At 43.9% G+C, this 144,179-nt stretch overlaps 3 protein-coding genes across 10 annotated transcripts in view; all 3 read left to right on the top strand.

The window, feature by feature from the left end:
- The window catches only part of hars (histidyl-tRNA synthetase), an 86,319-nt gene extending 71,983 nt beyond the window's left edge, over positions 1-14,336 (top strand). For all 4 annotated transcript variants that reach the window (XM_063053015.1, XM_063053012.1, XM_063053013.1 and 1 more), the window contains 3 exons: positions 8,122-8,238; positions 11,273-11,419; positions 13,958-14,336. In XM_063053015.1, the coding sequence (XP_062909085.1) occupies positions 8,122-8,238; positions 11,273-11,419; positions 13,958-14,011 (318 nt within the window). In that variant the 3' untranslated portion in view covers positions 14,012-14,336. The remainder of the gene's footprint in view (positions 1-8,121; positions 8,239-11,272; positions 11,420-13,957) is intronic.
- An 18,075-nt stretch (positions 14,337-32,411) lies between these two features.
- Positions 32,412-59,616, top strand: LOC134348842 (dead end protein homolog 1-like). Of its 3 annotated transcripts, none has more exons than XM_063052620.1 (5): positions 32,412-32,495; positions 38,661-38,783; positions 50,191-50,658; positions 52,576-53,043; positions 57,543-59,616. In XM_063052620.1, exons 2-5 carry the CDS (start codon positions 38,666-38,668, stop codon positions 57,548-57,550), a joined length of 1,062 nt encoding a protein of 353 aa, XP_062908690.1. In that variant the 5' UTR covers positions 32,412-32,495; positions 38,661-38,665; the 3' UTR covers positions 57,551-59,616. The 3 variants fall into 3 exon arrangements, with proteins under 3 accessions (XP_062908690.1, XP_062908689.1, XP_062908691.1); XM_063052619.1 differs by lacking the exon at positions 32,412-32,495 and adding an exon at positions 32,588-32,920; XM_063052621.1 differs by lacking the exon at positions 32,412-32,495 and adding an exon at positions 33,974-34,011.
- A 7,384-nt stretch (positions 59,617-67,000) lies between these two features.
- Positions 67,001-129,182, top strand: zmat2 (zinc finger, matrin-type 2). 3 transcript variants are annotated; one of them, XM_063052617.1, is made up of 6 exons: positions 67,001-67,060; positions 84,121-84,214; positions 89,767-89,890; positions 95,951-96,024; positions 115,525-115,670; positions 125,825-129,182. In XM_063052617.1, the coding sequence occupies exons 1-6, from the start codon at positions 67,043-67,045 to the stop codon at positions 125,966-125,968; spliced, it is 600 nt and encodes a 199-aa protein (XP_062908687.1). In that variant the 5' UTR covers positions 67,001-67,042; the 3' UTR covers positions 125,969-129,182. The 3 variants fall into 3 exon arrangements, with proteins under 3 accessions (XP_062908687.1, XP_062908686.1, XP_062908688.1); XM_063052616.1 differs by having other exon boundaries at positions 67,034-67,081; XM_063052618.1 differs by lacking the exon at positions 67,001-67,060 and adding an exon at positions 82,372-82,392.
- Positions 129,183-144,179: the final 14,997 nt, after the last annotated feature.

Raw genomic sequence — 144,179 nt, 5'->3', positions numbered from 1 at the left:
AGACAGAAGACACCGATTCTCCCTCATTATCTCCGTCCTGGCTTGCCGTGGGGGAGCTAGGCCCGTCGCCTTGCTGCGTCTCTTTGTGTTTATCAGCCTTTGGAGCGGACTTTTTAATCTTGTTCTTAGACATCATCCTTGCCCCTTTTATTAATATAGCTATGCAATATTAAGTATTTGTCTAAATTCGATTTTGGGGCAGTTTACCTTCTTTTTTGTCGAGAGACCTTTTCCTTACGCCGCCATTCCCTTGATGACCCGGAAGTCCCGGCAACTCAAAGTATAAAAGAATGCAGGCACAGTCAGGAGATCCACTTATTGTTCAAACTAAACATCAGAGTTGGGAAGATATGTGATCTAAGTGACTTTGACCGTGGAGCGATTGTTGGTGCCTGGTGGTGTGGTTTGAGTATCTCTGAAACTGCTGATCTCCTGGGGAATTTCACGCACAGCAGTCTAGAGTTTACAGCAAAACACCCAGTGAGCAGTATTTCTCTGGGTCAATTTCCTTGTTAATGAGGGAGATCAGAGGAGAATGGCCAGACTGCTTCAAGCTGACATGAAGCGACAGTAACTCAAATAGCCATGTGTTACAACAGTGGTGTGCAGAAGAGCATCTCTGAATGCACAACACATGTTGAATCTTGAAGTGGGTGGGCTACAGTAGCAGAAGACCACAAACACAGTCCGTGGCCACTTTATTGGGTATGGGAGTAAAGTGCCCGCTGAATGTAGTTTGCCATTTTGGGAAGAAAACAGATTATTGCCCATACCCAGCCTGCTTTATAGAACAGTGCTCTCTCATCAACTTGCAAAATATTATTTTAAAAACTGCAGATATTTAACATTTTATAGTGAAAACAAAACTAACAGTTTAGGAATATCTTTCAGTCATTGACCTGAATTAAATTGCAGTGTTGAAGAGTGGCCCTCTGTATTGTACTCATCTGTGATCTGATGATTGTACTGGGGACAGCTGGGGAGAGGTGTAAGGGAGCAAGAGGTGATAGGCAGGCAAGATTGAAGAAGAATAGAAAGTGTGGCCTTGAGAGTTAATTAAAAACTTATTGAATCTAGAAGATCGTAAATTTCCTTAGAACCATTCAGAAATGCTGTTTTTATGCCTCATTTTGAACTCCATTAGGAGGTTGAAGATCAGATCTCATTGGGTGTGGCAAGTGGCTGCAATCTTGGGATCATTTAGGGCGGGCTTCCCTCTGAAGTGACCCATCAAGTCATTTGATTATCAAACTTTGGGCAACAAGGCCTGACCACATCAATGTGCACACTGAGGTTGATGTTAACTGCCTTAATCTTGATGATGTTTTAAATTTCACACTTGTCAACAATGGGGTGTTTCTGCTCAGACTTTCTGGAGACTGCCTCTGTTAACGGCAACAAGGTTTCTTCAGTTTAACAGGAGATTTTGCAGATGCTGGAAATGCAGAGCAACACACACACACAATGCCAGGTGAACTCAGCATGTCACCCACCTTCCCCCTCCTCTGGTCTCCACTATCACCTGCCAGCTTGTACTCCTTCCCCTCTCACCACCACCTTATTCTGTCTACTGACCTTCTCAGTCCTGCCAGCACTTCTTGTATGTTGCTCTGACAAAAATTCAAACATTACCTCTTCGATTGTGAGGGGGTTTTCTCAACCCCTCATTTAATGGTAAAGGTCCATGGCATAAAAAGAGTTGGGAACCCCTGCAGACCTATCTGTAGTAAGAAACTAGAATTAATTTGTATTTAAATGTTACAGATCATTGGTAGAGAGCACAGATATTTCTCAATTGATGCAGTTTATATTTGGAGATTGATTAAACAGCTACGAAGTGAAGTGTCTGTGGAATGAGTGAAATAACCCATCGCAGCTGCAGAACACACTGAAGCAGATGCAGGATAATGACTTGTAAAAGCTCTCATCTGCTGACGTCCGCGAAGGGAAGACTGATATTTGAGCAATGCAGTTGAAAATGGCAGCCTCTTTGCTATGCTGGCTAATAAAAACAAGATAAATGGTTTTGGAAATGTGCATGCATGAAAGAGAGTTCAAAGTTAAAAGTGAATTTATTATCCAAGTACGTATATAGAGTCATAGAATTACAGAACACTACAGCAGAGAAACAGGGCCTGAAATGTCGACTGTACGCTTTTCCTAGATGCTCTCTGGCATGCTGAGTTACGTAAGAACATAAGAAATAGGAGCAGGAGTCGGACATCCAGCCCATCGAGCCTGCCCCGCCGTTCAATAAGATCATGGCTTATGTGTCCGTAAACTCAGCTCCATCTCCCTGCCTTTTCCCCGTAACCCTTAATTCCCTTACTATGTAAAAACCTATCTAACTGTTTCTTAAATATATTTAGTGCGGAAGCCTCAACTGCTTCCCCTGGCCGGGGAATTCCATAGATTCACCACTCTCTGGGGAAAAACAGTTTTTCCTCATCTCCGTCCGAAATCTTCTCACCTGAATCTTGAGGCAATGTCCCCTAGTTCTAGTCTCACTTACCAATGGAAACAACTTTCCTACTTCTATCTTATCTATCCCTTTCAAAATTTTGTATGTTTCTGTAAGATCCTTTCCTCATTCTTCTGAATTCCAGAGAGTACAGTCCCAGGGGACTCAATCTCTCCTCATAAGTTAACCCCTTCATTCCTGGAATCAACCTGGTAAACCACCTCTCCACTGCCTCCAAAGTCAGTATATCCTTCCTCAAATATGGAGACCAGAACTGCACACAGTACTCCAGGTGTGGCCTCACCAGTACCCTGTATAGTTGCAGCATGACCTCCCTGCTCTTGAATTCAATCCTTCTAGCAATGAATGCCAATATTCCATTTGCCTTCTTAATAACCTGCTGTACCTACAAGCCAACTTTTTGCATTTCATGAACAAGCACTCCCAAGTCCCTCTGCACAACAGCATGCTGCAATCTTTCTCCATTTAAATAATAATCTGCTTTTCTATTATTCCTTCCAAAGTGGATGATCTTGCATTTACCAACATTGTATTCCATTTGCCAGACCTTGGCCCACTCACTTAACCTATCTGTATCCCTCTGCAGACTCTCCACATCCTCCGTACAATTTGCTTTTCCACTCAGTTTAGTGTCATCAGCAAATTTTGCTACGCTACACTCAGTCCCTTCTTCCAAATCATCAGTGTAAATGGTAAACAGCTGTGGGCCCAGCACCGACCCCTGCGGCACCCCACTCACCACTGACTGCCAACCGGAGAAACACCCATTTATACCAACTCTCTGCCTTCTATCGGTTAACCAGTCCACTATCCATGCCAATACACTTCCTCCGACTCCATGCATCTGTATCTTATTTATGCTGTAAGTCTCTTGTGTAGCGCCTTATCGAACGCCTTCTGGAAATCCAAGTATATGACATCCACCTGTTCCCCTCTATCCACTGCACTCATTATGTCCTCAAAGAACTCCAGTAAGTTTGTTAAACAGGACCTGCCCTTTCTGAATCCATGCTGCGTCTGTCTAATGGAACCACTCCTTTCTGAATGTTACGCTATTTCTTCCTTAATGACAGCTTCAAGCGTTTTCCCGACTACAGATGCTAAGCTAACTGGCCTATAGTTGCCCATCTTTTGCCTACATCGTTTTTTAATAAGCGGCGTGACATTTGCTGTCTTCCAGTCCGCTGGGACCTGCCCGGAGTCTAGAGAGTTTTGATAAATGATTACCAACACGTCTACTATAACCTCGGCCAATTCTCTCAGCACCTTGGGATGTATCCCATCAGGACCAGGGGACTTATCTACCTCCAGGCCCTCTAGTTTGCTCATCATTATCTCTTTAGTGACAGTGATTTTATTGAGGTCCTCACCTCCCATTTCGTCCATAACATCCTTCTTTGGCATATTAGTTCCTCTAGTATTTTGTGTGTGTTGCTCAGATTTCCAGAATCTGCAGATTTTCTCTTGTTTGTGATTGGAGGCCTATTATTCAGCCTAGTCCCATCAATCTGCACCTGGGCCACAGCCCTCCACACCCCTCCCATCCAGGTTCTTATCCAAACTTCTCTTAAATGTTGAAATCGAACCTGTATCCACCACTTCCTTCAGCAACTTGATCTACTCTCTCACCACCCTCTGAGTGAAGAAGTTCCCCCTCATGTTCCCATTAAATACTTTACCTTTCACCCTTAACCCATGACCTGTAGTTCTACTCTCACCCAACTTCAGTAGAAAAAGCCTGCTTGCATTTACTCTATCTACACCCCCATAATTTTTGTATACCATATACGTGTATGTTACCATATCCTATCTTGAGGTTGTTTCTTGAAGGCAAGAAAGTACTGAAATACAGTAGAATCAATGAAAAACCACAAAGAAACAACTGACAAACAGCCAATGTGCAAAAAAGACATATTGTGCAAATAAAAAATAAATAATGCTGAGAACATGAGTTGTAGAGTCCTTGAAAGTGAGACTGTAGATTGTGGAATTGGTTCAAGAGTTAAGTGAAGTTATCCACACTGGTTCAGGAGCTGGATGGTTGAAGGATATTAACTTTTCCTGAACCTAAAGGCTCCTGTGCCTCCTCCCTGATGGCAGCAGGGAGAGGAGAGCATAGCCTATTGATTATGGATGCTGCTTTCTTTTGGCTGCATTCCTTGTAGACGTGCTCAGTTGGTTTGCTGGCTTTTCCTGTGATGGCCTGGACTGTATCCACCACTTCTTGTAGGCTTTCCCATTCTTGGGCATTGGTGTTTCCAGTCTGTGATGCAGCCAGTCAGGATACTCTCCACTGTACATCTATAGAATTTTATCAGAAGTTTTAGATGACATGCCAGAAAGTGAAGTAATTTAGAAAGTGAAGATAATGCTGTCAGATAATAAAATTTCAAGCCTCTCATCTGCCAGCATTCGTATTGTGAAGGTAGATGTTCGTGTAAGGACGTTTTGAAGGGAGCCTCTTGCTTATGCTCTCTAATAGAAATCAGATAAATATTTTTGGAAATGTGCATGTATAAACCTGAATTCTGGTAATGTGCTGGTAGTCAGGTGTACGCAGGCAGGGCAGACAGAAAATTAGAATCAGGTTTAATATCACTGACATGTATTGTGAAATTTGTTGTTTTATGGCAGCAGTACATTGCAATACATAAATAAGTAGTCCAAAAAGAGAAAAAAGTAGATTGAGGATGTGTTTATGGGTTCATTGTCCATTCACATATCTGTTGATGGAAGGGAAGAAGCTGTTCCTAAAATGTTGAGAGTGTGGCTTCAGGCTTCTGTACTACCTCCCTGATGGTAGTAATAAGAGAGCACGTTCTTGGTGATGGGGGACCTTCGTGATGGATACCACCCTTCTGAGGCATCGCCTTTTGAAGGTGTCCTGGGTGCTGGGGAGGCTGGTGCCCATGGTGGAGCTGGCTGAGTTTCCAACTCTGCAGATTTTTCCGATCCTGTGCGGTAGTGTAATCAGAATACTGTCATGGTACATCTGTAGAAATTTGACTGGTGTCTTCGGAGCCGCACTGGAATATGACCTGTGCAAACAAGGATTTGTAGTAAACATTCTTGGGCTCTACTCACTTGCAAGGACTGTAGAGTTCATGTTCTTAGTATTTTTTAAAATTTGCACATTTTGATCATCTTTTGCACGTTCAGTTTTTTCTTTTTCCAATATTTTTATTAAATTTTATTAAATTTCATATACACACAGAATTCATAAGGATACTTATTGTAAATCAAAATAAGGTAGCACAAAATGCACTATATATAAATCACACTGATACAATCACGGTATCCCATATTCATGATCAATCAAATAAAATAAATTGAATTATGAAATACAATAATATGGTTAATTATATTATTAAAAAAAATCTAAACTCACTACCAAGGTAAAGCTGGTTGGTAAAAAAAACAAAAGGGAAAAAAAGTACTTTACCATATAGTGTTTTATAATAATAGCCCAGATCTATATTTTAATAACAATTCAAAGATTTTCAAAATAGTTCAGAAAGGGTCCCCATAGCGTTTGAAAATCTTGATCAGAATCAAAAATTGAACAACAAATCTTCTCTAAATTTAAACATGACATAACATTGCATAACCACTGAGCGTGTGTGTGGGGGGGGGGTGGGGGGCAACCTCCTTTCATTTGAGCAAGATCACCTTCTTAGTCATAAGAGAAATAAAAGCCAGTACCCACAAATGAGAAGGCTCCAGAACTATAGCTCTTTCCTCAACAATACCAAATAAGGTAGTCAAAGGGTTGGGCTTATAATTAACTTTAAAAAGTACAGAAAAAGTTTGGAATACATCTTTCCCATATTTTTCAAGGCTTGAACATGATCAAAACATATGATTTAATGAAGCCTCTCCATTATTACCTCTGTCACAATAAAGAGATGTATCTACAAAAAAAAGAGAGAGCTTGTCTTTAGACTTATGAGCTGTATGTACCACTTTAAATTGTAGGAGGGAAGGACGAGCACATAATGATGAAGAATTAACCATTTTGAAAATAGCCCTCCAGGTCTCATTAGATAATGAAGTCTGTAAATCCTTTTCCCAATCTTTTTTAATTTTGTCTAAAGGTGCCATTCTCAGTCCCAACAACAGACCATAAATATAAGATATTGAGCCATTATCAAAAGGTTTCAAAATAAAAATTACATCTATTATGTTCTTATCCAGGCTGGTAGGAAATATATGTAGTTTAGATCTTTAAAAAATCTCTAATCTGTAGATATCGAAAAAAGTGGGTATTTGATAGGTTATATTTCACTGAGAGCGGCTCAAAAGAAGAACGATCCCCTCCAACAAACAGACCCTGAAATCGTTTAAACATTTAGTTTTTGTTTAGATTCAGATTTATTTATCGTGTGTATATCACGACATACAGTGAAATATATTGTTTGTCTTAACAACCACCACAACCCAAGGATGTGCTGGGACGGCCCACAAGTGTGACCACACGTTCCATGACTAACATAGTATGCCCACCATGCTTGGGAGAACAACACAGAAAAGGACCAGCTTCATGAAGTGTTTGTTTTGGATACATTTTATGGTATTTCTTTATTTGTAAATGCCTGTGAGAAAATAACCTCAAGGTAGCATGCGGTAACGTATAGCTACTTTGATACATTTTATTTTGACTTGAGCTTTGAGACTTTGGGCACCATGGTAGCGTAGTGCTTAGTATGTCACTAATACAGTTCGGGTTCAATCCCGACATCACCTGTAAGCAGTCTGTACATCCTCCCTGTGGAATGCATGGGTTTTCTTCAGATGTTCGGGTTTTCTCCCAAAGTCCAAAGAGGTGCTGATTAGTAGGTTAATTGGTTATTGTAAGTCGCCTGTAATTAGGCGTGGGTTAAATCGGGGGTTGCTGGGCGGTGCGGCTTAAAGGGCTGGAAGGGCCTGTTCTGCGCTGTATCTCAATAAATATGTAAATAAAATGTTTTTACTAATTTGACATTTTAGCCCTTAGCGTTGAACTAATTGGACAACATATTCATTGTTTCCTGTAAGCTACACAGCTGCACAGTAACTGAAATGCTCCCATAAACATAGCCTTTGTTGCTGTGCAGTTGGAATTTTATATATAATGTTAAATAATTTTGAAATGATGCTAATCTAATTGTGAAATTCCCTGTAATTGTGTTAATGAATATAATTCATATATTTTCTAAATAATAAAAGTACCACAACCTTTACTTTGAAATATTTTTGAGCTTCAACATACAGTGTCAGTGTTTCAAGTTACAAATTGTAATAATAAACGCAATGGAAATCAGTAGCTGATTGTTAATAAGCCGCCAACCCACTTTTGAACACTGCCTTCATCTACAAAATAAAAACATTTAAAGTACCACACAGTTTTCAGGCCATTTAAGAATTTTCTGTTCAGAGCAATGGTTGGTCTGCACATTTGTAAATTTAAAAAAAATAGAGAGTGTGTTGAAGGTTTTCAAGGAGCTGTGCGTTAAGAATAGGTTACGCTAAATTAAATCCCACCCTGGTGCCCGTGTGTACTTCATTGACCATGTTGATTGAGATTTTCTGTGGTACACCCAAGATTCTTCCATCACCTCAGCAATCCAAATTATTGAGGACAGTTCTGTGTGTCTTGACAGGCCTCTGATCAGAAAATTCGTACTACAGAGACTCAGGTATTTGTCGCTGCTGCTCAGAAGCATCTTCTGGAGGAAAGGATGAAGCTGCTGGCAGAACTGTGGAAAGCCGGGGTCAAGGTTGGTGCTTCATTGTGTATGATGTACATGGTTTATGGGGTGTCCAGGGAAGGGTAACACCTCTGGTGAAGGGGCTTATTGTGTCCGTTCTGGGGCAGCTCACTCACATTCGGGCCCCACCGGACACTCACCTCTCACCTCTGGCTCATTTGCATGTGACAGCGGCCACACCCCCGGTACATCGCTTCAACAGGGGTGAGGCTGGCGGGTGCTGGTGGCCTCATACCCTGGCAAACAGGGGTGAGGGTGGCGGGTGGCTGGTGGCCTCATACCCTGGGACAGTAGGAATATGCCTGACAGAGCACGCAAAGTCAGCTCTGGCAGACTGAGTGGATGTGATCTACTGTGAGATCCAACGTCCAGGAAGGTGGCTGTCCAACGCTGTGTGGAGAGCGAAGGGCACGACAAGGTACTGAAGGAGTCACGGTCATCCACTGCAACCGAGGAAGCCCCCAGTTGTGACGACTACTCGTACCACTGGACCCAGACTCCGAGGTTCAGAGAGTGGAACTGGCCCAGAACAGCTTTTCCACTTTAAGAACTACCACACAGGTTTCCTGTCATCGCCAGATGTGCCAAACAACCATCAGCACACGAGATAGTATATCAGAGAGAGTTAGAGATTGGAAAAGTACCTTATAACTGAGATGGTTAAGGCAAGATCTGTAAGTGACAAGAGTAGAACAGATAAGCCAGAGGCATGGTTGCAGATATTTCGTCCTTTAGCATAGACATACTGAAGTCATCTCTTAGAATCATAGAGCATTACTGCACAGAAGCAGGCCCTTTGGCCCTTCTAGCCATACCATACTGTTATTTGGTATAGTTCCATCAACCTGCACCTGGACTATAGCCTCAATACCCCTCTCATCCTTCTATCCAAACTTCTCTTAAACATTACAATTAAACCTGCATCCACCACTTCCACTGGCAGCTCATTTCACATTCTCACCACCTTCTGAGTGAAGAAGTTCTCCTTAAATATTTCACCTTTAACCCTTAACATATAACCACTAGTTCTAGTATCACCCACCTTCAGTGGAAAAAGCCTGTTTGCATTTACCCTATCGATATCCCTCATAATTTTGTATACCTCTATCAAATCTCCTCTAATTTTCATATGCTTCAGGGAACAAGGTCCCAACCTATTCAAATCTTTCCCTGTAAATTGGGTCTTCAACTCCCGGCAACATCCTTGTAAATTTTCTCTGTACTCTTTCAAGCTTATTGATATCTTTCCTGTAGGTAGGTGACCAGGACAACAACCAATACTGTACTCAAAATTTGGCCTCAACAGCATCTTGTACAACTTCAACATAACATTGCAACTGGAGCACTGAATATAATGGTTTATGAAGGCCAATGTGCCAAACAATCTCTTTATGACCATCTACTCATGACGTCACTTTCAAGTAATTATTGATGTGTATTCCTAGATCCTTCTGTTCTACTGCTGTTAGAAATCTGGACCACCTTAAAATCTCTTACTATCTTTTGCTCTGTAATTATGCACTGCTATTCGAGATCTCAGCCTGAAATGTCAATCCACTTTTTGCCTCTACAAATGCTACTTGAGTTCAGCAGTTTAATTTCCACTATCAGTAGTGTGTAGGATCGCCATTCAGGATGAGATGGCTGTTGGTTGTGTGATTACCTAGCCCTGTCAATTGGAAGTTCTCTGTTCACTCCTTAGCATGCGTGCAGCTTTCTATTCCAGTTGCACCAAGCTTGCACCTTTGTAGGTGTGCCTGGCTTTCACTTCTGCTCCTCATGGAACCAGCATAGAGTGGACATCGAGAGGATGTTTCCAATAGTCGGGGAGACTAGGATCAGAGGACACCACCTCAGAATAGAAGGACAAATGAGGTGGAACTTCTTTCGCTAGAAGGATGGTGAATTCCATGGATGGTTGTGGAGGCCAAGTGAATGGGTGTATTTAAAGTGGAGGTTGATGGGTTCTTCATTAGTCAGGGTGTTCAAGAATTGTGGGGAGAAGGCAGAGAATGGGGTTAAGAAGGAAAATCAGCCATGATGCAGTGGTAGAGCAGACTCAATGGGCCAAACTGCCTAATTCTGCTCCTGTCGTATGCTCTTATGGTGGGATAGTAGGATGAGGTGATCTGTTGATCATGGGACAATTGGATATAGGAGCAGAATTAGGCCATTTGACCCACCGATCTGCTCCACCACACCATCGTCCCTCTGAACCTCATTCTGCTGCCTTCTCTCTGTGACCTTTAACACCCTGACTAATCAAGAATCTACCAACCTCTGCTTTAAATATACTCAATGACTTGGCCTTCACTGCTGTCTGTGGCAATTAATTCCACAGATTCACTATCCTCTGGCAAAAGAAATTCCTCCTTATCTCTATTCTAAATGAACATCGCTGTATTCCAGGGTTTCCCAAACCTGAGGTCTATGGACCGACCCCTCAGTTAAAGAAAGTGGCTCATAGTGTAAAAAAAGGGTGGGGAACCCCTGTATTCTATTCTGAGGTTATGACTCTGGTCCTGGGGTCCCCCACTATAGGAAACATTCTCTCTACATCCACTCTATCTAGGCCTTTCGATGTTCGATAGGTTTCAAAGATATTTCTCTCTTCCCCACCCCGCATTATTCTTCTAAACTCCAGTAAGTACAGTGAAATGCTCCTCATACATTTACACTTTCATTCCCAGAATCATTGTCGTCAACCTCCTCTGGACCCTTTCCAACGCCAGTACATCTTCTCTTAGATAGGTGGCCCTAAGCTTCTCACAGTACATCTACCCTCACTCTCGTCATCTTTCTGTTCTCCTATATGTAAAATGCCCTGAGGTTTTCCTTAATCTTAATTGCTGAGTGTTTCTTTGGGTAAAATTAACAATAATGAGATCTTCTGTTTAATTGAATTGTGAAGTTTAATCATTCTGTTGTATCAATGTTCAGTGACGCATGTTTGTCACACCTTGTTGATGTTCACTTGTAGTGTTTATTTGTGAAGGTGAAACTGTCCCATGGTACTTAAATTGTTTATTGTGATATTATCCAGGCTGAAATTATGTACAAGAAGAACCCAAAACTCCTGAACCAGCTTCAGTACTGTGAGGAAACAGGAATTCCCCTGGTGGCCATCATCGGAGAACAAGAAATAAAGGAAGGAGTTGTGAAGCTCCGAGTCGTTTCTACAAGAGAAGAGGTTATTCTATTTTCATATTCGATCTTTAATGAAATTTAAGTGTTTCTTTACGTGCAGCGACTATTCCGAATAATAGGTAAGCATGAAGCATGTGAGATATTGAAAGGGAATGAGAGGGGGAGCTTTATCACAGAGGGTGGTGTGAGCTGCCAGCCGAAGTAGCGGCTGCAGCTTAAATTGCAATAATTATAAGAGTTTGGATAAGTACATGGATGGGAGGGGGTATGGAGGACTACAAGTTAATGGGACTGGAAAGAGTAACAGTTTGGCATAGACCAGATGGGCTGAGGGGCCTTTCTCTGTGCTGTGGTGCTCTGTGACTCAATGACTGGGGATCATGAGTTATAAGAGATTGGATAGGCTGGGGTTCACCTCCCTCCGGTATATAGAAAATGGAGGGATGAGTTTTTAGAGGTTTGTAAAACGCAAGGTGAATGATTACAGTTTTCCTCCCTCAGGTAGGCGAGTCTAAAACTAGAGGGCACAGATTTTAAGATGAAAGAGCAATCATGTAATTGGGACCAAATGGGAAATATTTCCACAGAGGAAATTTGCTGGAATTTAGATGGGGGGGATCTAATTGAATATTGAAAGGCCAAGCTAGAGTCGATTTGGAGAGGATATTTCCTATATTGGTGGGGGAGGTCTAGGACCAGAGGGCAGTGAATCTGGAATTCATTGCCACAGTTATCATGGAGGCGAAGTCATTGAGTGTATTCAAAACAGAGGTTACTAGATTTCTTGATTAATAGGGTGTCAAGGGTTACAGGGAAAAGACAGGAGAATGGGGTTGAGACTGATAATAAATTAGCCATGATGGAGCAGATGCGATGGGCTGAATAGCCTAATTCTGCTCCTGTGTTTATGACCTTTCAGAAGATGCATGGAATGAGCTGCCAGAGGAACTGTAGAGGTAGTACATTAACAATGTTTAGACAGGTTCATGGATAGGAAAGGCTCGGAGGGATATGAGCCAAACACAGGCAAGTAGGACTGGCTGAAGTGGGTAACTTGGCAGGCATGGATGAGTTGGGCTGAAGGGCCTATCTCAGGTCTGTATTACTTTAGCTCCAATGGATAAAAAGATACCCCGTTGTTAAAAGGCATGGCCAAGAACCATTCAGAGTAGCATCAAAATGGATTAATACTGCTACAACCCAAGAGCTGGAACGAAATCTCTGCTGTAATGGTTGTTGAAATAAGAACTTTGCATTCTGCTAGGTGAGAGTTTTATTTTACCTAACACCTAGACATTTTAAAACCAAGCAACAGAGCAATGATGTAACACTTCTTGCTGATATAAGACACTAAATGGCCAATATGTGCGGACATAATTTTAAGGTGATTGGAGGAAAGTGTAGGGGGGGAGTATCAGAATGTCAAATGAAAGCAGCAGAAATGCTACACCTGCCCATTCATCACTTCCTTATCCCCCTCACCTCCTTTCAGGGCCCCAAACCGCCCTTCCAGGTGAGGCAACATTCCACCTGTGAATCTCCTGGGGTCATCTATTGTGTCTTGTGCTCCTTATGCACTTCCTCATTGATGAGACTTCCTGATGGCCAACCGTTTTACTTCTGGTTCTCATTCCTGTTGCGACATGTTGGTCTATGGCTTCTTCTTGTACCCAGATGAGGCAACTCTCAGGTTGGAGGAGCAATACCTTATTTTCCATAAGGGTAGCCTCCAACCTAATGGCATTAGCATTGATTTTTCCTTCCCCTTTCCCTCATTTTCTGTTCCCCTCATCTGGCCTCTTAACTCTTCTTCTCACCTGCCTGTCACCTCCCCGATACCCCTCCTTTTCCCCTTTCTCCCATAGTCCACTCTCCTCTACTATCAGATTCCTCCTTCTCCAGCCCTTTACCTTTCCTGCCCATCTGGCTTCACCTATCACCTCCTAGCTATCCTCCTTCCCCTTCCTCAACATTTTTATTCTGGTGTCTTCCCCCTTCCTTTCCAGTCCTGATGAAGGGTCTCAGCCCGAAACATTGATTGTTGACTCTTTTCTATAGATGCTGCCTGACCTGTTAAGTTCCTCCAGCATTGTGTGTGTGTTGCTTGGATTTCCAGTATCTGCCGATTTTCTCTTGTTTGTGATAACATTAACTCACTACTTTTTTAAATTTTTGCACTAATTTAATTTAAATACTTAATAAAATTCATGTTTTTCTACCCAAAATGTATTGCACAAAGACAACTAATTTCACGACATTTGCCGATGATATTCTGATTCAGATCTTAGAATAGGTTAAAGGTTGGCCAAAAGGCCTGTGCTGTACTGTAATGGTCTGTTTTATGTGAATGTTTCCTGTGGTTGAGATAGGTACATTAGCAACACTTGAAGGACACTTGGATAGGTATATGGATAGGAAAAGGTTTAATGTTTAATGATCAGTATTTGCCATATATACTTTGAAAATGTGATCAGCTGGACAAAGATTCTGTTTGTAAAAAGAAAATGGCTATCAGGTCTGCCATGATTACTTCAATGGTCCATATTGGTTTTAACTCACGTCACTGTGTTATCTTTGGCAGATTGATGTTGTGAGAGCTAATCTCCTGGAAGAAATCAGGAAGAGAACATGCTAGTTGTAATCCCTTCACAAAGGTGCATCTCTACTGCTAAGCCACTGATATACACTGGTCACTACCACTATATATGCTGTGCTGTAGCATGAATATCTATCTCTGCTTGTTAACAAATTGCAGGATTAAGAAGCTTACTAATACCTTCACAACGTGGGGCTAAAAATAATTTTCTCGGGTGATATTAAATCTGAATTTGAATATATATCCTTTCCCAATTATGTTGTTTCCAAATATCCTTTTATTACGAAGCCTGGAATTTTGCTTATCTGGTCAAATCAATAAAAAGCATGCTGGCGACTTGGTGTCTGTTTATTGACTAAAAGTGCTTAGTTCAAGTTTAATTGTCATTCATCCATACATCAATACCCATGAATACAGCCAAACAAAATAGTATTCCTCCAAAACGCAGTTCCAACTGTCATACACAGCACAAAGCACATATAGCACATATAGCAGTAAACATACAGTCAAACAAAAAAAAGTCCTAATTAAAGTTCTCAGCTTGAAACATCGACTCTTTTTCCCCTTAGATGCTGCCCGACCCACTGAGTTCCTCCAGTATTTTGTGTGTGTTGATACAGATACTCGTTTTCTTTGCTCTATTCCAATTTCACTCCCCAGCTTTTGAATATTATGGCCACAAGTCGGTAATATGCACAGAGTTCTGACGCAGAGTTTCGACTTGAAACATTGGCAATTCTCCCACAGATGCTGATTAATTCACTGAAGTTCCTCCAGCGGGTTGTTTGTTGCTCCAGATTCCAGCGTCTGCTGACTCTTGTGTCCCACAGAGTTTCCTACTCTTCCCTTCACTTGTAGCTTTATGCATTTCTCTGGACCAGAGGAAGCTAAGAGGAGATCTGATAGAGCTTCATAAGATGAGAGGCGTAGAGTTTGTTTGTTCGTTATGTGCCATGTTGTGTGACATGGACGATCATGGTCTTTCATCCTATAAGGTGAAATCTAACATAAATGTCTGGGATCTCAGAGTCTTTTATGCTCGCTTTGAAAGGGAGAATAAAACTACAGCTATGAAGATTCCTGCAGCACCCAATAACACTGATCTCCATTTCAGAGTCCGACGTCAAGCTATCTTTCAAGAGGGTGAACTTTGAAAGGCGTAAGGCCCTGATGGTGTACCTATTGGGCACTGAAAACCTGTGCCAACTAACTGGCAGGAGTGTTCAAGGACATCTTCAATCTCTTACTGCTATAACCAGAGGTTCCCACCTGCTCCGACAATCATACTATTTCCCAAAAAGAGCAGGGCAGACCTGATTCTGATTCTGTTATCAGCCTGCTTTTTATAACGGCAAACTTGTGTTGTAAAGTTTAATGACTAGTGTTCCTGATTAGTGGGGTTGAGGGGCATAATAAATCGGCCATGATGGAATGGTGGGGTAGTCTCGATGGACTGAAAGGCCTAATTCTGCTCCTATGTCTTATGGCGAGTGGAGATTCATCTCTACCAAAGGAAGCTAAGGTGCTCCTTCCTGCCGCTAGCCTGCAAGTCACCCTTGGACAAGGTGTAGCACCTGCTTAGCCCTGAAACAGGGTCATGTGAAGCCGTGGGAGGTGGTGGATGGTCGTATGAGCAGCTGGTGCAGATCACAAATCCTGGTTATGCGACTGCTCATGCCAGTCTCTGAAAAATATTGATAATGGCTGGGGTCACCCATCTTATAAAGACACTGCTCAGAAGAAGGCAATGGCAAGATGATTCTGTAGAAAAGATTTGCCAAGAACAATCATGGTCATGGAGACCATGATCACCTACATCATACCACACGGCTCATAATGAATTAATGAACCTTATATTCTTAATTCATCAGTTCCTTCTAGACTCTCTAGATAATCAGTGACTATTTTATTCCCAGTAAGGTTGGCACAACATTCACACCACCACTACATCATTTCCTGTCAGTCACCTTATCTACAGACACCTCTGTGTCTAGTATCACGTCATGGGCATACAATCAATCTATGTATATAAGCTATCTTATGTATTTATTATTATTGTATTCTTTATCTTACTGTTATTTTTGTGTTGTATCTGGTCCAGACTAAACATTAATTTCATTTCCTTTACACTTGTCATAGAGTATTAGAAAACTACAGCACAAAAACAGGCCCTTTGGCCCATCTAGTCCATGCCTGAACCATTCAAGCTGCGTACTCCCATCAACCTGCATTCAGAACATAGCCCTCCATAGCCTTCCCATCCGTGTACCTATACAAACTTCTCTTAAATGTTGAAATGGAAATCACTCCCACAACTTGTGCTGGCACCTTGTCCCACCCTCTGAATGAAGAAATTTCTCCTCATGTTCCCCTTAAACATTTCACCCTTGACCCATGACCTCTAGTTGTAGTCTCACCCAGCCTCAGTGAAAAAACCGAGCTTAGATTTACCCTATCTATTGTGCACTGGAAATGACATTAAACAATCTTGAATCTGGAGCTCCATTCACCGATGGGTTTTCCTGTTCTGAAACTTTGCAATGGTTGCAAGGAGAATTGGAAGCTCTCATCCAAGCTCAGTAGTATTCTGTCTGCAGCTTCCTATGACCAGGCTGACGCCACAGACACCAGACTGACTGCAGGGTCAGGAGATATGGGAGCAATAAGCATTTTGAGACAATAGCAACACACACAAAATGCTGGTGGATGCAGCAGGCCAGGCAGCATCTCTAGGAAGAAGTACAGTCAACGTTTCGGGCCGGGACCCTTCGTCAGGACTAACTGAAAGAAGAGATTTGAAAGGGGGAGGAGGAGATCCAAAATGATAGGAGAAGACGGGAGGGGGAGGGATGAAGCAAAGAGCTGGGAAGTTGATTGGCAAAAGGGATACAAGGCTGGAGAAGGGAGAGTATCATGGGATGGAAGGCCTTGGAAGAAAGAATGGGGGAGGGGAGCACCAGAGGAAGATGGAGAATAGAAGTTATTGTGAGTGGGAAAGACTAAATAAATAAATAGGGATGGGGTAAGAAAGGGAGGAGGGGCATTAATGGAAGTTAGAGAAATCAATGTTCATACCATCAGGTTGAAAGCTACCCAGACGGAATATAAGGTGTTGTTCCTCCAACATGAGTGTGTCTTCATCTCAACAGTAGAGGAGGCCATGGATTGACATCGGAATGGGAATGGGACATGGAATTGAAATGTGTGGCCACTGGGAGATCCTGCTTTCTCTGGCAGACAGAGCGTAGGTGTTCAGCGAAGCGGTCTCCCAGTCTGCATCGGGTCTCGCCAATATATAGAAGGCTGCATCGGGAGCACCGGATGCAGTATATCACACCAGCCGACTCACAGGTGAAGTGCTACCTCACCTGGGAGGACTGTCTGGGGCCCTGAATGGTGGTGAGGGGGGAATTGTAAGGGCATGTGTAGCACAGTCAGCCTGTTCAGTTCACCAGCCGCCAATGGCCATAAGGGCAAGAAACAGACTCCTTGAAAAATCATCTTTCTCTTTCAGGCATTTTTATATTTGTCCTGGGAAGAGGTTGAAGGATGACTTTGGGTAGACATTTGGCTTTGAATAATATTGTTGACAGCTGCAGAGAGTTGTGGACACAGTTCAGCATATCACAGTAGTCAGCCTCCCCTCCATGGACTCTGCCTGTCCTTCTTGCTGCCTCGTTGAAACAGAACATCGAACAGAACAGTTTGGCCCTTTAGCCCATTATGTTGTGCAGACCTTTTAACCTACTCCAAGGTCAATCTAACACCTCCCACCCACGTAGCCCTCCATGTTGCGATCATCCATGAAATGGGGATAGTTTCTTAAATATCCCCAACATGTCTGCCTCTACCGCCACCCTGGCAGGGTGTTTCCCACACCCACCACTCGCTGTGTAAAGGACTTGCCTCTGACATCCTCTCTACACATTCCTCCAATCACCTTAAAACCATGAGCCTGGATATGAGCTACTTCCACCCTGGGGAAACGTCTATGACTATCCACTCAATCTACAGTAAGCCTTTTATCATCTTATTCACTGGTTATATAACAGCCAGCGTAACCAAAAACCCCACCCACCCCAGACATTCTCTCTTCCCCCCTCTCCCATCGGGCAGAAGATACAAAAGCCTGAAAGCTCGTCCCACCAGGCTCAAGGACAGCTTCTACCCCACCGTTAAAAGATTATTGAATAGTTCCCCTATCACGTCAAGAAGGACCCTTGACCTCACAATCTTCCTCGGTATTATCTTGCACCTTATTGTCACTGCACTTTCTTGGAAGCTGTTACATTTTATTCTGCATTACTGTTTTAACTTGTTCTACCTGAATGTGGCAGGGTGGAGATAAATCTCTACCAAAGGAGGTGTATTGTGCTCCTTCCCTCTGCTAGCCTGCAGGTCACCCTTGAGTAAGATGCAGCACCTTCTTAGCCCCCCAGTCAGGGTCATGTGAAGCCATGCGAGCAGGCGGTGCATATCACAAGTCCTGGTTATGCTACCACTGACGCCAGGCAACCAGACTCAGAAGGGTATTGATAATGGTTGGGGGTCACCCATCTTGTAAAGACTCCGCCCAGAAGAAGACAAACCACTTCTGTCAAAAAATCTGCCAAGAACAATCATGGTCATACAAAGACCATGAACCCCCATCTCATATGACACAGCACACAATGATGATATCAATGCATGATGTGGGACGGTAAGGTAGTGTACTCAATTACGTCACCAGTGATCAGCGATCGGGACTCAATTCTGCTGCCGTCTCTCGGGAGTTTGTACGTTCTCCCGTGACCACTTGGGTTTTGTACAGGGGCTCTGGTTTCCTCCCCATTCCAAAGACGTCCATTAGGGTTAGTGAGCAGTTAGGGTTTTGTTGGCACCAAAGCATGATGACATTTGCAGGTTGCCCCCAGCACATCCACAGACTGTGTTGGTTGTTAACACAAAAACTGTATGTTTCCATGTACATGTCACAGATCTTAATCTGCACTGTGTGGTGATTTGATCTGTATGAACAGTATGCAATGTATCTCAAAACCTGTGACATTAATAAACCAAAACATGAGTGTCTGCAGATGCTGGAAATCCAGAGCACCACACACAAAATGCTGGAGGAACTCAGCAGGCCAGGCAGCATCTACAGAAAAGAGTAAACAATCGACGTTTCAGGCCAAGACCCTTCTTCAGAACTGGAAAGGAAGGGGGACCTCACCCCTTCCATCTCTCCTGGTTTCAACTATCACCCTGCCATCTTGTACTTAGAAACATAGAAAACCTACAGCACAATACAGGCCCTTTGGCCCACAACGCTGTGCCGAACATATACTTACTTAGAAATTACCTAAGGTTACCCATAGCCCTCTATTTTTCCAAGCTCCATGTACCTATCCAGGAGTCTCTTAAAAAACCCTATCATATCCACCTCCACCACTGTCGCCAGCAGCCCATTCCACACACTCACCACTCTCTGCGTTAAAAACTTACGCCTGACGTCTCCTCTGTACCTACTTCCATGCACCTTAAAACTGTGTCCTCTCTTCTTCCTTCCCTCCCCCCACCTTAGTAATAAACTATTACCAATTCAATTGAACCTGTGTGTGGTGAAGGGACATGAAGAGTTGAACACAATGTAGTATCAGTTAGTGATTGTGTTCCGAAGTTCTTTCCCAGAACAAGAGATTGAAAATAACTTGTGACAATCGGTAAAATCAAAGCCTCTGTGGTGGCCAATAAAATTGATCCAAGGACCTGTATCATGGTTCATCCCAAGCAGTTGTGTGACAGAGGACTCTCTGATCGATGGGCAGTTTCCAGGGACACACATGGAGACAGACGTCAAGTGCTGCAGGACAATCAGCTCATGAAGGATGCCGTGCTTGAAGGAAATTTCCAGCACAGCGAGATGTCTGTGAGGGAGTGCTGCCAGCTGGCACATTCCAGGCTGCAGGAGCATGTGCCAAGGGAGGTACTTAAGCTTGGTGTAGCCACCTCAAAGGCTCACTGAGTAGGTATTGTCCACTACTGCACACGCAGGAGGTGAATCACCTCAGAAAACCAAAGCGTGTATCACGCCAGCGGTCATGGTTTAAAAGTGTAAATTAACATTGCGGAATGTATTGACTGCACTGCCGCACAGTAACCGAAATGCTCCCACATACATAGCCTTCTTTACCGCGTAGTTGGAATTTTCTTTTCTATATTGTTAATATAATTTTGAAATTAAGCTGATATAATTTTGAAATCTATGTTAATATAAGGAGCTGGTGGTAGACCTGAGGACAGCTAAGGTCCCGGTGACCCCTGTTTCCATCCAGGGGGTCAGTGTGGACATGGTGGAGGATTACAAATACCTGGGGATACGAATTGACAATAAACTGGACTGGTCAAAGAACACTGAGGCTGTCTACAAGAAGGGTCAGAGCCGTCTCTAGTTCCTGAGGAGACTGAGGTCCTTTAACATCTGCCGGACGATGCTGAGGATGTTCTACGAGTCTGTGGTGGCCAGTGCAATCATGTTTGCTGTTGTGTGCTGGGGCAGCAGGCTGAGGGGAGCAGACACCAACAGAATCAACAAACTCATTCGTAAGGCCAGTGATGTTGTGGGGATGGAACTGGACTCTCTGACGGTGGTGTCTGAAAAGAGGATGCTGTCTAAGTTGCATGCCATCTTGGTCAATGTCTCCCATCCACTACATAATGTACTGGTTGGGCACAGGAGTACATTCAGCCAGAGACTCATTCCACCGAGATGCAGCACAGAGCGTCATAGGAAGTCATTCCTGCCTGTGGCCATCAAACTTTACAACTCCTCCCTTGGAGGGTCAGACACCCTGAGCCAATAGGCTGGACCTGGCCTTATTTCCTGGCATAATTTACATATTACTATTTAACTATTTATGGTTTTATTACTATTTATTATTTATGGTGCAACTGTAATGAAAACCAATTTCCCCCGGGATCAATAAAGTATGACTATGACTATGACTAATTGTGAAATACTCTGTAATTAATTATGTGTTAATGAATATAATCCATAAATTTTCTAAATAATAAATGTGCCACAACCTTTACATTGAAACATTTTGGAACTTTAACGCATTTGCATTGCCAGTGTTTCATGTTACAACCTGGAATGTTTAAGGGGAACTTGAGGGAGAACTTCCTTCTCTCAGAGGGTAGAGAGGGGGTAAAACAGGCTACCGGTGTTTGTGGTGGACGTGGGTGTGGTTGCAACATTTAAGAGAAGTTTGGATAAGTACGTGGATGGGAGGGGGATGGAGGCCTATGGTCCAGATGAAGTTTGGTGCAGACTAGATGGGCCTCAGAGCCTGTAACATTCTATGGTGGCACGGGAGTGTAGTGGTTAGCTTTACAGCAGCAGCCACCTGGGTTGAATTATCGTGTCTGTCCTGTGACTGGGCTAGCGTTAAACTGGGGGTTGCTGGCGATATGAGCTCAAAGGGCCGAAATAGTCTGCTTCACACTTTCTCTCAATTTTTAAAAATGACTCTAAAGGAGACAAATTTTATGTAGTAACTACAAAGGTATTTCTTGTAGTTGACCACCACAAATATAATTATCACAAAGGGTCTCCTCAGCCATCTCAACAACAGCAGTACATTAAAAATAACTGTCAATTCCCATAAGAAATATACTTAAAATTAATTCAAATATGTAGTGCAAAAAGACAACAAAAATAGGAAGATAGTGTTCATGGATTCATTGTCCATTCAAAACTCTGATGAGAGAAGAAGCTGTTCCTAAAATGTTGAGTGTGCGTCTTCAGGCTCCCGTAGCTCCAGAGAAGAGAGCATGTTCTGGCTGCTGAATATGCTTCATGATGGATGCTGCCTTCTGGAGCCACTGCGTTTTGAAGATGTCCTTGGAGGGTTGTGCCCATGACGGAGATGGCCAGTCAACAACCTCTGTAGCTCTTCCCGATCCTGTGCCGTGGCCCCTCCGTCCCAGATGGTGATGCAACCAGTTGGAATGTTCTTCACGGTAAATCTCTCGAAATTTGCTTGAGCTTGCTACCGTATTGTGAGGGCCTCCTTCAGTTAGAGTTGAGCGTGGATATCGCAATCTAGCTGTCTAGGTACCTACGCCTGGGCAGTACCACATGGATACCGCAATCTAGCTGTCCAGGTACATACACCTGGGCGGTACCACATGGATACCGCAATCTAGCTGTCTAGGTACATATGCCTGGGCGGTACCACATGGATACCGCAATCTAGCTGTCTAGGTACATATGCCTGGGCGGTACCACATGGATACCGCAATCTAGCTGCCCAGGTACGTGCGCCTGGCCGGTACCACATGGATACCGCAATCTGGCTGCCCAGGTACGTACGCCTGGCCGGTACCACATGGATACCGCAATCTAGCTGTCTAGGTACGTACGCCTGGCCGGTACCACATGGATACCGCAATCTGGCTGCCCAGGTACGTACGCCTGGCCGGTACCACATGGATACCGCAATCTAGCTGTCCAGGTACATACGCCTGGCCGGTACCACATGGATACCGCAATCTAGCTGTCTCGGTACGTACGCCTCGGCAGTACCACATGGAAAGCAAGTGTTGCCCATGTAGCAAGCTCCCCCTCTCCATGCATCCGGTGAACCCGAAGGAACAACAGAGACCAATATATCTTGGTACCAGCAGTGTCACAGTAGTTGCCAGTCAGCACTGAACTCAATGTATGACTGCCTTAGGGGCTCCAGCTCCGGATCTTTCCTTTAGGATTTACTCCCAACATGCAAGGCAGTGAAGCTTTGAGATCAGAGTTTTCCTTCTCCTAGATGAGCTGTCGACCATGACTGACGAGCCCCATCTGCCTGAAGCGACTGGTTTTAAGGCGCCAGTAACCCTCCTTTGCCCCTTCTCCTGTCAATAGAAACAGTTGGACCGGGTTTAGTAGCTAAGCTACACATGAAGGCCGGGAGGCACGCTTGTCAGAGGCTATTTGAGGCGCATGCTATTGGTAGTATTTAAAAGGTAGTGGGAGCTTGTCCCCATTACCACCCCCTGGCTATAACAACCTGAAGGAAGTACTATTCTGTTGCCACAGCCCTAACTAATAACAATGCGTTTTCTCTCCACAAAAAGGTAAAGTGGACAAACTCACAACACGCTAGAGGAACTCAGCAGGTCGGGCAGCATCCGTGGAAAAGATCGATTGACGTTTCGGGCCGGATCCCTTCGTCCTGACATGTTGCTTTAACCCCAGCATCTGCAGAGTATTTTGTGTTTAAAAGTGGTCAAACTGTTTGCTCAGCACCAGTGAAACTAAAGATCTGATTGTTGACTTCGGGAAATGAAAGGAGGGAAAACATTCGCCAGTCTTCATTGGAGGTTTGGTAGTGAAGAGAGACTTCAGTTGTGTTCAGTTCTGATCCCCCAACCCTAACCCTGGATGTGGAAGCTTTAGAGAGGGTGCAGAGGAGATTTGGACCATAAGACTTAAGATAAAATTAGGCCATTCAGCCCATTGTTTCTACCCTGCCATTAAATCATATTTGATTTATTATCCCACTCAAACCCATTCTCCTGCCTTCTCCCCAGAACCTTTGATGCCCTCAATGATCAAGAACCTATCAACCACTGCTATAAATATACTCAATGACTTGGCCTCCATAGCCATCTGTGGAATTCGTTGACTCAATCTGGGGCAATGAATTCCACAGATTCATCACTGTCTACCTAGTGAAAAATTTACTCAGGGTGCTGCCTGGCTTAGAGAGCGTGTCTTATGAAGTCAGACTAATAGACCTAAAGCTTTCCTCTTTAGAGTGAAGGAGGATGAGAGGTGAGTTGATAGAGTCAGAAAGCTGATGAGACATACTGTAGACCAAATGGACAGCCCGCGACCTTTTCCCCAGGGTAGAAATGACTACGGCAAGGGGCAATAATTTTAAGGTGATTGTAGGAAGGTAAAGATAAATGTCAAAGGTAGTTTTTTCTACACAGAGCTGTAGGTGTGTGGAAGACGCAGAAATATTGGCGACACGTAAGAAACTCTTAGGCACAAGTTTAAATGAAAAATGGAGGGATATGTGGGAGGGAAGGCTCAGATTGATCTTAGAGTAAAGTAAAAGGTCAGCACATATCCCTGGTGAAAGGGCATCTCACAGAGTTTCATGTCCTATATTCTATGTTCCAGATGTCCCTTTTAACTCAGTGGGATGTCAATGGCTCCTTGGAATCTTAAGCTGAACTTGTATACTAGGGAGGCATTGAAGCAATTGTCCAAGACGTTGCAAGCTGGCCGTCAAAGACTCGGTAAACAACGGGGAGTTTGCACGCTCTCCCCGTGACTCATACGGTCAGTACGAGTTTCCTGTCACATTCCAAAGACGTACGGTTAGGGTCAGTGAGTTGTGGACACGCTATGCGGGTACCAGAAGTGTGGCAACACTTATGGGCTGTCACAGCTCGTTCTCGGACTCTGATGGCCGTTGACGCAAATGACACATTTCACTGCAAGTTTCGAGGTTCACGCTACTAATAATGCTAATCTTTATCTTTCTTTCCAATTAATTGTCACCTTTATGCCAGGTTGTTGGTGCTGATCACATGAAAAATTGTTCCACCAATGAATCCCAGCTAACCAGGCAGGCATGATGAAACATGGAGCTTGTCGACCAGCCTTTGATTATGGAGACCCTCCTTCCACTTCAGTGTCCACCTGTGATTCTAGCTCTTCACAGGTTCAGTGTGGAGGGTCCCCTTCACCTGTGAACCATTGATATTGACTGAAAAATCACATGGGCACAATTAACATCACAGACTAATTCTTGAAGGTGTAGAAATCTGACCGAGTGCTGTTTGCACAGGGACTGCTAAGATTGGTAAGTGCAAAGAAATGGATGGACATTTAATAGAAGTATTCAAAATTGTTGAAAGTTTTAATAGGGTCAGTGCCAGTGCAGAAGAGAAGTACATTAAAAACACAAGAGATTCTGCAGATGCTGGAAATCCAGAGTAACACACACAAAATGCTGGAGGAACTCAGTAGATCAGGCAGCATCTATGGAAGTGAATAAACAATCAACGTTTTGGACTGGGACCCTTCATCAGGTCTCGAGCATCTGCAAAAGGACAAACCGTTTAAAAGATTGCAGATGGTGGAGAAAATGGCTTCTCTGTCACTATGCACAGCCAAGAAGAATCTTGGATTAAGGCAATTAGTTTAAATGAAGATAACCCTGAATTCCACCATCACCCAGGACGTGCTAGCATCGTGCCTGTATCTCCTCCACTTACTGCTAGCATCAGGGAGGAGATACAGGAACCTGAAGACACACACTCAATGTTTTAGGAACAGTTTCTTCCCCTCTGCCATCAGGTTTCTGAATGGACAATGAACTCATGTATACAGCCTCACTATTTTTTTTGCTCTCTTTAGTCAGAGGGTGGCAAATCTGTGGATTCCTTGCCACAGGTGGCTGTGAAGGCCAGGTCGTTGGGCATTTTTAAGGTGGAAGTTGATAGGTTCTTGATTAGTCGGGCCATGAAAGGGTACAGGGAGAATGAGGCTGAGATGGAAATGAACCAACCATGATGAAATATTGGAGCAGACTCGATGGGCTGAATGGCCTAATTCAGCTCTTGTGTCTTATGGTCTTTATGCACAACTTGTTTAAGTTCAAAGGTCAGAGTAAATTTATTATTGAAGCACAAATAGAGTACTGTGCCAAAGTCTGGGACAGAAATATATGCTATAAATATATATACCTAATATCAAGATATTTGCACTGTACTGTACTTGTCAATGTGGAGCAGAGAGCGAGTCTGTAAATCAGGCAGGAGCAAAGGGTGTTGGGAGTGGTGAGGGTGGAATCTGCCGGAGGGGTGTGGGGGAGGGGATTGGGTGTGTGGCTGCAGACACACCCAGTTCTGAGACACCAGGCAACGGCATTTAATTCCAAAGAATTAGTTTATTGATCATTATAGAATATCTCTCTGGCGCTTCCCGTACCCGCCCCTCTCCCTTCTGCTTTTCCCAACCATAATTCCCCTGTCCCTGTTCCCTTCCCACTCTCTGTCCACAAAAGAGACCCACATCAGAATAAGATTTATCAACACTCATATATGTCGTGAAATTTGTGGGGTTTTTTGCACCAGCAGCACAGTGCAATATATAAAATTACTACAGTAATGTGAAAAAGTCTTAGTCACCCTAGCTGCACAGTACAGTGCAGGGCAGTGCACGGTGTTGAACACACTCTATGTAATTTATAGATTTTAATCTATTGCTGCTGCAGCAAAGCAATAAATTTCAAGACATATGCCAGTGATGTTAAACTTGATTCTGATTTCTAAATCCAATGTTTAAATTAAAGCAATTAATTAAATATGCAGGCAGATGGGGCTGCTCAGCTGTGGTTGGCAGCTCACCTAGGAGAAGGAAACCTTTATCTCAAACCTCCACTGCCTTGCAGCTGTAGCCACTCGCAGGGAAGGCTTTGGGGGTAAACCCTGAGGAAAAGTCCAGAGCTGGGGTCCCTAGGACAGTCCTACGTTGAGTTCAACGCCGACTGGCAACTCCTGGCACGCTGCTGGTGCCGAACTATCAGCCTCTGGCATTCCTTTGGATTCATCAGCCGTGTGGAGAGGGGCAGCCTGCTGCCTGGGCAACCACTCGCTCTCCGTATCAAACTGCCCCGGCCTGTGTATCACGTAGGCAGCTGGGACGCAACATCCATGGTTGACCCCGATCAACACAGGGTCTCATTTAAATATATTTAAATTAATGCAATTCTATTGAAATGAAATTACGATTCTTGTATTTTAATAATATACTAGTGGACAGCGTGAGAATGGAGTTGACGGTTCAGGCTGTGAGGTAGACGGTCTGTAAGTTATATCTATTTATTGAGATACAGCACAGTATAGGGCCTTCCAGCCCAGCAATCCCCCAATTTAACCCCAGCCTAATCACCCGGGACAATTTACAATGACCAATTAACCTACTATTGAAGAAGCTTATGAGAGGAAAAAGACCAAGTACTCTGAACTGGCAACTGAAGCTGCCCAGCATGGCTGGAAGACCAAGATTTTCCCTGTAGAAGTGGGATGCAGGGGATTCGTTGCTACATCTACGACCAGTCTACTGAAAAAGATGGGGGTGAGGGGTCACTCCCTCCAACGAGCAATCAAGTCCTTGTCAAATGCAGCAGAAGAAAGCAGCAACTGGATTTGGATTAAAAGGAAAGACAACAACTGGGCTGCAAGACGAAGACAGGAGTGTTTGGAACTGAGGGGGGTGTATCTGGGATGCCAGGTAGCACCGTTGAGCCCTCTGAAGGCGTCGTGGGCTTATCAATGAAACGTCAAAGAAGGAGGGTGCCCACCTGATGACCCCGATGAAGTACCTATCCTCCATCCTTGTCACCACTCCAAACCCACTGCCAACATCTAGAGTGCCAATTTACCATAGGGATTGAAACATCAAGTCCTAGTAGCTCTACTCTACTAACTGAAATCTCTCTGGTCTGTTGGAGGAACAGCATGAAATCACAGGTAGAACATACAACCTCCTTACAGACAGAGCAGGGAATTGATTTGCCTGTACTGTAAAGCATTGTGCTAACCACTACACTACTGTGTTACATTCACATTTAACTTGTTTAACCAGAAACAGATTTTAAATTGACGACGGAGATTCTTCTCTTGTAAATAAAGGCTTTCAAAGCAAATATTTTGTGGAATATTTCACGGTATTTTAACTGTGGCCCTTTAACTTCCTTTCCCCACACTGGGTTAAAAAAAAACTGATTAGCTTTGCTGCATCACAACAGTTTTAAAGAAAAGTTCAATGTAAATTTATTTTCAAAGTATATAGACGTCACCATATACAAACCTGAGGTGCATTTTCTTGTGGGCACTCACAGTAAATACAAGAAACACAATAGAATTAATGAAAGATGGCTCCCAGCTTGTCCTCATTCCCTACTCCCACCTTATTATTCTGGCAGCTTTTCCCCTTCCTTCCTAGACGCTGCCTGACCCCAGCATTTTGTGTGCGTTGCTCTGAATTTCCTGAAGCTGCAGAATCTCTTGTGTTTAAGAATGTTTCTTTTTTACCTCTGCCTCATTTTAAGTTTTACAGAATAGACCAAGGTAAAACATCTTTAGAGAGAGTGCGGAGGAGATTTACCAGGATGCTTCCTAGACTATGTCTTATATAACTTGTGGTATTCTTTGCCACAGATGGCCATACAGGCCAAATTATTGCCAATATTTAAGAAGGAGTTTGATAGATTTCATGAGTTCATGGTGCTAGCCAGGTGTCAGAGAACATTTCGGGAGTGCAGTACTATGTGCTTCACTGGAACGGGGCTGCACGAGGACATTCCCAATCAAAACTTCTCCATGGACAGCTTCCAGACCGTTCGGGCTGACCGGAAGTGCACTGAGAGCGGTAAGCGTGAAGGAGTTGGGTGCTTACTGTTCTGGTTAACAACAGATGGTGCAATCCGGGTCATATTACGATCGAGGAACGTGTTTGTAGACTGGATATTGAACTTTTTGCTGTTGGACTTCGGCCATATTCCACTGAGATACAACACTTGGCGGCACGGGAGGTCGTTCCTGCCTGTGGCCATCGAACTTTGCAGCTCCTCCTGTGGAGGGTCAGACACCCTGAGCTAATAGACTGGTCCTGGACTTATTTTCCATCCGGCATAGTTTGCATTTTGTTTGATTGTTTGTGGTTTTTGTATTGCTATATTTACGCTCTATTCTTGGTTGGTGCAGCTGTAACAAAACCCAATTTCCCTCAGGATTAATAAAGTATATCTATCTATCTATCTAATCAGGATGTCAAAGATTATGGGGAGAAGGCAGGAGGACGGGGTTAAAGGGGATGGTAAATCGGCAGGGTGGAATGGCGGAGCAGACTTGATGGGCTGATTGGCCTAATTCTGCTCCTGTGTCTTATGGCTCACAAGATGGACAAACAACCATTATGCAAATGACAATAAACTGGACAAATACAAAAACAAAAAAAAGCAATAAATATTGAGAACATGAGATAAAAACTCCTTGGAAGTGAATCTATAGGTTGTGGGAACAGTTTAGTGATGGGACAAGTGAAGTCATCAGTGCTGGTTCAGGAGCCTGATGGTTGAGGGGTAATAACTGTTCCTGAACCTGGTGGTATGAGTCCTGAGGCTCCTGTATCTACCAGGCAGTGGTGACCTGGGTGGTGGGCATCTCTGATGATGGATGCTGCTTTCTTGAAACAGCGCTCCATGTAGATGTGCTCAATGGTTGGGAGGGTGATGGACTGGGCTGTCTCCACTACTTTTGTAGGGTTTTCCCTTCGAGGGCATCAGTGTTTCCATAACAGGCTGTGATGCCCCAGTCAACATACTCTTGATCACACATCTACAGAAGTTTTCAAAGTTTGAGATGATGTGCCGAATCTTCGCAAACTTCCACGAAAGTAGGGAAGGAGAGTAGTGTAAGAGTTTATTGGGATCTTGTTGTGCATACACGTAATGGGTTCTACCCCGTTACAAATGTTCTCCCACTGTTGCTGGGGGACAGAGATTCTGGCCTTGACGTGTGAGCTGCTTCCAAGTCTCCCGGGAGGTAGAGCTCTGAGTTTAAAGGGACGAAATTTCCTGGTTTGTGTGCTGTCTGCCTCACAGTATCTGATCCAATTTGGAGTGCTTGATTTTTTTTTTGCAAACAAATAGTCACTGAATTTGTTTGACAGCCCATCAAGAGAGAGTGAAGATTCACTCACACCCGGAGGGGTCTCTCCGAGAAGTACCCTCTTGCCTCAATTCCCCACCCACCCTTGGCACAAAAGCAGATCCCCTCTGCCCCCTCCCAACCTTCCACCTCTTCCCTCAATCCCTCCCTCATCCCCACCCACCTCCCTTCCTTCATCCCTCTCCCCCCAAACCTTTCTTCTCCCTCCTCTCCCACTCACACACCCTCTCCTCCCCTCCCCTCCCTTCCCTTCCCCTCACCACCACACATATCTCTGTCTCCCCTGAGGTGGGACCAGTATGGACCAATAGAACGTGGACATAAGGTGAGACATGTGGCTTTAAAGGGATGAGGGTCACCAGACTGGCGTTTTTGGCGTCAAATTCCAGAAATCTGGCTTTTTTCCAATTTGGTCAGCATTAGAAAATTCATTTGGCTTTTTGACTTTTTTCCTGGCTTTTTTACATGCTAAAATTACCTGCACGAAAATTACATACCATCCTTTTTCTAAAACATTTTCCTTTAAGCAGAATATTTTTTGGTCGGTTACACTTGGCAATATTTCCGCCACCAAGAGTCTGGGCAAGAAGGCGCCAACCCGGCAAGTCGGCTACACAGGACGGTCATGTTTGGGTCAAGTTTGTCTCAGACCTCCGAAGTGTTTGGATGTGATTTATAATCATACAAATCGACCATGAAGTGTACTTTCTGTACGTAATAATGTTTTGTGGTGAAACTGTGACGCCTTTGGCTGTTTTTATAAATCATTTATTATCACACCCATGGCCATGTCGTCAAAGAAATGGAAAGCTTCCGTAAGTACAATAGCAAATGGGAAGAAACATTTGTATGGGTTCAAAAGGCTGCTGATGGATCGGAGGCAGCTTATTGTAACTGTAAGCATGACCTGCGATTGTGCAATACATACAGTTGACCACCTGAGTGAAATCATGATTGGGCATGGGAGTACACTGGAGCACATAAAGTTATGTAAAGCTAAATGTGCAAGCTTAATCAAAACATCATTTTGCCTGCACTGAAAACTGATCTCATTGATGACTTTCAGAACAAGATGTCATCATTATAGATGAATCCACTGACATTTCAACATAAAAACAGTTGTGTACTTTAGTTCGATTTTTAAGTGATAGGACAAGGGAAATTGTAACTGGATTTCTAGGCTTAATTCCAGCGCAAGAGGCTACAGGAGAAAACATATTCAATCTGATTGACGAGGAAATCAAACGATGTGGCCAGAGTCTTGCAAATTGCATTGGTTTTGCATCGGATGGTGCATCAAACATGGTTGGGTGCCACTCTGTGTGGTCTAGACTAAAAGATGTGTCTCCTTTCTGTGTGCGACTTAAATGTATCTGTCATTTGCTGGCACTGTGTATTCAATATGCAGTATCCAAGCTACTGTCAAATATTGTTTTTTTTGCTGTCAGAAATACCCAATTGGTTTTGCCATAGTGAATTAAGACGAGAAGCATACGAAGAATTATTTAGAGTGACACAGCTACGGATTTGAGCTAACCCGAACTGCCCCCCTCCCCTTTGAAAACCCTTCATCTACTCAGTGGCTTGTGCGTGGAAAGGTTATATTTAATATTTTGATGAACTAGGAAGAGCTAACTGCTGAACTAGCCCAATCAAAGTTTGATACAAAATTCAAAGCAAGGCTACTAAAGGAAATGTTGTCAGACTACAAAAACTAGTTCTTTGAGTTTGCAACACCTGTTGTGCAGGAATTGGAAAGATTGAACAGCCTTTTTCAGCAAACCAAAGCTGATCCTCATGAATTGTACCAACAAATATTCTGACACCAGAAGAGTCTTCAGAACAGACTGTATGATGCCAAAAGACAGAAAAAAATATTCGTGAAGTTGATTTTGGTACCAAATTCTTAACAGCATGTAATAAGTTTCTACAGCAGAACAACAGAGCTGAGGCCCATCTAGAAATAAAAAAAATGTCAAAGAAAGATGTATGTCTATGCTAGAAGAAGCTTCCAAGTAGACTTATGTCTGCGAGAGTTACATTTGAAAGTTTATCAAAATTGAGCCCTGTGATAATTTTAAATCAAGTTTCAAGGCCCATGTTTTCCGAGATGCCCTTTATACACCTTGCAGGAAACAACGTCAGCACTGTTGAAGAACGATACAGAGAAATGCCTTTTGTCGATTGGAAAGAAGCAGCTCCATTTAAGAAAGATGGACTCCCTACAGACACTGCACAGTTTCGGATTGGTGTTCTGTCCTTCACCAGCAGGCATTTAAAGAGGTCGCCACCTTTTCCCCTCCTTGCCTAATAACCCCTGTCAGCAATGCTGTAGTTGAGAGGATATTTTCGCTTGTATCCTCCGTTAAAACGAAGGCAAGAAACTGAATCTTCTTGGTGCTATTGTGAGAATCAGGGCAGAACTGTTGCTTTCAAACAAATGTTGCAAAGACTTGACTGCATCTCCAGAAACGGTAAAATAAAAACTTCACATCGGACGAGATTTATGCCGTATGTCCCACTTATTGTAGTGAAGAGGTTGGTAATGACCTGACTGTGGAGCTTTCCATGTGATGTGAGAATGAAAAATAAATGGGAATTAGTGTGTTTTGTTTCTGGCTTTTTTCCCCCTAGTATTGTTCGGCTTTAAACTGCAATTTCAATCCGGCAGCCCTGCAGGGGTGTGGCTGGAGACCCCACCCATCGCTGGGCAGCCTCGGCTGGGGAGTGAAGAAAGTCGCAACGGGCAGAAGGTGGCGGCTCCTTTCAAAACGTCCGAACCCCGTATGGTCCGGTAGGCGGATTGACTTTCACTCGTGGCTACGCCCGAGTTTCTAACGCTGTGAAATGTTGGGTGCGCGCTCCTGCCTGTGTCCATCGTGGCTCTCGGTGGGACGCAGTTCGGTGTCCTGGGCTGGAGCGGCGCCAGGGGAAGGGCTTTTAACCACCTACTGAAGTCATTCGGGCATTCCCTCAGAAACAGTACCCGGGGCCAGCAGATGAGAGCGAATAGAGATAGAAGGAGTTGGCGTGGATAAATAGTAGTTGGAAACAGGCAGAGAAGGGAGACACGAGGAAATCTGCAGATGCTGGGAATTCAAGCAACACTCACACAAAATGCTGGTAGAAGGCGGCAGGCCAGGCAGCGTCTAATGGAAGAGGTGCAGGAGTCGACGGTTCGGGCCGAGACCCTCCGTCAGGAGGGAGATACTGAGCGAGGTAAGAAAGTGGGAGGGAGGGAGAGACAGACAGATAGACCTCGGTGGAAGGAAGATAGCAAGATAAAGATTTGAAGATTGCTTAATATCATTTCCTGTACACAAGTTTTTTTTTAAGGAGAACGAAGTAATTCTTACTCTGGATCCAATGCAGCACTAAATAAAAACACAAAAAAATACAACAAATATAAATACATAACATAGTGAGGTGATAAGGCGACTCTGACAAGAAATGATGAAGGTTGGAGGTGTTGATCAGCCTTACTGATTGGGCCCCTGGGGTGGATGCTATGTAACCCCCTTCCTAATGGGAGTGGGGCAAACAGTCCAGGAGCAGGGTGGGCGGTAGTCTTTATGATGTTACTGGCCCTTTTCTGGTACCTTTCTGTACAGTAGTTCTGCAGATAGATTGGGTGTATGTCCATAAAGTGATGCTAGGCACAGGAGTGTCTGTGCATAAAGTGACTGACAGGAAATGATTAAAGTAGCGGTGGTTAGAGGGGTGCAGAGGTGGGTTAGTAGGCGGAGGTGTTGATCAGGCTTGCTGTCTGGGGAAAGTATCTGTTTTTTAGTCTTGTGGTGAACAGGGAATTGGAATTGGTTTATCATTGTCATGTACTGTTCATGCAGATCAATTCATTACACCGTAGAACAAGGGGAAACAATAACAGAATGCAGAATAAAGTGTTTCAGTTACAGATAAAGTGCAGTGCAGGCAGACAGTAGATGTAAGGTCATATTGAGGATTGCGAGGATACAAAATGCTGGAGGAACTCAACAGGTCAGGCAGCATCTATGGAGGGGGAATAAACAGCTGACGTTTTATTCCTCTCCAAAGATACTGCCTGATTTGCTGAGCTCCTGCAGCATTTTGTGTGGGTTGTCCTAGATTTCCAGCATCTGCAGAATCTTCCTTGGCTCCTAAGACTGTGAGGTCAAAAATCGTGCGAGGGAACCATTCCACCGTCTTGTAACGGAGGGGTGGAAGCCATCCCTGAGGAAGGACCAGAATCCAGGGCCGTTCTGCTACTGGACGTGGAGGGTCTGAGTCAGGTGGAGAAGCCCCCTCAAAAATCGAAAGGGTGAACCGCTGTAAGTGCTAATGATGCTGAAGTTTTTTTTAAAAAAAAGTAAACAAGTTTGAATTTAGAGATCCAGCTTGTGGTTCCTTCCGGCCCAATGAGCCCATGCTACCCAATTAACCTTCCTACCTGTACATCTTTGGAATGTGGGGGCAGTCCAGAGCACCTGGGGGAAACCCTCGCCCTTACGGGGAGAATATACAAACAGCAGTGGCAATTGAACCCAGGTTGCTAGAGCTGTAAAGCACTGCGCCCACCATGCTGGCTCAGTACAAACCCAACGGTTCCCCTCCGCCGTCAGATTTCCGAATGGACAGTGAACCCATGAACACTACCTCAATCTATCTTTCTTTTTTTGTTCTCTTTTTGCACTGCTAATTTAATATATATATCCTCCACCATCAACGCTGCCCTCGACCGCATCGCTTCCATTTCGTGCGCGTCTGCGCCCACCCCCATCCTCCGGCAGCGATCGGGCTCCTTTTGTCTTCATCAGCCTCCGCTACAGCACATAATTATCCATAACTTCTGCCATATCCAAGGATCCCACCACTAACATATCTCTCCCCCCCCCGCTGACTTTCTGCTTTCCGCAGTGATTTGCTCTCTACATGAACCCCTTGTCCATTTGTACCTCCCCGCCGATCTCCCTCCTAGCACTCATCCTTACAAGCAGAACAAGTGATACACCTGCCCCTGCTCCTCCTCCCTCACTACCCTCAGGGCCCCAAACAGTCCTTCCAGGTGAGGTGGCACTTCACCTGTGAGTCTGTCGGGGTCAGCTACAGTATGCAGTGCTCCCGGTGTGGCCTCCTGTATATCGTTAACATAGATAGGCAGCCTGCTTCACTTTGTCTGCCAGAAAAAGTGGGATCTCCCAGTGGCCACCAATTTTAATTCTGCTTCCCATTCTCATTCCGACATGTCAATCCATGGCCTCCTCTAATGTTGTGATGAGGCCACACTCCGGTTGGAGGAGCAACGCCTTATATTCAGTCTGGGTAGCCTCCAACCTGATGGTGTGAACATCGATTTCTTGAAATTCTGGTCAGGAATATGCCCCCCCCCTTCACCATTCCCCATTCCCTTCTCCCCCTCTCACCTTACCTCCTTACCTGCCATCACCTCCCCCTTTTCTTTCTGCCATAGCTTCCTGTCTTCTCCTATCAGATTCCCCCTTCTCCAGCCTTTCATCTCTTTCACCAACCAACTTCCCAGCTCTTTACTTCACCCCTCTCCCCCTCCCAATTTTACCTATCACCTTGGGTTTCTCCCTCCCCTCTCATCACCCTCTAACTCTGACTCCTCATTATTTTCCCCTCCAGTGCTGATGAAAGGTCTTGGCCCAAAACGAAGACTGTACCCTTTTCCTGGCCTGCTGAGTTCCTCCATCATTTTGTGTGTGTGGCTTGGATTTCCAGCACCAGCAGATTTTCTCTTGTTTGTAATTTATAGTTTTTTACTTATTGCAACATACTACTGCTGGCAGAGTAACAGGGTTCACGACGTGTGCCCCTGATATAAAACTGGTCTCTGATCCTGCACACCGTTCATTCAGATCAATTTGTTACACAGTGCATTGAGGTAAAACAGTAACAGAATTCAGAGTAAAGTGTTGCAGTTACAGAGAAAGCACACAGCAGGTAGACAATAACATACAAGTCATAATCAAGATAGACAAGGTCAAGAGGCCATTGTCTGAATAAAATTGAAGTCTGAGGTCTGTCCTTTGCTCTGACTAGAAACAATATTGGCATTTGCATCCAGTGACAGAAAAGCTGTGACCCGAACCTCCCCAACATGTTAATGGAGCTTTTGGCTTCAGAAACAATTGATTCTTTCACCTGTCGAGGTGTAAATGGAGCAGAGATAGCTGTTTAACTCTCTCAACAAAGCAGAGAGCATCAGGCTACTTCAAAAGGAGCCCTAACAATCAGAGATAAAGATTAAAGATTAGCTTTATTTGTCACATTTACAGCATCAATCATCAGGAACCCCACCACACAGGACCCGCTCTCTTCTCACTGCTGCCATCAGGAAGAAGATGCAGGAGCCTCAGGACTCACACCACCAGGTTCAGGAACACTCACTACCCCTATGTCAGGATGCTGTTCATCAGCTATAGCACAGTATTTAACACCATCACTCCCAAATTCCTGATTGATAAGTTACAGAACCTGGGCCTCTGTACCTCCCTCTGCAGTTGGATCATCGACTTCCTAACCAGAAGACCACAGTCTGTGCGGATTGGTGATAATGTCTCCTCGCTGACAATCAACACTGGTGTACATCAGGGGTGTGTGCTTAGCCCACTACTCTACTCTCTATATACCCACGACTATGTGGCTAGGCATAGCTCCAATACCGTCTGTAAATTTTCTGATGATACAACCATTGTTGGTAGAATCTCAGATGGAGATGGGAGGGCTTACAGGAGTGAGATATACCAACTAGTGGAGTGGTGTCGCAGCAACAACCTGGCACTCAGCGTCAGTAAGACCAAGGAGCTGATTGTGGACTTCAGGAAAGGTAAGACGAAGGAACACATACCAATCCTCATAGAGGGATCAGAAGTGGAGAGAGTGAGCTGCTTCAAGTTCCTGGGTATCAAGATCTCTGAGGACCTAACCTGGTCCCAACATATCGATGCAGTTATATTTCATTAGGAGTTTGGTATATTAACAAAAACACTGAAAAACCTCTATAGGTGTACTGTGGAGAGCATTCTGACAGGCTGCATTACTGTCTGGTACGGTGGGGGGGCTACTGCACAGGACTGAAAGAAGCTGCAGAGGGTTATAAATTTAGTCCGCTCCATCTTGGGTCCTTGCCTACAAAGTACCGAGGACATCTTCAAGAAGCAGTGTCTCAGAAAGGCAGCGTCCATTATTAAGGACCCCCACTACCCAGGACATGTCCTTTTCTCACTGTTACCATCAGGTAGGAGGTACAGAAGCTTGAAGGCACACACTCAGCGATTCAGGAACAGCTTCTTCCCCTCTGCCATGTGATTCCTAAATGGACATTGAACCCATGAACATCACCTCACTGTTTTAATATAAATTATTTCTGTTTTTGCACGGTTTTTAATCTACTCAATATCCATATACCATAATTTATTTATTTTTCTTCTATATCATGTATTGCATTGAACTGCTGCTGCTAAGTTAACAAATTTCATGACATATGCCGTTGATAATAAACTTGATTCTGACTCTGATTCTGATTTGACCATCAGGCTCTTGAACCAAAGGAAATAACTTTACTCAGCCTAACACTGAAGTGTTCCCACAACCTATGTACTCGCTTTCAAGGACTCTTCAAAGGTTCATTGGTTCACTTATTATCAAAGTTTACAACTTTGAAATTCTTCAGTTCTCTGGGTAGCCATGAAACCAAGAAAGAAAGACAGTCCAATCATCAACCCCCACATCTCACCTCCCCACAAAAGAAACAAAGACAGATCAGGCACATCACCACCAAATTCCTCCTCCAGCACAAAAAATAAGCCAAATGGATCAGGCATATTGACCTCCAAATCCCAAATCCCCACAAAAAAAAACAAAAACAGAGCAGATATATCGACCCCCAAATCGCTCTTCCCCGCAAAAAAACCGAAGAAAATGGGCATCTTGACCATCATGACTGTGCTCTCATGTTCTCTATTTATTGTGTAATAATTATTACTATTTTGCTTTTTTTTTTGTTTATTTCTCTCTGTTTGCTGTGAATGCCCATAAGAAAATGAATCTTGGGATTTATATGGTGACATACATGTACTTTGACAATAAATTTACTTTGAGCTTTGTACATCAAAGCATACAGTGAAATCTCCTGTTTGCATCAAATCGAGGATTATGCAGGGGGGTAGCCTTTAAGTGTCACCATGCTTCTGACACCTACATAATGTGCCCACAATTTACCAGCCCTAATCTGTATGTCTTTGGCAAGTGGGAGGAAAGCAGAGAACCCAGATGAAACCCACGTGGTAACGGGGAGAATGTACAAACTCCCCCCATACAGCAGTGGGGATCAAACCCTGATCTCCAGCAGGCACTGTCATAACTAACCACTACGCTACTGTGTCGCCTGCTGTGTCAGCAAAAGTTGTTACTGAACCACAAGGAGATATCAGGATATAAAGAACCAGACAAATAGAAGCAGAGGTGTCAAACCTTAAAACGCTTGGAAGTTCAGGGTTTAGGCTTTGACACTTAAAGGCACAGCTTCCAATTACAGAGATTATGAGGAAAATCAAAGGGCCAGTTAGAAGAGTGTAGAGTTCTTTAATAGTTGCGGGTTGCAGGTTCCGGAGAACTGCGGAGCAATTCAAAAACAAGGATGAGGGTTTTTGAACATGAGATTCTACAAATGCTGGAAATCTTGAGGAACGCACACAACATGCTGGAGGACGTAAAACTTTGATAAACTTCAATAGATGTGTAGTGGATAATCGATTGACGGGCTGCATCACAGCCTGGTGTGGAAACACCAATGCCTTTGAACAGAGAATCCCACGACAAGTAATGGACTTTGAACTTTGAGCTCAGCGGGTCAGGAAGCATCTATGGAGAGGAATAAAGAGTTGATACTTCAGACCTTCAGTGTTGAAATTTTACATGTTAACTGTGCTAAATATGCTGCATTATTATTTTGCAGACGTGATGGCAAGCATCTTGTTGAACTCTACTAATAAGCTGGCATTTGAGGCCTGGATGGCAGAAACGGGCATTGACCTTGTTCAGGTCAATGGCCAACGTAAGTTTGGTGGACCCCCTCCAGGTTAGTTGTGAGAACAATGTCCAGTTTGTGTGCTAAAGAGATTAACTTTACTTGTCACATACACAGTGGAACATAGTAAAATGTGTTACTTGCATCAACAGCCAACACAGTCCGAGGAGCAGCCCAGAAGTATCACTACGCTTCTGCAACCAGTATAGCAGACCCATAACTCACTAAGTGTGACCATACCTCTTTGGAATGTGGGAGGAAACATGCGCGGTTGTGGGAGACATACAGACTCTTTAGAGATGGTAGCGGGAATTGAACCCTCATCACGATTGCTGGCATTATGCTTGCAGCTACTCTGCCCTACCACTCTTGCTGTCTGGTGTCCAAGCGATGTTTCACTCTCCAGTGTACTTCCTTCATCTCCGAATCTTCGTGATGAAGATGCACGCAGATGTCTTCAAAGTTCAAAGTGAATTTATTACAGAGTACATGTATGTCGTAACATAGAAACATAGAAAATAGGTGCAGGGGCAGGCCATTCGGTCCTTCGAGCCTGCACCGCCATTCAGTACGATAATGGCTGATCATCCAACTCAGAACCCTGTACCTGCCTTCCCTCCATACCCCTGATCCCTGTAGCCACAAGGGCCATATCTAACTCCCTCTTAAATATAGCCAATGAACTGGCCTCAACTGTTTCCTGTGGCAGAGAATTCCACAGATTCACCACTCTCTGTGTGAAGAAGTTTTTCCTCATCTCGGTCCAAAAAGGCTTCCCTTTTATCCTCAAACTGTGACCCCTCGTTCTGGACTTCCCCAATATCGGGAACAATCTTCCTGCATCTAGCCTGTCCAATCCCTTTAGAATTTTATACGTTTCAATAAGATCCCCCCTCAATCTTCTAAATTCCAGAGAGTATAAGCCTAGTCGATCCAGTCTTTCATCATATGAAAGTCCTGCCATCCCAGGAATCAATCTGGTGAACCTTCTTTGTACTCCCTCTATGGCAAGAATGTCTTTCCTCAGATTAGGGGACCAAAACTACGTCTCCATCAAAGAAGGTGCAAGGTGCTCTTTCCTTCCACTAGCCTGCAGGTCACCCTTGGGCAGGGTGTAACACCGGCCTAGCCCCCGATCAGGGTCATGGGGAGCCATGGGAGCAGGTGGTGGATGGCCATACGAGCAGCCGGTGCAGATCACAAGGTCCTGGTTATAAGACCACTGATGCCAAGCAGACAATCTCAGAAGAGTATTGAGAATGCTGGATGGCCATACGAGCAGCCGGTGCAGATCACAAGGTCCTGGTTATAAGACCACTGATGCCAAGCAGACAATCTCAGAAGAGTATTGAGAATGCTGGGGGCATTATCGTTATCTGTAGAATTATCATTTATTTGTAGATTCCCTTGGGACTTTCCATCACCACGTCATGCCTTTTAACCCACCTGATTCCTTTATCAAGTGTTGTCTTGCGCTTCTTGTACTCCATAAGCACCTCATTTGTTCCTACCTGTCAAAACCTGCAAAGCATCTCCAAGGTGTTTCTTATCCAAGGGCTGTGTCTCTTGAAAACCAAGGTTCCCTACACCTGTTCTGTTTTCCTTTTATTCTGATGGTAGAGACAAGCTTTGTGCTCTTAAAATTTCACTTTTCAAGGCCTCCCACTTGCCATGTACTCCTTTGCCAGAAAACAGCCTGTCCCAATCCATGCTTACCAGATCCTTCCTGAGGCCATTAAAATGGCCCTTTCTCCAATTTAGAATCTCAACCTGCAGACCAGACCTATATTTACTTTGAAACTAATGGCACTGTGATCACTAGATGTGAACTGTTCCCCTACACAAACTTCTATCACCTGCCCTGTCTCATTCCCCAATGGCAGATCCAGTGTTGTACGCTCCCGTGCTGGGACCCTGATGCACTAGTGAAGGTAGCTTCCTGAATGAACTCTATCCCATCCAGTCCTTTTACAGTGTGGCATTCCCAATCAATATGTGGAAAGTTGAAATCACCTACTATAACAACCTTGTGTTTCTTACAGCCATCTGCAATCTCTCTACTAATTTGTTCCTCTGAATCCCTCTGACTGTTGGATGGTCTGTGATAGAGCCCCATTAACGCAGTTATACCTTTCTTATTCCTCGCCATTCCACCCATTTTGCCTCACTAGATGAGTTCTCCGCTCTGTCCTGATGGAGCCCTGCTGTGACATTTTCCCCGACTCGTAATACCAGCCCTCTTCTTTTAATCCTCCCGCTCTGTCACATCTAAACAATGGAATCCTGGAATGGAGCTGCCCATCAAGACCCTCTGCAGCCAAGTCTCACTCATGGCTACAGTATCATCATTCCAAGTGTTGATCCAAGCCATGAGCTCCTCTGTCTTTCCTGCGATACTTTTTTCATTGAAATATAAGCAGCTCAGGACATTAGCCATACATGCTCAACCTTCTGATTCCTGACTTTTTAAGTCTTAACAACATCTGTCTCTACGGCCTCTCCACTATCTGTTCTGGCGCTCTGGTTCCCATCTCCCCGAAACCCTCGTTGAAACCTCACCATCCAGCATGAGCAAACCTTCCTGCCTGGATGTTAGTCCTCTTCCAATTCAGCTGGAAACCGTCCCTTCCGTATAGCTCCCACCTTCCCTGAAAGAGAGCCCAATGATTCAAAAATCTGATGTCCTCCCTCCTATACCAATTCCTTGGCCACATGTTAAACTGTATAATCTTCCTAGTTCTGGCCTCACTAGCACTTGGCACGAGGAGCAGTCCTGAGATCACAACGACCTCGGGCGGTTCATCCTCACAGTTAAGAATGCTGGGGACTCGATCCGAGATATCCAGGCACCGGGAGGCAACATACCATCCTGGAATCTCGTTGTCGCCCACGGAAACTCCTTTCTGTTCCCTTAAATAACAAATCCCCTATCACCACAGCTCGCATCTTCTCCCCCCTCCCCTTCTGAGTCAAAGAGCCAGAGTCTGTGTGAGAGACGTGATCGCTGTGACTCTCCTCTGTTAGATCATCCCCATGTTAGGCCACAGGGTACTCTGCACTGGCTCCTTAACCCCTTTCCCCTTCCTGTCACCCACTTTCCTGTGCCCTGCACCTTGGGTGTAACTCCCTGTCTGTACGTACTGACTTCAGTGCAAGACTGAAGGAATTCCGCAGTACAGGTAGAGGTGACTTTTGGCTGCTATATTAAGGTGTGTCTTACCTGCCCTGTTAGCAGGGAATAAACATTCACAGAGAAATCTGCAGACTATCTGAGTGAAGGCTTACAGTATAGATTCAGATTCTGATTTCTTTGTCACAGTTGTAGCAGTTAGTGCAACGCTATTACAGCTGGGGCTGTTGGAGTTCACAGTTCAGTTCTGATGTCATTTGTAAGGACTCTGTGGAATGTGTGGATTTTTCTCCGGGTGCTCTGGTTTCCTCCCACAATCCAAAGACCTACTGCATAGTAGGTTAATTGTCCTTTGCAGATTGTCCCGTGTTTAGGCAAGGGTTAAATCGGGGGTTGCTGGGTGGTGTGCCTCGAAGCTCCGGAAGGGCCTGTTCTATGCTGTATCTCGATAAATAAAAGTAAAAAAAAATCATACAGTGAAATGCATCGTTTGCATTAACAGCCAATATGAACTAAAGACATGCCAGGGCAGCTGCAAAAGTCCACGAGACATCAGAGCATTCGGCCCATCAAGTCTGCTCCTCCGTCATTCCAACGTGGCTGATTTATTATCCCTCTCAACCCCATTTTCCTGCCTTGTGCCTTGAACCTGAATCCTTGACTAATTAAGAACCTATCAACCTCTGCCTTAAACATAGGCAGTGACTTGGTCTGCACCGCTGCATGTGGCAATGTATTCCACAGATTCACCAGATGCACACTAAGGAACTTTCTCCTCTGTATTCTCTCCACGGCAGAGCCCTTGATGTGCAAGGAGAGTGGTTCATGTGTGTGTGTGTTATTCGGGCATGTTTAGAATCTGTAGGATGTGTCTGTCCTAATTAACTAATTAAGATCTGGATTAACCTGTGGCTGATTATTTTACTAGTGTAACATGCGCAGTCTTGGCTGACTTAAAGAAACTTTGAGCTGTGGCTGCTTCTGAGAATCAGAATCGGTGAGATGGTGCATGTGGGCCCTCGTGTCACCTGGGGAGTGTCTGTGGAGAACTTCTCCAGTACAGAGTAAGGTGATTGGGAGGATTATTCTGTGGTAGTTATTCTCTGTGATCTTACAACACTCGTTTCCAAGGGTTTTCGCCTAGAGAGTGTCCACCTGTACTTTATAGGCTGTGCAGCCCTTTGAAACATCAGGAAGTCACGAGGTATTGTAGAGGCGATCCATACATTATTTACTAACGGTTGAGAAACACGCAAAATGCTGGAGGAACACGGCAGGTCAGGCAGCATTTATGGAGGAGAAGTTTTGGGCTGTAACCCTTCATCAGGACTGGAAAGAAAGGGGGCAGAAGCCGGAATAAAGTAGTGGGGGGGGGATGGGAAGGAGCACAGATGGCAGGTGATAGGTGAGACCAGGTGAGGGGGAAGGTGGGTGGATGGGGGAGGGGGATGAAGTGAGATACTGGGAGGTGATAGGTGAGACCAGGTGAGGGGGAAGGTGGGTGGGTGGGGGGAGGGGATGAAGTGAGACACTGGGAGGTGATAGGTGAGACCAGGTGAGGGAGTAGGTGGGTGGGGGAGGGGGATGAAGTGAGACTCTGGGAGGTGACAGGTGAGACCAAGTGAGGGGGAAGGTGGGTGGGTGGGGAGGGATGAAGTGAGACACTGGGAGGTGATAGGTGAGACCAAGTGAGGGGGAAGGTGGGTGGGTGGGGAGGGGGATGAAGTGAGACACTGGGAGGTGATAGGTGAGACCAGGTGAGGGGGAAGGTGGGTGTGTGGGGGGGGGGATGAAGTGAGACACTGGGAGGTGATAGGTGAGACCAGGTGAGGGGGAAGGTAGGTGGGTGGGGGAGGGGGATGAAGTGAGACTCTGGGAGGTGATAGGTGAGACCAGGTGAGGGGGAAGGTGGGTGGGTGGGGGAGGGGGATGAAGTGAGACTCTGGGAGGTGATAGGTGAGACCAGGTGAGGGGGAATGGTGGGTGGGGGAGGGAGATGAAGTGAGAAGCTGGGAGGTGTTCGGTGGAAGAGGTAAAGGGCTGAAGAAGAACGAATCTGACAGGTGAGGAGAGTGAACGATGGGAGAAAGGAAAGGAAGAGCAGCACTGGAAGGAGGTGATGGACAATTGAGAAGAGAAGAGGTCAGAGACAACAGAATGGGGATTGGAAAAAAGGGAAGGAGTGAGGGGGGAGAAATACCAGAAGTTGGAGAAATCGATGATCATGTCATTGAGTTGGAGGCCACCCGACAGAATATTTATTTATTTATTGAGATACAGCACAGAATAGGCCCTTCTGGCCCTTTGAGCTGCACTGCATGGCAGTCCCCTAATTTAACCCTGGCCTACTCACATGGGACAATTTACAATGACCAATTAAACTACTAACTCAGGGGTCCCCAACCTTTTTTACACCACGGACCGGTTTAATATTGACAATATTCTTGCGGACTGGCCGACCGGGGGGAGCGGGGGGGTGTTCAAGTAGGGTTGCCAACTTTCTCACTCCCAAATAAGGGACAAAAGTAGCAGTCAAATCCAGGATTTGTGTATACCCTGAGAAGGACTACTATGACCATGAAGCCTTGCGCAGGCACCCGTGTGTGTGCACGAGTGACGTGTGCATACGTGACGTGCACATGCGTGTACATGCCAATTTTTTTTTCTACAAATCAGTTTTGGCTTAATCTTCCTGATTCTGTTAAGTGAAACTACACTGTACATAGATTATTTCTACTTTATGTAGGCTGCATATTTATCATATCATTCCTGCTTTTACTATATGTTAGTGTTATTTGGTATGATTTGGTAGGCTATTTTAAGTTCAACAGTGAGGGACAGGGAATGAGGGAAGATGCAGCTGACTCATATCGTTTCATATCACCAAATCATATCGCTTCCTCGTGGCCCAGTAGCACATGCTTTGCAGCCCGGTGGTTGGGGACCGCTGCACTAACTGGTACCTCTTTCATCTGTGGGAGGAAAGTGGAGGAAACCCATGCAATCACGGGTAGAATGTACACACTCCTTACAGACAGCGTCGGGAATTAAACCTGGTTTGCCTGTACTGCAAAGTGTTGTGCTAACCACTACACAACCGTATGGCATCCAAATTTAACTGGTTTAACCAGAAACAGATTTAAATTTGATGAATGGAGATTCTTTTCTTGTAACTAAAGGGTTTCAAAGCAGATATTTTGTGGAATATTTCAAGGTACTTCAACTGTGGCCCTTTAATTTCCTTTCCCCACACTGGGTTTAAAGAAAAACTGATTAGCTTTGCTGCATCACAACAGTGTTAAAGAGAAGTTAGACCATAAGATATAGAAGCAGAAGTAGGCCATTTGGCCCATTGAGTCTGCTCCACCATCCAATCATAGACTGATCCAATTCTTCCAGTCATCCTCACTCCCCTGCCTTTTCCTCATACCCTTTGATGCCCTGGCTAATCAAGGCCTTATCTATCTCTGCCTTAAATACACCCAATGACTTGGCCTCCACAGCCACTCGTGGCAACAAATTCCACAGATTTACCACCCTCTGACTAAAGTAATTTCTCCATGTCTCTGTTCTAAGTGGACGTCCTTCAATCCTGAAGTCGTGCCCTCTTGTCCTAGAATCCCCTACCATGGGAAATAACTTTGCCATATCTACTCTGTTCAGGCCTTTTAACATTTAGAATGTTTCTATGAGATCCCCTCTCATTCTCCTGAACTCCAGGGAATACAGCCCAAGAGCTGCCAGATGTTCCTCATACTGAAACTCTTACATTCCTGGAATCATTCTCGTGAATCTTCTCTGAACCCTCTCCAATGTCAGTATATCCTTTCCAAAATAAGGAGCCCAAAACTGCACACAATACTCTAAGTGTGGTCTCACGAGTGCCTTATAGAGCCTCAACATCACATCCCTACCCTTATACTCTATACCTTTAGAAATGAATGCCAACATTGCATTCACCTTCTTCACAACCGACTCAAGCTGGAGGTTAACCTTTAGGGTATCTTGCACAAGGACTCCCAAGTCCCTTTGCATCTCTGTGTTTTGAATTCTCTCTCCATCTAAATAATAGTCTGCCCATTTATTTCTTCCACCAAATTGCATTTCCAACATTGCATTTCATTTGCCACTTGTTGCCTATTCCCCTAAACTATCTAAGTCTCTCTGCAGGCTCTCTGTTTCCTCAACGTTACCTGCTCCTCCACCTATCTTTGTATCATTGGCAAATTTAGCCACAAATCCATTAATCCCATCGTCCAAATCATTGACATACATCGTAAAAAGCAGCGGCCCCAACACCGACCCCTGTGGAACTCCACTGGTAACTGGCAGCCAGCCGGAATAGGATCAAATACCAGAATAGGATTCAGTGTAAATTTATTGTCGAAGTACATATACGTCACCATGGGGTATAGGGGACTCTGGATAGAGGTAGTACCTTTGAGGTCTGGCATGCTGCTCCCTACCAGACAGGGTGGACGGGCATCACTGGTCCTTATCCATCTCCTAAATCTCTCACGTGTTGGCTCAAAGCGCCAAACCCCGGTAAACCGCTTCAGCTGGCGGGCTAAACCACGTGAGGGGGTGGTGTTGACACGGCACCGCTGGGTGAATGACTTCCATGATGAAGTCACCGGCTGGGGTGGAAAGGTTCCCAGATGACCTGTAACGGCCACGTGTTCACGACCAAGGCGAGCCACCTGGTTGGAGGAAATTGGCCGTGGTCAAACCTGGAGAGGGATGGGCTCCGCCAGGTTTCAGATGCCCAAGACATGCCACATGATAAGCACACCAAAAAGCTTGTCATGATGGCGCCCCGACGACTTCACCAGGAGTTAAGGGCCCAAGAAGAAGAAGAATATACATATATAATATAAAGGCATCCGTTAGTCTTGTGAGACCATGGATCTGCGCCTGGAAAGTCTTCACTCTCCAGGGCGCAGGCCTGGGCAAGGTTGTATGGAAGACCGGCAGTTGCCCATGCTGCAAGTCTCCCCTCTCCACGACACCGATGTTGTCCAAGGGAAGGGCATTAGGACCCATACCAGTGTCGTCGCAGAGCAATGTGTGATTAAGTGCCTTGCTCAAAGACACAACACGCTGCCTTGGCTGGGGCTCGAACTCATGACTTTCAGATCGCTAGTCGAATGCCTTAACCACTTGGCCACGTGCCCACATTAGGATATACATCACCATATACAGACCTGAGATTCATTTCTTGCGGGCACTCACAGTAAATACAAGAAACACAACAGAATTAATGAAAGACTGCTCCCATCTTGTCCTCTTTCCCTACCCCCACCTTATTATTCTGGCATCTTTTCCCCTTCCTTTCTAGATGCTGCCTGACCCCAGCATTTTGTGTGTGTTGCTCTGGATTTCCAGCAGCTGCAGAATCTCTTGTGTTCAAGAACGCTTCTTTTCTCCTCTGCTTCATTTTAAGTTTCACAGAACAGACCAAGGTAAAACATCTATAGGGAGACTGCAGAGGAGATCTACCAGGATGCTGCCTAGACCATATCTTATGAGGATATAATCTGCGGTATTCTTTGTCACAGATGGCTGTAGAGGCCAAATTATTGGGTATATTTGAGATGGAGGTTGATAGGTTTGTGATTAATCAGGATGTCAAGGGTTATGGGGAGAAAGAGAATGGGGTTGAAAGGGATAATAAGTTAGCATGATGGAATGGTGGAGCAGACATGATGGGCTGAATGGCCTAATCGGCTCCTAGGTTTATGGTCCGCAGGATGGACAAGCACCATTGTGCAGATTTCAACAAGCTCTGCAAATACAAAAAGAAAAAACACAATAAATATCAAGAACATGAGATAAATACTCCTTGAAAGTAAGTCTATATGTTGGAGGAAGAGTTTAGTAATGGAATGAGTAAAGTTGAGTGAAGATATCCCCTCTAGTTCGAGAGCTTGACCATTCCTGCACCTGGTGATGTGGGTCCTGTGGCTCCTGCACCTTCCCCCAGTGGCAGCAGTGAGAAGAGAGTATGAATGACCTGGGTTAGGGGGTCCCTGATGATGGAAGCTGCTTTCCTGCAACACTGCTCCATGTAGATGTGCTCAGTGGTGGGAAGGATGATGGACTGGGCTGTCTCCACAACTTTTTGTAGGATTTTCCCTTCGAGATGAGATGTTGCTCCTCTGGACATGCATTTGGCCTCAGGCTGATGATCCCCTGAACATTGATTTCTCTAACTTCCAGTAGTTTCTCCCCCCTCCGCTTTTCTTTTTCTGTTCGCCGTTCTGGTTTCCCTCTCGCCCCTTCTCACCTGCCTATCTCCATCCTCTGGTTCCCCGCCTCTGCTTTCTTACATGGTCCACTGTCCTCTTCTATCAGATTCCTTCTTCAGCCCCTTACTTCTTCCATAGAACCATAGAACATTACAGCACAGAAACAGGCCTTTTGGCCCTTCTTGGCTGTGCTGAACCATTTTTCTGTAGTCCCACTGACCTGCACCTGGACCATATCCTTCCGTACACCTCTCATCCATGTACCTGTCCAAGTTTTTCTTAAATGTTAAAAGTGAGCCCACGTTTACCACTTCGTCTGGCAGCTCTTTCCACACTCCTACCACTCTCTGTGTGAAGAAGCTCCCCCTAATGTTCCCTTTAAACTTTTCCCCCCTCATCCTTAACCCATGTCCTCTGTTTTTTTTTCTCCCCTTGCCTCAGTGGAAAAAGTCTGCTTGCATTCACTCTATATCCATCGTAATTTTATATACCTCTTATCAAATCTCCCCTCATTCTTCTACGCTCTGGGGAATAAAGTCCTAACCTATTCAACCTTTCTCTGTAACTGAGTTTCTCAAGTCCCGGCCACATCCTTGTAAACCTTCTCTGCACTCTTTCAACCTTATTAATATCCTTCCCGTAATTTGGTGACCAAAACTGAACACAATACTCCAAATTCAGCTTCACCAATTCCTTATACAACCTCACCATAACATTACAACTCTTATACTCAATACTTTGATTTATAAAGGTACCAAAAGCTCTCTTTACGACCCTATCTACCTGTGACGCAACTTAAGGGAATTTTGTATCTGCATTCCCAAATCCCCCTGTTCTACTGCACTACTCAGTGCCCTACCATTTACCTTGTATGTTCTACCTTGGTTTGTCCTTCCAAAGTGCAATACCTCACACTTGTCTGTATTAAACTCCATCTGCCATTTGTCAGCCCATTTTTCCAGCTGGACCAAATCCTTCTGCAAGCTTTGAAAACCTTCCTCACTGTCCACCACACCTCCAATCTTTGTATCATCAGCAAATTTGCTGATCCACCTATCCCCTCCCAGCGTCTCACCTCCTCCCCTCCCCCCACCATCCACCCACTTCGCCCCTTAGGTGGTCTCACCTATCACCTGCCAGATTTTACTCCTTCCCCTCTGTTCCCCCACCTTCTTATTGTGGCATCTCCCCCACTTCCTTTCCAGTCCTGATGTAGGGTCTCCAGCCTGAGACATCAACTGTTTATTCCTCTTCATAGATCAGGGGTTCCAACCTTTTTTTATGCCATGGACCAATACCATTAAGCAAGGGGTCTGTGGATGCCAGGTTGGGAACCCCTGGTCTCGATGCTACCTGAGTTCCTCCAACATTTTGTGTGTGTACTTCTCCTCTCCTCCCTTCCTTTTTCTGGCTTCTTCTCCCTTTCTTCCCAGTCCTGATGAAAAGTTTTGTCCCAAAATGCCGACAGTTTATTCCCCTCCTAGCCTGATAAGTTCCTCCAACATTTTCTGAATGTTCAAAGTGAAATTTATTATCAGAGTATATACACGTCACCGCATACAACCCTGAGTTATTTTTCCTGCGTGCAAACTCTCAAATCTATGGAATAGTAACTGTAAACAGGATCAATGAAAGATCGAGTACAGCGTGGAAGACAACAAACTGTGCAAATGCAAATGTAAATAAATAGCAAGAGCATGAAATAACAAGATAAAGAGTCGTTAAAGTGAGATCATTGGTTGTGGGAACATCTTAATAGATGAGTGTAGTTATCCTCTTGTGATCACTGAGGCATAGTAACTGTTCTGAACCTGTGCTGTGAGTCCTGAGGCTCTTGTACCTTCTACGTCATGGCAGAAGCAAGAAAAGGGCATGGCCTGGGTGGTGAGGATCTTTGATGCTGTTCTTTTACAGGAGCATTTCATGTCTATGTGCACAATGGTTAGGGGGTTTGACCAGTGACCATACTGGGCCAAATCCATTTTCTCTATGTTGCTGAAGATTTCCGGCTTCTGCAGAATCTCTTGTGTTTCTTGCTTTTCGGAGTGATTTTGGCTGGAGCTGTCCTTTCGTCCTGCAGGTTGGACAGGACCTCCACCCCTGAGTGGCTCTGAAGTGTTCATTGGAAAGTTACCCCAGGATCTGTACGAGGACACACTGATTCCGCTGTTTCAGTCCGCTGGCAAACTCTACGAGTTCCGCCTCATGATGACGTTCAGCGGGGAGAACCGTGGCTTTGCCTACGCCAAATACGCCAACCGCTGCTACGCCCAGTGCGCCATCGCCATGTTCAACGGTTACCGGGTTAGGGACGGCCGTCCCATCCTGGTGTGCTGGAGCACCGAGAAGGACCGGCTGTGCATCGGAGGCATTCCGTTGGGGAGGAGCAGGGAGGAGGTGCTGGTCGTGCTGAGGGAGCTGACCGCCGGAGTGTCGGATTTAGCACTGCACCTGAGCACAGATCGGAAGAAGGAGATGACCAAGTTTGCCATAGTCAAGTATGAGGGTCATCGGGCTGCAGCGTTGGCGAAGAAGAAACTGGTAGAAGGTACTGTTGGATTCTGATGTTTTAATCCAAGGTTCTTTGAGAAGTCAGGAAAGAGGGACAAAACTTGTCGCTTCACAATTATTTTACTGAGGGTTGATAGGACAAAGATAATAGAAACAGAATGGTGATATAGGTCCGCGTGCGTGTGTGTGAAGAAGGGAGAGAGAGAGACGCTGCATGCCACATGCACACACACACAGACAGAAGAGACACACAGTGCCTAACATAGAACAGCTACTTTTATACTACAGACAAGAAAAATTCCAATCAAATTTGTAGATGAGAGACAACCAGTTAGAAAGTACATATTTGAATACTGCAGTATCAAGTTGACCAAAGAGAAAACATTTATTCAAGTAATGTAGAACAAAGAAACTTGCCCCCCAACCATCAGGCCTTGAACCGCTGTGGATAACTTCACTCACCTCAGCACTGAGCTGATTCCACAACCTACAGATTCACTTTCAAGGATTCTACAACTAACATCCTTGACATTATTGATCACTTCAAGATCAAGTTTAATTATCATTGCACCATACATGAATACAGCCAAACAAAACAAACTTACTCCAGGGCCAAGGTGCAAAACAGAGTACCAGCAGTCATACACAGCACAGGCACATACAGCACACATAAACTAGTGGTAAACATATAAGCAAACAAAAAAAACCCAAAACGTATCATAATATAGGCTAAGTCCCTGCGTGTCATTGCTTGTAGATTGTTTGCTCATGTGATGTTGTTGACACACCCAGCCCTGAGACAGCAGACCACCAGGCAAGGTTGTTATTCCAAACAATTGGTTTATTGATCATTACAAAGTGTCTCTCTGGTGCTTCCTGCTCCCTCCTCTTTCTCTCTCTTCCCAGTTTCCCAACCATGATTCCCCTCTCCTATCCCCTTCCCACTCTCAGTCCACAACAGAGACCCATATCAGAATCAGGTTTGTCATCACTGGCATATGTCATGGAATTTGTTTTTGTTTTGTGTGGCAGCAGAACAGTGCAATACATAAAATTACTACAGTACTGTGCAAAAGTCTTCAGGCACTTTGGGTATATATACGTGCCTGAGACTTTTGTACACGTAATGCTCGGGATGATCAGCTCGTGTTTATCTAGGGGAAACCCCGTCCGCCCGCCAAACCGCGTCTCATGGCTTGTGTCGGTGCTGTGTAATGCCACCTGGTACAAACTCACACATCAAATATCAGACAGCACACAATGTACGATTAACAGATTACACTTTATAAATCTTACTGTAACTATGTAATTAATAGAGATACAATAAAAAAGGGAAAGTAAAAGGTGCCAAACTTATCAGAGTTCAGCCACTTCGTGCACAACAGGTGGAGCTCAATGACCGGGGTCCTGTTTCCGCCATTCGATCCCCTCTGACCCCCTCAACTCGCCGCTCGGGACCAACCACGGTGGTCGGCCAGAGCGCGTCCAGCACGTCCTTCCTTTTCGGGTCTCCTCCCGAAAGCCCCCAAACCACACGGTTCCCAGCCATATGTGACAGAATATCACCCACAGAAAGAATAACATGGACACTCGTTGGTTCATTCTCTGTCTTATCAATAATATAAACCAAACAAACAGAGAGAGAGGGAACTCCTCACATCACAGTTATCATCACAGAAAAGCCATTTTTATTATAACATAACAAAGAAGCAATTTTATTAGCCTGAGCAGTAACATAAAAGAAGAAACCCCTTACACACAGTACTGTATTTCTCATCTTTTGCATCTTGGTTGTTTGTCTTTGTGTGTAGCTTTTCATTGATTCTATTGTGTTTTTCATATCCACTCTGAATGCCTGCAAGAAAATGAATCTCAGGGTAGTACAGGGTGATGTTTAATAAATTTACTTTCAGGTTTGAACTTACACAGTGTGTGTGTTTTGCTTTCCTTCCAGGCTCTATTGAACTCTGGGGCCAACCCATTGAAGTTGATTGGGTGAAACCAGATAGAATGCAGAAGCGTCTGTCTGACCCATCGCCCAGCCTCTCGCTGCCCGTGTCGCCAGGGATGGCTGGTGAGCTTTGCTTGCTGCCAGTGTGTTGTGCACCCAGCCCTTCCTCTTCCACGGTTAAGAGGGGTAGGTTGCCCCGGCAACCAGAGTCAGAGGAAAGCTCGGCTCCACTGAATGAGGGCCGTGGTCTTGTCCGCCTCCTAAACGCCTACTGTGCGAAGAAGCAGCTGGGGGTCCCGATGTATCGCGTGCAACCTCTGGGATTGGATGAGCATTGCTTCTTGTTTAAGGTCTTCTTGCCAGGTCTTGACGCCCATTTCAGTGGGACGGTGATGCTCACCCCAGGAGATCTGGCCTTGGCCCAGGATGTCCTAAGGGAAGAGGTTGCCCGCCAGGTCCTGATGTTCTTGGGTGAGTGATGTTGCAACTTTATAAATCTCTGGTTAGGCCACATCTGGAGTATTGCGTACGGTTCTGGTCACTCCATTATAGGAAGGATGTCGAGGCTTCGGAGAGGGTGCAGAAGAGATTCACCGGGATGCTGTCTGCTTTAGAGGGCATGTGCTGTAAGGAGAGGTTGGACAAACTTGGGTTGTTTTCTCTGGAGCAGTGGAGGCTGAGGGGAGATCTGATAGAGGTTTATAAGATTATGAGAGGCAGAGATAGAGTAGACAGACGGTGTCTTTCCCAGGGTAGAAATGTCTAATACCAGAGGGCATGCATTGAAGGTGAGGCCAGGTAGGTTTAAGGAGGATGTGAGGGGTAAGGTTTTACTCAGAGAGTGGTGGATGCCTGGAATGTGCTGCCTGGTATGGTGGTAGAGGCAAATACACTAGAGGCTTTTACGAGACGTTTAGATAGGTACACGTGTATAAGGAAGACGGAGGGATATGGGCATGGTGTAGGTATGAGGGATTAGTGTTTGGGCGTTTGATTTGCTTTTTAGCCAGTTTGACAAAAACATTATGGGCTGAAAGGCCTTCTCTAGTGCTGTACTTTTCCAAGTTCTATCTGCAGTCTTCTTCGTCTGAGTGAATGACAGGGCACTGGGGAGTGCCAGACGACAGAGTGATCTGGGAATTCTGGACCATAATTATGTGACAGTGGCGTCACAGGTAGGTGGTGTCGTGAAGAGAGCTTTTGGCACGTTGGCCTTCATAAGACCATAGGATTGGAATTGGGCCATTTGGCCCATTGAGTCTGATCTGCCATTGAGTACAGGGTTTGGGGAGTTTTGTTGAAGTTGTATAAGATCTTGGTGAGGCTATATTTGGAGTATTGTGTGCAGTTCTGGTCGCCTCCTGCAGGTTTGAAGTAAGTAAAATTGAAATAGCGCATTGAAAATTTACAAGGATGTTGTCGGGACTGGAGCCAAAGGTTGAACAGGTTCGGACTTTATTCCCTAGAGTTTAGAAGATCGAGGGGAGATTTGATAGGGGTGTACAAAATTATGAGGGTAAATGCAACAGGCTTTTTCCACTGTGGTTGGGTGAGACTAGAAACTAGAGGTCATAGGTAAAGGGTGAAAGGGGAAATGTTTAAGGGGAACCTGAGGAGAATCTACTTCAGAGGGTGGTGAGTGTGTGGAGGTGTTGGCTTTGAGTTTGATTGGAAAATTTAAGAGTAGTTTGGATGGGAGATGTATGGAGGGCTGTGGTCTGGGTACACTCGATGGGACAGTTTGGCAGGGTTTGGATGGACAGAAGGGCTGTTTCTCAGCTGTAGTACTCTATGATGAGCTCAATACACTATGTAATAATGATGTGGGCTCTATCACTCTATCTGTCTCACCAAATGCAGGTTTTATACCATCCAAAGTCTATAACCTTTAGGGGGAGCAACAGCCAGGTTTCTGATGCTCTCTGTATGGAAGACCAGTGTGTCGGATTTCAATCCAGAATTTCCTGACCCCAATTTTAAACTCTGCCCCTTCTTGACTTTCCCCACTGGAGAGATTTATTGTCCATGGCTAGTTGTACGTCAAATATTGAAAGGCCTAGGTAGAGTGGATGAGGAAAGAATGTTTCCTATAGAAGTGGTGTCTAGGCCCAGAGGGCACAGCCTCAGAATAGGACGCCCATTTAGAACAGAGATGAGAAGGAATTTCTTCAGCTAGAGGGTGGTGAATCTGTGGCCGCTGGTGGCTGTGGAGGCCAAGTCATTGATGATAAAGGGCATTGATCAAGTGGACAGCCAGAAACTTTTTCTCAGTGGTAGAAATGGCTAATCCAAAGGGTGTAATTTTAAAGTGATTGGAGGAAAGTATAGGGGAGAAGTCAGAGGTTTTTTTAATATACAGAATGGTGAGTGTGTGGAACGTGCTGCCAGGGGCGGTAGTAGAGGTGGATACATTAGGGGTAATAAATCTCGAAGTGGTATATGATACCTATACGTACTTTAATAATAAATGGACTTTGACACCTGCACATTAGCGAAGTCATGTGGCTGCACAAATGCTCATGTTAATGCTGAGTCTCTAACACATCCCCATTCTTAGCAAAACCCCTCAAATCCTTCCTGTGGTTCTGTCCATGAAGTATAACCCTCTTCCTTATTGCCCCTCAACCTTCAGGTTCCTGAACCGGTGTGGACAACTTCACTCACCACAACCCTAAACTGATTCCACAACCTATAGACCCTTTACTAGGACTCTACACCTTCCATGGAACGTGCTGCCAGGGGTGGTGGTCGAGGCAGCTTCATTAGGGACATTTAAGAGGCTCTTAGATAGGCACATGGATGATAGAAAAATGGACAATTATGTGGGAGGGAGGGAAGGGTTGGTTTGACCTTAGAGTAGTTTAAAAGGTCGACCCAACATTGTGTACGGTAGGGTTCTATATCAGGCATAGTAACTTCCTGTAATATTTTCTTATTTAACTAGTTCTTTTATATAATCTAGAGTCTTTTTGTTTTATTGTTATTTATTTTGGAGCTACTGTAACAGGCCCTTTCCGGCCCAATGAGCTCACGCCGCTCAATTGCACCCATGTGACCAATTAACCCACTAAGCCGTGTGTCTTTTTGGATGTGGGGAGAGACCCACGCAGTCGCGAGGAGAACGTACAGACGCGAGTCGCTGGCGCAGTAATAACGTTACGCTAACTGCTAATCTACCGTGCTACCCCAATCGTGAAAAACAGCACAAATAGGTCCTTCGGCACCTTACTAACTAACCCTACATTAACTCCACTTCCCTTTAATTCTCTCCGTAATCTACCATTCACCTCAACACTCTGGGGAATTTACAGTGGCATGTTAACCATTCACTGGTAGTTATATTACTTACAAATTATTGGATCGAATAAGCAGCGCAGTGCTCTTCATAGGTTTTCTGGTATGGCAACTTTTCTGTTAAAATAGATCAGCTGCCGTTATTACTGTATGTACCATTTCAAGATTGTTTAAGGTTCAAGACTGTTTAATGTCATTTCCAGTACACAAGTGTAAAGGTGAATGAAGTAGTTGTTACCCCGGACCCTCTGATGCTGCACAAAAAAAATCAAATCAGAATCAGGTTTAATATCACCTATATATGCTATGAAATTTGTTGTTATGCAGCTACAGTACATTGCAATACATAATAAAGATTATGAATTACTATATATAGAACATAGAATAGTACAGCACAGTACAGGCCCTTCAGCCCACAATGTTGTGCCGACCCTCAAACCCTGCCTCCCATAGAAGCCCCCACCTTAAATTCCTCCATATACCTGTCTAGTAGTCTCTTAAACTTCACTAGTGTATCTGCCTCCACCACTGACTCAGGCAGTGCATTCCACACACCAACCACTCTCTGAGTAAAAAACCTTCCTCTAATATCCCCCTTGAACTTCCCAACCCTTACCTTAAAGCCATGTCCTCTTGTATTGAGCGGTGGTGTCCTGGGGAAGAGGCGCTGGCTATCAACTCTATCTATTCCTCTTATTATCTTGTTCACCTCTATCATGTCTCCTCTCATCCTCCTTCTCTCCAAAGAGTAAAGCCCTAGCTCCCTTAATCTCTGATCATAATGCATACTCTCAAAACCAGGCAGCATCCTGGTAAATCTCCTCTGTACCCTTTCCAATGCTTCCACATCCTTCCTATAGTGAGGTGACCAGAACTGGACACAGTATGACACATATATATGTATGTTAGATAACTAGTTAAGAAAAGAACACAGTAATAATAAAAACACACTATAAATATAAATACATAAGATAGCTTATGTCCGCAGATTGATTGTACATAAGGTGACTCTGACGGGAAATGAAAGTCGTGGTGGTTGGGGGTGTGGGGGGGTAGGGGTTAGTGGGTGGAGGTGTTGATCGGCCTTATTGCTTGGGGAAAGTAACTGTTTTTGAATCTGGTTGTCCTGGGGTGGATGCTGCGTAGCCTCCTCGCTGATGGGAGTGGGACAAACCGCAGTGTGGGTGGGATCCTTGAGGATGTTACTGGCCCTTTTCCAGCAGCTTTCTGTATGTATGTCCTTGATGGCGGGTAGGCTTTCACATCTTTCTCTGCCTCTGCATCAGCTGTTAATGGGGTCACGTTCCCCCTCTCCACCATCCCTTTCAATCTTTTCTTGAAGCTTTTATACTCTAGGCTTTTGCTATCCATGCTCATCATATTCCCTTCTGATTTTTTCCTCTTTATGTTGCTTTTGTTCCCCAGTTAGCTTGACTTTAGCTGTTCCTTGCATTTGTCTAAAAGCTTTTAGACCTAGTTGCATTTAAATCCTTGGGGCTGCTTATAATGGGGCTGTTTTATCCAGGGAACAGTTACATTTTCCTCTTAAGTTTCGGCATAACCTATTTGTATGGATTTGGGTCAACAATAGTTGTATCTTTTAAGCCTCATGCACTTGGGACAGAATACACTGAGTATGCTTCATACTGTTAACATGTTTTCCATTTTTGTTACAGGGTTTTGATGGCTTTAATCCCCCCCCCAATACTCAAGAGAGCCGAACCTCAATGACTGGTTTCTCTGAGCTACATATTTCCTGAATGCAAACTTTTGTTTTAAAGTTTTTTTGCTCAAGTTTATTTATCACTGGTTAAAAATAAGTAATTTAAAGATTTTAAGCTTAGTTACTGTTAGTTTTCTCAAAGTTGCTTTTTGTTTTAAACACTTAAACAGAAGTCAGTGAACTTTTACAATTTACATTTCTTTTTGAGGCTCTTAATACCTCTGCGTCTGTCTATAGATTTACATTGTGAAGTCATAGATAAGAATACGTTCAGCCAGAGTTAAGAGTTCGATAGTTTAGGCAATGATATTAAGAAAATGTTTGATTAGGATCTTTTTTGAAGAATTTTTCATTGAAGTTTTCAGATCTCAGTTAAACTGTTTGTACGTAATTGTACAACTGTGATAAGGGTAATGACTTTCAAGAACTTACAATGACTTGGAATGTCTCTCCCAACATGCAAAATGCGTAATTACAGTTCATATGAACATTGTTGATTTAATAATTCCTGAAGAGCCAAGATACTGGAGTTCTGGAGAAACACACAAAATGCTGGAGGAACACAGCAGGCTGGGTAGCATCTATGGAGGTAAATGGAGAGTTGATGTTTCAGACCAAGACCCATCATCAGGACAAGAAAGGGAGATAGCCAGTATAAAAAGGTCAAGGTCAAGGGAACAAATACTGATGGAAAAATCACCAGTCCATTTCCCTCCATCGCTGCTGCCTGATCTGCTAAGTTCCAGCTTTGAGTGTGTTGTCTTTGTTTTTAGTATTGTTACTTTATTGAAAGTTAGAAGTTTTTTATGAAACCAGGCAACTTGCTAAATGTTCCAACTGCAAGTTCTCTCGGATATCCAAACATTGACACAGATATGGAATTGGGAATGAAGGCATACACAGGAACAGAATTGGGTCATTCGGTTTTGATGGAAACTGTGGTATCATGCAGAAAAATATTGGTCTTGTTAGAGTCATAATTAATCTATCAGCTCCCATTTTGCAGTAGTTTGATATGATAGACTTTCAAGTCAGGAGAGAGAATGTCTGGTTAGTATTTTGTTGAACCACTATATACTCCAGCCTGAGTTAATTACATTGGGGTAAAAGAGTTGGCTGTGAAGTTTTGATATCGTGAGTGCCACAGTAGTGTAGAGGTTAGCTCAGTGTGTCAGGAGTTTGCAATTCAATTCTGATGTCATCTATAGTTAGTCTGCACAAACCTCCCCAATGGAATGTATGGGTTTCCTCCCGCAGCCCAAAGATGTATAGTTGGTAGCTTACTTGGCTAATGTAAATTCTGCTTTTATTAGGCTGGTGTTAAATCGGGGGCTGCTGGGCTGGTGTGACTCAAAGGTCTGAAGAGCCTCCTTCGTGCTGTATCTGTAAATACAACAAATAACTGCCTACCAGCCTTTGCCAATTCTCCCACAGTTTGATAATCTCTTCTGCTGTTTAGATCTTTGCAACCGAGAGGCAATGGTTTGCGTTGGCAACATGCATTTGCCTTTCAGGATTTCTTGCTGGGTTAAGTGTTCAGATTGCCCTGCCCTCACCAACACTCGGACTCTGCAGCCTTGTTTCTCCTGCTGTTCCTGTGGACATCTGCGGGTTATTCTGTCCCGCGTGCCAATCCTGTTTCTCCTGCTAATGACCCAATTCTGCTCCCATGTAGAAACCTCTTGTTGGGCTGATAAAATTCAGCAGGCAAGTGATTTCTTTATCATTTGACCAACACCTCTACACCTTAATACATTTAATACACGGCATGCACAAAATGTGTTGGACGTCATCCCAGTTAGTTACCACTCTTGTTCTTTCCAGCTTTGTGAAACTGTGAGTTGATTTTATTTGCAAATTGCATTTTCCTGTTTTTTACCCTATTTTTGGTATTGGCTTTATTTGCAATGCAATAAGGTGAAGATCGGGGTTTATAGTAGCTTGGGGTTTGAATGTTCTAGTTAAGTTTTTTTCTTTTGTGAAATTCTTTTTTGAGGAATGTTGCCTTTTAATTTATTAAAAGAATGTTTCAGAGATGATGTGTTTGGTACGTGTGTGTCCGCTCGAGTCTCTTGTGTTCTTGTATCGGCAGGACATTGGATTCGTATTAGTGTCTGTAAATGAAGAGGAAACGGAGAAGAAATCAGAGTGGCCAGCGTGCTGCCTCAGTTCTCACTGTTTGTGTCCCATCATCAGTTGCCTCCTGAACTTGACCATAAGGCATAGGTGCAGAACGGGGCTGTTCGGCCTGTCGAATCTGCTCCGCCATTCCATCATGGTTGATTTATTATCCCTCTCAACCTCATCCTCCTGCCTTGTCCCTGTACCCTTTGACATCCTGACCAGTCAAGAACCTGTCAACCTCCTTGTTAAATATGCCCAATAACTCAGCCTTCACAGCCTTCTGTGGCAATGAATTCCACAGATTCACCACCCTCTGGCTAAAGAAATTCCTCCTCATCTCTGTTCTAAAGGGACATCCTTGTATTCTGAGATTGCGCCCTCTGGTCCTGGACTCCCCCACTATAGGAAACACCTTCTCCACATCCACTCTATCTAGGCCTTTCAAAATGTGATCTGCCACTCCGGTGAGTATGGGTCCAGAGCCATCAAATACTCTTGTGCAGGTCGCCTCTAAGCCAGAAGGGAATCTCAATAATGCAAAAATATTATTGAGATTCACGCAAAAAATGTGAATCCCTGCCCCCTGCACCAACTTCTTTGGTCATCTGCCTCCAAAGAACCTGGGAGGGGGAGATAAGTATCCTTGTGGGCAGGTTTTGCTAGAGCTGTTGGGGAGGGTTTAGACTAAATTGGCAGGGGAATGTGAGCCGGAGTGACAGAGCTGAGGCTGGGGCAATCGGTATACGAGTCGATGCAGTGTATAGTGAGACTGTGAGGATGGACAGAATCAAAATCGGGTTTAATATCACTGGCATATGTCATGAAATTTGTTGTCTTCGCAGCTACAATACAATAATGCATAATAATAGAAAAATGTGAATTACAGTAAGTATATATATTAAATAGTTAATTAAGTAGTGCAGAAATAAAAATAAAAACGTAGTGAGGTAGTGTTCACGGTTTCAATGTCCATTCAGAAATCAGATGGCAGAGGGGAAGAAACTGTTCCTGAATTGTTGAGTGTGTTCTTTTAGGCTCCTGTACCTCCTCCCTGATGGTAGCAATGAGAAGAGGGCATGTCCTGGGTGATGGGGGTCCTTAATGATGGATGCCACCTTTTTGAGGCATTGCTCCTTGAAGATGTCATGGATACTACCGAGGCTGGTGTCCATGATGGAGCTGACTAATTCTACCTCTTTCTGCAGTTTAGTTTGATCCTGTGCAGTAGCTCCCCCACCCCCCCCCCATACCAGATAGTAATTCAGACTGTCAGAATGCTCTTTGTGGTACACCTGGAGACATTTTCAAGTGTTTTTGGTAACAAACTAATCTCCTCAAACTCCCAATGAAATTTTATAGCTGCATCGATATGTTGGGACCAGGTTAGATCCTCAGAAATCTTGACACCCAGGAACTTGAAATCGCTCAGTCTCTCCACTTCTGATCCCTCTATGAGGATTGGTATGTGTTCTTTCGTCATACCCCTCCTGAAGTCCACAATCAGCTCTTTGGTCTAACTGATGTTGAGTGCCAGGTTGTTGCTGTGATACCACTCCACTAGCTGGTGTATCTCACTCCTGTACGCCCTCTCGAAACCATCTGAGATTCTACCAACAGTGGTTGTATCATCAGCAAATTTATAGATGGCCTTTGAGCTGTGCATATCCACACAGTCATGGGTGTAGAGAGAGTAGAGCAGTGGGCTAAGCACACACCCTTGAGCTGCACCAGAGTTGATTGTCAGCAAGGTGGAGATGTTATTACCAGTTCACACAGATTGTAGTCTTCTGGTTAGGAAGTCGATGATCCCATTGCAGAGAGATGTACAGAGGCCCAGGTTCTGTAGCTTTTCGATTAGGACTGTAGGAATGATGGTACTAAACGCTGAGCTACTGTATAGTTAGTAAACAGTATCTTGACATTTCTACATCTACAGAAATTTGCGAGTGTCTTTGGTGATATACCTAATCTCCTCAAACTCCTTTTCTTTTCAAATCTTTTTATTATTTTTTTCCAAAATAAACACGAGTACATCGAAGGAAACAACACTTACAGTGTCTCAAGAAAAAAAAATTATATAAAGATACAATAAAATTACTCAAACTCCTAATCAAGTATAGCTGCTGTCATGCCTTCTTTGTAGCTGCAGGATAGATTTTCAGAGATATTGACTCCCAGGAATAGGGTAGGCAGATGACAGGGAAAAATTGCTGACAGTGGAATGAGATGAAGTGCAACATGGGGTAAAATCGAAAAGGGTAATAAATACAGGACTGAAAGAGTTATATTTGAATGCACGCCTTGTATGGAATAAGGTAGATGGTCTCATAACACATTTAGAGATTGGTAGGTATGACACTGTGGGCACCTCTGAGATGTAGCTGAAAGAAGATCATAGTTGGGAGCTTAACATCCAAGGATAAAAACATCTTGCATCTAAAGGACAGGCAGGTAGGCAGAGGGGGTGGGGTGGCTTTGTTGCTTTGAAAAATGAATTCAATTCCTGAGAAAAGAGGTGACATAGGGTTGGAGAAAGTAGAATCTTTGTGGATAGAGTTAAGAAAGTGCAAGGGCAAAGAGGTCTTGATGGGAATTGTATGCAGGACTCTGTGAACAGTAGCTAGGATGTGGAGAATAAATTTCAATGGGAGATAGAAAAGGCATGTAATATGGCCAATGTTACAATCGTCATGGGAGATTTCAATATGCAGGTAGATTGGGGAAAATCAAACTGGTGGTGGATCGCCAGAAAGCGAATTGGTGGTGAAACCCCCTTTTACTGGGCGTCTCTGGAAATGCGGTCGTTAGCCCCTCACTAACCGCCACTGGACTCCACAGTGAGAAACCCCCCTTTCTCAGGCTTTATACGTCTAGAGTGTAGAGACTTTGGTCCCACCAAATCTGTGGGGTTGACATGTCTCGCCCAGTTTGTGTGAATGTTGTGTGATTTACTGCCCCCGGTAATTGCCCGTCAGCACAAACTAACAGATCGTACACTGCATACTATTAATCAGAAATACAAAAAGGACCCATTATACTTAAACAGTCACATGGTGGAGCTCAAATCTTGAACTTGTCTGTAACTCATGCACTGGACCCTCGGTCTGAATGAAAGCATGCACTACCTTCCGAAAGGTTCCTCAAGATCCATCTCAAACAAACGGGTTTCCCATGGGAGTACTGGTCTTTCCTCCTTAAAGACATTCATCTGCACAAAGCACTTTGTGCGACAGGGGCAGCATCCTCCACCATCTTCTCTCCTGTTTTCTCCCGGCTCCTGCCAACAAAGATCTCTCCGCCTAGCGTTCTCTAGAACCTGCTCCCAATTCTACCATCCTGATTGGCTGACATCACATTCCTAAGTTGAACAACAAAACCCCTTATCTCAGCTCAAGTCCAAACAAGCTGAAAGCAGAACTACTCTTACAGAACTGCTAAAATGAAATACCTACAGCATCACAGTAAAGATCTGAACCAGGGCGTTACAGTAGAATTCCTACAAAATGGATTTTACAGCAACTTGTGGTTAAACCCACACAGGAAAGGCAAATCTGTTTTGGATGATGTGTAATGAACCAGATTTTATTAGGAAGCTTAAGATAAAGGAACCCTTGGGAGAAGGTGATCATAATATTTTTAGAATTCATGCTGCAGTCTGACCAGATGATAAAGTCAGATGTGTCAGTATTACAGTGGAGTAAAGGGAATTACAGAGGCATGAGAGAAGAGCTAGCCAAAGTTGGTTGGAAGGGAACACTAGCAGGGATGACAGCAGAACAGCAATGACAGGAATTTCTGGGGCCAATTTGGAGGGTGCAGGATGGATGGGTTCCAAAGATGGAAAAGTATTCTAAAGGCAGGATGATACAAAGGTGGTTAACAGGGGAAGACAACACCAACATAAAAGCAAAGGAGAGGGCTTATAATATAGCAGAAATTAATGAAAAGACCATAAGACAAAGAAGCAGAAGTCGGCCATTCGGCCCATTGAGTCTGCTCTGCCATTTTATCATGAGCTGATCCACTCTCCCATTTAGTCCCATTCCCCCACCTTCGCACCATAACCTTTGGTGCCCTGGCTACTCAGATACCTCAGAATGGCCAGACTGGTTCAAGCTGACAGTAACTGTGATAAGACTACTGAACGGACCCTGACCCGGATCTGGGCCGTACCCTCCAAATATCCGGACCTGCCTCTACCTTACCCCAAGCCTGTCTCCAAGCCTCGAGCCTCAAGGCCCCAAGCCTGTCTCCAAGCCTCGAGCCTCAAGGCCCCAAGCCTGTCTCCAAGCCTCGAGCCTCAAGGCCCCAAGCCTGTCTCCAAGCCTCAAGCCTCAAGACCCCAAGCCTGTCTTTAAGCCTCGAGCCCTACTCTAGACAAGTCCTGTTCCTTGTACTTCAGTGTCTGTGTCTTGCACTTCGGTCCGTTCCCAACACCCCGACTGTGACGTACACTCAATTTCGTTTCTAAAAGGGTTTATCTAACAAATTTAATATTAAACACAGCACATATTTTCCTCGCATGAATATAGTGATAAGTCAATTATAAGTCAATAGCATCATAACATTTTAAGTAACGTTTGGATATTAAACACACAGCGCCTATTTTCCTCGTATGAACATATAAGATCATTGCAACACACCAATATCAGTGAATCAGTGGGAGCCCTGGGCTTGCTTCCCGTCGAGGGGTGATGAGAGACAGCGATACTCGAAGGGGGTTCCTGATGTCCAGTCTATTCCGCAATCTAGTTTTCATTGCATTCATTGCAGAAAACCCCGCTTCGCAGAGGTACGATGTTGGAAATGGAAACAACGTTTTCAGTGCTTTCGTGGTGATCTCAGGATATTTAGCCTTGACTTTGATCCAGAATGCCAGCAGAGATGTTATGTCAAACATACTTTTCAGCCCGCCGTCATTTGCAAGCTCGAGGGGTTGATCTTCTTCCCGTGCTGTCATGTTTGATTCACCAGGTACATTCATAAATGGGTCATGGACCCATTCCTTTGCACGTCTTGGGTCATTTGCGGTTGGGAAGTAACGCTCGAATTCTGCCGACAGTAAAGTTAGGTGATCGCACACCAGCTGTGAGAAGGATGGTGCAGCCTCAGTCTCTCCCAAAATCCCAGTTAATGTTGGGAACAAGTCAAATATGCCCCTGTCCGCTCGCCGTCCCCACAGTTCCAGTTTGGCTTTGAAAGCAGACACTTTATCTGCCAACTTGAAGACAGTTGTCATTCTCCCCTGAGGTGACAGACTGAGTTCATTGAGCAGGTTGAAGATGTCAGACAGATGAGCGAGTTTTGCTCTCCACTCCTCATCACTGAAGTGTGTGCAGTTCACGGCACATGTCCTCGGCAGCGGACAGAATCAATTCTTCACCAACAGTGAAAGGCTTCTTGGCCTTAGCAATACGGCTGGCCACTAAGTTCGACGCTCTCAGAGCAGCAGCATTTGAGGAGGTGGTGGCTCTCAGCACTTGCTTCTGTCCCGCTTGCTCACGTTTTTCCCTCTCAAAAAACTCAACGGGTTTGTCTTTAAGTGCAGGGTGCTTGGACTCAAGGTGCCGAAGCAGTTTTGAGGGCTTTATTGCCTCATTAGACAGCTTGTCTCCACATATCACACACAGGGGGCTTGGAGCTTGCGAGTCACCGGTCGCAATAAAGTCATATTTTATGTATGGCTCGTCGTATTTTCTGCTGAAGGAAGCTTTCTTTTTTTTTGCAGTCCCTGCCTCAGCTATCTCTGTGTTATCATCATCGTTAGGCCTCTTATGTCCTCTTCCAAAGAAATTCTCAAACGACGTTTGGTTTTTACTCATACCGACTAATGACCTTGCGAGGGTAATGACCTCGCATACGTTCAAGTTCAATAGTGGACGTGACAGGGAATGAGGAAAGGTGCCGCTGACTCATATCGCTTCATACCGCCAAATAATATCATTTCCTCGCGGCCTGGTAGCACATGCTTTGTGGCCCGGTACCGGTCCGCGGCCCGGTGGTTGGGGACCACTGCAGTAGGTGACCCCCCCCTCCCCAACAGACTCACGGGTGAAGTGTTGCCTCAGTAACAGGGGATGTCAGTAAGGGAAAAGAATGGAGAAGAAAGCAGTATCACACACAAAATGCTGGAGGAACTCAGCAGGCCAGGCAGCATCTGTGGAAAAAAAAGTACAGTCGACGTTCTGGGCCGAGATCGTTCCGCAAGAAAGGAGTGTAGAGACAAGTTGGGACGAGGTTTAAATGGAGTATAAATAACTTTCGAGGCTGAATCGGGTGTTTCTTTGCAAAGTCGCTGACCTCACACTGCCTGCCTTGAGACAATTTCAGTATCCAGAGATTCACCTCCAAGGCGCCTGATGCCACGAAGTGTATACGCTTTAGACGCTATGTACAGTATATGCGAGCTGCCGCTGGCGTAGCGGCAGGGTTGCCAGATTGAAATTGTAATTTAAAGCCAAACAATACTAGAAAAAAGCCAGAAACAAGCCATCACATGGAGCAAACCTAGAGGAAGACCTCGGCTTGTGTACATGAAAAGCCTAGCCAGGTGGCTACACATCGAGGAAATGGAAGTCACCCTAAAAACGAAGGATAGATCTATATAGAAAACCATGGTCACCAAAGTCCGCATCGGATATGGTACCTAGACAGACAGACATCACATGGAAAGCTCCACACCCCCGGTCATTACCATCCTCTTCACTGCAATGAGTGGGACATACGGCATAAACCTTGTCCGATGTGAAGTTTTTATTTTACCATTTCTGGAGATGCTGTCAAGTCTTTGCAACATTTGCTTGAAAGCAACAGTTCTGCCCTGATTCTCACAATAGCATCAAGACGATTCAGCTGCACCCAGAAGACGCTGGAGGAACTCAGCAGGCGGGACAGCATCCGTGGAAACGGGCAGCTGCGTTCTGTTTCTTGCCAACGTTTTAACGGAGTTTGTAAGAGAAAGTATCCTCTCAATTTCTTCGGCCGTCCATCGAAATCCGATGACGACCTCCACTCTTTAAACGGTGAGTACAGCATTGCTGACAGGGGTTATTAGGCAAATCAGGGCAAAGGTGGCGACCTCTCTAATTGCCTGATGGTGAAGTACAGTTCACCCATCCGAAACTGTTCACTGTTCAAAACGGGAGCGGCTGCGCTTCGGTTGACGGCGGGGTCGAGAGCGGAGTCTGCCGCTCCTGCAGGTGGCGCTGCGTCCCCACACGCTCCTCCACAACGCCCCACCTACCGGCCCCTTCCTTTCGTCGCTTTACGGCGGAAGGGCTGGCGCGGCGCGACAGTTTTACAGCAGGTCGGCGAGGCGGTGGAGCCAGGATGGCGTCGGGGAGCGGGGTGAGTGGCGGCAGCGACAATGTAGGGATTATCCTGAAGCGACAGCGGCAGCAATGATAGTATTAGTGATGGAGAGTTGCCTTTGTCTGAGTTTAAGAAGGCTATTACTAGTGCAGGCCATCAGACGTCTCCAAGAAAGGATGATTAATACTATTGTGTGTTTAAACATATGACTGACAACTCTCTCGAGGAATTATTAATATTATTGAATCGCATTTGAAGGTTAGGCCATCTTCCTTCCTCATGGAAAATGGCAGTAGTAGTGCCTATTGTAAAACCTGGAGACCCCCGTTGGAGCCTTTTAGTTATAGACCAATATCATTAACGTCCCATTTGTGTGAAGTTACGAAACGTATAGTAATAGAGCTTTTGAATTATATTTTGGAAAAAAAGAGGTGCCATAGCGTTTTATCATAGCGGATTTTGGAAGGGTAGAATGATACTGGATTAATTTTAATATTTGGAAGATGATATTAGGAAGGCACAGGTAAGTGAAGTTGTAATAGCAGAACTTTTTGATATTGAAAAGGCATATGATATGTTATGGAAGGAAGGTCTTTTGATTAAATTATGGAAAGTAGGAGTGAGAGAAGACTGTATAATTTATTTGGATGGCCTATGCAAGTAAAGTAGGTAAGGTATATTTGGGCTTCTATGAGATAGAGAATGGGACCCCACAAGGCAGTATTTGTAGCCCTTTATTGTTTAATATTATGATTAATTGTATTTTCTCTGAGATAGGGTGCTGGAGTGGGTAAATCACTATATGCAGATAATGGAGCTTTACGGATTAGTGGTAGAAATTTTAATTTTACTGCATATAGGATGCAATTAGCAATTAATAAGGTTGACTGGACAAATAGATGAGGATTTAAGCTTCAGTAGCTAAAACGCAAGTTATGTGTTTTACAAAGAGGGTCAATAGACCTACACTTGATTTGAAATGATATGGTCAAACTTTTAAAGAAATGTCAGTGGTAAGATTTCTTGGCACGTGGCTGGAAAATAAGCTGCCTTGAAAGCACCATATCAGTAAAATAATATACAAATGTAAAGGGGCATGAAGTACTCTTAGGTGTTTCTGTAGGTATTCTTAGGGTGGTACACAAATATATTTGACCATTTCTATTTGATTAGATCTGTGCTTGATTATGGCTGTGTGACTTCTGGATAAGCTTCATCTTCACATTTAAAATGTTTGGATGTGATACAAGCACAGGCTTTAAGACTGTGTTGTGGTGCATTAAGACTTTACTGATTGAAATGGGACAATTACTCTTACAATTGCAGAGGTTGAAGTTGATAACATACTGGATTAATTTCAGGGGGCAGAGAAATGATTGTTTAAGGTGTGTCGGAGCACTGTTGGGAACATCACAAGAAGAATGTTTTTAGTTTGGGGGTGGCTGGGTTCTTAACCATGCTAGGAACGTGGGTTTGCTGGATTATGCAGTATGTCCCACTGTAGCTTTCTTGGTAACCCCACCTTAGTTTTTTCCAATGATTTTAGGTTGCATGATTTAATGAAGTTGGAGGATCCTGATATGCTTGAGAGTCTGTTGGTTCATCAGTATGTTTAAAAAATTGTGATGTGTTAACCATTTTTACTGATGGATCAAAAGATTACAGGCAGCAATAAAGAAACATCTTATTAACCATTTAACAGTATATACAGCAGATTTGGTTGTCATCATTTTGGGCTTACTGTGGGTGGAGGAAGTTTGTCCTTGCAAAGTGAAAATCTGTTCAGATTCTCTTTTGGTTTTGATGAGTCTTAAAACAGGTTATTCTAGCAGTAGGTCAGATTTACTGTTAGAAACTCTGAAATTTGTATCATATTCGAAGTATTGGTTTGCATGTTTTCTTCCTATGGGTCCCTGTACATAGAGGTGTCAAGGGGAATGGGCGGGCTGATTGTTTGGCTAAAAAAAACTGTTAGAAGTTCAGTGGTGGATAAAGAGCCTCCACTTAGCAATTCAGAAGCTATGGGTTTGGTCGGGTTTAGAATTAGGGGATTATGGCAAGACTTGTGGGATAGTAGGTTTACAGAACACACAAAACTGTTGGATTAATGGGAGAAGGGGGAAAACAAGAAGGGAAGGATTTATGAGCAACACACACAAAATGCTAGAGGAACTCAGCAGGCCAGGCAGCATCTAGGAAGAGTACAGTTGACATTTCGGGCCGAAACCCTTCGGCAGGACTGGAGGCAAAAAAGATAAGTAGATTTAAAAGGTGGGGAGAAGGGAGAGAGAAACACAAAGTGACAGATGAACCTGGAGAGGGAGGGATGAAGTAAAGAGCTGGAAAGTTGGTGAAAGAGATAGCAGGCCATGGAAGAAATAAAAGGAGGGAGGAGCACCAGAGGGAGGCGATGGATGGGCAAGGAGAATAAGGTGAGAGAGGGAAAAGGAGATGGGAAATGGTGGGGGGGGGAGGTGGGTGGGGGCACTTCTGGAAGTTTGATAAATTGATATTCATGCCATCAGGATAGACGCTAACCAAACGGATTGCAAGGTGTTGTTCCTCCAACCTAAGTGTGGCCTCATCACGACAGTGGAGGAGCCCATGGATGGATATATTGGAAACAAGAGAAAATCTGCAGATGCTGGAAATTGGAGCAATGCATACAAAATGCTGGAGGAACTCTGCAGGCCTAGCAGCATCTATAGCGGGAGAAAAGGACAGTCGACGTTTAGGGCTGAAATGTCGACTGTCCTTTTTTCCATCGATGCTGCTTGGCCTGCTGAGTTCCTCCAGCATTTCGTGTGTGATGGACAGATTGGAATGGGAAGTGGAATTAAAATGGGTGGCCACTGGGAGATCCCGCTTGTTCTAGCGGACGGAGTGTAGGTGCTCGGCGAAGCGGTCTCCCAATCTACGTCAGGTCTCACCAATATACAGCAGGACACACTGGGAGAGTGACCCCAACAGACTCACAGGTGAAGTGTTGCCTCACCTGGAAGGACTGTTTGGGGCCCTTAATGGGGGGGAAGTGTAGCAGTTGTTCCACTTGTAAGGATAAGTGGCAGGAGGGAGATCAGTGGGGAGGGTCAAGAGAACAAGGGAGTCGCGTAGGGAGTGATCCCTGCAAAAGGCAGAAAGTGCAGGGAAAGATGTGCTTGGTGGTGGTATCCTGTTGCAGGTGGCAGAAGTTTCGGAGAATTATGTGCTGGATGTGGAGGCTGGTGGAGTGGTAGGTGAGGACAGGGGGAATCCTATCCCTGGTAGTGTGGCAGGAGGATGGGGTAAGAGCAGACATGCGTGAAATGAAAGAGGTGTGGTTGAGGGTAGCGTTGATGGTATTAAATTGACTCGACTTAGAATTGGGCATATTGTGCTTGATTATTCCTTGTATCTTGTTGGAAAATATCACTCTTGTGTCTGTAGCTTTTGCCCTCAATATGAAACAGTTGAACACACTCTTTTACAGTGTGAAGCATACAAGGTTGAAATAAAGCAAATGCAGGCTGCACTGCTAGCTTTGGGGGGTTGATAGTTTTCATTTAAAAACTTTACTCACTAATGGAAGTGATTTTAATTTAATTCACAATATTGTCTTTGGGGTAATATAGGGCTCTTTGGGGTAATTTAGTTTTCATTTGATAAAGAACTAGTAGGGGTTTTATTTCCCATTTCTCTACACCATACTTCAGTCCAGTTGGTGGTGAGGATCCACAACTGCCATTAAAAGTAAGGAGAAGAGGTGGCTGCCCGGGCATGTGTCTGGGCAGAGGGGTCGGGGCCAGGCTGGGGGAACAACCCATGGGGTACATAGACAGTGTGGTGGCTGGACTGAGGGCAGGGAATGAAGCTGTCACAGAGAAAATAGTAGTCATGGAGGGTGGCGAGGGGCGTCTAGGGAAAGAGCATGGGTCAGAGGTCCCCGGAGGGGATGTTCAGGGCAAATAGGAGTAAGGTTGAGGGTTACAGGGGAATGATTGAACTATATAGGAACTGGTCAGAGGTCAGGAGGGTTTTCGGGTAAATAGGGAGGTGGCAGGGATGTGGGGTCACTGGGAGGGTTGTGAGGATTTGCAGCGGAGGGGTGGGAGCAATCAGGAAAGGGGCAGGGTCAAGGGTCATGGAGGGGGTTTAAAGCAAATACAGAGGGGGCAGGAGTGAGAGATAATGGGAGTTCAAGGACATATCAAGGAGGAAGAAGCAGGTGGGGTAGTGGGACATCGAGGTAACTGTGGGAGCGGTGGGAGGAGGGAGAAAACAGTGAAGAGCAGGAGATCTTGGGGTAAAGGGGCTGAAAAATGGAAAGATGGGTAGGGCAGGTAAGAGGGAGATGGGTATAATCGTGGCAGGAAGCACAGATAGGGCAATCATGGAAGCAACTATAAGGTTAGCACAAGGATTGAAGGGCAGTTTATCTTTAAATGTTATTGAGTTTATAAGTTGGGATGTTATGTTGAAGTATCAGAGATTGGTGAGACCAAATTTGGAGTATTGTGTGCACTTGTGGTCACCCACCTACAAGAAAGATATCAATAAGATTGAAAGAGTGCAGAGGAATTTCATAGGGATATTGGCAAGATTTGGGGACCTGAGTTACTGGGGAAGATGGAATAGCCTAGGACTTGTTTTTCCCTGGAGTGTCGGAGAATGAGGGGTAATTGATAGAGATGAACCTAATCATGAGGGGTATAGATGTGGTAAATGTCAGCAGGCTTTTCTTCTGGGCTTGGGTGAGGCTAGAACTAGAGGTCATAGGTTAAGGGTGAGCAGTGAAGCATTGAAGAGAATCCTAACGGGGAGGTTGTTCACTCAGAGGGTGGTGGGGTGGTGCGAGTGTGGCTTGAGCTGCCAGTGGAAGTGCTGCATACGGGTTCCATTGAAGCATTTAAGAGAAGTTTGTCTAAGTACATGGATAGGAGAGGTTTGGAGAGCTATGGTCCAGGTAAGGCTCGATGAGATGAGGCAGAGTAACAGTTTGGCATGGACTAGATGGGCTGAAGGGCCTGCTTATGAGGGATAGTGCTCTATGACTATTATTTGGAAAGTGGGGGCATGGTAAACTTGGAACCCACAGGCCGATGATTTCAACCTGTGCTGGGCAGATTGCTGGAGTTAACTCAGGAGCGGTATAAACTTAATTTCAGGATTAATTTCGATTAATCAAAAGAATCATGGATATCTAAAGGGAAGGTCATGGTTGATTAACTTGGTAATTTGGTTTATTAGTGTCACATCTTTTGAGGTACAATGGAAAACTTACTTTGCTTGTTTTAGCCCGATGTCATGAACTCTATACAGATTACATGAGGAGGAGATGTTTGCTCTCTTGAGGCAATTTAGGGTAGATAAATTCCCAGGGCCTGACAGGATGTTTCCTTAGACTCTTTGGGAGACTAGTGCAAAAATTGCAGGGGCCCTAACAGATATTCAAAGTATCCTTACCCATAGGTGAGGTGCTGAAGGATAGCTATTTAAGAAAGGCTCTAAAAATAACCCAGCAAGTTATAGGCCGTTGAACCTGACATCAGCAGTTGGAAGGTTATTCGAAGGAATTCTAAGGGACTGGATTTATAAGTATTTGGATATTCAAGTACTGATTAGGGATAGTCAACGTGTCTTTGCTTGTGGTAGGCCATGTCTAACCAATCTTGCAGAGATTCTTGAGCAATTTACCAGGAAAGGTAAGGCAGTGGATGTTGTTGCCATGGACTTTAGCAAAGCCTTTGACAAGGTCCTGCATGGAAGGCTGGTCAAGATGGTTCATTTGCTTGGCGTTCAAGATAAGGTAGTAAATTGAATTAGACATTGAAGCCGGAGAATGGTAGTAGATGGTTGCCTCTGTGACTAGTGGGTTGCGGGGATCAGTGCTGGGTCCGTTTTTGTTCGTCACCTATATCAATGATCTGGAGCATAATGTGTTAAACTAGATCAGCAAATTAGAAGCAGAGAGTTATAAAGTCATAGAAAAGTACAGCACAGAAACAGGTCATTCAGCCCATCTGCTCCATGCTGAACCATTCAAGCGGCCAACTCTTATTGACCTGCACTGGGACCATAACCCTCCGTTGCCCCACCATCCATGTGCCTATCCACACTTCTGTTTAAATATTGAAATCGAGCTTGCATGTGCCACTTGTGCTGCAGCTTGTTCTACACTCTCAGGACCCTCTGATTAAAGAAGTTTCCGTTCGTGTTCCCCCTAAACTTTTCAGCTTTCACCCTTAACCCATGACCTCTAGTGGTAGTCCCACCCGACCTCAGTGGAAGAAACCTGCTTGCACTTACCCTATCTATACCCCTTATAATTTTGTATACATCTATCAAATATCCATAGGACCATAAGATATAGGAGCAGAATTAGGCTATTTGGCCTCTTGAACTTGCTCTGCCATTTCATCATGGCAGATCCAATTTTCATCTCAGCCCCATTCTTCTGCCTTCTCCCCATATCCCTTCATACCTTGACCAGTCAAGAATCTATCAATCTCTACCTTAAATGTACATAATATACATCCACTACATAATGTACTGGGTGGGCACAGGAGTACATTCAGCCAGAGACTCATTCCACTGAGATGCAACACTGAGCGTCATAGGAAGTCATTCCTGCCTGTGGCTATCAAACTTTACAACTCCTGCCTTGGAGGGTCAGACACCCTGAGCCAATAGGCTGGTCCTGGACTTATTTCCTGGCATAATTTACATATTACTATTTTAATTATTTATGGTGCAACTGTAGCGAAAACCAGTTTCCCCTGGGATCAATAAAGTATGACTATGACTATAAAGGCTTGGCCTCCGCAAGTGCCTGTGGCAAAGAGTTCCACAGATTCATCACCCTCTAGCTTAAGAAATTCTTCCTCATCTCTCTCCTAAAAGGACACCTCTTTATTCTGAGGCTGTGTCCTCTTGTCTTAGACGCTCCCACCATAGGAAACATCCTCTCCAAATCATGGCCTTTCACCTTTCGATAGATTTCAATGAGGTCACCCCTCATTCTTCTGAATTCTGGGTAATACAGGGCTAGAGCCATCATGTGTTCTTCATATGACAAGCCATTCAATTCTGGAATCATTTTCATGAACCTCCTTTGAATCCTATCCAGTTTCAGCACATCCTTTCCAAGATATGGGGCCCAGACCTGTTCAGAATACTGCAAGTAAGGTTTCACCAGTGCTTTATAAAGCTTCAACATTACATCCTTGCTTTTATATTCTAGTCCTTTTGAAATGTATGCTAACATTGCATTTGCCTTCCTCACCACAGACTCAACCTGCAAATTAACCTACAGGGAATCCTGCACAAGGTCTTCCAAATCCTCAATCTTTTGTATTTGTCCTCCATTTAGAATATAGTCAAATCTCCTTGCAATCTTCTACGTTCCGAGGAATAAAGTCCTAACCTATTCAAACTTTACTTATAACTAGTGTCTTTCAGACCCGGCAATATCCTTGCAGATTTTCTCTGTACTCTTTCAACCTTATTTACATTTTTCCTGTAGGTGACCAAAAAGTTTGCAGATGACAACCGTTTGCCGGTGTAGTGGACAGTGAGGTAGATTATTAAAGTTTGCAGTGGGATCTGGACCAGTTGGAAAAATGGGCTGAGAAATGGCAGATGGAATTTAATGCAGACAACTGTGAGGTGTTGCACTTCGGGAGGGCAAACCAGGATAGGACTTGCACCGTGAATGGTCAGGCACTGAGGAGTGTGGTGGAAGAGAGGGATCAGGGAATACAGATCCTTAATTCCTTAAAAGTGTATCACAGTTAGATAGAATCATAAAGAAAGCTTTTGGCTCACTGGCCTTCATAAATCAATGTATTGAGTACAGGGATTGGGATGTTATGCTGAAATTATATAAGACATTGGTGACGCCTTATTTGGAGTATTGTGTGCAGTTTTTGTCACCTATCTGGGGAAAAGATGTAAATAGATTGAAAGAGCACAGAGAAAATTTATAAGGACTTGAGGATCTGAGTTGTATTTCTTTGTTCTACTGTGAATGCCTGCAAGAAAATGAATCTCAGGGTTGCATTATGGTGACGCCTGTATACTTTGATAATAAGTTTGCTTTGAACTTTCAAAGTTCAAAGATCAATCTAACCCTCCCCTCCCACATAGCACTCCATTTTTCTTTCACCACTGTGCCTATCGAAGTCTCTTATCTGCTGATCCTGACACTTTGGTGATCCAAAAGTTCTTTGGAAGTCAAGAATGAACCATAAAACTTATTGTTCAGCTATTTTATTAAGCGTTGCAAGAATGAACAACAAGATGAGAGACAGGAGATAACAAAATTCCAGTGATAACAATTAATCTATAAAATAGCCAGATTCAAGTGGTGTGACACCTGCTTCTGAAAGCTTAGAAGTTTCTAGAAAATTACAGAAACAGTTGTATTGTAATTACTTCCCTGAACAATTACATGTGTATAGATGATTATATAAAAATACAGTGGATGTTAGTTATTTGGGCCATTGGTTCAATTGGGGCAGCCACTTATTTAGGACAACTCTTAAAAAATAACAAAAACTAATTGAGAATATAGCTGGGATTCCGTTCATTAATTTGGGACGTTATGCCTTTAATTGGGACGTGATATGGTTGCTGAACAGTTTCTTACTAGTCTCAGTCGTGTGTACATCATTTTGCTTTTATTAGACACTACACCATGCTTATTTATTTAAACAACAGTTTTCAAATTGTGTCAGTTGTGTACGTTTGTGCTCAAAAAGCAGCGATTTTTGTCACTGATGGTTGGTGGGAAATGAGAAATGAGACAGTTCAGAACTGTTTTGCTCTTTGCAATTTCAAGCATTCGGGCTTGGAGATGCCAGAAATGGCTGGGAGTAAAAATGAAGCAATTTCACTACTTAAGCATGTTAGGAACTACGAATAATTTGAAGGTATTGACAATCATCTTGCATGTTACAATGAAAATGAAGATTTGGAGTATGCTAACATTGAAATTGATTTTGTTCATTTACAAACAAAAACACGTCAGTGTACACTGGATGAATTCCTTTGATTACTATTAGGAACTAATACACAGTTTTATAGTACTGTAGTAGTATTGGTGTTCTAATTTGTTCTGTATTTCATTTAAATACATGATTTGTTACTCAGTTAAACAGTAATTTATATTTTTTTAACACCTTTTCAACTATTTTCATGAAACTTCAGAACTGGGGCAGCTGCTTAGTTGGGCCAAAATGTACTGGCCCTGATGTGTCTTAATTAACTGGAATCCACTGTACAAGCCAGCATAGTGAATTTAAACTTTAGGCCACGGTAGCGTTGCAGTTAGCATAACACTATTACAGTTCGAGGTGTTGAAGGAATCCTCCTGATAGAATGTGTGGGTTTTCTCACGGTGCTCTAGTTTTCTCCCACAATCCAAAGACGTACCAGGTAGGTTAAATTTTAAATTGTCCCATGATTAGGTTAGGGTTAAATCAGTGTTGTTGGGGGTAACGGGCGATGTAGTTTGAAGGGTAGAAAGGGCTATCCGAGCGGTATCTCTAAATAAATAAACTACAAGGTAAATGTAAGAAAAAAAACCGATTCTGCATTCTAATGCAATGCTGCCTTCACCAACGCCCCTGGCAGTGCTTTCCACACATCCACCATTCTCTGTTAAACCTGCCTCTGACATCCTTAAGGTTGCTTTAATGAGATTCCGCTTGACAGGCTGGTAAAATATGTAAAGATGCTGGCAAAAATGACAAGCTGGCTCCAAAGTTAACTGCGAGGAAGAATGGTGCCAAGATTGGCAGGTGATATTGTGACTGGAAGGATGTTTCACAAGGCCTGCCGGCTTGCATTTTGTAAAATATATTAACGATTTTTTTTCCCACCTATATTTGAAGATGTCTGTAGATGAAATTAAATTTGACAGGCCACAGGATTGGTGAAGACTGCAGGTCTTGTTGTTTGTGCAGGGACGTAGCATTGGAATTTAATCCAGAGAAATGAGGTGTTTTATTTAGAGAGGTAAAATAAAGAGTGAGGAATATATGGTAAACAGCAGGATGCAGTGAAGGAACAGGTACCTTGTGTATGTTCCCTGATCCTTAAAGGGAGTGGGGCACATCAATATTGGATAGATACATGTATGGGCTTTGGAGGGATATGGACCCGCTGCCGGTCGATGGGAGTAGTCATTTTAAACAATTCAGTATGAACAAGATGGGTCAAAGGGCCTGTTTCTGTGCTGTACTTTTCTATGACTCTATGAAGTGGTTGAGGATGCTTTTTATTTACCAGAGCATAGACTATAAGAGAGAGGGTGGTATACTAATCTGCCTCTATTTGCATCTATAGAATGAGAAAAGATTAATATTATCATGTGCCACGATAGTATAGCAGTTAGAGTGATGCTGTTAAAGTTCGGGGCATTTCAGAGTTCAATTCCAGCACTGTCTTTAAGGAGTTTGTACGTTTCTCCTTGTGAGTGCATGGGTTTCTTCTGGGTGCTCCAGTTTTTTCCCCACAGTCCAAAGATGTACCGGTTAGTAGGTTAACTGGTCATTGTAAGTTGTCCTGTGATTATCGCTGGTGTTAAGTAGGTGGATTGCTGAGCAGTCTTGTTTTGTTTCATGCTGTATTGCTATATAAAAATTTTAAAAATAAATAAAATTTCAGATTGGGGAGCCTTTGTCACCATATACAGCCCTGAGATTCATGGTCTTGCAGGCATACTCTATATATCCGTAGAATAGTAATCATAACAGAATCATTCAAAATCTGCACCAGCTCGGGCATTCAAAGCCAACAACATTGCAAGTACAAAAATAAATAAATAATATAAGTTAAGCTATAAATATTGAGAACAAGTAAACAACAAGTATATAGAACATGAGATACAGAGTCCATAGTTTGTGTGAACAGTTCAATGTTGGAGCAAGTGAAGTTGAGCAAAGTTATCCTTGTTGGTTCAAGAGCCAAGAGTTGAGGGTTAATAATTGTTCCTGAACCTGGTGGTGTGAGTCCTTCTTCCTGATGGCAGTAGCAAGAAAAGAACATGTCCTCGGTGGTGGGGCCACTAATGACTGATGCTGTACATGTGACAAATAAAGCTAATCTTTTATCTTTATCTCTGATTGTTAATGCTTCTAATAGAAGAAGGTACAGGAGCCTCAGACTGAAAGGAATATGGACGGCTATGCAGAAGGGAAGCTTTAGATTGATCTTTGGGTAGGTTTAAAGGTGGGCAGAACGTGGGCCGAAGGTCTTGTACTGCGTTGTATGTCGGTTGTACTGCATTGTAATGTATGTCGGTTGTACTGCATTGTAATGTATGTCGGTTGTACTGTGTTGTATGTCGGTTGTACTGCATTGTAATGTATGTCGGTTGTACTGTGTTGTATGTCGGTTGTACTGCATTGTAATGTATGTTGGTAGTACTGTGTTGTATGTCGGTTGTACTGCATAGTAATGTGTGTCGGTTGTACTGCGTTGTAATGTATGTTGGTAGTACTGTGTTGTATGTCGGTTGTACTGCATTGTAATGTGTGTCGGTTGTACTGCGTTGTAATGTATGTTGGTAGTACTGTGTTGTATGTCGGTTGTACTGCATTGTAATGTATGTCGGTAGTACAGAAAAGTTGAGTATGCTAGAGTTGGTCTCATTGGAACAGGGAGACTGAGCGCGTAGATAAATAGGATTTATAAAATTATTTTTGGGCTTGAAGTGGGATAACTCTGAAATAAAAACAATGTGTTGAAAATACTGAGCAGTTAAGTCATTATCTGTGGAGAGAGAAATGATCAATATTCCAGATTAATAATCCTTTATCAGAATGACCATCAGCCTCAAATGTTCAGAATCTCAATCAGGTTTATTATCACTGAGTGTATGTTGAGAATTGTCTTGTTTTGTGCAGCAATACGGTGTAATAGATAAAAATACTATAAATTACAGTAAAGAATAAGCAGGAGATTGGGGCTAAGACGGAAATGATCAGCCATGATGAAATGGTGGAGCATACCTGATGGGCCAAATGGCCTAATTATGCACCTATATCTTATACAACCATGAGTTCGTCCTCTCGTAGGCAGTTGCATTTGCTGTTCCTTGGAGACAGCAAAGGCGCCAGATCACTCAGTAGGTTCAAAACCACATTATCAAAATGTAATTTACGGGCTCCAATTGGATCCAGATTTGTAGTAGAATTATATTTGAAAGAAGAAATAGTTCTGTGAGCCATCTGTAGGATGTCGCTATTAATTGCTGGCGTCGTCTTGCAGTTGTCATAGGGTCAGAGAGAAGTACAGGACAGAAACAGGCCCTTTGGCCCATCTAGTTCATGCCAAAACCTTTTAAACTGCCCACTCCTATCGACCTGTACTGGAACCATAGCCCTCCATATCCCTACTATCTATGTACCTATCCAAACTTCTCTTAAACATTGAATTCGAGCTCGCATGTGCCGCTTGCACTGCCAACTCATTCCACATGCTCATGAACTCTGACTGAAACTGTTTCTCCTCATGTTCCCTTTAAACTCTTCACCTTTTACCCTTAACCCATGACCTCTAGTTGTAGTCCCACTCAACCTCAGGGAGAAGAGTGCATTGCTTAGTTCAAGTTTGTTGTCATTCAACTGTACACGTATACATCTAAACAAAGCAATGCTCCTCAGGTCAGTGTGATGGATGCTGCTTTCCTGTGGCAGCGCACCATTTAAATGTGCTCACTGGTGGGGGAGGACTTTTCCTGTGATGGGCTGGATCATTTTCATCACTTTTTGTAGGCTTTTCTATTCTTGCACATTGATGTTTCTATGCTAGGCTGTGATGCAACCAGTTAAGATACACTCCACTGTGCATCTATAGAAGTTTGTCAAAGTTTTTGGTGACTTGGCAGATCTACTCAAATTTTTTTGTGATGGCACGTACAAACTGGTTGTCTCACACAGAGCCTTGGATATAGAAGATGTGTAACTCTGTCACCATGGTTCTTAACAAATTAGGCTCTGACTAACAGCCGTGCGACTCAGCAATGCTTGAGTAATGGTGAAACAGCCATTTCCAATAAACAATACGTCTAGGGTTGGTATGATTCGGGTTCAACACAAATGGGGAAAGTTGGAATGTTCCATTAAGGGAACGAATATTATGGTGAATGCTGTTTAAATACTGTCCCATGCAAAAGTTATCCTTTGCCAGGAAATAATGGAACTTACACCGGCATAAACTTAAAGTGGAAGTATATTTACAAATATTTCAACTGTAATAAACAGTTAAAAGGTGTTGAGGCCTAGGACTTGGAGCTTATTAATTATTTTGAGGGGATGATATTATTGAATGCTGATCTGTACTCAGTGAAGAGTATCCTGTTGTGTGCATCTTCACTATTCAAGTGTTCCAGTGTTGAGTAAAGAATTGGCTTCTGCTGTTGACCTGTTGTAACAATCAGCAAACTGGAGCGGATCCAAGTTGCTTCTCAGACAGGAGCCAGTATGTTTCATTACCGAGCTCTCTAAGCACTTCGTTCAGTGGATATAGGTGCTACTGGATGATAGTCATTGAGGTAGGTTGCCATGTTCTTCTCAGTCACCAGTACAATTGAAGCCTGCTTGAAACAAGTGGGTACCTCAGACCGCTGAGGCAGTAGGTTAAAGATATCATAGTGATTCCAGCCAGTTAATCAGCACAGGTCTTTAGTACTCAGCCAGGTACCCCATCTGGGCTGAATGCTTTCCATGGGTTCACCTTCCTGAAGATGTTTTCAACGTTTGTCTCAGACACTGAAATCACAGGGTCATTGGGGGTCTGGTGTATGATGCCGTGGTGCCATTTTTAAGAAGTACAGGCAAGTAGAGACTAGAAACACACAAAAAGTGCTGTAGGAACTCAGCATTTCAGGAAACAATTGATGTCTCAGGCTGAGAGCCTTTATCAGGACTGGAAAAGAGGGGGGCAGAAGCCAGAATGAGCACGTGGGAGGAGGGGAGGAGTACAAGCTAGAAAGCGATATGTGTGACCAGGTGAGAGGGAAGGTGGATGGGGGGGGGGCAATGAGGTGAGAAGCTGGGACTTGATGGGTGCAAAAAGTAGGCTGCAGAAGGACAGATTAGAAGACTGGGCAAGACAGTGGCAAATGAAATATAATGTTGTATAATGCATGGTCATGCACTTTGTTAGAAGAAATAAATGTGCGGTCTATTTTCTAAACGGGGAGAAAATCCAAAAATCTGAGATTGCAAAGGGACTTGGGAGTCCTTGTGTAGAACACCCTAAAGTTTACTTGCAGGTAAAGTCGGTGGTGAGGAAGGCAAATGTACTGTTAACATTCATTTCAAGAGGTCTAGAATACAAGAGCAGGGATTTGATGCTCTGGCTTTATAAGGCACTGGTGAGGCCTCACCTTGAGTGTTGTGAACAGTTTTGGGATTCTCATCTAAGAAAGGTTATGGTGGCATTAGAGAGGGTTCAGAGGAAGATTCCAGGAATGAAAGGGTTATCGTTTGAGGGACATGGCTCTGGGTCTGTATTCGCTGGAATTCAGAAGGATGGGGGAGATCTCATTGAGACCTTCCGAATGTTGAAAGGCCAAGGTAGAGTAGATGTGAAAAGTATAACAACAGGAATTCTGCAGATGCTGGAAATTCAAGCAACACACATCGAAGTTGCTGGTGAACGCAGCAGGCAAGCAGCATCTATAGGAAGAGGTACAGTCGACGTTTCAGGCCGAGACCCTTCGTCAGGACTAACTGAAGGAAGAGTTAGTAAGAGATTTGAAAGTGGGAGGAGGAGGGGGAGATCTAAAATGATAGGAGAAGACAGGAGGGGGAGGGATGGAGCCAAGAGTTGGACAGGTGATTGGCAAAGGGGATATGAGAGGATCATGGGACAGGAGATCCGGGGAGAAAGACGGGGGGGGGGGAAACAGAGGATGGGCAAGGGGTATAGTCAGAGGGACAGAGGGAGGAAAAGGAGAGTGAGAGAAAGAATGTGTGTATAAAAATAAATAACGGCTGGGGTACTAGGGGGAGGTGAGGCAGTAGCGAAAGTTAGAGAAGTCGATATTCATGCCATCAGGTTGGAGGCTACCAAGACGGAATATAAGATGTTGTTCCTCCAACCTGAGTGTGGCTTCATCTTTACAGTAGAGGAGGTCATGGATGGACATGTCAGAATGGGAATGGGACGTGGAATTGAAATGTGTGGCCACTGGGAGATCCTGCTTCCTCTGGTGGACAGAGCGTAGGTGTTCAGCAAAGCGGTCTCCCAGTCTGCGTCGGGTCTCGCCAATATATAGAAGGCCACATCGGGAGCACCGGACACAGTATATCACCCCAGCCGACTCACAGGTGAAGTGTCGCCTCACCTGGAAGGACTGTCTGGAGCCCTGAATGGTGGTAAGGGAGGAAGTGTAGGGGCATGTGTAGCACTTGTTCCGCTTACACGGATAAGTGCCAGGAGGGAGATCAGTGGGGAGGGATGGGGGGGGGACGAATGGACAAGGGAGTCGCGTAGGGAGCGATCCCTGCGGAATGCAGAGAGAGGGCGGGAGGGAAAGATGTGCTTAGTGGTGGGATCCCGTTGGAGGTGGCGGAAGTTGTGGAGAATAATATGTTGGACCCGGAGGCTGGTGGGGTGGTAGGTGAGGACCAGGGGAACCCTATTGTTAGTGGGGCGGCGGGAGGATGGAGTGAGAGCAGATGTGCGTGAAATGGGGGAGATGCGTTTGAGAGCAGAGTTGATAGTGGAGGAAGGGAAGCCCCTTTCTTTATAAAAGGAGGACATCTCCCTCGTCCTGGAATGAAAAGCCTCATCCTGAGAGCAGATGCGGCGGAGACGGAGGAATTGCGAGAAGGGGATGGCATTTTTGCAAGAAACAGGGTGAGAAGAGGAATAGTCCAGATAGCTGTGAGAGTCAGTAGGCTTATAGTAGACATCAGTGGATAAGCTGTCTCCAGAGACAGAGACAAAGATCTAGAAAGGGGAGGGAGGTGTCGGAAATGGACCAGGTAAACTTGAGGGCAGGGTGAAAGTTGGAGGCAAAGTTAATAAAGTCAACGAGCTCAGCATGTGTGCAGGAAGCAGCGCCCCTTGCCTATCCTCTGTTCCCCCCCCCCCCCCGCCGGTCTTTCTCCCCGGATCTCCTGTCCCATGATCCTGTCATATCCCCTTTGCCAATCACCTGTTCAACTCTTGGCTCCATCCCTCCCCCTCCTGTCTTCTCCTATCATTTTGGATCTCCCCCTCCCCCTCTCACTTTCAAATCTCTTACTAACTCTTTCTTCAGTTAGTCCTGACGAAGGGTCTCTGCCTGAAACATCGACTGTACCTCTTCCAATAGATGCTGCCTGGCTTGCTGCGTTTACCAGCAACTTTGATGTGTGTTGTGTGAAAAGTATGTTTCCCATGGTGACGGACTCTCAGACAAGAGGGCACAACCTCAGGATTGAGGACGTCCATTTAAAACAGAGATGTGGAGAAATTTCTTTAGCCAAAGGGTGGTGAATTTGTGGTATTTACTCCCACAGGCAGCTGTGGAGGCCAGGTCATTGGGTGTATTTTAGGCAGAGCTTGATTGGTTCTTAATTGGACATGACATCAAAGGTTACGGGGAGAAGGCTGGTGAGTAGGGCTGAGGAGGGAAAGCAAGGATCAGCCATGATTGAATGGTGGAGCAGACTCAATGGGCCAAATGGCCAAATTCTGCTCCTATGTCTTGTGGTAAAGGGATGAAGTAGAATAGCAAGAGTGGAGAAAGGCAAGGAGGAGGGGAACCAGAGGGAGGAGTTGGGCAAGTGAGGAGCAGAGAAGGGGGCAAAGAGAACCTGAATGGGGAATGGAAAAAGAAGTAATTACTGGGGAGAAATTACTGGAAGCTGGCAGGTAGTGGTTGTGCCATTGCCATTTATGTGTGCAGGCTGGTTTCCATATTTCCATATCACAGTAAGCTCTGCATTCATAATGGAATTTAACTGAAGTTGAAGAACTTTGGTGCCACCTAAGGTTGAAGATTGAGCTCCCTCTTGTACATTCACTTGGACATAACCTTGTGGAGACACAGATATATCTGTGGGCAACAGGTGTTCCAGTTTCTCCTTTTAATTCAGATTCTGTTCATCCTGCAGATGAAAAGTATGGACTTCCGCAAGAAGTGGGACAAGGATGAGTACGAAAAATTGGCACAGAAACGGTTACAGGAAGAAAGGGAGAAACGAGATGGTGAGTGGATGTCATTGAATAGAGAATTTCTCTTCCTTTAAAATCAAAGGTTTTAAGAGTTTCAAGGGTACATTTAATGTCAGGAATGTATACAATATACATCCTGAAATGCTTTTTCTTTGCAACCATCGATAAAAACAGAGGAGTGCCCCAAAGAATGAACGGCAGTTAAATGTTAGAACCCCAAAGTCCCCCCCAGCTCCCCTCCCTCCTGCGTGTAAGCGGCAGCAAGGAACAATCACTCCCTCCCCCACCAGCAAAAAAAAGCATCGGCACCCGCCACCAAGCACTCAAGCGTGAGCAAGACAACAGCAAAGACACAGACTTGCAGTACTCCAAAGACTACATTTTTCACCCGGCATTTGACATACCACAGGCTCTCTCTCCCCCTAATAAGGGAGAAAGAGGTGTCTCCATTTCACAGCAAGAGGGGAGGTATAACAAACAGCTTACTGGTTTATGATGTTAAAAATCTGTTGCGCCGCTTTTTTCAAGCTTTGTACCCAAAGATTTCCGGTCTCTCGGCAAAGATGTTCCAGCTCCCACAACACGCAGGTCCGGGACACTGACCTTTGATCCGCCCGTCTCCAGAGCCCCGAGATCCTAGGCCTCCAAAGGCGAGCCAAACGCTTAAGCTGAACCCTTGGCATACGGAACAACAGGCAGTTGTGAAACCCTGAGAGCAGGTCCCATTCTTGCAAAGAACCAAAGTCAGCGTGTAGCTCCACGTCAGGGTCTTCAAAAGAACCTTGAAAGGGGAAAATAGAGATATTAAATATGGAAGTAGAGCTGTTTCCGAAGATGCAAGCAAAGGAGATGCCGTTTACCGCCATCAGCACTTTGCTCCATCCCTCAAAGTCATGTAGATGCAATTCTGACACTTCATAAGACATTATCTTAAATGTTGCAATTGAATCCTCATCTACCACTTCCATTGGCAGCTCATTCCACACTTCTCACCACCAACTGAGTGAAGAAGTTCCCTTCAGGTTTCCTTTAAATATTTCACCTTTCACGGGTCTAATGGTAGTGTAGTGGTTAGCATGACGCTATTACAGCTTCAGCTGTTGGAGTTGTGATTTCAATTCCACCTGCAAGGAGTTTGTATGTCTTCTCCGTGAATGCATTGGTTTTCTCCCACAGTCCAAAGACGTACTGGTTATTTGGTTAATTGGTCATTGTAAATTGTCCTGTGATTAGTTTAAGGTTAAGTAGGTGGATTGCTGGACATTGTGGCTCCTTGGGTCGGAACGGCCTGTTCCATGCTCTGTTTCTAAATCAAGTTAAATTCAAGCCAGTGGATGTAGTGTACCTGGACTTTCAGAAAGCCTTTGATAAGGTCCCGCATAGGAGATTAGTGGGCAAAGTTACAGCACATGGTATTGGGGGTAGGGTACTGACATGGATAGAAAATTGGTTGGCAGACAGGAAACAAAGAGTGGGCATTAACGGGTCCCTTTCAGAATGGCAGGCGGTGACTAGTGTGGTACCGCAAGGCTCAGTTCTGGGACTGCAGCTATTTACAATATACATTAATGATTTAGATGAAAGGATTAAAAGTGACATTAGCAGATTTGCAGATGACACAAGGCTGGATGGCAGTGTGAAATGTGCAGAGGATGTTGAGATAATGCAGGATGTCTTAGCCAGGTTGGGTGAGTGGGCAGATGCATGGCAGAAGCAGTTAAATGTGGATAAATGTGAGGTTATCCACTTTGGTGGCAAGAACAGGAAGGCAGATTACTATCTGAATGGCGTCAAATTAGGAAAAAGGGAAGTATAACGAGCTCTAGGTGTCCTTGTTCATCAGTCACTGAAAGTAAGCATGCAGGTACAGCAGGCAGTGAAGAAAGCTAATGGCATGTTGGCCTTCATAACAAGGGGAATTGAGTATAGGAGCAAAGAGGTCCTTCTGCAGTTGTACAGGGTCCTGGTGAGACCACACCTGGAGTATTGTGTACAGTTTTGGTCTCCAAATTTGAGGAAGGACATTCTTGCTATTGAGGGAGTGCAGCGTAGGTTCACGAGGTAAATTCCCGGGATGGCGGGACTGTCATATGTTGAAAGATTGGAGTGACTGGGGTTGTAAACACTGGAATTTAGAAGGATGAGAGGAGATCTGATTGAAACATATAAGATTATTAAGGGATTGGACACGCTAGAGGCAGGAAACATGTTCCCGATGTTGGGGGAGTCCAGAACCAGAGGCCACAATTTGAGAATAAGGGGTAGACCATTTAGAACGGAGTTGAGGAAAATCTTTTTCACCCAGAGAGTTGTGGATCTGTGGAATGCTCTGCCTCAGAAGGCAGTGGGGGCCAATTCTCTGGATGCTTTCAAGAAAGGGTTAGATAGAGCTCTTAATGATAGTGGAGTCAAAGGATATGGGGAGAAGGCAGGAATGGGGTACTGATTGTGGATGATCAGCCATGATCACAGTGAATGGTGGTGCTGGCTCGAAGGGCCGAATGGCCTACTCCTGCACCTATTGTCTATAAAATAAATTCAGCCTTAACCCATAACCTCTAGTTTTAGTCACACCCACCTTCACAAAATCCTGCACACATTTACCCTGTCTTGAACTTGGGATGGACTGGGTAGATTTTGTGGAGACATGGCCTTTGCAGCATATTGCAGTAGCATTTGGCATGTTGATCCATGAAACTTTTTAGACGTTTCAACATCTTGAACATTGTTTTTCTCCTGTTTATTCTCTCAAGTTTTCAAAGTCCCAATTTTTTTAATATATTCCCCAGTTCCTTCATTAGGATGTTTGGACAATATGGGCCTCAGAGGCAGTGAACCATTCGTTAGCTGATAATGAGTTGTTCTTGCAGAAGCATGGCTCCAGGACAACATCCCATGCACCATCAATCTATAGGCCATGACACTAAGGGACTTGGACTATTTTTTTGTGTGACTGTTTTTCTGGCTATATGTGCTGTGTGACTGTTGGAACTGTGTTTTACATCTTGGCCCTAGAGGAATGCCATTTCGTTTGGCGGTATTCTTGTGTATGGTTGAATGACAATTGAACTTGAACTTGAATGACTGCAGGGTGTGGGATAATGTGGAGTTGAAGCGGGTGTGGACAAGGTGGTCGAGGCAGTGTTTTGCAGACTTCCCTGAAGCAAGCTGCTCTGTGATCGAATGGGAACTGAAAGCTTACTGTGTGGGCAAAACTACATTTTAATGATTGATTGCTGAGCGCTGATGGTTAAAAAAAACCGAAGAGATTGGGAAAAGTGACAGAATTTCAAAATAAGATCATTACTCAATGCAGGGGCAGTATACCTGTTGATGGGTTAACTTGCGGCAAAAGAATACAACAGTATATATGGTTAAAGCAAGATTTAAAACTCAGCCAATAAACCACTGGTTAGGATTTATTCTCAAGTAATTATTTTCTAACTAGTATACTTGGGAGACCTTATCAGAGATAATAATTTGGAGCAGGTATATGTCCAATTTTTCGAGGTTTGGTCTAGATATATAGGCCTAGATAGAGCGAATGTGGAGAGGATGTTTCCAAAAGTGGGGTGTTCTAGGACCTGAGGGCACAGCCTCAGAATGGAAGGATATCCCTTTAGAACAGAGAGGAGGAGGAACACACACAGAATACTGGAGGAACTCAGCAGGTCAGGCAGATGATGTTTCGAGCTGAGACCCTTCATCAGAAATTTCTTTAGCTAGACGGTGGTGAATCTGTGGAATTCATTGCCACCGATGGCTGTGAAGACCAGTCATTGGGTATATTTAAAGTGGAGGTTAATAGGATCTTGATTAGTCAGGGTGTCAAAGGTTATGGGGTGAAGGTAGGAGAGTTGGGTTGAGAGGGATAAATTAGCCATGATGGAACGACAGAGCAGACTTGATGGGCCATAACAGTCAGTGTGGTCAGGTACGCCATCAGTAAGTGGATTTGCTGCTTTTTGTTTCAATGACCCTTTGACTGCCCAGCAGAGGAAAGTTGGTTCAGCACTCCTGTTTCTAGTTTGCTGCCGTAGGAGAGCATGTGGAAGGGGGGGAGCATGGCAATTAAAGATCTTGGATCCACGTAGTCCTGTGGGTTGTGGTGACTTATAGCCAGGAATATGAGGCTGTAACAGTCTTATTACTGCAGTTTGCATGTACTTCCATTAATGATGCCTCCCAGCTATGCCATTCTCTCTCTCACTTTTAAATAGTGCCTTTAACTTGGTGTATATAATACAGCACAGGCCCTTCACCCACACTATCTATCCCAACCATGAAATTAATTGCATCTGCCTGCACATAATCCATAGCCCTTCATATGCATTCTGTCCAAATGACTCTTAAAATCACTATTGTGTCTGCTTCTACCATCACCCCTGGCCGTGTGTTCCAAGCACCTACCACTGCACGTAAAAACAAAACTTTTCCCAAACATCTCCCTTAAACTCTTCCTCCTCTCACCTTAAAGCTATGGTCCATTATATTTGATATTTTGCAAAGCATCTTTGACTAATCAAACTAAACCTGATATTGAACTAAATAAGATATTAGAACAGCTGATCAAAGCTATGTTAGATGTTTCAAAGTAAAGCAGAGAGAGGCGGTGATTGAGGGGAGAATTCCAGAGAATCCCAGAATTTAAGATTCAGGTTAAAAATGTAAAGATTAGCTTTATTTATCACATGAACCTAAATAAAAGAATCGAAGCACAGTGAAATGCATCGATTACGACCAGTGCAGTCCAAGGATGTGTTGGAGACAGCCTGCAAGTGTCACATTGCTTCCAGTGCCAACGTTGCATGCCCACAACTGCCATACTTCAACCTGTATGATTTGTGAATGTGGCAGGAAACCGGATCACAGGCAGGAATCCCACATGGTCATGGGGAGAACGTACAAACTCCTTACAGACAGTGCTGGCAATTGAAACTGGGTCCCTGGCTCTATACAGTGATACATTATCCACTACATTATCGTGCAGCCTTCTGTGGTGCATCAATAAAAATTGTTTTGGGTTGATGGGGTCGTGCCAAATTTCTTCAGGTTCCTGAGGAAGTAGAGGCGTTGGTGAACTTTCTTGGTCACACCATCAAAGTGGTTGGATGAGAAAAGGTTTGATGTTCACTCACAGAACAGAGAGCAGGAACAGGCCCTTGGGCCCACAATGTTCTGCCGAATCAAATAAACCAGTAATCACGTGACCAATAGGAACTTAAGACTCTCAGCCCTCTCCACCTCAAAAAAGGGACTGAGAGGGAGCAGTTTACCTGAAATTCATGAAGTCAGTTTTCATGCCATTGTCATTAAATTAATTAATTGTCATTGTTAAGTTCTAATCCCTTACATCAGCGCAGTGGATAAAATTCAGAGTTTATTATAAGAGTGATTTTCATTGAAGAATATTGTGCGCATTTTTTTAAGTCCAACGATTTCACGTTAAGACATTTGTATTGAATGGTAAAACATGATTTATATTTCCTTTACCATTTAAAAAAAAGCCATCTGCATTGTACCAGTTTCATTGTAGTCCGAATTGTCTTCACCCCTTAATTTACATCTTGATGGTTTTTCTTCAGCGAAGCCACCAGTACCGATCAAGCGGGAACTCCTGCGTCACAGAGACTATAAAGTGGATTTGGAATCGAAGTTGGGGAAAACGATCGTTATCACGAAGACAACCCCCCAGTCTGAAATGGGAGGGTGAGTGTTGTGTTTCTCTCTTTCAAGTTTCGTTTGCTGCTCCCGGACATGTTTCCCCTACCCAGCTGAATAACTGGCCAACTCGATGTTTGATAGCTCTGGGCCTGCACTCACTGGAATTCAGAAGAAATGAGGGAGGGGATCATATTGAAAGGCCTCGATAGAGTGGATGTGGAGAAGATGTTTTCTATAGTAGGGGAGTCTAGGACCAGAAGGCACAGCCTCAAAATAGAGGGACATCCATTTTAAACAGAAATGTGGGAGAATATCTTCAGCCAGACGGTGGTGAATCCGTGGAATTCTTTGCCACAGATGGCTGTGGAGGCCAAGTCATTGGGTATATTTAAAACAGAGGTTGATGGGTTCTAGATTTGTCAGGGTGTCAAAGATTATGGGGAGAGGGCAAGAGAGTGCGGTTGAGAGGGAAAATAAATCAGCCACGATGGAATGGCGGAACAGACTCGATAGGCTGAACAGCCTAATTCTGTTCCTGTGTCCTTTAGTTTATCTCATGCCAACCTGTCCTATAACGCTGCCAGTTTGACGTGATACTCATCGCGGGTGGCTGTGATACATTTGCAGGTTTGTAAGTGTAGTAGTCACATTGACTCATTTATCCTGTTGTAGTTGTTTTATTGACGAAGATTGGAATGGTTTTGCATGACATATGTACATTGAAACATCAAAACATGCAGTGAAGTGCGTTGTTTGTATCAACAATTAACACAGTTCGAGAATGTGATGGTGGCAGTCTATGAACGCCTCCACGCTTCTGGCGCCAACCCATGTCCACAGCTTATTAACTCTTACCAACCTGTACATCTTTGGAATGTAGGAGGAAACAGGAGCATCCTGAGGAAACCCGTGCGGTCACGTGAGGAATGTACAAACTCCTTTCAGACAGTGGTGGAATTGAACCCAGGTTGCTGGTGCTATAGTAGTATTATACTAACCTCTGCACTATTGTGCCATCCTAACTTGTAGAGTGGAAGCTATCACATTGGCTCAGGTTAATTATTGACTGTATAGACAACACTTTCAAATCAGTAATTGGTTCAAATCAGTAGCTCAAAGTCCAAAGTAAATTTATTATCAAATTACAATTGTGGATGTCACCATATACAACCCTGAGATTTATTTTCTTGTGGGCATTGATAGTAAATAGAATGAAGCACAATAGAATCAATGAAAAAAATGCCCATGACAGGTGGACAAACAATCAATGTGCAAAAGACAATAAGCTGTACAAATACAAAGAGAAAAATAATACTAAGTAAATAAACAATAAATATTGAGAACACAAGTTGTAGGGGTGTAATTGGTTTATTGTTGTCACATGTACCAAGATCCAGACAAAATCTTTGTTTTACATGTCATCCATACAGATTATTGGAAAACGCAAGTACTTCGAGGTAGTACAAACGTTAAAGTTATAACAGAATAATGTTACTATTATAGAGAAAATGCATTGTGTAGGCAGACAAATAAGATTCAAAGGCTGCAATGAGGTAGGCAGGGAGATCAAGAGCAAACAACAAGAATTCTGCAGATGCTGGAAATTCAAGCAACACACATAAAAGTTGCTGGTGAACGCAGCAGGCCAGGCAGCGTCTCTAGGAAGACCCTTCGTCACTCTTACTCACTCTTCCTTCAGTTAGTCCTGACGAAGAGTCTCGGCCTGAAACGTCAACTGCACCTCTTCCTAGAGATGCTGCTTGGCCTGCTGCGTTCACCAGCAACTTTTATGTGTGTTGCAGGGAGATCAAGAGTTCATTTTTATCATGCAGTGCGGCCTGGATTAGAGTGCAGGTGCAGTAATAAAAGATTAGACAAACTTGGGTTGTTTCCTCTAGAGTGAAGGCTGAGGGAAGATCTGATGAGAAGTTTATAGGATTATGAGAGGCATAGACAGAGTAGACAATATATTTTTCCCAGGGTTGAAATGTCTAATACCAGAGGGCATGCATTGAAGGTGAGAGGGGGCAAGTTCAAAGGAGATGTGAGGGGTAAGTTTTTTTTACACAGAGTGGTGGGTGTCTGAAATGTCAGAATCAGAATCGGGTTTATTATCATGGGCATGTGACATGAAATTTGTCAACTTAGCAGCAGTTCAATGCAATACATAGTCTAGCAGAGAAGAAATATAATAACAATAAATAAAATAATAAAAAAGTAAATCAATTACGTATATTGAGTAGATTTTTTAAAGAGTGCAAAAACAGAAATACTATATATTTAAAAAAGAAAGTGAGGTAGTGTTCAAAGACCCAATGTCCATTTAGGAATCGGATGGCAGAGGGGAAGAAGTTGTTCTTGAAGCGCTGAGTGTGTGCCTTCAGGCTTCTGTACCTCCTACCTGATGGTAACAGTGAGAAAAGGGCATGCCCTGGGTGCTGGAGGTCCCTAATAATGGATGCTGCCTTTCTGAGACACTGTTCCCTAAAGATGTCCTGGGTACTTTGTAGCTAGTACCCAAAATGGAGCTGACTAGATTTACAACCTTCTGCAGCTTCTTTCGGCCCTGTGCAGTAGCCCCTCCATACCAGACAGTGGTGCAGCCTGTCAGAATGCTCTCCACTGTACAACTATAGAAGTTTTTGAGTGTATTTGTTGACATGCCAAATGGCTTCAAGCTCCTAATGAAGTATAGCCGCTGTCTTGCCTTCTTTATAACTACATCAATATGTTGGGACCAGGTTAGATCCTCCGAGATCTGCCTACTGTTCTGCCTGGGGTGGTGGTAGAGGCAGATACATTAGGGACTTAATAAGCGGCGTTTAGATTGGCCCACGAAGTGAGGGAAATAGAAGGATATGGACATCGTGTAGGTAGAGGGGATTAACTAGGTTGCACATTTCATTACTAATTTAGTTGGATCGGCATAACATTGTGGCCAAAGGGCTTGTTCCTGTCCTGTAATGTTCTAGAACTTATAGAATTAATGTATAAGAACTTGTATGGCGGGATAGAGGCTGTCCTTGGCCCTGGTAGTGTGTATTTTCAAACTTCTGTTGGAGCAAAATGACTGGGATGAGAGGAGTCTTTGGTTCTGTTTCCTATTTTCCCGAATAAGCAAGAAGTACAGAGGTGAGGTTGGACAAGTACGTGCATTGTTGGATTAGAAGGTCATTCACCAAATGCTGCCAATTTGGGCTAGTTTGGATGGTACAGACCATTTGGGCTGAAGGGTCTATTTTCATGGTAATATGATAATAAGTTTTATTTTGAGATACAGTGTGGTAACAGGCCCTTCCAGTGTAATGAGCCCACGCCGCCCAATTACACTCATGTGACCAATTAACCTACTGACCCATATGTCTGGAATGTGTGAGGAAACTGGGCGAAAACCACACAAGTTATGGGGAGAACGTAATAAACTCCTTACAGACGTCGTTGGAAATTGAACCGGGGTCGCTGGCGTTAAAATAGTGTTACACTAACTGTGACGCTACAGAGTGATCCATCCCCCTTCACTTTTTATTCTGTGTAGAATTACTGAAATGTATAGCATGCAAGATGAACAAAGAGCAATGTGGCTGATCCTGTTTAATAGTTATTTATTCAAAGTAAATTTATTATCAAAGTACATACATGTCACCATAAACAGCCTTGAAGTTCATTTTCTTGCTGGCATTCACAGTAAATACATTGAAACACCATAGAATCGATGAAAAACCACACACAGCCAATGTGCGAAAGACAACAAACTGCCAATACAAAAAGAAGTTTAAGCCTCCCCCCCTTCCCAAAACGAGAACGAGTTAAAGAGTTCTTGAAAGTGAGTTCATAGATTGTGGAAACAATTCAGTGCTAGGTTGAGTGAAGTTATCTCATTTGCTTCAGTAGCCTGATGGCTGAGGGATAATAACTTTTTGTGAACCTAGTAGTGTGGGTCCTGAGGCTCCTATACCTCCTTCCTGATGATAGCATAGAAAAGAGCATGGCCTGGGTGATGGGGGTCCTCAAAAGATGTTGCTTTTCTGAGACAACCCTCCTTGTAAATGTTTCAGTGGTGGGGAGGACTTTAACTGTGATGGACTGGGCTGTATCCACTACTTTTTAAAGCCTTTCCATTTATGAGCATTGGTGTTTCCATACCAGGCCGTGATGCAACCAATTAGGATACTCTCCACTGCACATCTATAGAAGTTTGTCAAAGTTTTAATTGACACCCTGAATCTTTGCAAACTTTTAAGAAAGTAGAGGTGCTGTTGTGTCTTGACTTTGAAAGGTGCTTGTCCTTGTTGGTTATGACACATCAAGAGTTTATCTGGGTACGTTTTTTAAATGTTGTGATGGTGTTTACTTCCCCCGCTGTCTCACGTAACTCCAAACTCGGGTTGAAAATGTTTTCCTGAACGTAGTCCGGTGTTTCCAAGTCATTAGACTGTGTACTAGGGGAATTGTATCCTATTTATCTTGAACAGCCTACAGAGGTACGGCCCAGTCCGTCACAGGAAAAGCCCACCGCACCTATGAGCACATTTACAAGGAGTACTGCCACAAGAAAGTTGCATCCATCATCAAGGACCACCACCATCCAGGCCATGCTCCTTTCTTGCCTCTGTCATTGGAAAGAAGGTACAGGAACCTTCGGACTCAAATCATCAGGTTATTGCCTTTCAAACATCAGGCTCCTGAACCAGCATGGATAACTTCTCTCATCTCAACGTTGAACTAATTCCACAATGTACGGACTTACTTTCAGGGATTCTATAACTCGTATTCTCAGTTTTATCTGACTACCTATATCTACCTCTACCTATCTATTATCTATCTTGTATTTGCACAGTTGTTGTCTTTCACACATTGATTGTTTGTCAGTCTTTGTGTATAGTTTTTCATCGATTCTGTTGTATTTCTGTGCCAGTGACTAGTGGTGTTCTGCAGGGGTCGGTGTCGGGACCGCTTCTTTTTATGCTGTATATCAGTGATTTAGATGATGGAATAGGTGGCTTTGTTGCCAAGTTTGCAGATGAGATGAAGATTGGTGGAGGGGCAGGTCATGTTGAGGAAACAGGTAGGCTGCAGGAGGACTTGGACAGATTAGGAGAATGAATGAAATACAATGTTGGAAAATGCATGGTCGTGCACTTCTGTAGAAGAAATAAATGTGCAGACTATTTTCTAAATTGGAAGAAAATCCAAATATCTGAAATGCAAAGGGACTTAGCAGTCCTTGTGCAGACCACCCTAAAAGTTAACTTGTAGGTAGAGTCAGTGGTGAGGAGCACAAATCCACATACATTCTTTTCACGAGGCCTAGAATATAAGAGTAGGGATGAGATGCTGAGGCTTTATAAGGCACTGGTGAGGCCTCACCTTGAGTATTGTGAACAGTTTTGGGCTCTTTATCTAAGAAAAGATGTGCTGGCATTGGAGAGGGTTCAGAGGCGGTTCACAAGGATGATTCTGGGAATGAAAGGATTATCATATGAGGAATGTTGATGGTTCTGGGCCTGTACTCACTGGAATTTAGAATGGGGGAAGTGGATCTCATTGAAATCTTTTGAATGTTGAAAAGCTTAGACAGAGTAGATGTCAAAAGGATGTTTCCCATGCTGGGGGAGTCTAGGACAAGAGGGCACAGCCTCAGGACAGAGGAGTATCCATTTAAAATAGAGATGTGGACAATTTTTTTTTAGCCAGAGGGTGAATTATAGAATTGGTTATCACGGGCAGCTGTGGAGGCCAGGTCGTTGGGTGTATTTAAAATGGAGATTGATCAGTTCTCGATTGACCACGACATCAGTGGTTATGGTGAGAAGGCCAGGGAGTGGAGCTAAGGAGGGGGAAAAATGATCTGCCGTAATTGAATGGCGGAGCAGACTTGATGGGCCAAATGGCCTAATTCTGCTCCTATGTCTTGTGGTCTACTGAATGCCTGCAAGAAAGGGTAGCATATAGGTACGTACTTCGATAATAACTTTATCTTGAACTTTGAACTTTGTTGCTTTTAATTTTAGACACCTGGATTAAATATCCCCTCATCTTCCTCCATTCAAAAAAAAATCAACCCTATCATAGTGGACTGACTTTGTCTGTCATTTCTCTCAACAGATATTACTGCAATGTTTGTGACTGTGTTGTGAAGGACTCCATCAATTTCCTGGATCATATAAATGGCAAAAAACGTAAGTATCAGAGTGGGTAGCAAGTGGCAGGGGTGCATACAAAACTGTGAGATGCTGTTCAGTATCTGTCCCTTACACGGTTGGACAAAAAATTGTTCAAGATTGTTTATTGTCAGTCCAGTAAACAATTGCAAAGAAGAACAAAATAATTTTTACTCTGGATCTGATGCAGCACAAAAAACACAATAAGATAAAAAAGAACCACAAAAATAATTTTAAAAATGATAGCTTATATACAGAGACTGATTGTAATTATGTACATAAAGTGACACTAGGTACAGGAGTGTCTGTACATAAGGTGACTGACAGGGAGTGATGAAGTATTGGTGGTGGGGGATGTGGAGGTGTGTGTTTATGCATGGAGGTATTGATCAGTCTTACTGGTTGGGGAAAGTAACTGTTTTTGAGTCTGGTGGTCTTGGCGTGGATGCTACTAGATTATATAGTGCCTATAAAAAGTATTCACTACCCCCCCCCCCCCCCGGAAGTATTCATGTTTTATTGTTTTACAACATTGAATCACAATTGATTTAATTTGGCTTTTTTGGCACTGATCAACAGAAAAAGACTTGTGTCAAATTGAAAACACGTTTCTACAAAGTGATCTAAATTAATTACAAATATAAAACACAAAATAATTGATTGCATAAGTATTCACCCCCTCCCTTTAATATGACACACCAAATAATCACTGGTGCAGCCAATTTGGTTTTAGAAGTCACAAAATTGGTTAATTGGAGATCGGTGTTTGGAGACTTGTGTGCAGTTAAGGTCTGGAAGATCCAGCTGCTGGTGAGTCAGTATCCTGGCAAAAACTGCACCATGAAACTCCACAAAAAGGTTATTGAAAATCACAAGTCAGGAGATGGATACAAGAAAATTTCCAAGTCACTGAATATCCCTTGAAGAACAGTTAAGTCAATCATCATGAAATGGAAATAATATGGCACAGCAATGAATCTGTCCAGAGCGGGCCGTCCTCAAACTGAGTGACTGTGCAAGAAGGGGTCTTGTGACGGAGGTTTCCAAGAGAACTATATCAACTCTGCAGTTATGAGCTTCAGTGGCTGAGGTGGGAGAGTTTGCATATACAACCAGTGTTGCTGGGGTGCTTCATCAGTCGCAGCTTTAAGGCCATAAGACAAAAAGTCATAGGAGCAGAATTAGGCCATTCAGTCCATCGAGTTTGCTTTGCCATCCCATCATGGCTAATCCTGGATCCCACTCAATCCCATTCATCTACCTTGTTGCCATATCCCTTAATGCCCCGACGGATCAGGGAACAATCAATTTCCGGTTTAAATATACCCACAGACTTGGCCTCCACTGCAGTTTGTGGCTGAGCATTCCACTGATTCATTACACTCTGGCTTAAAAAATTCTTCCTCCTACAAAGTCGCCCCTCAATTTTGAGGCTGTGCCCTCTAGTCCTGGTACTTCCACCATAGGAAACATCCTCTCCACATTCCAAGTACTCTAAAACCTTATCCTTAATAATAGACTCCAACACTTTCCCAGTCACTGAGGTCTATAATTGGTCTATAATTTCCTTTCTTTTGCTTTCCTCCCTTTATGGGACAGTGGCAAAGAGAAAGCCACTGTTGGAAAAAAATCATATGAAATTTCAGCTAGAGTGCACCAGAAAGCATGTGGGAGACTCTGAAGTCAGCTGGAAGAAAGATTTATGGTCTGATGAAACCAAAGTTGAGCTTTTTGTCCATCAGACTAAACACTGTTTGGCACAAGCCAAACGCTACACATCAGGAAGCATGGTGGTGGCTGCATCATGCTGTGGGGATGCTTCACTGCAGCAGGCACTTGTGAAGGTGGAGGGTAAAATGAATTCAGAAAAATACAAGGAAATCCTGGAGGAAAACCTGAGTCTGCTAGAGAACCGTGTCTTGGGAGAAGATTTGTTTTCCAGTAAGACAATGACTTCAAACATAAAGCCAAAGCTACACATGAATGGCTTAACAATAGCAAAGTTAATGTCCTGGAGTGGCCAAGTCAGTGTCCAGACTTCAACCCAATTGAGAATTTGTGGCTCGACTTGAAAAGGGCTGTTTATTCGCGATTCCCATGCTATCTTGACAGAACTTGAGCAGTTTTGTAAAGAAGAGTAGGGAAAACTTGCAGTGTCCAGATGTGCAAAGCTGATAGAGACCTATCCACGCAGACTCGAGGCTATAATTGCTGCTGCCAAAGGTGCACCTACTAAATACTGACTAGAATGGGGTGAATACTTATGCAATCAATTATTTTGTGTTTTATATTTGTAAATAATTTAGATCACTTTGCAGAGATCTGTTTTCACTTTGACACGAAAGAGTCTTTTTCTGTTGATCAGTGTTTAAAAACAAAAGCCAAATTGAATCCACTATGATTCAATAAAAGATGAAAATGTCCAAGGGGGGTGAATACTTTTTATTGGCATTGTATGTTTACATAGATATCTGTTGTGACATATAGGAGTATCTCTGCAGCCACTTGATATATCACTGATAATGCTTTGTAGAAAAAAAAATACATTCAACCTTGTGCAATATGCTTGCTTCAGAGTAACTTGTAGTTGAAGGACACATTTTCAGTTCAGCAAAAGGGCAAGATTAAGATTTTAAGATTAGCTTTATTTGCCACATACTGTATACATCAAAACATACAGTGAAATATGACATTTGCCTCAAATCAAATCTACGGAAATTGTGCTGGGCAAACCCACAGGTGTTGTCATGCTTCCAGTGCCAACATGGCAAGCCCACAGTTTGCTCACCCTACCTCACAGCTTTGGAACGTGGGAAGAAACTGGAGCACCTGAAGGAAACTCAGGGAGTCACGGGTGTGGGGGGAGGATGTCCTTATTGACAGCGGCAGGAATGGAACCCAAATCGCTGGTGCTGTAAGATGTTTAGATTAACCACTACGCTACCATGCTACCTGTCAAAGTTGAATCCTGACCTCTGGTGTTGACTATGTGGAGTTGGTATGTTCTCATCACCACATGGGTTTCCTTGGGATGCTCCAGTGTCTGCTTCAATTCTAAAGTTATGCAAATTGGTCAGTTATTGGTGTGTGCACGCGCGTGTGTATGTGGATGAATGTTAGAATCCAGGACAAATTTTGGGCATGTATAGAGAACAAAGTAGAATACTCTTCCATAGATGCTGCCTGGCCTGCTAAGTTCCTCTAGCATTTTGTGTGTGTTGCTTTGGATTTCCAGCATCTGCCGGTTTTCTCATGTTTGTGGAAGTGGATCAAGAGTAGGATTTGAAACACCTCAAACAGATATCTAACCCGATAGTTAAATATACCTTACGTGTTTGATTTCAATTCAGAAAATTTTTTGATCTTAACCAATTTGGGCTAGCAATTCCTATTTTAGGTAACATTTTTTTCTCCCTCTTTTACGGATCGTGCTTTTCAAATTTGGAAGATTAAGGGTATTTCACGGTTTTTGGATTTATTTTTAGATGGTTCCCTTATGTCTTTTGAACAATTATCTAATAAATATAATTTATCAAGAATACATTTTTTTAGATATCTACAAGTTAGAAATTTCCTAAGTACTATACTTTCTTCTTTTCCAATGCTTCCTCCTACATACATTTTAGATACTATAATTAACCTTAATCCATGTCAGAAAGGTGCATCGGCTATGATTTATAATATTATTATGAAACTTAGGAAAGCTCCATTTGATAAGATTAGGGTAGATTGGGAACAGGAATTGGGGTCTATCATTTCCGTGGATGACTGGGGGCAGATTTTACAATTAGTCAATACTTCCTCTATCTGTGCTAAACATTCCCTAATTCAATTTAAAGTTGTTCATAGAGCACATATGTCCAAAGATAAATTAGCTCGCTTTTATTCTCATATTAATCCTTTTTGTGATAGATGTCCGGGGCAGATAGCCTCTTTAACTCATATGTTTTGGTCTTGTCCTACTCTGGAAACTTTTTGGAGAGATATTTTTAATATTATCTCCAAGGTATTGAATATAGATATCTCTCCTCACCCTATTACTGCTATCTTTGGACTACCTAAAATTTCCAGTAATCTTTCTCCTTCAGCCCGTAGAATGATTGCATTTCTTACTTTAATGGCGAAAAGATGTATCTTACAACATTGGAAAGAGCTTAATGCTCCAACTACCTTTTTTTGGTTTTCTCAGATGATATTATGCTTGAATTTGGAGAAAATTAGAAGCAATCTTTATGATTCCTCACTTAAATTTGAACAGATCTGGAGATCTTTTATTCAATATTTTCATTTAATGTAATTTTTTTTCTCCTCTTTTTTTGCTCCATATTTATATACCCTTCTTGTTTTTTTTACTGTTTTTAATGGAGGTCGGGATTGAGGATGTGATTTTAAGTTTTTTAACTCTGCTTGGTTCCAAGTTAGCCCATTGCTTTGCTTTGCTTTTAGTTAGTTGCACGGTGGGTTTTTTTGGGTTTTTTTTTCCCTTTTCTCTATTGGTATATATATAAATTAGTATACTATTATGTTACCTTAGTATGTTATGTTTAAATTACATTGTATCATTTTTTTTTGTATTAATATCTCCTGTAATTTTATTATATTCTAACAGTGTATTAGTGCCTTTATGGCTTACCTTTTTGTATACTTATTCAATAAAAAGATTTAAAAAGAAAGAAAGAAGAGTAGGAAGGGGTAGCGTCTCTGGTGAAGGGCTTGTTCTGTCCATTCTGGGGCAGATCATTCATCCCCAGACATTCAGCTCTCACCTGTGGCTCCAAGTAGCTGTTTGCATGTGATGTTGGCCCTGGCACACCACTCTGACAGGCAGGTTAAACCAGGTGAGGGTAGCCAGTGGGCCTGGTACGCTGGTGAGTTAGGGATATGCCTGTCCTAGCATGTGAAGTCAGCTGCAGTGGCTGGGCTGATGAGATCTACAGTGAGATCCAATGGCCAGGAAGGAGGTTTAGCCACTCTCACTGGAGAGCGAAGGGCATGACAAGGCACAGATGAAGGCAAGGTCCTCCATTCCTGCCAAGGAAGACCCCAGTTTGTGATGACTACTCATACTCCTGGACCAAGACTTCCAAGGTCCAGAGAATGGAGCTGCCCCAGTGCAATAGCTTTTACACTTTTAAAACTGCCACACAGGTTTACCTGTCATTGTCAGGCTGTATTAAACCACTGTGAATGTGAGGAACTGTACCCAATATTCCATCTGGGCAACTTGCAGCTTTCCAGACTCAATATCAGATTCTACAGTGAATGCTGGAATCTGAAGCAGAAACTGCTGGAGAGACTCAGCAGGACAGGCAGCATCTATGGAGGGGAAAGTGACAGTTGAAGAAATCCACCTCGACCGTCCCTCTGTGGCTCTATCAGTGAGAGGTGACTCAATAGAGCTGTACAAGATAATGAGAGGCATCGATCTAGAGGACAACCAGAGACATTTCCCTGGGGTGGAAATGATTAGTATGAACCAGTACAAATGGGTGCTTGATGATCAGCACAGTCTCAATGGGCTGACTTTGACTCCATAGGAAGAATGAGATGAAACCTTTTTAGTAGCAGGTAGCTATGACCTGGAACCTGCTGTCTGAAAGGACAGTGAAAGAGGATTCAATTATGGTTTTCAAAAGGGAATTCATTATTCAAAGTTCAAAGTAAATGTATTATCAAAATACATATTCATTTTCTTGCTGGCATTCACAGGAAATACAATAGAATAAATGAAAAATTGCACAGCAACAATTACAGACAGCCAATGTGCAAATGCAAAATGAACGAAAAAAGGGTAGTAATAATAAATAAGCAATAAGTAGAATTAGAACAGAATTTAATTAAATCATACATCCATCCCACAACGTGAAGGAGTAAAAATCTTTGCGTTATGACTCCGTCGCAATACATAGACATGTGAATTTGTAAGTGTAATGGCTTGTGGAAAGAAGCTGTCCCGTAGACTGTTGGTCCTGGCTTTAATGCTGAGATACAGTTTGCCATACGGAAGCAGATGAAACAATTTATGCTTGGGGTGACTAGTGTCCCCCAATGATCTTCCAGACCTTCTTTCTGCGCCTGCTGTTATAAATGTCCTCAATGGAGGGAAGTTCATGTCCACGGATGCACTGAGCTGTCCATAGCACTCTTCCTACTGATCAAGATTGGTGATGATGCAGCCAGTCAGTATGTTCTCAATGGTGTTCCTGTAGAAAGTCTTGAGGATTTGGGGGACCATGCCGAACTTCTTTGGTGGCCTGATGTGGAAGAGATCCTGTTGTGCTTTTATTGCCACAAAGCTGGTGTGTACAGTCCAGGTGAGATCATCGGTGATGTGTATACCAAGGAACTTGAAACTACTCACCCTCTCAACTGCAGGCCCATTGATGTTGATTAGGGCAAGCCTGTCTCCATTCCTCCTGTAATCCATAATCAGCTCTTTTGTTTTTTGGACTTTGAGGGAGAGGTTGTTATCTTGGCACCACTGTGTTGGGGTGTCAACTTCTCTTCTGTAGGCTGTCTCATCACCACTAGAAAAAAGCTAGCCAAAGTCATGTCATTTGTGAATTTGATCAGATTGGAGCTGTGTGTGGCAGCATAGTAAAGGGAGTAGAGCAGGGGACTCGGAACACAACCTTCGGGGGGGTAACCTGTGTTGAGGGTCAGAGGCACAGAGGTGAGGGAGCCCATCCTTACCACCTGTTGGTGATCTGATAGGAAGTCTAGAATCCAGCTGCAAAAGGTGTTACAGAGTCCTTAAAAGTGAGTCCATAGGTTGTGGGATCAGTTTAGTGTTGGGTAGTTGAAGTTATTCCTTCTGGTTCACATTCACAAAGCTCTGTCGCAAGAAAGCAGAATCCATCATATTGGAGCCCCACCATCCAGGTCATGCTCTCGTCTTCCATCAGGAAGAAAGTACAGGAGCCTCAGGACCCACACCACCAAGTTCAGGAACAGTTATTGTCACTCAGTTGTTAGACACATGAATCAGAGGGGTAACTTCACTCAACTTCACTTGTTCCATCACTATACTGCGATATTCCATCACTTGTTTGCGGTATTTATTGCTTATTTATTTTTATTATTATTTGTTTTCTTTCCCCCTTTCTGTGTACATTTGCATAGTTCATTTTATTTTGCACATTGGCTGTTGTCCATCCTGTTGGACATGGCCTTTCATTGATTCTATTGTGTTTCTTGTACTTATTGTGATTGCCCTCAAAAAAAATCACAGGTTTGTGTATGGTGACATAAATGTACTTTGATAGTAACTTTTCTTTGAACTTTGAACTTAACATACTGAAAAACAAATTGCGAGTCTCGCAGGAAGGATCTGGGAAATGGTATTGACTGAATTCTTCTTAACGTGAAGCCAGCATGAGACCAATGGGCCAATGGACATCCTGCTGCCTTATAATCACCTTATGATTCACATTGCGGAGTCAACTCTAGCAAGTTGCTGTGCTGTATTTTCTGACTTTAAATGAAGCATTTCATCCCTGCATGCAGCAAGACCCAGGCACGGCTGGTGAGTAATGTTAATGGTAGAATGGGCTAGGAAATCATCATCTACAAACCAGCAGGAACATTGTTTTGTTTAGCTGTATACATGTGACAATAAACTTGAAGTTGAGGAGTTAATGATTCTTGAGTTTGAGGTTGGTGGGGGTTGAATTATCTTTTGTGAAACAGTTAAGCCATCCAAACCTGCACTCTCGAGTTCAGAAAGTGAGAGATGTGAGATGGCACGGTTCTGTAGCAATTAGCATAACGTTTTACAGTGCTGGTGATCGGGGTTCAATTCCCACTGCTGGTTAGTAACAGGTTTGTAGAATATCTCCATCTGTCCAGCAATCTATTTGGCCCCTTACCATCTGGCAGGAGGTACCAAAGCATTAGGACAAGAACTGTTGATGGGAAACAGCTTCTTCTCCCTAGACCATAGCAGTATTGAACTCTCTACTATCACTCAGGTCTCATCACACATTAAGTGCTAATAGAGTTGTTGTATACTACGTTACAGAGAAAGGCCTTTCGGCCCATGTATTAATCTGCCTAGTGCCATCGCCCTGCACCTGGACCATAGCCCTCCATTCCTCTCCCATCCATGTACCTAAACAAATTTCTCTGAATTTTGAACCCACATCCACCACTTGGGTGGGCAGCTTGTTCTACATTCTCACCACCCTCTGAGTGATTGTAAGGCAGCAGGATGTCCATGGGCCCATCGGTCTCATGCTCCCCTTAAACATTTCACCTTTCACCTTTAACCCTAAATCTCTAGTTCTAGTCTGGGCAACCTCAGTGGAAAAAGCCTGCTTGCACTTACCCTATCTATACCCCTCATAATTTTGTATGCCTCTGTTGAATCTCCCCTCAGTCTTCTATATTCTCAGGAATAAGGTCCTGACCTATTCAACCTTTCCTCATAATTCAGGTTCTCAAGTACCAGCAACATCCTTGTAAATTTTCTCTGCACTCTTTCAATTTTATTTGCATCTTTCCTGTAGAGAGGTGACCAAAACTGCACACAATACTCCAAATTAGGCTTCACCAACATCTGATACAATTTTAACATAACATCCTAACTCCTGTATGCAATACATTGATTTACAAAGGCCACTGTCCCAAGAGCTTTCTTTATGACCCTATTTACCTGTGATGTCACTTTCATACACATATCCTCCTACTATATACCTTGTTTATTCATTCTGGGATGCAGGCAAGGCAAGGCGTTCAGTTATTGTTTGTTCTGAATTGAGAGGTTAGATTTATTTGTCACATGTATCTCAAAATGATATGTATCGCTTTGTGTCAATGACCAACACAGTCTGCGATGTGCTGTAGGCAGCCTATAAGTGTCGTCCTGCTTCTGGAGCCAACCTAGCAAGACAGCAACTTACTAACCTGAACCTTTGGAATGTGGGAGGAAATTTACTACCCTACGATTTCAGAATGTGGGAGGAGAGCGGAGCAGCTGGAGGAAGACCACATTATCATGGGGAAGAAACCTTCTGCACAAATTCCTTATAGACAGTAGCAAGAATTGAACCCAGATTGCTGGCGCTGTAATGCGTTGTGCTAACCGATACACTACCTGTTAAGATTTTGAATCAAACCTGGGCTTCTGGTTTGTGGTAGATGAGAATCCTCCCGCTGAACCACCAACGCTAGCCTAATGCCCGTAGAATAATTGGAATTTTGAAAGTCAGATTGAGTATACATAGATTTTCTTTTTAGGAATTTCAGGAACCAGGTATTTTTGCATTCACTGTTACTAATAGCCTTGCAGCTGATGACATTATTTAATTAACTGCATTAATAGACCCACTTGGAATTTAAAGTTGTCTCTGGGCTAGTAGTTCAGTCATGCGGCTGTTATATACAATCCGTTATCCCTTGTGTGCTTAGCTTACTTCCTTTAAGTACATCAACGCTTCTTGCCTCAATGACTCCATGTGGTAATGGGTTTCTTTCTTGGCCAGAGTGTGGAGAGCAGGCTTTCCCCTGAATTCTGTATCGAATTTATTAGTGACTATCAAATATTTATGGTCCTCTTGGTTCTGGTCTGCAAATGGAAACATATTCTGTACATTTGCTCTATCCAAGCCCATCATAATCTTGGAGATAATTGGTATTTCCTTTTTGCCGAGGGTTTCATAAAAATTCCTATTCACTCCCACCACCACAAACTTAAAGGGAAGGTCATCTAGTCGGAATTCAATTTCCATTCTGGCATCGGCACGCATTTCAGCTCTTAGATATTTAAGAAATTAGGTTTGTAAAATTTATGGAAGAATTAATAAGAGTTCTGAAGTCTCTGGGCTCTGATTTATACTCCATTTCATTTTAAGTAGAAGAACAAATTTTAGCTCTGTAGTTTTTCTATAAATTGACTGAATCCGAGCAAACACTGAACGAATAGTTCAATTTGCCAACATTAGTGCTGATGGACAAAGCAGAATCATGTTTAGAAGTACTGACATACAGTCAGTATCCGCTTTGTCAGGTAGAGAAGTGGAACCTGGTGTGGTCTTCCACTGCTGTAGCCCATCCACTTTCAGGCTTGAGATGATCTGCACACCACTGTTGTAACGTTCATTTGTTATGTGCCATGTCGTATGACGTGGGTGATCATTGTCTTTCCATAACCATGACGGCTCTTGGCAAATTTTTCTGCAGAAGTGGTTTGCCATTGCCTTCTTCTGGGCAGTGTCTTTACAAGATGGGTGACTCCAGCTCTCCTCAGAGACTGTCTGCCTGACGTCAGTGGTTGCATAACCAGGACTTAGGATATGCACCAGTTGATCGTATGACCATCCACCACTTACTCCCATGGCTTCATGTGACCCTGATTGGAGGGGGGATGGCGGGGGGCTAAGTAGGTGCTACACCTTCCCCACCTTGGCGGGCTAGCGGAGGGAAGGTGCATCTTGCATCTGCTTTGGTCTCCACCCCACCACCGACATTCACAGTAGAACAAAGATATTCAATAGAATCAATCAAAAACTACACACAAATTCTGATAAGCAACCAATGTGCAAAAGAAGACAAACTGTGCAAATATAAAAAAATGTAAATAGGTAGTGCTTAGGATGTAAGCTGTAGAGTCTTTGAAAGTGAGTCTATAGGCAGTGGAATCCGTTCAGTGTCAGGATGGGTGAAGTTATCCACACTGGTACAGGAGCCTGATGGCTAAAGGGTAATAACTGTTGTATTAATATATAGATTTAAAGGATAATCACTGAGATACAATGGAAAAGTATGCCATCCATACAGATAATTTCTTTACAGTAGTACATTGAGCTAGTACAGGGGAACAAGCAATAACAGAATGCAGTGTTAAAGATGGTGTTTGTGTAGTACCTGATGCAGGGTTTCAGCCGAAACATTGATAACTTCTTGCCCACAGATGTTGTTTGACCCTCTAGCACAGGGATGGCCAACCTATGGCACATGCATCAAAAGTGATGCATTAGATGATTAGAAGTGGCGCATTGCACCCCAGAGATGATGATTAAAAAAAAGTAAGCCTACTCATGCAAAAATTATTAACCAAAAACCGATTTGTAGAAAAAAAATCTATAACAGGAATTCAAGTAGCTTAGAGCTAGAAATGGGTTTTACTGAGAATGAATCTAAAACTTAGCAATTATTTTTAACGATTTTATTATTTCGTGCACATCTTTTGGCAAATGTTATCTTCTTTAACATTAATCTGTTTTCAATTTTAAAAAATGTTCAATGAGTCAAACTAGGAAAGAAAGACTTTTGTTCTGCAGTCGTTCCATAACTGTTCAATAGACGTTTGATCCTGAGGCGCCAGGCCTCTGCACCAGCGGTGCGTCGCAGGTTTTTGCCAGTCAGTTTGGAATTGTACTTAGTTCGTCCTTTGTGAACATTTGCAGTTTTGTACTTTTTCAAAAATTAAGCCTTGTTTTTACATTCAGTTACCCATCACAGTGCAAAAGAAAATGAGCAAAAGAAAAGCAGAAAGTGATAGTAAGTGTGAATTCAATGAACAGTGGGAAAATGAGCTCTTATTTATAGCGGGTCTGTCAGGAAAACCGTTGTGCATTGTTTGTGAAAACACTTTCTCACATAATAGAAGACATGATCTTAATAGACTCTATAAAACACAACATCAGACTGAAATAGAAGGAAAACTGAAGCTAGTGCTTGGGTCTGAGTTACGGAAAGTCTATGGGATTAAGAAAAAGGAAGAAATCAAAAGAAGACAAAATATATTTGTTAAAAGTCTCATTAAGGTAAGTAATGTTTATCTTGTTTTATATTAAATCAATATATCATGTAAAAATGCTAAATATGTTTATATCAACATATTTTTACAAGAATTGAATGGGGGTACAAGAGTTGTATGGCGCATCTGAACTCGTGCGTGAAAAAATTGACGCATGGAATGTAAAAGGTTGGCCACCTCTGCTCCAGCAGATTGTTTGCTGCTCCTCATTCCAGCCTGTGCTGTCTTTTGTGCCTCCATATTTATACAACCTCTTGCAAGATTAATCTCTTTCAGTTTCTCTTTTTTGTTATTGGCTGTCTGTATTGATATTTAGATACAGCTTAGGTCATTTGGCTTATGGAGTGTGCTCCACCATTCAATCAATATACCTAGTGAGTTAGTCACAGCTGTCAGATTCTAATGTTTTTAATTCAAGGCTCTTTCAGAAGTTGAGAACGAGGCATAAAACTTATTGCTTCATGATTATTTTACTAGGTGCTAATAGAACAAAGAGAATTGGAAGTGGATATAGTAGCAGTAGTCTTGGTAGGGGAAGGGAAAAAGAAGTAAAGACCAAAAAAAAAATAAAGGAGGTAAGCTTATGTGCTCAGTTCTTTTTATACCATAGATAAGAAACATTTCACTCAAATTTGTAGATAAAAGTTAACCAATCAGAGAGCCCCTTTTCAAATAATACAACACCATAGAAGCTTTTAGAATCATAACAAAGAACTGGTGGGCAGAATGAACAACTGCATATACATACTGTGACTACCAGGAAACATACTAAACAGTTACATGTATATAAGTAGCTATATAGAACACGAGCAGACATAAATTGTTAAACTACACAGAAAATAAGTCTAATCCAACACAGCCCTATCTGTGATAACAAATTCCACAGATTCACTGTATTCTGAAGAAATTCTCTCTCACCTCAGTTTCAAAAGGAAACTTTATATTGAGGCCATAGGCTCAGATCCTAGACATCCCAATTAAAGGAAACATCCTCTCCACGTCCACTCTACCCAAGCCTTTCAGAATCGGGTTGTTTTCAATGAGATTCACCCCCCCCCCACCACAACCTACTGAACTCCAGAGAACTTCCTGCTGCTCTGTTTCTAGTTATCAACCATTTTATTTCCTATCCCCATTACCATTCCAACATGTCGGTTGTTGGCTGCCTTTTCTGCCATGATGAGGCCACTCTTAGGGTGGAGGAGCAACACCTCATATTTTATCTCAGTAGCCTCCAACCTGATGGCATGAACATTGATTTCTCTAACTTCCAGTCATTTTTAACCCTCCTTCCCTCTTCAGTTCGTAACTCTGACCTCTTACTTCATCACGACACCTCCCTGTCACCCACATCTGGTGCCCTTTCTCCTTCACGTTCTCCTTAGGTCAACTCTCCTCTCCCACTGGATTTCTTGTTATCCCACTGTCTTTTCCACCTATCACCTGCCAGCTTCTCACTTCATTCCCCGTACCCCCACTCACCTGGCTTCATCTATCACCTTCCAGCTTGTCCTCCTGCCCTTCCCCCCCATCTTCTTATTCTAGTATCCTTTCCCTTCCTTTCCAGTCCTGATAAAGGGTCTTGACTTGAAACATTAACTGTCTATGCCTTTGCCTAGATGCTACCTGAGTTCCTCCAGCATGTTGTATGTGTTGTTTTGAATTTACAGCATCTGCAGAGTCTCTTGTGTTTAAAACTTTCCCAATCTTCATACTGCAGTCTCTTCAAGGCCAAACTATTCTTCTGAATTTCGGTATGGTACTGGTCAAACTGAGGGGTAATAAACGTATACAGGTTTCCCCCATCATCCGAAGGTAGAGCGTTCCTATGAAACGGTACGTAAGCTGGAATGTCGTAAAATGAAGAAGCAATTACCGTTTATTTATAAGACCATAAGACAAAGGAGCAGAAGTAGGCCATTCGGCCCATCGAGTCTGCTTCGCCATTTTATCATGAGCTGATCCATTTTATCCTATTTAGTCCCACTGCCCCGCCTTCTCACCATAACCTTTGATGCCCTGGCTACTCAGATACCTATCAATCTCTGCCTTAAAGACACTCAATGACGTGGCCTCCACTGCTGCCCGTGGCAACAAATTCCATAGATTCACCACCCTCTGACTAAAAAAATTTTTTCGCATTTCTGTTCTGAAAGGGCGCCCTTCAATCCTGAAGTCATGCGCTCTCGCACTAGACTCCTCCATCATGAGAAACAACTTTGCCACATCCACTCTGTCCGTTCCTTTTAACATTCGAAATGTTTCTATGAGGTCTCCCCTGATTCTTCTAAACTCCAAGGAATACAGTCCAAGAGCGGACAAACGTTCCTCATATGTTAACTCGTTAGATTCTGGACTAGTTCCTGAGGATTGGAGGGTGGCTAATGTAACCCCAATTTTTAAAAAAGGAGGGAGAGAGAAACCAGGGAATTATAGACCGGTTAGCCTAACGTCGGTGGTGGGGAAACTGCTGGAGTCAGTTATCAAGGATGTGATAACAGCACATTTGGAAAGCGGAGAAATGATCGGACAAAGTCAGCATGGATTTGTGAAAGGAAAATCATGTCTGACGAATCTCATAGAATTTTTTGAGGATGTAACTAGTAGAGTGGATAGGGGAGAACCAGTGGATGTGGTATATTTGGATTTTCAAAAGGCTTTTGACAAGGTCCCACACAGGAGATTAGTGTGCAAACTTAAAGCACACGGTATTGGGGGTAAGGTATTGGTGTGGGTGGAGAATTGGTTAGCAGACAGGAAGCAAAGAGTGGGAATAAACGGGAATTTTTCAGAATGGCAGGCGGTGACTAGTGGGGTACCGCAAGGCTCAGTGCTGGGACCCCAGTTGTTTACAATATATATTAATGACTTGGATGAGGGAATTAAATGCAGCATCTCCAAGTTTGCGGATGACACGAAGCTGGGCGGCAGTGTTAGCAGTGAGGAGGATGCTAAGAGGATGCAGGGTGACTTGGATAGGTTGGGTGAGTGGGCAAACTCATGGCAGATGCAATTTAATGTGGATAAATGTGAAGTTATCCACTTTGGTGGCAAAAATAGGAAAACAGATTATTATCTGAATGGTGGCTGATTAGGAAAAGGGGAGGTGCAACGAGACCTGGGTGTCATTATACACCAGTCATTGAAAGTGGGCATGCAGGTACAGCAGGCAGTGAAAAAGGCGAATGGTATGCTGGCATTTATAGCGAGAGGATTCGAGTACAGGAGCAGGGAGGTACTACTGCAGTTGTACAAGGCCTTGGTGAGACCACACCTGGAGTATTGTGTGCAGTTTTGGTCCCCTAATCTGAGGAAAGACATCTTTGCCATAGAGGGAGTACAAAGAAGGTTCACCAGATTGATTCCTGGGATGGCAGGACTTTCATATGAAGAAAGACTGGATGAACTGGGCTTGTACTCGTTGGAATTTAGAAGATTGAGGGGGGATCTGATTGAAACGTATAAGATCCTAAAGGGATTGGACAGGCTAGATGCAGGAAGATTGTTCCTGATGTTGGGGAAGTCCAGAACGAGGGGTCACAGTTTGAGGATAGAGGGGAAGCCTTTTAGGACCGAGATTAGGAAAAACTTCTTCACACAGAGAGTGGTGAATCTGTGGAATTCTCTGCCACAGCAAACTGTTGAGGCCAGTTCATTGGCTATGTTTAAGAGGGAGTTAGATATGGCCCTTGTGGCTACAGGGGTCAGGGGGTATGGAGGGAAGGCTGGGGCGGGGTTCTGAGTTGGATGATCAGCCATGATCATAATAAATGGCGGTGCAGGCTCGAAGGGCCGAATGGCCTACTCCTGCACCTATTTTCTATGTTTCTATGTTAACCCTCTCATTCCCGGAATCATTCTAGTGAATCTTCTCTGTACCCTCTCCAACGTCAGCGCATCCTTTCTTAAATAAGGAGACCAAAACTGCCCACAGTACTCCAAGTGAGGTCTCACCAGCGCCTTATAGAGCCTCAACATCACATCCCTGCTCCTATACGCTATTCCTCTAGAAATGAATGCCAACATTGCATTCGCCTTCTTCACTACCGACTCAACCTGGAGGTTAACTTTAAGGGAATCCTGTACAAGGTCTTCCAAGTCCCGTTGCATCTCAGAACTTTGAATTCTTTCTCCATTTAAATAATAGTCTGCCCGTTTATTTTTTCTGCCAAAGTGCATAACCATACACTTTCCAACATTGTACTTCATTTGCCACTTCTCTGCTCATTCTTCCAATCTATCCAAGTCTCTCTGCAGACTCTCCGTTTCCTCAGCACTACTGGCCCCTCCACCTATCTTCGTATCGTCAGCAAACTTAGCCACAAAGCCCTCTATTCCATAATCCAAATCGTTGATGTACAATGTAAAAAGAAGCAGCCCCAACACTGATCCCTGTGGAACACCACTGGTAACTGGCAGCCAACCAGAATAGGATCCCTTTATTCCCACTCTCTGTTTCCTGCCAATCAGCCAACGCTCTATCCACGTATGTAACTTTCCTGTAATTCCATGGGCTCTTATCTTGTTAAGCAGCCTCATGTGTGGCACTTTGTCAAAGGCCTTTTGAAAATCCAAATATACAACATCCACTGCATCTCCCTTGTCTAGCCTACTGGTAATTTCCTCAAAAAATTGTAATAGGTTTGTCAGGCAGGATTTTCCTTGAAGGAATCCATGCTGAGTTCTGCCTATCTTGTCATATGCCTCCAGGTACTCTGTAACCTCATCCTTGACAATCTACTCCAACAACTTCCCAACCACCGACGTCAAGCTAACAGGTCTATAATTTCCTTTTTGCTTCCTTGCCCCCTTCTTAAATAGCGGAGTGACATTTGCAATCTTCCAGTCCTCCGGAACCATGCCAGAATCTATCGACTTTTGAAAGATCATCGCTAATGCCTCTGCAATCTCCACAGCTACTTCCTTCAGAACACGAGGGTACATTCCATCTGGTCCAGGAGATTTATCGACCTTTAGCCTATTCAGCTTCCTGAGTACTTTCTCTGTCGTAATTGTGACTGCGCACACTTCTCTTCCCTGCCACCCTTGAGTGTCCGGTATCCTGCTGTCTTCCTCAGTGAAGACTGATGCAAAATACTTGTTCAGTTCCTCTGCCATCTCCTCATCTCCCATTACAATTTCTCCAGTATTATTTTCTATCATTTTATATGGGAAAAATTTGTGAGCGTTCGCAGACCCAAAGAATAACCTACCAAATCATGCCAAATAACACACAAAACCTAAAATAACAGTAACATATAGTAAAAGCAGGAATGATATGATTACTACACAGCCTATATAAAGTAGAAATGCTTTTCTACAATCATTGCCGCACTGTTCTCCGTAGCAAAAATCTCACGCAAGCGCTCTCGGCAGAAACACTCTCTCCAGTAACCTTTAAGCTATGAAGCTGCCAAATCATACCAAATAACACATAAAAATACACAGCCTATATAAAGTAGAAATAATGTATGTACAGTGTAGTATCACTTATTGGAATTGGGAAAACAGCGCCAAACACACTGATGGTGTGTTAGGCTGAGTCGTTGGATGTTGGGGTGGTGCAGTGGTCCCCAACCTCTGGGCCTCCAACCGATACCGATCCGCGAAGAATGCAGGGGTACAGTGGTAGCCAGGACGCACCCAGCACATCTTTAAGAAAAAAGCCGAAATAAACAAGCTAATTAATCAGGTGCCGCCCAGCATGTAATTAATTAGCTTGTTTATTTCGGCTTTTTTCTTAAAGATGTGCTGGCTGCGTCCCGGCTACGGCTGCATTCTCCGTGGCAATGTATCGGTCTGCGGCCCAGGGGTTGGGGTGGTGGGACAGTGTGGTGTCATCTCATCGTCGTCTGTTTCCATCAGGGCAGGCAGGTCATCTTCTTCTATGTCTGCCTGCCTCGATGTCGAAGGTCGAGGTTCGTTGTCTGCTGTGGCTGATGTGGAAGGCTTGAAAAACGACAGTATGCTTGACTGCTTAGCCTCACGCATTTTTCTATCATACAGTTCTTTGTAAGCACTCAAAGCATCTTGGCGAATATGCCCTAAAGCTATGTGCCCTTTCAAAATTAAAGTCGTGCTTTATCATTGCAGTGAAAATCTCACGCAGTTGCTTCACGTTCAGTTCCTGGACGACTTCACTTTCAGTCCGTTCGCTACTGCATTTGGTTTCGATTGTTATCCTTTCCTCTTCCAATTGCATCAGCTCTTCATTTATCAGTTCTTGGTCATGGGATGCCAAAACCTCTTCAACATCATCTTCATCAATTTCCACAAGCCAAACTCACTTTGTCCTTACTTCGTTCACCACGATCGAAACACTTAATTATGTCTAGTTTTACGCTAAGTGTAACACCCTTACGAGCTCTTTTAGGCTTTTCTGATACCTTAGAACTCATCTTGCTAACGGCTGCTCACAGTCAAGTGTTTAAGCAATGCTGGCTAGAATGCAGTTCCGGGGGAGGAGTTTGGCTGCCTGGGCGCGCACTGCCTTTTTCGTAACAGTGAGGTTTCGTAAAGCGAATGTTTGAAAAGCGAGGGACACCTGTATTGTTAACTCGAGATTTTGCAGATGCTAAAAATCTTGAACAATACATGCATAAAATCTTGGAGGAACTCAACAAGTCAGGTAGCAACATACATCAAAGTTGCTGGTGAACGCAGCAGGCCAAGCAGCATCTATAGGAAGAGGCGCAGTCGACGTTTCAGGCCGAGACCCTTCGTCAGGACTAGTCAGGTAGCATATACAGAGGGGAATAAGCAGTTGATGTTTTGTGCCGAGACCCTTCATCAGGATTGGAAAGGAAGGGGGAAGTGGCCAGAATAAGAAGGCGGGGAGGGGAAGAAGTACAAGCTGACAGGTGATAGGTGAGACGAGCTGAGGGAGAGGTGTTGGGGTGGGAGAAGGGATGAAGTAAGAAGCTGGGAGGAGATTGGTGGAAGAGTTGAAGGGCTGAAGAAGGAGGAATCTGATAGGAGGGGAGAGTGGACTACGGGAAACAGGCAAGTGGGAGCAGAACCAGAGGAATGTGATGTGCAAGTGAGGAGAGGAGAGGGTGGCCAGACTGAGGAATGGGGAAAGGGAGAAGGGGAGGAGGGAGAAATGACCAGAAATGAGAGAATTCAGTGTTCATGCCATCAGGTTAGAGGCTAGTTGTATCCCAGGAGAATGGGGTTCAGAGGAATAATAAATCAGCCATGATGAATGAAGGAAGAGAATCAGTGGGCTGAGTGGCCTAATTCCAGGTCTCCTGGTCAAATGGGTCCTTGTTTTGCTTCCTTTCCCACTGTTCAATGATTTATTTGTTGCAATTGTAAATGATCAAGTTTCAAAGTAAATTTATTATCAAAGTACATATATCACCATAAACTATCCTGCGATTCATTTTCTTGTCAGCATTTACAGTAAACACAAAGAAACAATAGAATCAATAAAAGAGCACACATAGCAAAACAAGCAACCAATATTCAAAAGATTTACAAATGTGCAAATACAAAAAGAAAAGATAAATAAATAGGCAATAAATATGAGTCCTGACGAAGGGTCTCGGCCCGAAATGTCGACTGTACCTCTTCTAATAGATGCTGCCTGGCCTGCTGAGTTCCACCAGCATTTCGTGTGTGTTTCTTCAATAAATATGAGAACAGTTATATGAGTTATAGTGTCCTTGAAAGTGAGTTGTTTAAAAGAAATGCCAATTTATGAAGGAATTCTCTTATTGCGACAAGTTGGGTAATGATGTTTCTGTTTTGCTTGGCAGACCAGAGGAACCTGGGTATGTCCATGAAGGTGGAGCGCTCAACATTGGACCAAGTAAAGAAACGCTTTGAAATCAATAAAAAGAAAATTGAGGAAAAACAAAAGGAGTATGACTTTGAGGAGCGCATGAAGGAGCTGCGGGAAGAAGTGAGTTATAGAAGAAGGAATTACAGGTGTTGGGGATGGGAATGCTTGGTTTGGTGGTGGATTCGATGTCTGCTCCTAATGTGTTTATATCATGTAGCATTAATAGCATGGAAGCCCGGACAAGCCTCAGAATACAAGGACATTCCTTTAGAACTGAGTTGAAGAGGACACACATGGATTGCTAGAGAAACTCAGCAGGTCAGGCAGCATCCATGGAAGGGAATAAAGAGATGATGTTTAGACCGAGACCAAGGTTAGAAAGGAAGGAGGCACTAGCAAGAATAAGATAGTGGAGGAGAGTGGAAGGAGTCGATGATTCTGTTCTAGCCCCTTCATCAGGACTTCAACTGATTATTCCTCTCCACAGATGCTGCCTGACCTGCTGAGTTTCTCCAGCATTTTCTGTGTGTTACCCTGGATTTCCAGCATCTGCAGAATCTCTTGTGTTTATGTTAGTGATGAGAATGAATTTCTTTAGCTAGAGGGTGGTGAATCTGTGGAAATGATAAAGTAGTGGTGGTTGTGGGTATGGAGGGATGGGATAGTGGGTGGAGGTATTGATCAGCCTTACTGTTGGGGAAAGTAACTGTTTTTGAGTCTGGTGGTGCTGGTCTGGATGCTACGTAGCCTCCTCCCTGATGGGAGTGGAACATGAGTGGGGTGGGTGGATCCTTCATGATGCTGCTGGCCCCTTTCCAGCACCTTTCTTTATATAGGGTTTTGTGTGCAAGGCTTTTGCATGAAATTGTATTTGTCAATGTGGAGCAGAGAGTGAATTTGTAAAATCAGGTGGGAACAAACGATGTTGGGAATGGTGAGGGTGGAGTCCCATGGGAGGGGTGTAGGACATGTTGCAAAATGGTAAGGGTGGAGTGCCAGGGGAGGGAGGTTTCTGCGGGTGCCAGGCAGGGTCATTTGATCCCAAACAATTGGTTTATTGATCATTACAGAATGTCTCTCTGGTGCTTCCCGTTCTCTCCGCTCTCCCTTCCCCTCTTTCCAACCATGATTCCCCTCTCCCTGCCCCCTTCCCACTCTCAGTCCACAACAGAGACCCAGATCAGAATCAGGTTTATCATGACTCATATGAAATTTGTTGTCTTTACGGCAGCAGTACAATGCAATACGTAATAATAGAGAAAAGAAAAAAGTGAATTACAGTAAGTGTGTGTGTGTATATATAATGTATTATGTGTATTATGTATGTAGTAGTTAAATAAGTAGTTCAAAAATTAAAATAAGAAAAGCAGTGAGGTGTTTATTGCCCATTCAGAAATCAGGTGGTGTTGGGGAAGAAGCTGTTCCTGAATTGTTGAGTGTGTGCCTTCACTCTCTGTACCTCCTTGCTAATGGTAGCAATGAGATCAAGGCATTGACCTAAGGGTTGGGGGTCCGTAATGATGGATGCCACTTTTCTGGGGCATTGCTCCTTGAAGATGTCCTTGATACTTTGGAGGCTAGTACCCATGATGCAGCTAACTAAGTGCACAACTTTCTGCTGCTGCTTTGAGAAGACTGTGAGTTTTTCAGGAAACAGCAGTGGGAAACTGTAAAGCTAATTAAGAAGGACAAAACTGATTATGAGAGTTAGCTGGCAAGTAACATGAAAATGAACAGTAAGGGCATCATTGAATAAAAAGAGAGTGGATAACACTAAATGTGGGAGACCTGGAAAGACATGCTGGGGAATTAATGGGGAAAAAGGCAATTTGGAACCAATACTTTGCAGCAGTTCTCACAATGGAGGGCACTGCAGATATCCTAAGTAAGGTTGGGGGTGTTATGGATAGTATGGAGGACTGTCAGAGGTTACAGTGGGACATTGATAGCATGCAAAACTGGGCTGAGAAGTGGCAGATGGACTTCAACCCTGATAAGTGGGAAGTAGTTAATTTTGGTAGGTCATATCTGAAGACAGAATATAATATTAATGGTTAGGCTCTTGGCAGTGTGGAGGATCTGAGAGATCTTGGGGTCCGAGTCCATAGGACACTCAAAGCTGCTGCGCAGGTTGACAGTGTTGTTGAGAAGGCATATGGTGTGTTGGCATTCATCAACCATGGGATTGAGTTCAAGAGCCGTGAGGTAATGTTACAGCTATATAAGACCTTGGTCAGACCCCAATTGGAGTACTGTGTTCAGTTCTGGTCACCTCACTACAGGAAGGATGTGGATACTATAGAAAGAGTGCAGAGGAGATTTACAAGGATGTTACCTGGATTGGAGGGTGTACCTTATGAGAATAGGTTGAGTGAACTTGGCCTTTTCTCCTCGGAGTGACGGAGGATGAGAGGTGACCTGATAGAGGTGTATAAGACGATGAGGGACATTGATTGTGTGATAGAGGCTTTTTCCCAGGGCTGAAATGGCTAACACGAGGGGGCATAGTTTTAAGGTGCTTGGAAATGGGTACTGAGGAGATGTCGGGGTAAGTTTTTCCACACAAGAGTGGTGGGTGTGTGGAATGCACTGCCGGCAGTGGTGCTGGAAGTGGATACAATTGGGTCTTTTAAGAGCCTCTTAGATAGGTACATGGAGCTTAGAAGAATAGAGGGCTAAGTGCTAGGGAAATTCTAGGCAGCTTCTAGAGTAGGTTACATGGTCGGCAGAACATTGTGGGCCGAGGAGCCTGTAATGTTATGAAGATTTCTATGTTCTACAACAATGGGCTAGTTTCAAATAGAAGGGTAGAACGTTAACAATCCCTATTGCTAAGGGGCATTGGAAAAAGTTCTGAGTGAGCAGGCTGAATAACTCAGTTATGACCCTGTTGTCTAAGATGGATAGGAAGCAAAAAAAACACAAAACTACTGGACTTTTAGATTAACATCTGTGGTTGGGACGATGCTGGAGTCTAATCGCGGCAGACATAGTGAGTCATTTACAGAAGCTTAATGTATTAAACCATGCTAACATGGGAGGGATGAACAGGAGGCACGGCAATCTAGTGCGTAGCGTAACGCTGTACAGCACCAGCACCCGGGTTTCAATTCCCACCACTTTGTACATCTCCCTCGTGGCCGTGTGGGTTTTCTCCCACATTCTGAGGCTGTATCGGTTAGTAGGTTAATTGGTCACAGGCTAATTGGGTGGCGTTTGGTTGTTGGGCCAGAAGGGTGTATTACTGTGCTGCATCTCTAAATAAAGAGTGCAACTCATGATAAAAAAGAAAAATGGAGGTCCTCTCAGGTTTACGAATGCCTGACCTACAGCTGTAAATGCAAGCATTTAGGAAATTGGTGGGGTGGGCTTTTCAGGGTAGTTGTGGGGCTATAGGTACTTTCTGCTGTGTGGTATTTTGGATCGTGCCTGCATTTCTGACTTGCAAACTGTCTGAGTTGCAAAGAATTATTAAAAATGGAAGCCAGCCATAACTTGGAGAGAGCCTGTAATCCACTTGATAGGCACCTGTGCGCTGTGACAAACCTCCACTCTTTTTCATCATTGGCACACAATGATTGCATTGTGAACCAGTGACAAACTGCACTGCGTTTACTTGGAGACTCTACTTCAATCCACAATCCCTGTCAGAATCATGTTTAACGTCTCTGAAATACGTCATAGGCTGCCACATTTTGTTATTACAGCTCGGGGTATTCTGAGGTTTGGAGTTCAATTCTGGTGCTGTCTGTAAGGAGTTTGTACGTTCTCCCTGTGAACCATGTGGGTTTCCTCTGAGTGATCCAGTTTCCTCCCACAGTCCAAAGACATAGTGGTTAATTGCTCTTTGTAAATTGTCCCGCGATTCGGCTAGCGTTAAATTGGTGGATTGCTAGGTGTTGAGTTTCGTTGGGCTGGGATGGCCTGTTCTGCACTGAATCTCTAAATAAAAATTTAAAAAATATATGAAATCTGTTCTTTTGCAGCAGTAGTACAGTGCAGTAAATAAAAAACCTATAACTTACAATAAGCAATAGAGACAATTAAATAGTGCAAAGAGAGGGGAAAATAGTGATGTAGTGTTCATGGGTTGGTTCATTGTCCACTCAGAAAACTGGTGGTGGTGGAGAAGAAGCTGTTCCTAATAGTTTGAGTTTGTGTCTTCAGGTATTTTTTTATCACTCGAATAACAAGGGCATTTTACACCATCCTTTGCAGATTCCTCTTTCAAATTGTGTATTATCCTGATTTAGAAATGTATTACCATTTCTTTACATCACAGATTTTTAAATTGAGGACTTCACTCCCCAACAGTCCTGTGGACCACCTTCACCAGAGCATTGGAGTCCGTAGAAATAGGAGCAGAATTAGGTCATTCGGCCCATCGAGTCTGCTTCACCATTTCATCATGGCTGTTCCATTTCCCCCTCAAGCCCATTCTCCTGCCTCCTCCCCATAACCTTTCACGCCCTGACTAATCAAGAACCTATCAACCCCTGCCTTAAATGTACCCAGTGACCTGGCTTCTACAGCAGTCTGTGGCAATGAATTCCACAGATTCACCACCCTCTGGCTAAAGATATTCCACCTTATCTCTGTTCTAAATGGATGTCCCTCTATTTTGAGGCTGTGCCCACTGGTCATTCAAGAAGGTAGCGTGCCATCACTTTCTCTTGACAATGAGGGAATGAAATGATGCTGCCACTGAATATCACTGAATTTCTGAGGGCAACATGGTAGCATACCAGTGATCCTGTGATCACCATCAGTGTTCCCTGTGTCCCTGTGATCACCATCAGTGTTCCCTGTGTCCCTGTGATCAGCATCAGTGTTCCCTGTGTCCCTGTGATCACCATCAGTGTTCCCTGTGTCCCTGTGATCACCATCAGTGTTCCCTGTGTCCCTGTGATCACCATCAGTGTTCCCTGTGTCCCTGTGATCAGCATCAGTGTTCCCTGTGTCCCTGTGATCACTATCAGTGTTCCCTGTGTCCCTGTGATCAGCATCAGTGTTCCCTGTGTCCCTGTGATCACCATCAGTGTTCCCTGTGTCCCTGTGATCACCATCAGTGTTCCCTGTGTCCCTGTGATCACCATCAGTGTTCCCTGTGTCCCTGTGATCAGCATCAGTGTTCCCTGTGTCCCTGTGATCACCATCAGTGTTCCCTGTGTCCCTGTGATCAGCATCAGTGTTCCCTGTGTCCCTGTGATCAGCATCAGTGTTCCCTGTGTCCCTGTGATCACCATCAGTGTTCCCTGTGTCCCTGTGATCACCATCAGTGTTCCCTGTGTCCCTGTGATCACCATCAGTGTTCCCTGTGTCCCTGTGATCAGCATCAGTGTTCCCTGTAAAGAAGGTTTAACATACAAGGAGTGTCTGATGGCTCTGGGCCTGTACTTGCTGAAGTTTAGTAGAATGAGTGGGGATCTCATTCAAACCTATTGAATATTGAAAAGCCTAGAAAGAGTGGATGTGGAGAGGATTTTTCCTATAGTGGTGGGGGTCTACGACTAGGAGGAAAAGAAACAGAATATCAGGATTTCCCTTTAGAACAGAGATGAGGAATTTCTTTAGCCGGGGGTGGTTTGAATCTATGGAATTCATTGCCATAGGTGGCTGTGGAGCCAAGTCTTTGCGTATACTTAAGGCAGAGGCTGATAACTTCTTGATTAGTCAGGGTGTCAAAGGTTCTGGGGAGAAGGCAGAAGAATGGGGTGGAGAGGGATCATAAATCAGCCATGATGGAATGGCAGAGCAGACTCGATGGGCTGAATGGCCTAATTCTGCTTAATGCCTAATTCTATGTATATGGTCTTAAGGAGTTTGTACGTTCTCCCCGTGAGCACCTGGATTTCATCTGGGTGTTGTGGTTTCTTCCTGTATACTAAAGGTGTATGGGTTGGAGTTTCAGCAGGTTGTGGGCAAGCTATGTCAGTGCCAGAAGCATGGTGACACTTGGAGAGGGGGGCTGCCTCTAGCACGACCTCAGACTGTCTTGGTCGATAATGCAAATGACTCATTCACTCCGTTTTGATGATTAGATGTACCTGTGACAAATAAAGCTAATCTTTAAATTTCAAACTGTAAATGGGTGAGGAAAAAAATGTACAAACATTGCAGCAGAAAAGCTGGATTAATATGTCCAAATGGAGAACCCCCGAATAGGAATCTGAATCAGATTTATTATATGCCCTGAACTTTGTTGTTTTACGGCAGTAGTACATTGCAATACATAATAAAAATAAGTTACAGTAAGAAACAAAAACATTAAATAAGTAGAAATATGTATTATATATGAGTAGAAATATATACAATTAAATATGTAAATGCTCCCAATGAAGCAGTTACTTTTCCTTCTGTTTTCTGTTTACCTGTTCTATATTTCCAGCCAAATTTATTGCAGACTTGTGGCATTTTGCCTTCGTTTTTAAAAAAAATCCACTGTAAGTTTATCCTTGCAGGAACATAAACCAGGCGTTAAATGCAAGGCAGCCACTAATAAACCCAACAGGGAATTCAGGAGAAACCTTTTTACCCAGAGTAGTGAGTCAGTGGGACTCATTCCCTTAGCTGTTTGAGACAATTGGTTGAAATGCTTTTAAAGGAAAAAAAACTGAATAATTATGATGGCGAAAGGAATCGAGAGATACTTGTATGAGAAGAGAGGAGACTTGTGGAGTGTAATTTCATGGTGAATCTTTAGCCTGAGTTCCTGTGTCTATATTCTTTTTAGTCTCTATTAGACAAACGCCATTCACTCCCTGGCCCCAGTTCTGTACCGAAGGGTTTGGGTTCAAGAGTACTATGTGCAGCACTAGATCAATGAGTGAACTCTGACATCTGAGGTTCAAAAGTACCAAGAAAATTTATTATCAAAGTACATACAGTGTATATCACCATCTACTGCCCTGAGTTTTATTTTCTGGCGAGATTCACGACAGAATCGATGTAAAACCGCGGAAGATGGACAAACAGCTAATGTACAAAAAGACAACAAGCTGTTCCAATACAAAAAGAAAGAAAAACAAGATATTAATAATAAATAAGTAATAAATATCAAGAACATGAGATGAAGAGTCCTTGAAAATGAGTACATGGGTTGTGGTAACAGTTCAGTGATGGAGAGAGTGAGGTTGAGTGAAGTTATCCCCTCTGGTTCAAAAGCCTGATGGTTGAGGGGTAATAACTGTTCCTGAACCTGGTGGTGTGAGTTCTAATACTCCTGTGCCTTCTTCCTGATAGCAGCAGTGAGAAGAGAGCTTGGCCTGAGTAGTGGGGGTCCTTGATGGATGCTGCTTTCCTGCGCTCCTTGTAAATGTGTTCAGTGGCGCTCTGAATTTGCTTGGCACTGATGTTTAAGTTCAAGTTTAACTGTCATTGAACTGGACATGAATACCCATGAATACAGCCAAACGAAACAGCCTTACTCCGGGGCCAAGGTGCAAAGCACATTTGCAACACTTACACACAGCACAGGCACATATAGCATATATAAGATAGTAAGCTCATATCAGTAAAATACAGTCACACAAAAATATAGTCCGAACCTTTCGTCCATGACAGCAGTCTGCTTGACTTCTGCTGAGTGAACATGGGGGGTGGGGTGCAGCACAGACTCCGACATGCCTCTCATGGGCGGCTGTAAACAGGTGATACCACGGCTTGCGGCTTAGTATTCGCTGTACCCGAGGTCACACAGCTCCCCTACTGTTGGGCACTGCTGTCGGCCAATAAATCAGTGAATTGGACTTGCAGCATTCCATATTAACAATGTCCAACAGGGTTTTGTGATCACAAGAAAAGGGACTAAGACAATCGCTCGCTGTTAGACTGCACAGCGCCTTTGCACACTAATGCTTCCCTGAAGCGGGCAGTAGCATGATCCACACAAAGTCCAGCTCCTTCAGTTCCTCCACCAACAAGCAACCCACTGATAGGGTTTACCTGCATTACATTAAGTGCTTAATGTCCAGCAGGGTCTTGCAATTGTAAAAAGAATATGTTTACAAAAGACCAAGACGTCTGGTTGACCCCATAGAAGCTGCTGTGATTGCCTTAGTAAAGACAAAAAAGTTTTTTATTTCATTTGTCATTTCAGTTGGAGGCTTTGATTATTTATTAAAGCCACAGGTTCCTTAAGGTTGTCATAGCCATGGGTGGGGGTGGGGATAAACTCCCACTACCTATTAAATGCTCCCAATGGCATGTGTCTCAAATAGCCTCTGACAACCAAGTCCAGTTCTTAGCCTTCACATGTGGCTTAGCTACTAACAGGAGGGACAAAAGTGGATTATTGGTGCCTTAAAACCAGTCGCTTTGGGCAGATTAGGCTTGTCAGCTGTGGTTGGCAGCTCAGCTAGGAGAAGGAAAATTCTGATCTCAAGCCTCCGCTAGATTGCGGCTATAGCCACTCATGGGGAAGGCTTTGGGAGTAAACTCCAAGGGAAAAGTCCAGAACTGATATCTCTAAGGCAGTCCTATGTTGAGTTCACACTGACTGGCAACTCGTGTGATGCTAAAAGGTATCGATCTCTACCTTTCCTTTGGATTCATCGGCTGTGTGGAGAGGGGAGCTTGCTGCATGGGCAGCAGCTTGCTCTCCATATCGTACTGCCCTGGCTTGCATATCACATAGACAGTTAAGACGCAACATCCGTTGTCATATATGACTAGTGGAGGACCTCATAAAAGCTACTGAATCAATCCAGGCTATGGCACTGGCATAGTACAGACTGTGAGATGGTACTCCATTTAACATGGTATACTGCAGTCACTAAATATAGAACAGTGCAGGCCCTTCAGCCGACCATTTCACCTACTTGCAAGATCAATCTAACCCTTACCTCCCACATAACTCTCCATTTCATCTATGTGCCTATCTAAGAGTCTCTTAAATATCTCTACCTCTACCACCATCCCTGGCAGTGGGTTCCACACACCCACCAGTGTTTGTAAAAATAAATTACTTCTAACATCCATCCTATACTTTCCTCTAATCACCTTAACATTGTTTCCCCAGGTATTAGCCATTTTCACCCTGGGAAAACGTCTCTGGCTGACCACTCGAGCTATGCCTCTTGTCACCTCTCATCCTCTTTGTCCAAAAAGAAAAGTGCTAGCTCACTCAACCTATCCTCATGAAATATGCGCTCTAATCCAGGCAGCATCCTGGTAAACCTCCTTTACACTCCCTCTAAAGCTTCCACATATTTCCTATAATGAGGTAACCAGAAATGAACACAATTCTCCCAAGTGTGGTCTAACCAGGATTTTAATATCTCCTTCTATGTCCTTAATGTCAAAATTTTATTTAATTGTGCTCTGGTGAACCACCTTATTGGGGGGGGGATATTACATTAAAGGAACTAAACCCAGTAGTCATCTGTACCCAATAAAGTGGCCATTGAGTGTATGTTCTTGGTTTCTGCTGCTGCAGCCAATGCTGAACATCCATTCAGCGATGTTCTTCTGCACACCTGTTACCTTCCTGTCAGCTTGAACCAGTCTGGCCATTCTCCTCTGAGTTCTCTTATTAACAAGATGTTTTTCCCCCACAGAAATGTTTTTTTAACATCATTCTCTGTAAACACTAGAGACTGTTGTGTGTATAAATCAATCAATCAATCCCATAAGATCAGCAGTTTCTGAGATACTCAGACCACCCTGTCTGGCACCAACAGTTATTCCACGGCCAGTCAATTAGATCACATTTGTTCCCCATTCTGATTTTGGTCTGAACAACACCTGAACCTTTTGATCATGTCTGCATGATTTTATGCATTGAGTTGCTGCCACATGCTTGGCTGATTAGATATTCCAGATTATTTAATGTCATTTCCAGTACACAAGTGTAAAAGAGAACAAAATAAGTGTCACTCCTGATAACAATAATAAAAAAACACAATAAATATAAATACATGAGGTAGCTTGTGTACATAGATTGAGTGTATGTCCATTAAGTGACACTAGACACAGGACTGTCTGTACATAAGGTGACTCTGGCAGAAAATGATAAAGTAGTGGGTTAGTGGGAAGAGGAGTTGATCAGCCTTGCTACTTGGGAAACGCAACCGCTTTTGAGTCTGGTGGTCCAGGCATGGATGCCACGTAACCTCCTCCCTGATGGGAGTGTGACAAACAGTCCATGAGCAGGGTGGATGGGATCTTCCATATTGTTACTGGCCTTTCTCTGGTACCTTTCTGTATTTGCATTCACGAGCGGGTGTATAGGTATACCTAATAAAGTACCAACTGAGTGTTTTCTGTTGTTACAGGAAGAAAAAGCAAAGGCTTACAGGAAGGAGAAATTGAAGGAGAAGAAACGAAAAGCAGAAGAGGAGCTGACGTTCGAGGAGGATGATGAGATGGCAGCAGTGATGGGATTCTCCGGCTTTGGATCATCGAAGAAGAGCAGCTGACCGAGCCACCACTTGGGCATCGGACATCCTTTCTGTGACTTTCCTCCTCCCTCTTTCTTTCTCCCCCTTGCTTCCTTACTTCCATTTGAAATGATGTTGCGTGTAGTGTGAATGAAGGTGTTTGTTAATAAAGGATTTTTAAAAAAAAAAGTTATCCCTTCCTGTAAGAGCCTTTCAACAAAAGATGCTTTTGGATTCAGTCACTTAAGAGTTATTCACAAGCAGGGGGAGATCTTTCTGTCTCTTTGAACATTCAGTTAGATCCCGGCTGACCTGGAGGGGTTTTCCTTTGTGCTAAAAGTACTGTATTTTGCAATGGTTTCCCCAACTTTCCCCATTCTTCTTCTCCTGAGTGAGATGATGACCAGAGGACAATGAATCTGTGAAATTCATTGCCACAGACCGCCAAGTCACTGGGTATATTTAAAACGGAGATTGATATACTCCTGATTAGTCAGGGCATCAAAGGTTATGGGGAGAAGGAGAATGGAGTTGAGATGGATAATAGATCAGTCATGATGGAATTGTGGAATAGACTCAATGGGCCGAATGGCCTAATTTTGCTCCCAAGTCTTCTGGTCTGATGACTGTTGCCAGCAGGGAAGGAACCCTGTGGTTCAATTTCTGCCCTATACCAGGACTGACCATCAAAAATCAGGACAAGTTTGGGGTTGTTCAATTGGCTCTGTTTCTATTGTGAAAGAGGATGCTGGGCGGCAGATTCCAATGAATAATGATTAAGTAGCATTTTTTGCTTAAGTTGTCCAAAGCATTAGAAGCAGCTGTGATGGCCCTGTCGTTGTCTTAAGCCCATCACTCCTACTGGGGCATAGGTCGCTGACATCAACTTACCAGATTCCTCTGTCCTGAGCCAAAACAAGGTTGATCAACTCTGGCTTCTGCTTTCATCACGATTTCATATGTCTTTCGGGCAGTCTCCCAGGGATGAGTTTTTTAGAGCTTCTGTTGGCGTTTCTGTAGCTGTGGGGTTTTACAGGATGGGGTTGCGAGCCCTATGCCCAATCCTCCTCTTTTGCAGCCAGGCTTTGGACGGTCTATGGTGGAGTATGATGTCCCTGTAGCTGAATATGTTCTGTTGCATGTCAAATAGCTGTGATTCTAGAGCATTCCTCATCATTGGAGTCAGTGCACTGCCAGTAAACCTTAAAGAGCTGAAAAATAAGTCATATATTTGATTTTTGTTAAACTTTCTCTGGTCCTGATCTAGCTGTACAATACAAATCCTTTATTAAGCATCTTTTGGTTGACTATCAAAGACAATTCAGGCCCTTGAAAATTTCTTTTGACTGAGAACTGTGTTGTGTGCATCATGAGGGGGGAGTGCATGCCATTGAGAGGGTTAAACTGCCGAAACTACATACAACATTGTCCTTTTGAACTGCAAGCATTTTTCTGGGCCTCTTGACTTATTTCTCGCCTTTTTATGCACAAGCCTTTAATTAATACATCTCATTACTGTAATGAACATTGCTTGTGGCCCAGTGAGTATCCAGGTGTGTAAATGGTTTCACAATCTGTATACTGAACTTTGACAAAGTTCAAAGTATATTTATTATCAAAGTACGTATACGGTATGTCACTAAATACTACCCTGAGAATTATTTTCTTGTGGGTGTTCATTGAATGAAGGAATACAATAGAATCAGTGAAAAGATAGACACAAAGACTGACAAGCAACTGCAAAAAATGAATAAGTAAATAAATAATACTGAGAACAGGAGTTGTAGAGTCTTTGAAAGAGAGTCCATAGATTGTGGAATCAGTGTTGAGGTGGGTGAAGTTATCCATACGGGTTCAGGAGCCTGGTGGTGAAGGGCAATATCTGTTCCTGAACTTGGTGGTGTGGGATCAGAGAATCCTGTACCTCCTTCATGATAGTAGCAGTGAGAAGAGAGCTTGGCCTGGATGGTGGCGGGGGGTGGGGGGTTCTTGGTAATGAATGCCTTCCCAGTGATTGGGCCAGTCTTCAAGTGTGTGCTGAAGGAAATCAGACTGGGTTCCTGTTCCACATTGTGAATGGATCCCTACCCATTTTGTCTCCATGGACCTGCAGATTTCTCTTTTCAAATATTCATCCACCTCTCTGTGCTTTGCCCATATTTGTGCATAGTACATTCCAGATCACAATTGCTAGCATTAAAACTATTTTAAATAAATAGTTTGTTTTTGGATTAGTGAGTGAGAGAGCAATTAGAACAGACCAAGGATGTTTTCAGGACCTGAGGGAAAGGTTAGAACTTTATTCCCGGGAGCATTAGCGATTGAGGAGAGATTTGATAAAGCCCTACAAATTGAAGAGGAGTATAGATGGGGTTAATGCAAGCAGGCTGTTCCCATTGAGGTTGGGTGGGACTAGAACTAGAGGTTATGGGTTATGTGTGAAAGGTGAAATGTTTAAGGGGAACCTGAAGGGAAACTTCTTCACTCAGAAGGTGTTCAGAGTGTGGAATGAGCTGCCAGTGGGAAATGGTAGATGTGAGTTTGATTTCAACATTTAAGAGAAGTTTGGATAGGTACATGGATAGGAGGGATATGGAGGGCTCTGGTCCTGGTGCAGGTCAATGGAACTAGGCAGATTAAGTGATCAGCATGGACTAGATGGGCAGAAGGGCCTTTTTTTGCTGTAGTATTTTATGACAAACAGTTGCCCTTTCTAAAAATGGTGTAATAAGATGGGAGAGGTGCAATGTCAAACAATATCACCTCTATTACTTGTATTTCTAAAAAAAAATCTGCATATTGGAGTAAAAAAATCTAAAAATAACAACCTGTTCAATCATTTGCAAGAAATTCTCTCTTGCTGGGCAAAAGCCTACTGTATGTACACTAGTGACCTGAATGTAAATGGTGAATCCATGGAAAAGAATAAACAGTTGATATTCCAGTCCTGATGATGGATCTTGGCCCAAAACGTTGACTGTACTCTTTTCCATAGATGCTGCCTGACCTGCTGAGTTCCTCCAGCATTTTGTGTGAGTTGCGTTGGATTTCCAGCATCTGTGGATTTTCTCTTGTTTGTAAATGGTGAATGATCTGAGAAACAATCTGAATGTAAGTCAGTCTTCCTCTGTGTCAGGTTTCTGTCCGTGTCATGTGTGCTGTGTTCTGACTATTCTTCTTTTACTCTTCCAGTTGACATTTTCTAATGCAAAGGTTTTCTTTCTGTATCCGTCTGTGACTTCCGAGCAGCGTCTGTGACCCTTTCTTTTTTAATTAAAGGTAAACAGAATTTTTCTTTTTTGAATCATGGTTTATTCTGCTATACACTCAGTAGCCACTTTATTAGGTACACTTGTACACGTTTGTAAACATGCTGTCCAAGTTGCATGCCATCTTGGACAATGTCTCCCATCCACTACATAATGTACTGGGCGGGCACAGGAGTACATTCAGCCAGAGTCTCATTCCACCGAGATGCAACACAGAGCGTCATAGGAAGTCATTCCTGCCTGTGGCCATCAAACTTTACAACTCCTCCCTTGGAGGGTCAGACACCCTGAGCCAATAGGCTGGTCCTGGACTTATTTCCTGGCATAATTTACACATTACTATTTAATTATTTATGGTTTTATTACTATTTAATTATTTATGGTGCAACTGTGACGAAAACCAATTTCTCCCGGGATCAATAAAGTATGACTATGACTAAATGCAAATATCTAATCAGCCAATCATGTGGCAGCAACTCAATGTAGAAAAGACATGATCAAGAATTTCATTTGCTGTTCAGACCAAATATCAGAATGAGGAAGAAATTGTATCTAAGTGACTTTGACCATGGAATGATTGTTGGTGCTAGACGAGGTGGTTTGAGTACCTCGGTAACTGCTGATCTCCTGGGATTTTTACACACAAGTCTCTAGAGTTTACAGAGAGTGGTATGAGAAACAAAAAAACATCCAGTGAGTGACCATCCTGTGGGGGGGAACACCTTGTTAATGAGGGAGGTCAGAGGAGGATGGCCAGACTGCTTCAAGGTGATGGTATTAACCCAGTCCTATCTCACCCCATTGAAAATAAATCTGACCCACCCCTCTAACGGTCTTCTCCCTCTTTCTTTTAACTTCATGCAGTATTTTTTCAGGATGTCCTGGAGTGCTGTGAGGCCAATCAAGCACAGTTGTCATAGTTTGTAGGAAATGCAGAAGGTGGATGCGATCTGCGTGAACCTATGACTTTTGAGCTTGAGTTCCTTGTATCTGGTTGGCTTAGCTAGTCGGGGTGTCACTGTGTAGAAGGACCAATGTAAAGTAATGCAAAAAGAGAGCAAAAATATTTAGGTACTGTTCTTGGGTTCGTGGACTGTTCAAAAAAAATCTGATGGTGGAGAGGAAGAAGCTTCTCTTAAAATCGTAGAGTGTGTGTCATCAGGAGCTTGTATCTCTTCCCTAATAGTAATGAAAAGAGGGAATGTCTTGAGGTGTGGGGGACCTTAATGATGGATGCTGCCTTCTTGGGGCATTACCTGTTGCAGATGTCCCCTATGATGGGGTGGCTTGTATTCATAAGGCCATAAGACATAGGTGCAGAATTAAGCCATTCGGCCTGTCAAGTCTGCTCTGCCATTCCATCGTGGCTGATTGTTATCTCTCTCAACCCCATTCTCCTTCCTTCTCCCCATAACCATAAGACATAGGAGCAGAATTAGGCCATTCCATCATGGCTGATCCTGGGTCCCACTCAACCCCGTACACCTGCCGTCTCGCCATATGTACAGACTTGACCTGCACTGCAGGCTGTGGCAGAGCATTCCACAGATTCACTACTCTCTACTCTCTGCCTAAAAAAATTCTTCCTTACCTCTCTTCTAAAAGGTCGCCCCTCATTGTGCCCTTTAGTTCTGGATAGCCTCGCCATCCTCTCCATACCCACCCTATCTTGTCCTTTCAGCATTCGGTAGGTTTCAATGAGAACCCCCCCCCCCATTCTTCTGAATTCCAGAGAGTACAGGCCCAAAGCTGCCAAATGCTCCTCATACGTTAACCCCTTTATTTGTGGAATCACCCTCATGAACCTCCTCTGGACTCTCTCCAATGAGAACGCATCTTTTCTGAAATATGAGACCCAGAGCTGTGACAATGCTCCAAGTGTGGCCTGACTAGTGTCTTCTAAAACTGGTGTCTTTATATTCTATTCCCCTTGAAATAAATGGCAACATTGCATTTTCCTCCTTTACCACAGACTCAGCCTGTAAATTAACCTTCTGGGAATCTTGCAGGAGGGCTCCTAAGTCCCTCTGAACCTCTGATATATGAACCTTCTCTCCATTTAGATAATGGTCCTCACTATCGTTCCTTTTACCAAAATACATGATCATACATTTCCCAATACTGCATTCCATCTGCCACTTTTTTGCCCATTCTTCCAGTTTGTCTTTAAGTCCTACTACGATCACTTTGCTTCCTCAGCTCTACCTTTGTATCATCTGCAAACTTTACCACAAATCCATCAATTCCATTATCCAAGTCTTTGACAAACAAAGTGAAAAGTAGCTGTCCCAATACTGACCCGTGAGGAATACCACTAGTCACTGGCAGCCAACCAGAAAAGGCCCTCTCATTCCCACTTGCTGCCTGCTGTCTGTCAGCCATTTTTCTATCCATGCCTGTATCTTTCTTGTAACGCCAGTGGATTGTATCTTGTTAAGCAGCCTTGTGTGGCACCTTATCAAATGCCTTCTGAAAATCCAAGTGCCTCTCCTTTGACCACACTGTGTGTTACTTCCTCGAAGAACTCCAACAGATTGTCAGGCAAGATTTTCCTTCACAGAAACCATGCTGACTTTGACTTATCTTTACTCCCTTTGTACCCCAAAACCTCATCCTTAATAATAAACTGCAACACTTTCCCAACCACTGAGGTTAGGCTAACTGGCCTATAATTTCCTTTCTTTTGCCTGTCTCCCTTCTTCAAGCGTGGAGTGACACTTGCAATCTTCCAGTCCTCTGGGACTATGCCAGAATCAAGTGATTCTTGAAAGATCAAGACCAGTGCATCCGTTATCTCTTCAGCAACCTTTCTCAGGACTCTGGGATGTAGTCCATCTGGTCCAGGTGACTTATGCACATTAAAACCTTTGAGTTTGCCTAGCACTTTTTCCTTCAATGTCCTTACTAAAGAGAGTATCAACCTCTGCTTTAAATATGGCCGATGATGCAGCTTCCATAGCTATTTGCAACAATGAATTCCACGGGTTCACCCTCTGGCAAAAGAAGTTAGAACATAAAACATTACAGCACAGTACAGGCCTTTTGGCCGACAGTATTGTGCCAACCTTTTAACCTACTCTAAGGTCAGATAACCCTTCCCTCCCACATTGCTCCCCATTTATCTGTCTCTACTACCAGCTGTGAGGGGATCCAGGACTGCCCCTATTAACTGTTTGAATAGAGACAGAGAGACATTCATCATTGATGCTTTGTTTGGAAAGGAGAGAGAGACGAAGATTAACAGTGGACTATCACTTTAAGGCATTGGAAGTAACTTTGGATTTCTACTGAGTTTGGAGTTGGAGACAGCACCGAGCAGCTCGAAGGTTGCTATGGTGACCAAAGGCAGATTGTTGATGTTATTTTCAAGGACGTGTTGCCTGCTTGCACTCCTTGACAGACAAAGGAGTGAGGGACTCTTTAAATGACAGGTGATGCTCAGCCTGGTGAAATAAATGAGAGGTCAGATGATACAGACCTCAGACACATGATCTGGACACTGAATGAGCATTGTTGTGCCCGCAGAGAAAGTGGGTTTTGGACGATCGATCAGGCGGATCGATCCAAATTGCTATTCCATCGGTGAAGAAGGGGTTGACTGGTGGGGAGTTGTCTGTGTGTCCACCCTCGACTGGGTGATAGCTCCACCACAGAAGACCGGTCCCCCTGGTTAAAGTCACAGTCGGTGACTTGTAAAGGATTTCGGAGGACGACGAGAAGATCGACGGCAGCAGCTCACCTGAAGACTCAACTCTCTCTCTCTCCATCACTGCTCAACTAAATACCACGAACTGAACTGAACTTACTCAACATCGTAAGACTGTATCTTTTTACCCCTAGACTTAAAGAAGCTTGGTTTTCATACATATATATTCCACACTTACTTTTATATATAATCATTGCCAACCTGTGTGATTTATCTACATTTCTATTACTGTATTGCGTAGTTACTAATAAATATTAGTAGTTTATAGCAATACGAGACTCCAAAGTGGTTTCCATCTCTGCTGGTTTCTTAACCCCTGTCACAGGGTACGTGACACACCCCTGGCGTGGTGTTCTACGCACCGCCACTCTCTGTGTAAAGAACTTACCTCTGATATTCCCCCCATACTTTCCTCAAATCACCTTAACATTATCCCCCCTTGTATTAGCTCATTCCTCCTCACATCTGTTTTAAAGGGACATCCTTGTACTCTGAGGCAGTGTCCTCTGACTTCAGACTCTCCCACTATATGAAACATCCTCTCTAAGTCCACTCTACAAGGGATTTAGGCAAAGTGAATAGGAAGAGCTGGGTTTCTTCAATAAAAATAATAAATAATAAGCAGATCAGGCAGCATCTATGGAAAAGAGTAAAACAGTCGATGTATCAGGATGAGACTCTTCTTCAGGACTGGGAAGGAAGGGGAAGGTAGCCAAATAAAATGGTGGGAGGAGGAGAAGGAGGCTGACTCGAAGGTGATAGGTGAAGCCAGGTGGGTGGGAAGAATAAAGGGCTGGAGCAGAAAGAATCTGATAGGAGAGGAGACTGGACCATGGGAGAAAGGAAAGCAGGGGGGACCCAGAGGGAGGTAATCGGCAGGTGGGAAGAAGTGAAAGGTCAGAGTGGGGAATAGAGGTGCGGGGAACTTGTTCCCCAGAAGGAGAAATCATTATGACATCAGGTTGGAGGGTGCCCAGACAGAATATAAGATGTTGCTGCTCTACTCTGAGAGAGGTCTCATCTTGGCATATCTGGAGGCCATGGATTGACAGGTCAGAACGGAAATGGGAATCGGAATTAAAATGTTTGGCTACCAGGAAGTCCCACTTGTGGCGGACGTGCAAAAGTGCTTGATGAAGCAGCCTCCCAGTTTTCAATGGGAATCACCATTCGGGAGCACCGGACACCGGACCACCCCAGCAAATTCTCAGCTGAAGTGTTGTTTCACCTGGAAGGGCTGTTTGGGGCCATGAATGGAGCAGAGAGGGAGGAGGTGTCCGGGCAAGTGTAGCACTTGAGCTGCTTGCAAGGATAAGTGTGGGGAGGGACGAATGGACAATGGAATTGTGGAGGGAGTGATTCCTGTGGAAAGCAGATGGAGGTTGGGTGGTGACAGAGATAAAGATATGCTTACTGGTAGAACCCCTTTGGAGATGGTGGAAGTTGCGGAGGAAACTCTAACTCTCCCCCCCACCCCCACCACAACACCCCCTCCACAGAATAGCCTGGGAGGAGTTTGAGTCCAAACCAGTGCAATGCATGGTTGAATGGGAAACAGCTGCAAAGAGTTGCTTACTCAGCTGCTTCCAGCGAGGGCACTAGCCTCCACAGCATTGTGGACATCTTCAGAATGTGACACCTCAAAAAGGCATTCAGGACAGGCCCTTTCCTTATTGCTACCATCAGGGAGGAGGTACAGGAGTCTGAAGATACACACTCAATGCCTTAGGAACAGCTTCTTCCCCTCTGCCATCAGACTACTGAACGGACAATGAACGCTGCCTCACTAGTTCCTCTTTTTCTACTACTTTATTTTTGTAATTTATTTTTTATTGAAGTTCATCATCAAACAAAATTTTCTATAAGATGTATTTCAGATACTGTACATATATATCATATAGTCATATTTGTCTCAAATCTCCACATAATATTTATCTGAGGTATACACTTATAGAAAGGAGAGGAAAGAAATAACAATCGAAAGATGAAAACTATGTACAGAGTAGGGAGTGATCTTTTTTTTACAACATATTCATTGATTTGTGAGAATAAAATCAGGCCTATGAGGTGTTATGTAGTTAAACCATTTTTTCTGGTATGAATCAAATTGTTCCAACTTTTGATTAACAGATGCTGTTATCTTCTCCATTTTGTAAATGTCCATTGTAATTTCCATCCATACATTTAAAGTTGGGCTCTTCTACTACTTTTTAAATATATATTTCTTATTGTAACTTTTTTAGATTATTTAGATTATGAGAACACGCAGTCCTCTTTTATTGTCATTTAGTAATGCATGCATTAAGAAATGATACAATATTCCTCCAGTATGATATCACAGAAACACATGACAAACCGACTGAAAAGCTGACAAAAACCACATAATTATAACATATAGTTACAACAGTGCAAGCAATACCGTAATTTGATAGAGAACAGACCATGGGCACGGTAAAAAGTCTCAAAGTCTCTCGAAGGTCCCATCATCTCACGCAGGCGGCTGAAGGGAGAAACTCTCCCTGCCATGAGCTTCCAGCGCTGCAAACTTGCTGATGCAGCATCCTGGAAGCACCCGACCACAGTCCGATTCTGAGTCGTCCGAAAACTTCAAGCCTCCGACCAGCCCTCCGACACCAAGCACCGAGCACCATCTCTGCCGAGCACTTTGACCCCATCCCCGGCTGCCAGCAACAGGCAAAGCCGAGGATTTGGGGCCATCCCTCCGGAGATTCTCGATTGTACAGTAGCAGCGGCAGCGAACCGGGCATTTCAGAAGTTACTCCAGACGTTCCTCCGTGCTTCTCACGTCTGTTTCCATCAAATCCGAATTGTGCATGGCCTCCTACTTACAAATACCGATATCATTCACTGGAGAGGCTGCGTGCGCTGCGTCGTGCCTCCATCTTCTCCTCCCTCCTACTTAGATTAGATTAGATTATGAGGACACGCAGTCCTCTTTTATTGTCATTTAGTAATGCATGCATTAAGAAATGATACAATATTCCTCCGGTGTGATATCACAGAAACACAGGACAGACAAGACTGAAACTAACAAAAACCACATAATTATAACATATAGTTACAACAGTGCAACAATACCATAACTTGATGAAGAACAGTCCATGGCACAGTAAAAAAGTTCAAAGTCTCTTGAAAGACCGACATCTCACACAGACAGGAGAAGGAAGAAAACTCTCCCGGCCATGCCCGACCACAGTCCAACTCTTTATTTATTTGAAGTAAAGTTTATTTGAAGTTTACTTGAAGTGAATAATAAACTTCACAACATACAGTATTATGCAAACGTCTTAGGCACATACATATAGCTAGTTGGGCAGGTCAGCCTTGGACGGCAGCCCGCCAAGGAGAAGGAAAACTCTGATTTTAAACTTCCACTGCCTTGCGGCCATACCCACCCATGGGAAAGGCTTCGGGAGTAAACCCTGAGGAAGAAATCTGGAGCTGAGCTCCCTAAGACAGTTTGATGTTGTTTACAACTTCACTCTGGCAACCTCTGCAACAACACTGGTGCCAAGCTGTATCAGCACTTGCCCTTCCCTTGGACTACATCAATGATGTGGAGGGGGGGATCCTGTTGCATGGGCAACAGCCGGTTCTTCAAATCTTCCCACCCTGGAGAGGATGCAGCCCACCAGAGGCACAAACCATGAACCCCTGGGATCGACGGCTACCTACTACTGTCCCTAAGAGTTTTGCACAGTACTGAGTTTGTCAATGTGATGTGGAGAGCAAGTTTGTAAATCTGGTGGGAGGAAAGGATATTGGGAGTGGTGAGGGTGGAGTGCCATGGGATGGGTGTGGGACAGGTGGCAGAGAAAGAGCCCCGGGAGCGGGGGCTGGCACAGGCGCAGGTGCAGACACCTCCAACCAGGCAAGGACATTTAATTCCAAACAATTGATTTATTGATCATTACAGAACGTCTCTCTGGCGCTTCCCACTTCCTCTCCTCCCCCTTCCCCTTTTCCCAATGAAGATTCCCCTCTCCCTGCCCCCTTCCCACTCTCAGTCCACAACAGAGACCCAGATCAGGATTGGGTTTATCAAGACACATATGTCAGGAATTTTTTTTTTGGCAGAACAGTGCAATACATAAAATTACTACAGTACCGTGCAAGTCTTAGCCTCTTCCCTCTCAAGATTTTTGCACTGTACTATATGTCAGTGATAAACTTGTTTCCGAGTCGTCCGACACAGAAATGGGTCCTTTGTCCCCTAGGTCCACGCACACTAACCCCATTTACCCACAACAGAACTATAACCATCTGCCAGTCCAAACTCAATTTTCAGAGCTGTAGATTATTGGAAGTTATTTGACCTATTTCTAAGCCAGTTCCTTGAAAGGATATTTGCCGAAGGCCTGTAGATCACCTTTGCCTAATGGCTTACAATTTCTCTTCCACCACAGTGATCTGTCTGGTTGCATTTTGAGCAATCGTTTTGTCTTTTTGTAAAGTATAAAATACTGCAGTAGTTTTAAAAAGCAGAGAACAAAACAAGTGTTTCTAGTTGATGACCTGTCACCAGTCATTAGGTTTTTATCACTGATATATACCATGAAATATATTGTTTTGCAACAGCAAAGCAGTGCATTACATAAAAACTATCCTAAGTTGCAATCAGAAATATATAAAAAGTAAAATGTGAAATAGTGAGAATAATGGTGGTCATGAGTTCATTGTCTGTTCAGCGCTATGATGGCGGAGGGGAAGAAGTTGTTCCTAAAATGTAGAATGTGTGCCTTTAGGCTCCTGTACTGCTTGGCTGATGTTAGCAATGAGAAGATGGGGTGTTCTAGGAGATGAGGGGATCTCAATGGAAGCCACCTTTTAGACCTGCCACTTTTTGAAGATGTCCTTAATGCTGGGGAGCCTGGTGGCCGTGAAGGAGCTGGCTGAGTTTGCAAACCTCTGCAACACGCACAAAATGCTGGTGAACGCAGCAGGCCAGGCAGCATCTCTAGGAAGAGGTACCGTCGACGTTTCAGGCCGAGACCCTTCGTCAAGACCAACTGAAAGAAAAGATAGTAAAGAGATTTGAAAGTGGGAGGGAGAGGGGAGATCCAAAATGATAGGAGAAGACAGGAAGGGGAGGGATGGAGCCAAGAGCTGGACGGGTGATAGGCAAAGGGGATATGAGAGGATCATGGGACAGGAGGCCCAGGGAGAAAGAAAAGGGGGAGGGGAGCACCAGAGGAAGATGGAGAGCAGGCAAGGAGTAATTGTGAGAGGGACAGAGAGAGAAAAAAAGGAAAAATAAATAAACAAACAAACAAATAAATAAATAAGGGGTGGGGTAAGAAGGGGAGGAGGGGCATTAACGGAAGTTAGAGAAGTCGATGTTCATGCCATCAGGTTGGAGGCTACCCAGACGGAATATAAGGTGGTGTTCCTCCAACCTGAGTGTGGCTTCATCTTGACAGTACAGGAGGCCGTGGATAGACATATCAGAATGGGAATGGGATGTGGAATTAAAATGTGTGGCCACTGGGAGATCCTGCTTTCTCTGGCAAACAGAGCGTAGGTGTTTAGTGAAGCGGTCTCCCGGTCTGTGTTGGGTCTCACCAATATACAGAAGGCCGCACCGGGAGCACCGGACGTGGTATATCACACCAGCCGACTCACAGGTGAAGTGTCGCCTCTCCTGGAAGGACTGTTTGGGGCCCTGAATGGTGGTAAGGAAGGAAGTGTAAGGGCATGTGTAGCACTTGTTCTGCTTACAAGGATAAGTGCCAGGAGGGAGATCAGTGGGGAGGGATGGGGGTGACGAATGGACAAGGGAGTCGTGTAGGGAGCGATCCCTGCAGAAAGCAAAGGGGGGGGAGGGAAAGATGTGCTTAGTGGTGGGATCCCGTTGGAGGTGGTGGAAGCTACGGAGAATAATATGTTGGACCCGGAGGCTGGTGGGGTGGTAGGTGAGGACCAGGGGAACCCTATTCCTAGTGGGGTGGCGGGAGGATGGGGTGAGAGCAGATGTACGTGAAATGGGAGAGATGTGTTTGAGAGCAGAGTTGATAGTGGAGGAAGGGAAGCCCCTTTCTTTAAAAAAGGAAGACATCTCCTTCGTCCTGGAATGAAAAGCCTCATCCTGAGAGCAGATGCTCTCGGGATGAGGCCTTTGCGGCTTTTCCCGATCCTGTGCGTGGAGCCTGCACACCAGGTGGTGATGCAATCAATCGGCATACTTTCCATGGTACATCTTTGCGTTATCCTAGTAGATAAAGCAAAACAAACACAAGAACATGAGTAAATAGCAGGAGTAGGCCACTCAGCCCCTCAAGCCAGCCCTGCTGTTCGATATGACACAGTCACAGGGACTATCGCAGTGGGAACACAAAGAGAATGCTAGTGAATCTCAGCAGGTCAGGCAGCATCTACTGAGGAAAATAAATAGTCAAAATTTTGGGCTGAGATCCTTCATCAGAACTAGAAAGGAAGGGAGAAGAAGCCAGATTAAGAAGGTGGGGGAGGGGAAGGAGTACAAGGTGAAAGGTGATAGGTCAAGCAAGATTGGTGAGGGAGGGGGTGATGAAGTAAGAAACTGGGAGGTGATAGGTGGAAAAGGCAAAGACTGGAGAAGAAGGATTCTGATAGGAGAGGAGAGTGGACCATGGAAGAATGGGAAGGAGGAGGAGTACCAGGGGTGGATGGTAGGCGGGAGAGGAGAAGTGGTGAGAGGCCAGAGTGGGGAAGAGGGAAGGGGGAGGGGAAAATACTGTTCATGCCATCAGGTTGGAGGCTACCTACATGGAATTTGAGGTATTGCTCCTCCAACCTGAGAGTGGCCTCATCATGGCAGAGGAGGAGGCCGTAGACTAAAATACCGGAACAGGAATGGGGATAGGAATTAAAATGTTTGGCCGTCGGGAAATTATACATTTTGCAGATGAAGCAGGGGTGCTCGAATTAGAGTGATAGTTTTAGAACAGAAGACCATGAAACATAGGGGCAGAATTAGGTCACTTGGCCCATTGAGTGCTCTGCCATTCCATCATGGCTGATTTATTATCCCTCTCAACCCCATTCTCCTACCTGCTTCCCGTAACGTTTGACACCCTGATTAACCAAGAACCTTTCAACCTCTGCTTTAAATATATACAATTTCTTGGCTCCACAGCTGTTTGTGGCAATGAATTTCACAGATTCACCACCCTCTGGATAAAGAAATTCCTTCTCCTCTCTGTTCTGAATGGCCGTACCTCTGTTCAGAGCCTGTACCCTCTTGGCTTAGACTCCCCCACTTTAGGAAACATCCTCTCCACATCTACTCTGACTAATCCCTTAAAATATTCGATAGGTTTCAGTGAAATCCCTCCTCATTCTTCTAACATCAGGCGAGTACAGGCACAACACCATCAAATGCTCCTGGTACGTTAACTCTTTCATTCCCAGAATTATTCTTGAGAACCTCCTCTGGACCCTCTCCAATGTCTGCATACCTTTTAGATAACGGTCTGAAAGTGCTCACAATTCTCCAGCTGCAATCTGACCAGTGCCTTATAAAGCCTCAACATTACATCCTTCTACTTATATACTAGTCTTCTCAAAATGAGAACCTCCTATCACTATCGCGTTGCCTGACTGTACCCTTCCCTGCCGAGCATCAGGGCCAGTCGCAGTGCCCTGAGAGGTCACCCCCAACCCCCACTCCCCCGCCCCCAGCTGTATCCAAAGGGGCATTCTTTTTACTGAGAGGAACCCTGGACTGACTGCTTACTTCCCTTACCTCTCCTGGTGGTCACCCACCTACTATGTGAAGTCTGCAGCCTGGGTTTTATAAAGAAAAGAACACATTCACAGGGAAAGTCACTGTGGTTTTATAAGGAAACAAAGGGAAATCTGTGTCAATGTAAGAACAAAACTTTGAGGTTATTTCTGGAGGAGTGGCAATGAAATAACTACTAATTCAAAGGCAACATGTTGTGGATATAAATTTAATTTTAGTTTTGATTTTCAGCATCTGTGGTAAGTTTTGATTTGCATCTGTAGGTTTGCTCTGAAGCTTCGGACAGGAAGAGGCATTGCCTGTAGGGGGCAGCAGCGAGCAGTGGGGCGCCTTTCACAAAGTAGGAAGTGGTGTCAAAAAGATTGTTTATGATTGTTTAATTTCATTTTCAGTACACAGGTGTAAAGCAGAAGGAGTGTCTGTACATAAGGTGACTGACAGGAAGTGATAAAGTAGTTTGGGGGTGGAGGTTAGTGGGTGGAGTTGTTAATTAGCCTTACTGCTTGGGGAAAGTAACTATTTGAGTCTGGTAGTCCTGGTGTGGATGTTACGTAGTTTTCTCCCTGACTGGAGTGGGACAAACAGTCCATGAGCAGGGTGAGTGGGCTCCTTCATGATGTTACTGGCTCCTTTACAGCACCTTTCTGTATATGTCCTTGATGGTGGATAGGCTGGTGCTAGTGACACATTGGGCTGTTTTGACTCCCCATTGTCGAGCCTCCCTGTCTGACAGAGTGGAGTGTCCGTACCTTGCAGCGATACAGCTTGTTAGGATGCTTTCTACTGCGTGTCTATAGAGTGAAGTGAGTATGGATGTACACAGTTCAGCTCTCTTCAGCCTCTTCAGAAAATTGAGGCATTGGTGAGTTTTCCTGACTGTGTAGAATGTGTTTGGTGACCGTGAGAGATCGGTGAGATGGGCACTGGCGGGAGTTTGAAGCTGTTCGCAATGCTCACTGATATGCTGCCAGTGTGAAGAGAGCGGAATTTTTTTAAAGAGGTTTAAATAAGAGAAAGAGAAATAAAAAATAGACTAAATAAGTGCAATGATGTGAAAGTCTTCACTAAAAGTGAAGGAGGGTTTACAGCTGATGAACTTCCCCATAGGAGGATTCGGAACCACAAAGCTGTGCTGAACATGTCCCTACCTTACAACTACCTAGGCTTTACCCCCTATATAGCCCTCTATTTTTCTAAGCTCCATGTAGCCATCCAGGAGTCTCTTAAAAGACCCTATCGTATCCGCCTCCACCACCACCGCCGGCAGCCCATTCCACGTGTAGGGTTCTCAGTAATATTAATTGTAATGTTAATTGTTAAGGCTGACAAAATGGCTTCTCTGTAATGTTAACTGCTGAGGTAAGGCGTTCTCTGTAGCAGCATGTTTGGGTTATAATTAGTGATAACGGGACTTGTATTCACCAATCCATCATGGATGATTAATTCTCAACCCCACTCTCCTGCCTCCTCCCTGCAATCCTTGATACCCTGACAAATCAAAAACCTATCAACCTCTGCTGTGAATACATCAGAATCAGGTCTATTATCGCTGACATAAGCCGCAAAATTCGTTTTGCAGCGGTGGTACAGAGCCACATATAAAAATTACTGTAAATCACTGTAATCTATACTACTGTCCAAAAGTCTTACGCAGTGACTCAGCCGCCACAGATTCACCATCCCCTGCTTAAAGAAATTCCTCAGCATCTATGTTCTAAAGGGACATACTCCAGGAAACATCCTCTCCACATCCGCTCTATTGAGACCTTTCAATGTCATGAGGGATCCCACCCATTGTTTGTCCCACTTCCAGCCGGGAGGTAGTTCCACAGCATGCAAGCTAGGACCTCTAGACCCAAAAACAGTTACCTCCCCAAAGCTGTCAGGCTGATCAACACTTCCCCCATCATTACATACCTATGCATCACCTAGTATCACTTTATGTCCCTACAACTAATCTCTGCCTATAAAAATTCTACATTGTTTTTAATAGGAATGATTTTATGTTTTTTTCTTAATTGTGTTCTTTGCGCTTGTAAGTTTCTTTTTGTGCTGCACGGGATCCAGAGTAACAATCATTTTGTCATCTTTACATTTATTTATTTATTGAGATTCAGCGCGGAACAGCTCCTTACGGTCCTTCGGGCCACAGTCCCAGCGATCCCCCAATTTCATCCTAGCCTAATCACGGGACAATTTACAATGATCAATTCACCTACCAACTTCGGACTGTGGGGGGAATCCGGAGCACCCACAATCTCCGGGAGAAGGTACAAACCCTTACCGGTGACAGGAATTGCATCCAGGTCGCCGGTACTGTAAAGCATTGCGCTAACCACTACGCTAGCATGCCGCCCCGATGTACTTCAGACCGACAGTAAACAATTATGAATCTCGAATAAAGAGATTCTGCAGTGCAGTGAATCAGGTTTAATGTCACCGTCATGTCATGAAATGGGTTGTTTTGCTGCAGTCGTACATTGCAATACATAATAAAATCTATATATTGCAGTAAGAAAAATAAAGAGTACTGTGCAGAAATCTTAGGGGGGTGTATATATGTATATAGAGCCAGGGTGCCAAAGACTTTTGCACAATATCGTATCAATTTACAGCTTACAATTTACATTAAGAACTGAAGACTGGTTTTTGTTTGAATTAATCTCTGGTATATTCACATAACTCCAGAATACTTCCTAACAACAAGCCAAAAATGCATCGAGCTCATCAGGCAGCGAACCTCATTGCCATTTACAGATCTGTGCACCCTATATGTCCCTAACACTTTTGCTGTACTATTTCAGAGGCCCTCAACCCAGCTGTGTACGTGATACACAAGCCAGGTCAGTACGATACGGAGAGCAAGCTTTTGGCTGTGCTGCAGGCTTCCCCTCTCCAGACATCCGATGAACCCAAATGGACGGCAGAGTCTGATACAGCGGCGTTGAACTGAGCGCATAACTAACTGCCTTAGGGACTCCAGGTCTGGCTGTTGCCTTGGGGTTTTCTCCCGAAGCCCTGTGAGTGGGCACAGCCGCAAGGCAGCGGAGGTCTGACATCAGAGTTTTCCTTCTCCAGGACGAGCTGCCGATTACAGCTGACGAGCCCCAGCTGCCCAAAGCGACTGATTTTAAGGCGCGGTTCCGCCGGGTTTAGTAGCTAAGCCAGGAGTTGAACTTGATTGATAGATAGATAATAATAATTAAATAACTAGTGCAAAAAAGAGCAAAGAAGTGTGGACCATTTAGAAATCTGATGGCGGAGGGGAAGACGCTTTTCTTAAAATCGCTACACGCACAACACGCTGGAGGAACTCAGCAGGTCGGGCAGCATCCGTGGAAACGATGAGTTGACGTTTCGGGCTGGAACCTTCGTCAGGACTGTAGAAGGAAGGGGCAGAGGCCCTATAAAGAAGGTGGGGGAGGGTGGGAAGGAGAAGGCTGGTAGGTTCCAGGTGAAAAACCAGTAAGGGGAAAGATAAAGGGGTGGGGGTGGGGAGACAGGGAGGGGATAGGCAGGAAACCCTCCCCC

This window comes from Mobula hypostoma, chromosome 7 (assembly GCF_963921235.1).
Source record: "Mobula hypostoma chromosome 7, sMobHyp1.1, whole genome shotgun sequence".
Taxonomy (NCBI): domain Eukaryota; kingdom Metazoa; phylum Chordata; class Chondrichthyes; order Myliobatiformes; family Myliobatidae; genus Mobula; species Mobula hypostoma.
This window is presented reverse-complemented; position numbering and strand designations above follow the sequence as displayed.

Coding starts and splice junctions, on each gene's coding strand:
- LOC134348842 (XM_063052619.1), top strand. CDS start 32,788: ATGCTGGGAATTCAAGCAACACTCACACAAAATGCTGGTAGAAGGCGG. Junction 38,784..50,190: donor GTTTGGTGGACCCCCTCCAG/GTTAGTTGTGAG, acceptor TTCGTCCTGCAG/GTTGGACAGGACCTCCACCC. Junction 50,659..52,575: donor GAAGAAGAAACTGGTAGAAG/GTACTGTTGGAT, acceptor CTTTCCTTCCAG/GCTCTATTGAACTCTGGGGC.
- zmat2 (XM_063052616.1), top strand. CDS start 67,043: ATGGCGTCGGGGAGCGGGGTGAGTGGCGGCAGCGACAAT. Junction 89,891..95,950: donor CCCCAGTCTGAAATGGGAGG/GTGAGTGTTGTG, acceptor TTCTCTCAACAG/ATATTACTGCAATGTTTGTG. Junction 115,671..125,824: donor TGAAGGAGCTGCGGGAAGAA/GTGAGTTATAGA, acceptor CTGTTGTTACAG/GAAGAAAAAGCAAAGGCTTA.